We start from the raw sequence: 112,981 nt of genomic DNA on the forward strand, positions 1-112,981 counted from the left end.
CTGATAGAGGATGTAAGCCAGAGGATAAATGCCCAGCCTCCTAATTCTCAAGTGCATTCATTCTACATGGTTCCTCAGAGGCTCCCCAAAGAGGCTGAGCTCCAGTTGGCAATAACAGTAATAATTTCAAGCGCACACCCTTTCATGGCCTCTCCTCCTTCTTAGACTTCCATTTCTTTCTCCCTTAATCCTGTTTCCTGGGATCACTCCCAAATAAACTCCTGCATCAAAGTGCTTGTCTACCAGTAATGCTTTTGGAGAAACCCAAATAAAAGCACAAAATAATTTTGAAATGGTGTGGAGCTGATCATAAAAGTATATGCCACAATCTGCTATTGAATATTGATGATTACTCATGTAGAGGGAGCTCACATGTATTAGTACAAGGATGACATAGTTGGGAAAGGCTTTATAGAAACAGCAGGAATTGAGGGATTGAGAGATTGGGAAAGTGAGAAAAAGAGCAAGAGGAGGGAGAGATATCTATAATCTCTCTATATAAAGCCTAATATGCTAAGTGTCCAACCGTTTGTTTGACCAGTCGCTATGACGTGCACTGACCACCAGGAGCAGATGCTCCAACCGGTAGGTTAACTTGCTGCTGGGGTCTGGCTGATCAGGACTGGGCAAGTTGGGCTGGACATGCCCTGGAGCCCTCTGGCGGTCCCTCCCCTGCCAGACACCCAACCCTGATTACCCTGGCCAATTGAGACTGGGTGAGACAGCCCCCATCGGCCCTGATTGGGACTGGGAAAGATGGGCCAGACACGCCCTGGAGCCAACCTCCTATGGTCCCTCCTCGGCCTCTAAAATATTTCTTCTAATTAATTTCCTTTCAATGTGCACAAATCTGTGCACTGGGCCTCTAGTACTATCAATAATAAAAAATATATTTTTTAAAAAGAACAAGAGGAGGGCACTTTAGCAATATTCAGAGTGGGCGCAGGGCCTAGGCAGGGCAGGGCACAGAGAGAGCTAGATATGGCTGGGGCAGGAGTGGTCAATATGTGGGACAGTCTACCAGGGAGGGGCCGGGGCAGGCTGTCCATTAAGAAGGCCATTGTGACAGTCTAGGTGAGAGATGAGAAGGGCTTGTACTAGGTCAGATTGACTTGAAATGAAGAATGGGAGTAAAGAACAAGATCTCACAAAGGGGGATCTGCTAGGGCTTCCTTCCCAGAACCAGACATACCTGGTACAGAAATGAGGAGCCAGGGCTGGGTTTCAGAAAGGACTGTGAGGAGGTTAGCAGTTCTTTTATTCATTCACAAATAATTACTAAGCACCTATCAAATGATATGTATTGTTATAATGGGGCCATAGTAGTGAACAAGATCATGAAACTATTTCCTCAATGAGCTTGTTTCCATAAGGATCTACCAAGGAATCTCCCTTACAACTTGGAAGGCAAATGATTCCTAGGAAATGGATTCTGTACCTCCTCAGAGCTGTGTCCCCAAAATCAGTCCCAGCTAGTTCTGCCACAAGATGTTCTGTACGGTTTGGCTGTGCACAGCTGCTGTGACATACATCACACCCTCAGCATTACCCAATAACATCTGTTTGTTTATGTGGATGTCTAATTGTCAATTAGATATCAGCAGTGATACACATTAGGGAAACAGAAGACTTGGTAGTTACACATAAATATAAAAGCTTAAGACAGTGCCGGTTTCCATGCCTGTTACTCAATACAAGTTCAAGTTCAAACTCCTTAGTGGTATTCAAGTGGTATGCAAGGCCATGCAAAGCATCCCTTCATCCTCTTCTTCTAGGCTCCTCCTTTTGCCAATATTCCATCCTCATGGAACCACTTGACATTTTCTACACATGCCTGTGTGTCCTTGTTCATACTTTTCCATCTCTACTTTATTTGCACATTGAGTTCTTACTCATCCTCTGAGCCTCAGTCCAAATCCCATCTCCTCTTGGAAATCTTTCCAGAATGAGTCACTCCCTGTTCTGTGTGCTGTGGAGGCTCTGTTTGATTCTTGCTTGCAGCTTTTTGATACTCTCTTTCTTGTTTTATAGTTCTTTGTACACCTTTATCATCAATGGGCTGCATGCTCCTTAAGGGTTCAGGTCTTTGTTTGGTATTTCCAGGTGCTCTGCAATTGTGGAGGTTCAATGTTATCTTTGCTAAATAAACAGATGGGAGATGTGGCTTTTGATGCACCATACTTGGCCACTGATGGCGAAGCTGGTCAGCTTGTCAGATGGCAGGACTGAAACTGGCAGGGCTTGCTGCCCGCTAGCAACCAAGAGTGGTGACAATGCTGTATGGCTCCAGGGATGCAAAAGTGGGGGCATCCTGACCATGCTCTGATGTTAGTATTCTCTTATTATGAGGACTCAGCACAGGTGTTCTTCTCTGTCTGTCAAATGCACGGAGAGGTGAATCTGGGAATGTCCCAATGCAAACCCCATACTGCTTGGGTGGTCTGTTTGTGTATTACTCTTTGATACTTAAGTTCTTCCATTTGGAATCATTTGCATTTACCTTGAAGAAGGATGTAGAAAGATTTTCTGAAACTTCAGAGTTCCAAGTCTGAATATGACTAAATAGCTTAGGAAAAATAATGTTTGCAAAGAGTTTATATTTGAAAAGACCAGGGCCTTTTAAGATAATGGATTTAGAGGTCTCTTTTACCTCTTCAAATGCATATTTTTTTATTCATGTAAAAAATGCTGCCGAAACCGGTTTGGCTCAGTGGATAGAGCGTCGGCCTGCGGACTGAGGGGTCCCGGGTTCGATTCCGGTCAAGGGCATGTGCCTGGGTTGCGGGCACATCCCCAGGAGGAGATGTGCAGGAGGCAGCTAATCGATGTTTCTCTCTCATCGATGTTTCTGACTCTCTATCTCTCTCCCTTCCTCTCTGTAAAAAATCAATAAAATATATTTAAAAAAATTAAAAAAAAATGCTTATTAACTCCAAGTGCTTCTCCTATTCGTTGGTCTTCTCTTATTCTGAGAGTCACCCTGAAATTAGACAAGGGCTTCGATTTCTGACCACGGCTTCAAAAAGTCAGGTCATGTCTGCAGTGCGCCAGGCTGGTACTAGTCCCATGCCTGATTTCAGTTCCTCTCTGTGGGATCTAGGTGGTGAGTCAGCAGAGGGAGAAAAGCAGCCAGGTCTTTTTCTTCTTAAAAATTAACAGATACTTACATCTAATGTGTGCAGTGCTTTTATAGCTATTGTTACATTTCCTTCTTAAGACTAAGGATATTTGAAAGAATTATCCCATTTTATAGGGAGAAAATTAAGGTTCAGTGATATTGAGTGATCCACTCACTATCACGCAGCTTATAGTGATGGTGTTGTGACTCCTGCCAGGTTTTCTGGGACTAGTATTTAGTGTCCTTTCTGACAGGACTGAAATCTGCCTGTGATGCCAATCCAGCACTCCTTTAAACACCTACTTCCTACCTCCTTCTTTGTAAACACCCATCTTGTATCCTTTATCACAGCTGTCAGCTAGCCTCTGGAAGGTGACGATGGCTGAAAATAGCTTATGGTGTGACACCTCCCAAAGAGATTTAAATTTCCCCCCAGAATTAACAAAACAGAAGTTTATGTGGGGGAGTTTGAGTTTGATGACAGATGGATTGTGGAGATGCTTTGAGGCCAAGGGGTCTTCTTGGCGTCCCTTGTGACAACCACATAACAAGCACGCATTTTCCTGGGTCTGAACCCCCAGTGTTGATGGCACAAGAGAAAAGGGAGGAGGAGTGGATTGGGTGCCTTGTAAACAGTCTCACACGATGATCCTCAGGAGGTCTTGGGGGGCGAGACCCTAGAGTCCCCCGGTTAGGTGACCTGCAGGATAGTCTGGATTCAGGAACACAGCATGGCTTTCATAGACCTTTCAGTATTCTCTCACCCACTTGGATGGGGCCAAAGGAAAAAACAAGAAGCTGTTTCTTTATTAATGATGCTTTCTGCCGTTAGATTAAGCACTGATTAAAGGCAGATGCTTCCAAAGTATAAATGTAAGTACCATCTCAGTCACTTCTCCGGTTACAGGGTTTCCTACACGATTCTTTAAAATCATTTTGGCTCTCTTCCCATTTGCCTTCCTCCATGCTCTCCACCCAGCTTCTGAGCCGCTCCTCCCAGAAGGGCTCCGACTGCTGGGAGCAGGAGCTCAGACTCAGAGAGAGACTTGCTCTGAGGAGAGAGCTTTGAGAGGGGCCACTGGAGCTGCTGCCTGGAGCCACCTCACCAGAAGGCAGGTAAGTCTGAGATGGGGACAGCCCTATCCTCTGTTCTTTCAAGTCTGGACTTGCCACTATGGAACCTGCCCTGTGTGTGTGTGTGTGTGTGTTTTCCCATCAGAATGGACTATAGGTCTCTGTAACCATTTCCTGCTCAAATTAGAGGCAGAGACCAGGTGACTCAGTGGTGGGGTCCATCAGGTAGTGCTCCTTTCAGATGCTCTGAGAGGGGCATGGTGCCAGGAGGGGGCTCACCGCATGGACTTGGTGTTAGGAATTGGACTTTGCTAGTAAATCGGTGCTCAAGCTTTGTCTCCGTTAGGCCGTAGTACACATCGTCCAGGTGTTTTCTGAATTCCTGTGGCCAGGTAACTTAATCAGAAATTAATGTATACTTTTTCTTTTCTCTGAAGAGCTAGCACACTAATCTTGGGATTCATTTTAGATTGAGATCAGTTGTGCTACAGTCTATTCCCGTTCCTTTGCTTTCTGCTTTTCTTATGGGATCTAAGCAAGAGGAAGGGGATATTGTTTTTTGTAACCCACTTTAATGAACATGGTCACCAAAGTTAAGAACTTGCTGTTCAGACCACCACCCAAAACAAACAAGGGGGCATCTTACAGGGTACATTTATCACTGGGCTATCTGCTTGGTTGGGAGGGAGGGTCTCATGGTGGGGCCAGTGGAATGCCTCTGGGAGTGAGATGTGATTGGGTGGCAGTGAGGCTGATGTGCTGGGAAGCATGTCACACACAGTGAGGATGCTGTAGACCCAGCCCAGCTGGAAGCTATGTGTCTTTCTTCTCCTGATTCCCTTCTCTCACGTCCTTGGGATGTCTTAGCTTTGAGTCTGAAGAACTAGGCAGGTAGGTGGGTTGCAGGAATGCCCCAGCACTTACGTATGTGATCACAGGCAAGTATCTCATTTTCTCTAAACTCCAATGTTTTCTTCTGTAAATGTGGATGGTATAATATCCACGTTGTACATTTCTTGGGAAATTATGAGAGGGAAATTCTTAATTCATTTAAAGCATTGACACAGGGCTTAGCTTATAGCTTATAGCTGTATGAACCTCAAGGTAGACCTTTGGCATTTTGAGTTGTGTGGACCAGGTCCATATTGGAATGTTCTGGGCATGCAGTTGCAAACCTTTGATGACTTCCTCAGTGACTTCACTTACTGGTTGGTGTAAGTGTGAATGTCAGGTTAACCAGTTTGGCTCCTTACCAAGAGAGAAACCTAGAGAGAAACTCTAGTCAGGAAGATATAAGGTTAAAATCTCTGCCTCTTAAGAGAAGGTCACAAATAATTCACCCTAATTCCAGATGAAGGTTTCCTTTCAGAAATACCTTAAGGATAATTTTTATCTCATGAGATTGTCCTGAGAATTAAATTTTACCTGGAATAGGGTTGATGCCATTAGAGGGTTCCTATTATAGTAAAAATGTTTGTGATAAAGCATTCATTGAAAAGTTCATGATGTAAAATTGCATATGTATTACAATGATAGCTATGCAAATTATACACAAAAAGACTATGGAAAAAAATATTCCAAAATGTCAAATCTTGCGTATGTTGGGTGGCTTTGGTGTATGGGTAATCATTTCCTTTTCTTGTTTTCTAAATTTTATTTAATGGGTGACTCTATTAGCCAGGGCCCTGGCAGGAAACAGATGGCACATTCAAACTGGGCATTTCGAGGATGTTTTATTAAAGGGACATTTTACAAAGATATGGGCAGAGCTCAGTAACAGAATCATTGATGGTGCAGTTCTCAACTGTGTTGATAGTGGGTGCCATTACACCCCACATTTGCAGGGCAAGGGGAAGGAGGTGCTATGGAACCTGGGAGAGAGCTGCGTGGGTGGGCCATCTGACAGTCACTATGGCCCATGGCCACTGCCAGGGAGAAGGTTGGGGAGGAAAAGCCTGACCTCACTCTCCACCATTCTCTGGTCCCTTGCTGGTGCCTCCCATGGGCCAAACCCAACCAGAAGCCAAAGTTCAAGGGACCCTGAAGAGAGTTCCATATGTATCAGCTTCATGGGCACTGAGCAGGGTGGAGAAGGATGGGGAGAGGTCTGGAGGGCAAACTGACAATGTCCAGCACACAAGGTTATGCCACTTTTATAATTGCAGGAAAAGTCGTAAGTAAGAAACAAAAACCCTTTGCTATGCTCAGTGCTTTCACACCTGCATACACTTCCCTTTCTCCTCCCAGCTCAGTGACTTTGGATTCTTCATAACCGTGCCTCTTTTGGACCCCCACAGTACCCAGTGCTTCCCCCTAGTGCACCCACACTCATCGTGTGGTTTATTCTCCATCCTTGACTTACCTGAACCCCCCCACACACACCCCACTACAAGACCCTGAGGACTGGGGATGGTGTTTTATATCACTTCGAAAACCCAGTATCTAGCACAGGAATAAATGAACAATTGGAGTTAAGGTCTATATCTATACTAGTATATATAAAAGCCTAAACGACTGTTATGACAGAACAACAGGTCGCTATGATGTGCACTGACCACCAGGCAACAGATGCTCAAAGCAGGAGCTTCCCCCAGCCCACAGGCCCCAGTGTCAAGGCTGGGATGGAGAACCAGGGGTGGGTGGCAGCGGTTTCCCAGGGGGGTCCCTCTTTGGGGCTGGTGGCCAACTCCCTGGTCTCTCCCTCAGACCCTACCCCTCCTCTCCTGTGCTGGCAGATCCCAATCAGCCCACCACCCACCTGCCCTGGTGGCGGTTGGCCCCTCCCCCCAGCCAGCAGGTCCTGATCACCCAATTGGGGTGGGGCCCTAGGCTGGGATGGGGAACAAGAGGTGGGAGGCTGCAGACGCTGGTAGCAAGGGAAGGAGGAGGGGGTGGGGTGGGGTGGTTGGTCGATGGGGAACCTGATCGTCCCTGATCACCGGCCAGGCCTAGGGACCCCACCCATGCATGAATTTCATGCACCAGGCCTCTAGTATCTCTATAAAGCTTATAGATTTGAAGTAAGGCCTGAAGCTACCTAGTCTTAACTGCAAGTGAATTCCTGAGGAATTTAGGAACTCTGCTTAGGGAAGTGAGGCCTCGGTCCTCTTTCCTAGGTGTTTGTTTTCTCTCTATTCAGGGAGAGCAGGCCTATGAGCTGGCTGGGCCAGTCCTCAGAGGAGTATGAGCAGAGCCCTCACTGACAGGCAACTCCCATGTCATGGCGGTCTCACAGAGCCTTCTCTTGCCCTTCCAGTCCCTGTGATTTTCCATGTCAAATCACAGTTCACATGTTTTAGGATGGCAAGTTGAGATTATGCTTGCTTCCTTTACAACTCAAGGAGATTTCGAGCATGTCACTATACCTGGTATTTCGACTCTGTTTTGAATCAGAGGATGTTTTGAGCCCTCAAAGGATTTTTACATTCCTTTTACAATCTTATAAAAGTAACATGTACATGCACTAAATCAAATAGCTCAGGAGGAAAGTATGTTTGGAAGGATATTACATGAAAAATAAAATGTCTCAACCTTCACCTATATACTCACTCCCACTTTTAACTCTTTCAGTTTTTCAGTCTCCTAGTCATTGTTTTGTGAATAAATAATTCTCTTAACTTATGTTTCTTGATTTATAAAGTTTAGGCAGGAGTTATTGAATTGTCCCTGTGTGAGATGAGGAATTTATCTTACTGACAGCAATCCTTCTGCTGTTCTCATGATTCTTCCAGTTCTTGTTATTTTAAATTCGGTTTCACACTCAATTCCCTGCATAATTTTATGCCATAGGCTTATACTTGCATTCCTTGATCTCTCCACTTGCAGGTCCCACAAGCAGCTTCAATTCCATGTGTTGTAAATTGAATCCATTCCTCCAAAACTTTCTCCTTCCCTCGTCTCTCTTTCAGAGTGAATAGCACCACTCTTTGACCCAGCTGCCCAAGCCAAGAACCTTACTGTCCTCAAATCCTTCCCTTCCCATTAATTACTTATCAAGGCTATTTCTTAAGTGATTGTCAAGTCCATCCACTCCATTAGGCCATCATCTGTGATTGTGATTTATTGTAATAGTTTTCAAGCTGATTTTTCCGATTCTAGCCTCCCTCCTTCTCCTCACCCTAAACCCTATTTATTCTTACCAGTTAGAGGGATATTAAAAAAACTTGATAGCGGTACTCCTCTTTAATAATAACAATAACAACAACAATAATAATAACAACCCACCCTTTAGCAACTCTCCATTAGGATGAATGAAGTCCATGATCTTTACTAAGGATTATAGGGGCCCCCGTGCTCTCGCAATGCTGACTAGAGCCTTTTCTCGCCATGCCACTCCACAAACTCTCCTTTTCTGGCAAACAGAACTTGTTGGTGGACACTGTATTCTTTTTCACCCAGAGGTCCCTGTACATGCTATTTTCTCCTCTTGCAAAACTCTTAGGCCCCCCCCCCCCATTTTTGTCTAAGTCTTATATCTCCTTCAGTATTTAACTGAGACGTTAAAGCTCTGGTAGGCCATCCCTAATGCCCCAAAGCTAGATGCCTATCCTGTGCAGACATATTACCCTCTACTTCTCACTATAGTAGCATTTGTCTTACTCTATTGTAACTTCCTGTCTTTATCTGTCTTCTCCCTTGCACTAGGATGGCATAACTGTAGGATCAGGAGGAGGGACTGTGGTTTTCTTCACCATTGGTGCCTAGCACTATGCCTAGAACAGACATTGAGCACAATGGTTGTTGAATGATCTTGAATTCCCCTTCAGAATTCCTGGGAGTAGTTTGGGAGTCAATCCTAGGTTGGCATTCAGTAAAATAACAAAGGAGAGAATGGTTGGAATGGGGAATAAAGGTATTGCTTTTTCTCAGAATCTAGTTTTAAGATTGGGGCTGAAGAGAAAGTCCTTGTAGAAGGGACTGTCAGGGATAGGGCTATTTGGGAAAGCTACCATCACATGGTAGAGTGACCCTATTTGTTTGACAAATCTTGATTTCTTGGGGTCTTGTTTCTGCCAGATCTGGGTTTCAGAAGTAAAGGAGCTGGCATAGGATCATAAATGTTAGTATAAATGTTCATGCCCATGTTCCACGCTGATCAGATGTGAGAAAACACACATGTAATTAGTTTTGATTTTGCAACCCACGGCTATGAGCCACTTGATTCCTTATTCCTTCCTCTCCCGTTTACATGATGGCCACTTGTCTGCCATCTTCAGGCCTCACTTCAATAGTTCCGCTGGTTGGGTCTTATTATCTTAGTACTCTATGCTTGGTCTGAATTTTAGAGACTGGGCTTATTCTGCCTCTTGTTCCGAATTCAACCTCCCACTTATCCCTAGACTCTCCAGGAATATTTCCCTCCTTTAGTCATGCCTGTGCCCAAAGTTCCTACTTTATTCACAGTGGTGGTCACTTCTTCTGACCTGTCCCACACCAATAAGCTCCCAAGGCCCCTCACCTCCGTTTCAACTCTTCTAGACCCATTGATATTGTTCTTGGAGAGAGGAATCCCAGGGCAGGCTGTATGATCTCTACCTCCCAGAGCTCTCTGAGGATCTACTTGTCATTGTCTCAAGGATGAAGATGGATGACTGGTGCCACCCAGTAATTTTCCCAGATGCGCGGAACTTCCGCCCCTTCACTTCTGATTCTCTGGCTGCGATTGAGAAGCGGATTGCCATCCAAAAGGAAAAAAAGAAGCTCAAAGACAAGACAGCGGCAGAACCCCAACCTCGACCTCAGCTTGACCTAAAGGCCTCCAGGAAGTTGCCCAAGCTCTATGGTGACATTCCCCGTGAGCTGATAGCAAAGCCCCTGGAAGACTTGGACCCATTCTACAGAAATCATAAGGTAGTTCCATGGGGAGCCTGGGGTGTTCTAACCATGCAGTTGTAACTGGTGTTACAAGGAACTCAAACACCAATCTTGGGGTTTGTAGGGAGCAAGCTGTACTTATCCTTTGCTATCACCCCCTATTATTGCCTTCACAACCCAGAGAACTCCTTTCAATCCCCTTTTTCTCTATGTAATGTGTGTCTTGGAGAAGAACATGAAGACTAGGAGCAGCAGAAAGGTTAAAATGAGAACAGATGAAAATGTCAGGAAAGAGGACTGGACTAGCGGTTAGCAAAGTTGGGTGTAGGCCATTTCAATGACTGGTTTTATGACTTTGGGTAAATCACTTCACTGATCCCCATTTTTAATCTATAAAATGGGAATAATGCCTGCTTTCTCTACCCTACAGCATAGACACGCTATGGAAGCACTTTACAAACTGTAAGGCATACCCATGTGAAGGATTAATATTGCTGTCTAAGATTGTCCAATTCAGCAACAAGAGTTTACTTTGAAAACTTTTTAGAGTTTACTTTTTAGTGTTAACCTTATGAAGGTGAAAGCCCTAAACCAACACTTGACATATAATCAGAGTTCAATAGTGAAGTCTAAGAATATGTAATCGAGTAGACACATGCAGATTATACAGGTTATCCACAAAAAATGTTTACATACTTTTTTCTGATAGCTCAATTGATGTTTCTTTTCAGATGTAACCCATTGCAGTTAATTATCAGAGTGTATATACCTTTTGGGGGGATAGCCTATATATAAACCCCATGCCAATATGTGATAGGCTTGCTGTTTCATCTACCTGGATGTAGTTCTTGCAGGAAAATTCTAGTAAAAGTTCCTTAAGAGGGTTCCCAGGTGAGGAAATGTGAATTTTGGACTCCTCTGCTGGCTGTTTGAAAGCCTGGGTGGGCAGTGAGGACAGTTCTCAGCAGACCATCCCCTTTCGGGAAAGTGCCAGAAGACCTTGCCATTATCACCTCACTGTGGGATCCAAGGAAGTGCGGAAAACCCACCTCACAGACTGAGGAGGGAGGCTGGGGAGTTTGAGGGAAGTCCTAGAAAACACATGATGCTGAGAACATCCTCCACTAGCAACAAAGAGAAAGTCATCTCTCAGAAGAAATATTGCCTGGTTCATATGTCCTTGAATTGGGATAGACTTAGGTTTACCCGGCAAAATGAGGACTGTGTGTACAGAGGAGAGTAGGGTATAAATGGGAAAAAGAAAGAGGAAGATAAATGAAGGAGCAAAACAGTCTAATATTTCTCCTTCTCCTTATGCCCCTGAATTCAGGGGCTTCTTGAAGGCAGAGTTGTTGGATGTGAGTTAACTGCCTCCTTCTGCCTCAAGGACGGATAGGAGACCCATGAGGCAGGCAGCAGCTTGGTGTGTTGTGGACAGTCCTAAGGGCAGGCTCTATTCTAGCCTGAATGGATGTTCTGGAAGTGTCTCTTCTCAGCCTGGGTCCTCCCTTCAAATCAGAAGACATGATCCTTGTTTAGAGCTCTGCAGAACCATGACCTCACATGACCAGTGCTCTCCGCAGTCATGTGAGGTATGTGTAGTAGTCATTAACATGCCACCTTACAGGTGAGGAGACCATAGACCAAATGGGGAAGTGGCTTATGCCAGGTCAAACAGCCAGTGAGGGGTGGAGCTGGGACTCAAATCCAAGGGCTCTTTCCATGGTCACAGGCCACTTCCTTTCTAGGAGCTTCTATTTTGAAGAGCTACAGGGAAAGGGGTGGAGATGTGTCAGCAAGCAGGCAGAAGGAGTCGGTATATATCATTTTAATCATTAAAACCCTGGCAAGTGTAGTTAAATACACCATTAGTTGAAATTCTTAAAGTAGTCAGAGGAGACATTAATAAAGTATCAAAATCAAAGGGCACAGACACAGAGCCATATATGCCACCTACTAATTTGGGGTGACTTCCCTCAAGGATAGGTTTGCTCTCTACCCTGAAATTGTCTTTCTATCCAAAGGAAGGGCACAGAATCCCCAAAGTGGGTCTTGGGCTCCTGAACTCATTCATAACTTTTCAAGAACCCTGCATCCCATTTCATTTTGTTTTATTTTATTTTATTTATTTTATTTTTATTTTTATTTTTAAATATATTTTATTGATTTTTTACAGAGAGGAAGGGAGAGAGATAGAGAGTTAGAAACATCGATGAGAGAGAAACATCGATCAGCTGCCTCCTGCACATCTCCTACTGGGGATGTGCCCGCAACCCAGGTACATGCCCTTGACCGGAATCGAACCTGGGACCTTTCAGTCCGCAGGCCGACGCTCTATCCACTGAGCCAAACCGGTTTCGGCTCATTTTGTTTTAGAGGAAACAGAAAATGCCACATGGTCAGCAGACAAGTAAGTTCCAGCAACTTGGTGAAATAGCTGAAGTTCTGGTACTTCAGCCAAGGCACCCCTGCCCTGCTGTCTTGGGCCTTGGTGACAAGGCCTGTCTTTCCTGTCTGAGAACATGCTGGATTACATGTCAAATATGAACGGGGCAGTGACATGGGGAGACAGGAATGACCCTCGTTCTGTGAATACTTTTATAACCAACAGCCTTAAGGACACATAAAGGTACAGCTAGATTACAATTCAATGGAAAGAGGGAGGTCTGGTGTTGATGTTAGAAACCTGCGAGTGAAGCTTGTTGTCCAGGGGCTGCTTCATTCCCCGAGCCCAGGAAGCTGTGCTAGGAGGAAATGGGTACAGGTTTGGTATTTTGTAGTGGGGCCCAACTGGGGACTGTGAGGGGGACAGTGCACCACGGGGCAGGTCTGTGTGGGTTTGGCATCCCACTAAAGGCCAGTGGAGCCCCCCCATCGTCGTGACAGACAACCAGAAACACCCCATGCCTTTCCAGATGCCTTCTGTGGGGCTTCCCCTGCCAGTTGAGAACCACAGGCAGATTTGTCCCTATGTCCATGGAGGGAACTGAAGAACAAGTCTGGGAACCTTGATGCGTTTCTTTACTGAAGATTCTCAAGGTTAGAATTGATTGGCAGACTATCTCATGTCAAACTGCTCAAGCATAACAATATGTTCTCTCTAGGTCCCTAACTATTCTAAAATTCATTACAAAGTTTTTATTAGTAATCAAAATAATTTAAAATCATCTGCTTAATGTGAATGTTCAATTCTGTTTCCATCTCTTGCAGTCCTCTTCTAATTCTTGTCGCTGTAGATACACGTCCCAGAGCAGCGGTTGCCAACCTTTTGGACCTCATGGACCACCACTGGTCTGTAGACCACCGGTTGGCGACCGTTGCTCCAAAAGTTTCCTTAAACCAGCGGTCGCCAACCTTTTGGACTTCACAGACCACCAGTTATAATAATAAGCTAAGCTATACCTCAATCCATGGCTCCACTGAATTTTCTCAAAATGAACTCATGATAAATATTGTTTTGTCACAGCTTTGTAATTCCTGTTGTGTTTGGTCTTTTGCAGACATTTATGGTGTTGAACAAAAAGAGAACAATCTACCGCTTCAGTGCCAAACGTGCCTTGTTCATTTTGGGCCCTTTCAATTCAGTCCGAAGCTTAGCCATTAGAATCTCAGTCCATTCATATCCTTTTGTTGCAGCTTTTATGAAGTCCAGGTCAAGTGAAAAGTGCATGCGCCCCAGGGTGTTCACATGTTTCTTGAGTGGAAACAGCTCATTCTTTCAATAAATACTGGCCGAGGGCAGGAGTGTGCTAGTGTTGGGTGTGAACAAGGTGTGGCCCCTGCCCTGGGAAGGAGCCAGGCCAAAGGCAGGCAGTTTCTTTAGTGAGATGGGTGGTTTGGAAGTGGTAGTGTGGAGAGGCACTGCTGTGCTTTGGAGGCATCAAGGATGACCTCCTGGAGAAAGGAGCATCTCAGTTGAGACCCAAAAAAAGGTCGTAAACTGTCAACCTGTGCATCATACTTAGCTGATAAGTGTATTGCACCTACACAATGTTTAAAACTTCTCAGAAACACTCTCTAATGTTAAATGCCCAGGTTTCCAGCTTCTTGTGAACAATGGAACCTGTCAAGGCTGGGCTTGCATTCCCATCGGTCAAAGTCGTTGTAGTGAGAAACTGGGGCCTCTTTTAGAGGGGATGTGTGCACTCTATTTCACCACATGTTCACCCCTCCCTGCGGCCCAACATCAGCCCATTTCACCTAGTTATGTGACTTTCCAGGCTCTGGAGACTGAGTTTGCACCCTCAGTCTTAAGGATAAAGACGGGTAGGAATCATTGGCATTACTGATGTGTGCGTGGATGGTGGAGATGCTAGGCAGTTTTAGACTAGGGGAGGTGTAAGAAACATGGATTGGTAGACAGAATGCAGTGCTGAAGAGAAAGAGAAGAAATAACTTTAGGTCGGTTTCCCTAGAAGCAGAGCCTGAGACAGGGATTTTTACTTAGGTGTTTTAGTAGAGGAGTGCTCTCTGGAGAAGGAGAAAGGGAAGCAGGATGGAGCAAAAGGAGGAGTCAAATAAGGACGGGGTCTCAGCTGAGTTTGAGAGCTCTGGGCACAAATTGTACCCCAGAACTGCCACGCCTGGAGGCAAGGACCCAGCTTTTTGTGAGGCTCAAGTCAGTCAGACATGTGGAAGGGGGTTGTAGCCCTCCATGTGTGGAGGCTGCCATTCCCCTAAGGAAGGGGATGGATAGCTATGAGTTGTTCTCAGCCAACATTCAGTTAGGTGCACCTGCAGAGAAGGGGAACTGGAGGGGCACCCGTGGCCTCCACTGTGTTAACTACTGACACTTGCCATCTGCAGTGTACCTGCCTTAACAGATGCTGGTCACATTGTTCAGCATGTTCATCATCTGCACTGTCATCATCAACTGCATATTCATGGCCACAGCTCATGGGAAAGACAACAACATTATAGATACTGACCTTGCTGAGTAAGTATCTGCCCTGTTTTTAAACAAGTACATCTAAAAAAAAGTCATAACTTTTTAGCTACATATATAGAGAGAGTTTAGACATATAGAGAAAGAAAAAGTTATCCATAACCCCAATTCCCCAACACAGTGCTGGAAGAGTCCATTTTATTTTTGTATGTATGTTTTTATGATTGTCTTTACAGGCCTTTTAAAATACATTGGCAATTAACAGCACACATATGAATTTTATATCTAGCTTTTAAGTGGTTTTCTTTGTCTTACAAGGGCTTTATGAGAATCTATTTTGATAGCTATATAATGTTCAGTCAGGTGAATAAACCATAAATTACTTAACCATTCTAGCATTTTGCTACTATAAATAGTATTGCAACAAGCATTTTTTTGCATAAAGTTACTTTTCAAAAGCTATTTTCTTAGAGTAGAGTCTTAGAAATGTATTTACTAGATCAAAAGGTACATTATAACGCTTTAAAAATATGTATTGACAAAATAGTTCCTCAAGTTTGTAGCAATTTAATCTGCCATCAGCAGTATATTCTGACAACCAGTTGTACTATATTTTTGCCAGCATTACTTTTTTTCCCCATTAATTTATGAAGTTAAAAATACTTGCATTTCATTAATTTCCAGATGGGTTGGATTTTTTTTGTTTTAATTTATGAATTCTGTATTTCCATCTTTGCACATGTGTCATTTTTTTTCCTGGTCAGTTTGAGTGAGTTCTTTGTGTAATTAAAATATTAACTTCTTGTACTTTTTAAATGGTTATTCAGACATAAAAGTTAATTTTTTTAAACTTAGAAAGTTCTGTATTTTGATAAATATTCTTTTCTATGTTGTCCTAATTTTTCTGGGTTTGACATATTTACTGCTTTAGTCTTTCAGGACTATACTGAATAATAAATTGAATAAATAATAAGACCACTTATTTGTATCATGTATTTAACTATGTGATAGGAACCACCACAGTCAATATGTGGATCATTTCCAAATATCCCCCAAAGGTTTCTCATGTCTCTTTGAGGTTCAGTCTCCTGCCCACCACTTCCAACCCCAAGCAAATGCTGATCTGCTCCCCGTCACTCTAGACTAGTTTTGCCTCTCCTGGAATTTCATATAAATGGAATCATATAGTATGTATGATACCATACTTTTGTGTCTGACTTCTTTTACTTAGTGTAATGTTTTGAGGTGCATTTATGCTGTTGTATGTTTCACTAGTTTTTTTTCTTTTCATTGCTGAGTTGTATTCCATTGTATGGGTATACCACAATTGGTTTTCCCATTCACCTGTTGAGTATTGTTTCCAGTTTTTGTACAAATAAAGTTGTTATGAATATTTCTGTATAAAAGTCTTTGGTGGATATATGTTTGCATTTCTCTTGGGTAAGTATCTAGTAGTGGAATTGTTGAATCTTAAAATAAGTATATTTTAAGTAATTTTGTAAGAAACTGCCACAGTTTTCCAAAATGGGTGTACTGCTTTACATTCTTACCAGCAATATATGAAAGGTTTAAAGTCTTTATTAATTTCCTTCATCAAGTTTATTTTATTTTATTTTTAATATATTTTATTGATTTTTTTACAGAGAGGAAAGGAGAGAGATAGAGAGTTAGAAACATCGATGAGAGAGAAACATCGATCAGCTGCCTCCTGCACACTCCCTACTGGGGATGTGTCCGCAACCAAGGTACATGCCCTTGACCGGAATCGAACCTGGGACCCTTGAGTCTGCAGGCCGACGCTCTATCCACTGAGCCAAACTGGTCAGGGCAATTTTATTTTATTTTAATTTGCTCTTCTATTTCTAGCTTCTTAAAGGAAGAAAATTAAATACTTGGTTTTAGATCTTTCTTCTTTTCTTGTATATTTGTATAAACTTATAATTTCCATGTAAGCATTGCTTTCGTTATACCCCACAGATTTTGATAATTATGTTTTTATTACCTTTCAGTTCAAAATATTCCCCACTTTACCTTGTGATTTCTTCTTTGTCCTAAAGTGTTATTTAGAAGTGTGTTTTTAAATTTCCAAATATTTCATGTTTTTCTAGTTGTCTTATTGTTATTGATTTACAATTTAACTCTGTTGAGGTTAGAGAATATACTTTTCTCTAAGATTTCAGTCTTTTGAGAAATGTGTTTTATGGTCAACCTTGGGAATGGTTCATGTGCACTTGAAAAGAATGTAGATTTTGGAGTTGTTTGGTCTGATATTCTGTAAATGGCTGGTTATGTTAGGGTGGTCAATATGTTATTTAGATCTTTTATAACTTTCCTGCTCCTATTAGTACTTCTATGAATCACTGAAGAGAGTCTTGACATTTCCATCTATGATTATGGGTTTGTTCATTCTCCCTTTCTTTTTTGTTAAATTTTGGTTCATGTATTTGCAGCACTGTTATTAGGCACATGAACATTTATGATGATCTTCCTGCTATATGCATTCTTTTATCACTATGAAATGCCCTTCTTTGCCTCTATAATACTCCTTTTAATATTTGTTTTGTCTGATATTAATATAGCTACTTAAGCTTTCTTATGCTCATTGTTTGCATGGCATATCTTTTTCTATCCTTTTACTTTCAATGTTTTTGTGTTTTTATATTTAAAGTATATCTCTTGTAAAGAACACATAGTTGGTTTTGTGGAGGTTTTTAAACAGTCTATCAATCCAATCTCTGTGTTTTTTTTTGTTAATCCTCACCTGAGGATATTTTTCCATTGATTTTTAGGGAGAGTGGAAGAGAAAGGGAAAGACAGAAAGAGAGAGAGAAATATCAATGTGAGGGAAACACATTGATTGGTTGCCTCCTGCATGAGCCCCCAACCAGGGCATGGGCTGGGGAGGAACTTGCAACCAAGGTATGTGTCCTTGACAGGAATTGAACCCCGGACCCTTTGGTCTGCAGGCCAACTCTCTGGCCACTGAGCAAACTGGCCACTCTCTCTCTCTCTCTCTCTCTCTCTCTCTCTCTGTGTGTGTGTGTGTGTTTTAATGGAATATTTAGTTCACTTGCATTTAATGCAATTTTGGATAGGCTTGAATTTAGGCCTATTGTTTTTCTATTGGTCTCACTTTTTACGTTGTTCATTTGCTCTTCTGTTCTCTATTCCGATCTTCTTTTGTGTTAATCAGGGATGTTTAGTATGTCATTTTAATTCTCTACTGGCTTTTAAGCTTTACTTCTTTGCATTATTTTTTAGTGGTTGTGTCCTCTCTGTTGGTGGGTGGAAACTGGAATCTGGTTAAGGCCAGCCAGCTCAGGGGCTGTGCCTTGGAACAGGGGGCATGTACACCCCTGGGAATAGCAACCATCCTGGCAGTATCACTGGGGAAAATGGTTTCTCCTCTGAGAGTTGCTGTTCCATGTGAGAAGCTAACTGAATGCAAGGGCTTCTGCTCATTGTTTACAGCAGTGTCCCTGGAAGCTTCTGTGGTGAAAAGAGTGGGACTTGTGAGCAGACAGACCCAGGAGGTGGAATTGCTCCCAGCCTAGCAGTGGTTTGCCCAGCCCAGCACTTCTGGAGAGATGTAATGAATCCTCCCTCCCCATTAAGGAGAAGTAGTGGCCCAACTGAAAGCTAATTTGCTCAAGGCCATTTTCACTACTAAAAGACCCATAAGGCAGAGATATGGAAAAACAAAAAACAAATCTTGTCTAGGGAAGCAGAGAGGCTGGAGGTAGGGGTGGGAGGTGGGGAAAGCTGCTGCTGTCCCCAGGCGGCACTGGGAGCGGTAGTGGATGCATGAAAGTGGGGCTGGGAGGAGGCTGTTGAAGATGTCCTCATAAAAGGAAGCATGCAGTTGGGTGGTTAGGCCAGTGGGGGGAGAGTTTCTTCAGCATTCTTTGGTTAGAAAAGTATTAAATGGAAGAAATTAAATCCAAGTTAATAGCTCTCAGAGAATGAATGCAGAAGTCCTCCAGGACCAGGTGATGGTATTCTCTTAACCTACTTGGACACCACCTATGGCCCTGCTGGATACTCTAGCTATGCTTGAACTGACAGTGTCACACTCTAGGGGCCTGATGGGTTGGGGTCTCCCCGTTAAGGAGCTCCTAAGCCCTGCTTCCTACTGGTGAGCATAGCTCTTACTCCACATCACATGACATGTTGGTCTGCTTGTCCCACCATTTGGCCAGGCTTCTGCAGAAAAAGAGAGAACAATGGAGTTGGGAGGTGGGAGGCTACATAGTTAGGCCGAAATGGCAGTCATGGGCTACTGTCTCTTTTGCTTGAGATCTAAATGAAGGTTTTCAAAAATCCCTCAAATCTGCAATTATAGCCTTTTCCCAAAATAGCTATAACTTCATAAATTATATCTGAGTTTAAAAAATGATATTTCAAAGCAGACATTAATTAATCTTCTGTGTTCATCTGTCACCTAAAAGGTGGTCAGTTTAGAAAAGGGCTGAAGCAGAGAGGAGCTCTTGCCTGTGGCAACCTCATAACCATTTCTTCTCTTGGACTTGGCTGCTTTGGGATTTTTCAAGTTCTCAAGACCTTAGTTCTATAGCTTTGAGGGCTAACAATGGCTGGATATTCTAGCACTTTTAATCTGAACAAACAGATTGTTTGCATTGATTGTTTGGCACCAAAAGTGGAACTTGTGTGTGTGTGTGTGTGTGTGTGTGTGTGTGTGTGTGTGTGAGAGAGAGAGAGAGAGAGAGAGAGAGAGAGAGAGCAGACCCAGTATTTTTGACAGCTTGGGATTACAACAAGAGAAATAAGGTATTATGTTTTGTTTTGAAGGAGGAGGAAGGGGAAGAAGGGAAATAAATTAGAGGATAGACATGGTGAAGGACTCAGGGAAGAAAATGAAAATACTAGTAGTTTAGCCCGGCCAGCAGATCATCGACCTATGAACCAGGAGGTCACAGTTTGATTCCCTATCAGGGCACATGCCCCGGTTGCAAGCTCAATCCCCAGTGTGGGGTATGCAGGAGGCAGCCGATCAATGACTCTCTCTCATCATTGATGTTTCTATCTCTCCCTCTTTTTCTCAGAAATCAATAAAAAGAAAAGAAAAGAATTAACAAAAAAAGTGGTTTCCTAGCTGGTTGGGCTCAGTAGATATAGTGTCAGCCCTTGGACTGAAAGTCCCGGTTTGATTCAGGTCAAGGGCATGTACCTTGGTTGCAGGCTCTATCCCCAGTTCTGCTAGGGGCTCGTGAGGGAGGTAACCAATCAATGTGTCTCTCTCACATCAATGTTTCTCTCTCTCTGTCTCTCCCCCTCCTTTCCACTTTCTCTAAAAAAATCAATGGAAAAATATCCTCAGGTGAGGATTAACAAAAAAAAGTGGCAAAATACACATTACATAAAATATACCATATTAACCATTTTAAGTGTATAGTTTATTGGTATTAAGTTACATTCACATGGTTGCGCAACCATTACCACCATTCATATCTAGAAATCTTTTCATCTTGCAAAACTGAAACTCTGTACCCATCCTATATAATAAAAGCCTAATATGCTAAGTGTCTAGTTGTCTAGTCATCTGTTCAACCAATCAAAACATAATATGCTAATGATATGCTAAGGCCGCTCAACTGCTTGCTATGATGTTCACTGACCAACAGGGGGCAGATGCTCTGACCAGTAGGTGAGCTTGCTGCTGGGGTCCGGCGGATCGGGACTGAGTGAGACAGGCCGGACATGCCCTGGAGCCCTCCCGCAGTCTCTTCCCAGCTGGCCAACCTCCTGCGTCCCTCCCTGGCCCCGATTGTGCACCAGTGGGGTCCCTCGGCCTGGCCTGCTCCCTCTTGCAATCTGGGACCCCTTGGAGGATGTTGGAGAGCTGGTTTCAGCCCCAATCCTGCAGGCCCACTGGTGCATGAATTCATGCACTGAGCCTCTAGTTAAACAATAACTCCCCTTCTGCCCTCCCCTTCATTTCCTGGCAAACACCATTCTACTTTCCATCTCTGTGTGGTATTTGACTGCTCTAGATGCCTCCTATAAGAAGAATCATGCAGTGTTTGCCTTTTTGTAACTGGTTTATTTCCCTTAGTATAATGACCTCAAGGTTCATCCATGTAGCATGTGACAGGATTTCCTTCCTTTTAAAGGATGAATAATATCCCATTGTATATACCACATTTTATTGATCTATTCATCTGGATCAATGGATATTTGGGTTGCTTCCACTTCTTGACTATTGTGAATAGTGCTGCTATAAACATGGGTGTACAAATATCTCTTCAACACTGTGCTTTCTATTTTTCTGTATATATACCCAGATGTAGGATTGCTGGATCATATGGCAATTCTATTTTAATTTCTTTGAACAACCTCCATACTATTTCCCATGGTGGTTACACCATTTTACAATCCCACCAATAGTGCATAAGGCTTTTAGTTTCTCCATATCCTCATAAACACTTGTTATTTTCTGTTTTTTTTTTTTTTAAAGCAGCCATCCTAATGGATACAAAGTAATAAATCATGATGGTTTTGATTTGCATTTCCCTGATGATTTGTAATATTGAACATCTCTTCATATTCTTGTTGGCCTTTTGTGTATCATCCTTAGAGAAATATCATTCAAGTAGTTTGACCACATTTTAAAAGTTTTTTTAAAAATTAATTTTAATGAGAGGAAGGGAGGGGAAGAGAGAGAAAATTCAGTGATGAGAGAGAATCATTGATCAGCTGACTCCTGCATGCCCCCTGCTGGGGATTGAGCCTGCAACCTAGCATGTGCTCTGACCAGGAATCAAACTGGGACCTCCTGGTTCTTGGGTCAACGCTCAACCACTGAACTATACTGGCTGGGCAGTTTGACCATTTTTAAATTGTATTATTTGATATTTTGTTGTTGAATCATAGAAGTTCTTTATGTAATCTGGATATTAACCTCCCATCAGATAAATGATTTGAAAATATTTTATTCTAGGAGTTTTATACTTTCTGGTCTTACGTTTAGCTCTTAATCTATTCTGAGTTAATTTTTGTACATGATGTAAGATAAGGGTCCCACTTTATCCTTTTGAATGTGGATATTGAACTTTCCCAGCATCATTTTGTTGAAGAGACTGTTCTTTTTCCATTCAATAGTTTTGGCACCCTTGTTGAAAATCATTTGACCATATATGTGAGGACATATTTCTGGGCTTTCTAGTCCAATTTTGACTTTTTAGCTCAGATTTCGTTCTTTTCCAAGATTGTTTAGGCTATTCATGGTTCCTTGAGATAGCTACATGAATTTCAGGATGCATTTTTTTTTATTTCTGTAGAAAATGTCATTGAGATTTTGATAGGGATTGCATTGAATCTACAGATCACTTTGAGTAGTATGAACACCTTAACAACATTAACTCTTCCAATCCATGAACATGGGATGTGGAAAGATTTGGGTTTACTTTCTTCTTCCTTTGCCATCATCTCCTTCTGTACATGAGTGACAACTGCAGAAAAGCAGTGACAAACCATATTCCCAAGTCTCAGGGCCCCATGTTGGCTGAAACTCTGCTCGAGGATGTCGCTGTGAAGCTAGGCATTGTAAAGTGGCTTTACAACTTTATCCACGGGCCTCTTTTTCAGAAATTCTAACCACCGGAACTTGCTTGAGGAGCTTGTCTTTCTGAACTCTGGTTTGCTAAAGACCAGAATGTTAAATGTCACACTGAAATGGATAAAACCTAATCAAGGCCAGATAAGACAGGCAGGCTCTCTGCTTTTCACATCACTTACATTCCTTCTTGTTCTGAATGATTTGCTTTGTAGGTATATCTTCACTGGGATTTATATTTTTGAAGCTTTGATAAAAATATTGGCAAGAGGTTTTATCCTGGATGAGTTCTCTTTTCTTCGAGATCCATGGAACTGGCTGGACTCCATTGTCATTGCAACAGCGTAAGAATGTTAAAGATTTTTAATGGAGAGACTTGGGGTGGGAAAGAAGCCCCTTTGGCTTACTTCAGGGCTCTGTGTGAATCCACATGCATAGCTAAGTGTGGTCTAGTAATGCCTTAGAGCTCTGAGGGCAGTGTTGGTTGACCCTGAACAGTACCACGTAGCCAATTGGCCAGAGACATCCATGCACAAAGCCATTTCTAGGCCAACCCTCATGTTCTCATTCCTTCAGTCATTCATTCACCAAACACTATGAGCCAGGTTCTGTGTAAGATACAGGGCTTGTGATAATGAAAAAACCAAACAAACAAACATACCTTATTCTCAGTCCAGATGAGAGAGAAACCATCAGTGACCATTACAATCTGGCACGGTGAGCATTAAGATAGGAGCTGTGCATGAATCAGGCTGTCAGAGCATGTATCAGGCTGTCAGAGCATGTATTGGGCTTCCAGAGCATATACGGGCCTGTCAGAGTATGTATCAGGCTGCCAGAGCATATACGGGGCTGTCAGAGTATGTATCAGGCTGCCAGAGCATATATGGGGCTGTCAGAGTATGTATTGGGCTGCCAAAGCATGTAGGAGGAACCAAGGAGTCTAAAAAATCTTTAGCTACTATAAGGACACAAAGAGTTTCTCTCATGTTGCCTTCTAGAATTTTTATAGTTTTGACTCTTATGTTGAAGTCCATGGTCCATTTTGAGTTCAATACTGTGTATATTGTATATGACAGGTGAAAATTGAAGTTCTTCCTGAAGGAAGGGACATCAGTTTGGCATCTGAATGATGAGGCAGAGTCAGCAAAATAAAAAGCAAGAAAAGAAATGGTCTATTGCCAACACAGTAACAACAAACCTTTAATGAAGTTGTCAAGCCAGCCATTATTTTAAGCACTTGCATATATTTTCATATTTAATATTCCCAAAAGCCCTTTGAGGTAGTTGTTATTCATTTCAGAGTTTTACATTTGAAGGTCTACAATCGGGTGCTCTTAGCTATTGAAAGGTGGTGTAGTATAGCAGTGAATAGTGTGGGTCCAGGAGACAGACCACTTGTGTACCTTATGGGCTTGGCCACATATTGAGACTTTAGGGAAGTGCCTGGGGCCAATCAATAAATGTTTCAATTGATTTATATTAAGCATGGATGCAGCCACAACTATTTCAAGGAATCCTTACCTTTGTCCAAATATAAAGATTAGTTGAGAACAGCCACCTGTACAAGCTCTGGTCCATAGCAAAAGAGAATATTAGGAGACCTTGAGATGAAAGTGGGCTTGGGAAGGTGAGGCCCCAGATTTCACCTCTGTGGACCCAGGGCCTAGGCTATGCTTACTTGTGCCTATGGTGGTGTGCAGTGCAGCCGCAGGACTGAGCTTTTCCTGTGTCTTGTCTTGTAGGTTTGTGTCATTATTACCATTTTCGAAGGCCAACAGCATCAGTCTGTCATCCCTGCGTACCTTCCGAGTGTTCAGAGCTTTGAAAGCAATTTCAGTAGTTTCAGGTAAGTCACTTTAACTTTCAACATTGACTCTTAGTGGGAGAGAACATTCTTTTATATTTAAAATTTCTCCAAATGTCATATAAACCAAAATCAAACAAACAAACAAACAAACAAACAAACCAACTCTGTTTTTACTTTTTATTTGATTGTTCAACAAATATGTATTGTGCAGGTGCTATGCTAGCTGCTTGGGATATATCAGTGAGCAAACAGACAAAGATCCCTGCCCTCATGGAATTTACATTGTATGTGGGGGTGGGGAGATAGACCCTAAACAATAATTATCCTATATAATAAAAGCCTAATATACTAAGTGTCCTGTCGGCCGGTCAGCCATTCAACCAATCAAAGCATAATATGCTAATGATATGCTAAGGCCGCTCAATGGCTCTCTATGACATGCACTGACCATCAGGGGGCAGACAGTTGACTGGTCGACCAGTCGCTATGACGTGCACTGACCACCAGGGGACATATGCTTCAACCAGTAGGTGAGCTTGCTGTTGGGGTCCGCCGATTGGGACTGAGTGAGATGGGCCGGACACACCCTGGAGCCCTTCCACGGTCCTTCCCCAGCTGGCCAACCTCCTGCATCCCTCCCTGGCCTCGATTGTGCACCGGTGGGGTCCCTTGGCCTGGCCTGCTCCTTCTTGCAATCCGGGACCCTTTGGAGGATGTTGGAGAGCTGGTTTCAGCCCAAATTCTGCAGGCCAGGCCGAGGGACCCCACTGTTGCATGAATTTGTGCACTGGGCCTCTAGTAATAAGTAAGTTATCCAGCATGTTAGAAAGTGATATGTGCCATAAAAAAATACAAACAAACAGGAAAAGTAAACAACATGAGAGCTACTGGAAGTCACAGTAGGGGAAACAGGTTGCAGTTTTCTTTTTTCTTTTTTTTTTTTATATTTTATTGATTTTTTACAGAGAGGAAGGGAGAGAGATAGAGAGTTAGAAACATCGATGAGAGAGAAACATCGATCAGCTGCCTCCTGCACATCCCCCACTGGGGATGTGCCCGCAACCCAGGCACATGCCCTTGACCGGGATCGAACCCAGGACCCTTCAGTCCGCGGGCTGACGCTCTATCCACTGAGCCAAACCGGTTTCGGCAGGTTGCAGTTTTCAATAGAGTGGTTAGGATGGGTGTCATTGAGAAGGTGAGATGTGAGCAGATTTTAAGGACATGATAGTTTCACAAGCAGATATATGGTAAAGAGTATTCTGGGGATAGGAAACAGTCCAAAGACTGGGGATAGAAAGGATACGAATGAGGCTGGAGCAGACAGAATGAGGAGCCAGATGATGGAGGTGGGAACACAGAAGTGAAGGGGAGGCATGTAAGTGCTGGGAAGATTTGAGCTTTGCTCTGAAACAAATGGGAGCCAGGTGAGGGCTTTGAGCAGAGGAGTCGCATGACCTGACTCAGGTTTTGAAAAGATTACTTTGTGTGGGGACTAGAATGTGGGGGAGCAAAGGTAGAAGCAGGAACCCAGTGGGAGGCATGTCGTTGCCATGGAAATGTGCCGCTCAGATCTCCTACTGCAAGGACCATAGTTGACTAATGGTCGCAGCTGCCATCTGTCTGGATTCACCACTGCATTCATGTTCATGCCAAGATTGTGCTTTCCCTACATATTGGGAACACTGTTCTTTTTTAATTTTATTGATTTCAGAGAGGAAGGGAGAGGGAGAAAGAGAAGGAAAGATCGACCATGAGAGGGAATCATTGATCAGCTGCTTCCCGCACACCCCCTACTGGGATTGAGCCCACAACCCAAGCATGTGCCCTGACTGGGAATCAAACAGTAACTTCCTGGTTTACAGGTCAACGCTCAACCACTGACCCATACCAACTGGGCTAGAGGAAGGATGTGGGACTCCCCTATTGGGGGACTTTAGCTTAGGGGCTCCCCAGCAACCTGGCTGAGACTGTCACATCAGCACTAATCTGAGGCTTGTCCTGTCCAATCATGCTTCCTTCTTATTCTCCTTTCCCATGTGTCAGCCCTGTGTCACAGTCGGGCTCTCCCTGCCAACTCTACTCCTTCCTGCTTATTCTTCACAGGCATTTCACCCAGCCAATCTCTTGCAATCTGATCCCATAGTGCCTGCTTCCCAGAGAACCCACACTGACACAAGGGGACACAGCCACAATCCAGGCAAGAAATGGTGGTGCTCTCAGCTCAGCTGGTGGTAGAGGAGTTGGTGGACAGCAGTCACATTCTGTATACATTTGAAGGTAGAAACAATAGAATTTCCTGATAGGTTGATTGTATGTGGTGTAAACAAAAGAAAAGAGTCAAGCGTGGGTCAAGGATTTTAGCCTGAGTGTCTGGAAAGATGAAGTCGTCATTGACTGAAACGGAAGACCATGAGAGGAGCAGGTCTTGGCGGTCAGGGTAGGAGTTCATTTTGGACATGATCTGTTTGAGATGGCTGTGAGACATCCAAATGAAAGTTTTAAGTGGGCAGTTATATATGAGCTGGGAGTTTCAGGGAACAGTATGGGCTGGAGATATAATTTTTGAAATCATGAGCCTATAGATGGTATCGAGAGCTATAAAATCTGATGAGATCACCAAGAGAACAAGCACAGATGGAGACTAGAAGAGGGTGAAGGTCTGAGTCCTGGAGCCTGCAACCTAAGGGGAGGGGCGAAGAGGAGTCACCAGGAAAGGCAATGAACAGGAGCCACAGGAAAGTAGGAAGGAAAGCAAAGGTGGTCTCATGGAAGCCAGGTAAGGAGGGTGCCCTGTGAATCAGGACGAAGACAAAGATGGGTGGTAACTATGAATTCCAGTTTATTAAAAACAAGGTTATTATGGTACACTCTTCTCCTTTCCTTCCTCTTTCCTCTACAAAAAAAATCACTATAAAAAAATCCCTTCTGGAGTTCTTTCCCACCTTCCATCTTTCCTACCCCTCTATCCCTTATATTAATGGCTGAGCTACTGTATCAGAACTATAGGCAATTTGGGTCTTTTCAAACAGAGCAATGGGTTATTTTTTGAAACTCCATAAAGGTAACTACACGGTGATAAGGAAACTGGCAGTCAGAGGACAATTACGTAGAATTTGTCTCTCCTCCTCTTCTTCTTTTGCAAAGTGGACCTTGGTTTCCCAGGTAGATTTAGGGGCTCTCTGCATGAGCTGAGTCCCTCGTAGTATCATACAGGTAAAATATATACTGAGGCAGTCACTTAGTGGCTTTATTGTCTCCTTTTTCATCTCTAAGCAGGTGACTATAGTCTCCCGTATGACTCATGAGCACATGGGATCTCTGGATGTTTTTTGGAAGTGAAGGTGTAAGGCACAATCTTTTAAGGGACTATGTAAAAATTATTTAGGAATCACAACCATCTTCTTTCATTCAATTCTTCTTGCACTGGAGAAGACTCAGGTCTCTTATAGATGAAATTTGGACTTGGATGAGGTTATAGCAATTTCTTGTTTGACTGCAACTGGGGACAGAGCAAATGCCCCAGCTTGGCCTCAAGGCTTCTCCCCATGTGACATTACACTTTGTGGGAAGGTTATCTACATAGGGCTGCTTCTGCCTTGTGTTCTCAAGTCTACCATATATGGTTTACATGAATCAATTGAAACTTTGTCGGGTAGTGTCATCCCACCTGTTATAGTTCACATCTGGTTATCTCTCCAGCTGTGTTGAGAGCAGAGCCTATGACTCAGTGGTGAGCTAGGCTGACTTGTGGCTCCTCACCAGATTGTGCACATCTTTTCCAACTCTGCTGGTACATCATGCTGGTAACTTGAAACCAGGGGGAAGGGGTATATGGAAGGAGAGGAGGAATCTACACTAAGGAATTCAGCAAACAAGGAAATCTATAAATGCTTTAAATGAAGAGTTTCCCATACCCTCCTTCCCCCCTTCCCACTCCGCCCTCCCCAGGAACTGATTTTAAATAATTTGCCAGCATACTGTAAGACTATGTTCTTATTTGTAACTTTGGCATTCTAACAGTGTGCCATGGACACAGTAGGTGCTCTGTAAATTTTTTTTTTGAATGAATGAAAAAGCAACCATATTATAACTAGTAATCTGAGAGTTTTTTTTTCCCTAGGACATCCTTATTATCTGAGTCCAGACAAAGCTCCTCTTTCAGCTTCCTGCCCCTGACACCTCATAAACCTTGTAGTAGGTAGTGACTACCGAATGTTAAATATAACCATGGCTCCTTTTCTTGGATGGCCTCATTCTAACCTTAATGATATATGTGCCTCCCCTTCAGCTGTGGTGGTGTCTACACAGTTGTCATAGTTACTCCCATATGGCATGTTTCTGCTCAAGGTCTTCTCATTTGTTTTTCAGAGCACCCCTGTGGCAGACCTAGGGCAGGGATGGGGAGCTGAGACCTAGACATGTGGAGTACTCTGATGACACACAACCTCTAAGGCACAGAGTTGGAACTAGAACTCATGGCATCAGAATCCTAGGCCAGGCCTGTTTCCAGTTCCAGCCTGCAATCAGATAGCTTCCGAGGCCGTGGCTGCTCCCTCCTGTGTCTGCCTCTAGCCTGTGTCTGAGTGGGGGCTTCTCTCCACACCTGTCCTCCTCCTCAGGTCTGAAGGTCATTGTGGGGGCCTTGCTGCGCTCTGTGAAGAAGCTTGTTGACGTGTTGATCCTGACTCTCTTTTGCCTCAGCATCTTTGCCCTGGTAGGTCAGCAGCTCTTCATGGGAACTCTGAACCTGAAATGTGTCAAGAACGACTGCAAGAACATCAGTAACCCTGACGGTAAATACCCTACTTTTTATTCCTTAGTTTGTGCATAATTTTGTTTTATTCCCACTCATACCATTTATATGTGTGCATTACAGAGTCTCTTAGGAGCAGGGGGTAACCTCATCTATCCAGGGTTCTCCTGCAGGCAGATGCAGGTCTTAGAGAATTGCCTCATTCTGTGGGTTTCTATGGAGGAAAAAAAGCCCAAAGTCACATCCATAAGAACAGTGTCAGCTCCCGTCCTTTCCCACAGAGATTTCTGCCCGCTTCTTTACATGTTTTACAGAAGCCTTCAGAATGCCTGGATTTGGCCAAAGCCAACCAGCAAGTGCCCAGGCCGCAGTCCTGAGTGTTTTCTCTGACGGTATCATTTCTTTTTGCTTTGCGCCCTCTTCACACTAGAGGTGACCCTATTCCCATTTCATGTGCCAAATCTCACGTGGTTTTCTTCATATTTGTCTGGGCTTATGAGCTTCTCATGGGCTGAGTCTGTGTCCACTTCATGGGGTGGTCTCACCAGTTTTATGTCCCGAGAAGCAAAGCGGTGGTGATGTCACTGCTTCCCCTCCTCCTCTTTCTTCCTCTCTCCTTTCCCTCCTTTTCTCTTGCTCCTTTCTGATGGCCTAGGTTCCCTTCAGTTCCTCTCTGGACATCCACTTTGATCACTTTAGAGGGTTTCGAACCATCTGTTTCAAGTATAACCTGGCATATTTGCTGTTCTCTTTCATTTCAGTAGTTTCTTTTTTTAAAAAAAATCTGAACTTATGATTCTTTTCTTCTCAGACTATTGCTTTGAAAAGAAAGATTCCACTGAATTCAGGTTGTGTGGCACCTGGTTGGGTAATGGGTAAGAAACTTATATTCTCCATTTCTCTCTCAAGCAGAGCAACTCTAGATCCTTTAAAGCAGGGTTCTCAACCTTTCTAATGCCGCGACCCTTTAATACAGTTCCTCATGTTGTGGTGACCCCCAATTTCATTGTTACAAATTGAACATAATTAAAGCATAGTGATTAATCACAAAAACAATATGTAATTATATATGTGTTTTCCGATGGTCTTAGGAGACCCCTGTGAAAGGGTCTTTCGACCCCCAAAGGGGTCGCGACCCACAGGTTGAGAACCACTGCTTTAAAGTGATGTGGCAAGCAGTCTTCACCTAATGATTGTGGAAGGCAGTGATGGAAGTTCTCAAACAGTACTGATTTTTTTCATATGTCTAAGCAAGTTTAGATGTGCATTGTTAAATTAAAAAATTAACATGATTACAAAAATCATTAGTAGAACTAAAAGATAAAGTTGAGTAAATAGCCCAGAAAGTAGTAACAAAAGACAGAGACAGAAACATCACAATAAAGACCAATCCAGAAGTTCTAACTTTTGAAAAAGTAGGAATTCAAGAAATAGAGCACAGAAAAAAACAAAAAGGAAGAAATTAGCAAAGAAATAATACAGAGAATTTCCCTGGGATTAAGAATGCAACTCCCTTGGTGTCCCATAAAGTGCCCAACACAACATGAAAAAGGACCATGCCAAGTGCATTATTGTGGCATTACAGAATCTTTGGGGGAAACGATCTTAAAACCAAAGAGAAAACGGTAATCGACAAATAAAAATTAAAATGAGATCAGAATTCCCACTAGCAATACAGGATAGTAGCTGAGTAGTGCCTTCATATTTCTAAGGAAAAATAATTTTCAACGTAGGATTCGATTTCTGGACAAACAATCAACTATGAAGCTAGAATAAAGTTATACTCATATATGCAAAGCCACCAGTCTTCTTAGGAAGCTACTTGAGATCTGCTCCAGAAAAGTGAGGAAGTAAAACTTGGAAAGAGAAATACATGAGCCAAGAAAAAAATGTATTCGACCCAAGAGAGCCGTTGACATGGGTCACAGTACCTTTCTATGAAGAGTGATACAAACAGTGATGAAGCAGGATGGGATCAACCAGCATAGCAGAAACTTAATCAACAAGGGCTAAAATTGATCAATTAAATATCAGTATAAGTATTATATTTAGAGATGTGGATGTAAAATGTTTAAAAGTTGTTGAATTTGGGATGTGTAAGTGATGATTAAAGAATGATGGCATGGTTTTTATTAAAAGCATAGGTGCCATGTGATTTTTAAACCACATATGCTTTACTTTGATAAAATACTATTTTTATTAAAAATGAAGAAAGCGCATACCCTGACTGGGTGGTTCAGTTGGTTTAGTGTTGTCCCATACACCAAAAAGTTGTGGGTTCTATTCCAGGTCAGGGCACACACATACCTAGGTTGTGGGTTTGATCCCCGGTTGGAGTGGGTTTTGGGTTTGATCCCCGTTTGGAGTGAGTACAGGAGTCAACTGATCGATGATTCTCTTTCTCTTCCTCCCTTCTCCTTATCTCTCTAAAAATCAATGAAGGCATATCCTCAGATGAGGTTAAAACAAAGAAGGAAGTGCACATCCTTAGTATATCATAAAGATACACTTAACAATGTGTGTTTTGGTGATGTGGGCAAAGACCTGTGTACAAGATATCCATTGTTTGTAGAGTAAACCCCAAATGTTTATAAAGGCAAAAGAGTGTTAACAAATGTAAATATTCTTCATTAGTCAAGCAGTTAGATAAATCATGGGATTGTAAGACATGAAAAGAATGGGGTATCTCCCTGTATGCTGATATGGAAAGATCCTCAAGCTATATTGCTCCATGAAAAAAGCAAGGTACATGAGAGTGTTTAAAGAATGCTTCCATATACGTATTATAGAAGATATGTATTGATATATATGTGCTTCTATAATCATAAACACTTCTAAAAAGTCACAAAATAAGTTAAACTGTTGCCTCTAGGAAGTAGAACTGGGGGTTGAGGGGGAGAGGGAGACTTGATATTTATTGTATGACCTTTGCTACTGTTAATTGCTCACTATGTCACTGCACTTAAATTTTCAATGAAAAAACTAGCTAATATAAATTTCCTAATCAACCTATTTGGAAAGTCTCAATGGGTACCCACAATAAGGTATAGGCTGGGAGGGTTGACAGACGGGGATGGCCACTCTACAAATGCTGACTTCACCCAAGACTTTTGGGTGTGAGCCCATGGCCCTCAGATGAACCAGTGCTATGGGGTGGGGTGAAGTTGTTATTCTTTCTCTGTTCCCTTGTTTCCCATATCTAGAGCCTGTTCCAAGCAGTTTGCATGCCAGCACACCAAAAAGAATCCTGACTATGGCTTTACGAATTTCGACAACTTTGGCTGGTCTTTTCTTGCCATGTTCCGGCTTATGACCCAAGATTCCTGGGAGAAGCTTTATCGACAGGTTATCTATTATTTTTATTTTCTCTCTCGAAATATCTATCATTTATTCATAACCTACCATCTGTTCTTCACCTTTGTCACCTATTCCCCGCCTTAACAGTGGTACTGTTACATTATGCTTTATAAATTCTACTAGAGGCCCGGTGCACAAAAATTTGTGCACTTGGGGGGGGGGAAGGGGGGGGTGTCCCTCAGCCCGGCCTGTGCCCTCTCGCAGTCTGGGACCCCTCGGGAGATAACGACCTGCTGGCTTAGGCCTGCTCCCGGGTGGCAGAGGGCAGGCCCAATCCCTAGGTGCAGCCCCTGGTCAGGCTCAGAGCAGGGCCGATTGGGGAGTTGGGGCGCCGCCCCCTGTCATGCACAGAGCAGGGCGGATTGGGAGGTTGCAATGCCACCCTCAGTCACGCTCAGGGTGGGGCCGATTGGGGGGTTGGGGCACCGCCCCCTGTCACACTCAAGGCAGGGTCGATGGGGAGGTTCCAGCGCCACCCCCTGTCACGCACATAGCAGGGCCGATCAGGGGGTTGGGGCGCTGCCCCCTGTCATGCACAGAGCAGGGCCCATCAGGGGGTTGGGGAGCTGCCCCCTGTCACTCACAGAGTAGGGCCCATCAGGGGGTTGAGGAGCTCCCCTCTGTCACTCACAGAGTAGGGCCGATAGGGGAGTTAGGGCACTGCCCCCTGTCACACACAGAGCAGGGTGGATCAGAGGGTTGGGGCGCCGCCCTCTATCACCCACAGAGCAGGGCCGATTAGGGGGTTGGGGCGCCGCCACTGTCACACTCAGGGCAGGGCCAATGGGGAGGTTATGCCTCTACCCCATCACACACAGAGCAGGGCCCGTCGGGGGCGGGGAGGGGGGTTGGGGCGCTGCCCTCTATCACCCACAGAGCAGGGCCGATCAGGGGGTTGGGGCGCTGCCACTGTCACACTCAGGGCAGGGCCGATCAGGGGGTTGGGACGCTGCACCCTGTCACACACAGAGCCGCAGGGCGATCAGGGGGTTTGGGCGCTGCCCCCTGTCACGCTGATCCGGTGCCAGGAGGCCTCGCTGCTCCGCTGATCCTGGTGCTGGGAGGCATATTACCCTTTTACTATATTAGGATAGAGGCCTGGGGGCAGGCTGGTTTGCCCTGAAGGGTGTCCTGGATCAGGGTGGGGGTCCCCACTGGGGTGCCTGGCCAGCCTGGATGAGGGGATGATGGCTGTTTGCAGCTGGTCACACACCCTTCAGGGTGGGGGTCCCCACTGGGGTGCCTGGCCAGTCTGGGTGAGTCGCTGAGGGCTGCCTTAAGGCTGGCGATTGACTGAAGCTCCCAACCGCTCCTTTTTTTCTTTTTTCTTTTTTATTCTGGGCCAGCTTTAGCTCTGGCTCTAGCTCTGAGGCTTCCGCTGCTGGTTTGTTTGCATTCTATAATCGAAACAATGTATAACTCCAGCTCTGAGATCCCTGCAGTTTTGTTTAGCTTCTATATTTGTTACAAAGTTTCAAACTGCCAGCTCAGAGGCCGGCAGCGCAGGCGGGGAACGTTGGAGTCCTCCTTCACTGCAGCAAGCAAGCCTCATGTTCGCTTCCAGCTGCCTGGCTGCCGGCCGCCATCTTGGCTGACAGTTAATTTGCATATACTCACTGATTAGCCAATGAAAAGGGTAGTGGTCGTACGCTAATTACCATGTTTCTCTTTTATTAGTGTAGATTAGGAACATAAAAATGATAAACATGATATATGAAAGAATAGTGCACACACCTTTCTCTTCCTAGAAATATGACAGTTCTCCATATCCCCTCCTGCCTGAAGTTCCACCACTAGTGCTTCAGTTTCCATGAAGCATTGCTGTCGTTCTTGCCTCCTTAATTTTAAAATGCAAATCCTTTGAGAAATTCATAGGAAATTCACTGAGACTTCCATGGGAATGGATGGATGGCATCTTCTCCTTGAGAGATAGGGTATCAGGAGTCCCTGGGTAACTGGGGAGGCTGTAGATGAGGCTGTGGGCGCCAACTACTGCTGGGGAAGACCAATTGGTACTGTACAATTTCTACTTGAAATGATGGTCACTGCTATGTGGAAGGAGGCTTCAGATGCCAGCGTGTGCTCTGTCCCTTGCAGACCTTGCGTACCTCGGGGCCCTTTGCAGTCTTCTTCTTTGTGGTGGTCATCTTCCTGGGCTCTTTCTACCTGATTAACTTAACCCTGGCTGTTGTCACCATGGCTTATGAGGAACAGAACAGGAACGTAACTGCTGAGACGGAGGCCAAGGAGAAGATGTTCCAGGAAGCTCAGCAACTGTTAAGAGAGGAAAAGGAGGTAGGGGCTTATGGGGTCAGACTGTGGGCTCTACTTAGGGGGACTCCTGGGGCCATGGGACCTGAGGCTCAGGCTGCTGTATGAGGCCTGATCACAGCACTCGACATACTGGTGCTTTTCTGAGAAGTTAAACCCCTTGCAGACTGGCTCTGCTGCTATCTCTCACTAAGATGTCTAGGCACAGGGCTCTTGGGAACAGGGAACCCTTGGTTTAGATTCTGAAACCTGAATCTTCTAGGACAGATTCCAAATTGCTGGCTAGAAGAGGTAGACAGAGATAGAGATAGAGATAGAGATAGAGATAGAGATACAGATACAGATACAGATACAGATACAGATACAGATACAGATACAGATACAGATAGAGACTCCAGGTTCTGCTCTAGATTTTATTGTGGGAATCTGGAGATGTTTATGTTCAGGGCCTTGCTTGAGAGAGGCTGGGAAGTCAATAATGGTGGCTCTAGAGACAACAGGCATAATCATCTCTCCCTTCTTAAAATTTCTGTCACATAGATATGCCATTCTCATTGCTTTGCTGGTATCTTTAGATTTTTCCAGTTCAATTCTAAGATTTTCAGGGCAGGGACCATTTTTTATACTCCTCACCTTCCATAGATATATCTCAGGGGGAAACCTATTATATGTCCTTAATATCTGCATCATAGGCACATACATTTATCGACTTCCTGGCACATACTGGACACTGTGCTAAGGGTTAGTGATACAGAGATATGAAAGAGTCTACTCTGCCTTTGAGAGCTGCAATCTCTTTGGACAAACAGGACGTGTTCCCCAGATAAATAATGACAAAGCTAGCATATTCCAATTAGGTGATGGGCAATCTGCATGGCACAGTGCTACCGAAACAGGGAGAGAGTGCTCACAAAGGTTGAGGTCATTTGTAGTGTTTCATAGGGAGGTATAACCTGTTTATTAATTACGTTTGTTCCTTTTCTAAGGCTCTGGTTGCCATGGGGATTGACAGAAGTTCGCTTAATTCCCTTGAAGCATCATCTTTTTCCCCAAAGAAGAGAAAGCTATTTGGTAATAAGAAAAGGAAGTCCTTCTTTTTCAGAGAGCCTGGGAAAGAACAGGTTCTAGGATCAGATTCTGACGAAGATTCCCCCAAAAAGGTAAGTGTTGGTCAAGGAATTAATGATGGGTCAAGTTGTCAATCTAATTGCAAGGATTCATTCATTTATTTACTCATTTATCCACTCCTCCATTTGCATACACTTTCCTTCACCCGTGTGTCTATTCAGTTACCCATTATTTCCAAATATCTACTTAAAATGTTGACAGTGTTTACTATCTGCATGGCACTGGGGTCGGTGATAGGGATACATGAGATATATAAGACAAACAACTAATGATGAAGATACACTAAAAAGGAGGCAGTTGCTGTTCAATGTGATGACTGACGTGATGATTGTTGTGGGAGAACAGTGTTCCCTCCCAAGCAAACCCTGAGACATTAGAGTGCAAGTAGATTACTTAGAAAGTGATCCCAGGAAGCACTAAGAGGGGAGGAGAGAAGCAATACATGGAAGAGAGGGTAGCCAAAGGAAGTGCAATATCAAGCCATGTGCCACTGACGATACTTGTAGTTTAACTTCCCTAGAGTGGGGGCGATAGGATATGTATACACCAACTTTGGTCCATCATTGGTTAAAGACTGCTAGGGTGAAAAGACAATAATTTTTCTGTATTTCTAACTTGCTGTGTAGTAGGGCAGAGGGGGTTCAGGTAACAAGAGAAAGCCTTCAGGTAAGGCCCAAGGACATGTGGATGAGGCCAACAACAGCATCTGCTTCAGATAACCAACCCAATGACAGTGGCTTAAACTATGGTGAGAGCAGGGAGGATGATGAAGAGAGATGAACAGATTAACAGAGTACAGTGATCTGCAGAAGGCAAAATTTGGCAGTTGACTAGATATAGAGAGTAGGGATGATGCCCAGTTTATAGCTTTGGTGGTTGACTTGATGGAGGGTAATTTACGGAGACAGGAAGGGAACTTGTCCTGAGGATGTTGAAGATAGCAAGTTCAGTTTTCGACTGTCAAGTTTGATGTACTTATGGATCATCCAAGCAGAGAAGCCAATTGGATACACAGAAATGAAGTTACTGGGGAATGTGCAATAGAAAATACTAGTAAAAAGCTATTTTTATCATTAAGGTGGGAGATGTTGAAACATGTCTTGTGGACAAAGGAGTCAGAAACAGGGAAAATGTTGAGGATAAGGCCATGGACTAATGAATAGAGCCACTTTGCTGGGATGGGAGGGAGAGGATGTGGGCAGCAGGTGTGTGTGCATGCCTGAGGATCTGGGAGTGTTGGGGGGAGGGAGTTGAGGAGCCTTTGCAGAAGTAGATGAACAGATATCATCTACTGCTGTGAATAGTTCTCTGATGGAGTGACAGAGTATAGGGGCTTCTTTCCCGTCAGAACACAGCATATGGAAGAGACTGCAAATACTTCTTTTAAAAAAATTCCTCACCGGAGAATATTTTTTCATTGATTTTTAGAGAGAGTAGAAGAGAGAGAGGGAAAGACAGAGAGAAATATCAATGTGAGAGAAACACTTTGATTGGTTGCCTCCTGCACGAGCCTCGACCAGAGCAATCTAGGTACATGCCCTTGATCAGAATCAAACCTGAGAGCTTTGGTCTGCAGGCCAATACTTTATCCACTGAGCCAAACTGGCTAGATCTGCAAATACTTTTTTAGTATTTTGAAAGTTTCTCCTTGTTCCACAAAGACAAAGACCCAGACACCTAATATAAAGTATCTTTGCCCTTTAATTAGAACAGGAGATAGCTATATAAAGATTACAGGTTGCCTTTTGAACAGGTGATCACAGAGGAATAGTTCCCTCTGGGGTTCTGGTTGGTCAGAACTTTTGGGAAATAAGTCATTATGGATGCTCGAGGTTCCTGGATAGCTGAAGGTTTATGTTCTTTAATCTCCAGAGAATTTAGAATTATAGGTAAGTAAGCTCTTGAGCACAGCCTGAGAAAGTGCTTGAGGATCAGTACATAGATCTTGTGATATTTGATTGTTCTCTTCAGCTACTATTTCCAAATCTATTTAGGTAGCATTTAAGGCACTTCACTGTCTGGCTCCAATCCACCTTTCTAAATTTATCTCTCCCTCTCAAGCATTGTTTCCAAATTAGATTTTTTATTGCTTTCATACCCTGAATCACTGTTCATTATTGTTTTTTTTGGTTTTGCTTGAAAAAACACAGCAGATGTTTATTATTATATAATTCTTTGAGTTTGAAATCCAAAATAAAGTTGTTGGTAGGACCAAACTTCCTCTGGAGCGTCTAAGGCAAACTCCTCCTTCCCCATTCTTAGCTTTTGATGGGTTGCCAGCAATCATTGGTATGTTGATTAGTTTTTGTAAATTTTTGTTTGCTTTTTGTTGACAATGAATAAATCACATAGAAAAAAATTTCTATAGATAGGCCTATAGATATGTGCACCCATAAGAAACATGAGTGGTCAAACCATATTTCTCTTATTTATTATATATGAAATAAGAGAACTGAACATCTGTCATCATCTTGAAATGAATCAACCTATGGAAAATATTGAACATCTTTGTTGTACGTGGCATTGAAACTCAGTAGTTTGTGAAGTTTTGAAGAGAGGTGGCCTCTTCCCTTAGAAGGGCCACCATGTCCTTTTTTTATAGCCATACCTCCTAGAGCAAACCAAACGACTGTCTCAGAACCTGTCAGTGGATTTCTGTGAGGAGCATAGAGACCCCTTTCAAAGGCAGAGGGCGCTGAGTGCTGTTAGCATCCTCACCATCACCATGCAGGGTAAGTTCTGCTTCCTAGCCCAAGGGAGAGCCTAACTTCAATCATATCCTTCCATTCTTCCTCTCTTCGGCATTCTCCTCCCCTCCCCCACCCCCCCAAAGCCCTCTGCAACCCACATACTTCTTGCAAAGAATGATTTCCTGTGCCTTTTTGGAGCATGTGAGCAAAGTGGTTTGGAAGAAGGGGTCTTCCCTGGAGCCCATCCTGAGTTGGCACTTGGATAGGACAGGAGCACACACAGAATCTCTTGATTGGGCGAGGCAGTCACAGGAGGTCTCAGTGACAATGATACGCAGCCTAGAAGAGAAGACATCGAAATTTCTAGTAGGTGGCAGTTGTCATTGAAGTTAGAGTTAGGAATGTGGCATGGACATAGGAGACCTGTGTAAGCAGGCTGGATCCATCTGATGGACCTGGTTAACAGCAGGTAATAAGGACCCACTAAAGGGTTGGTGTTCAAGGAGAGGACTCAAGTCACTTTAAGGAGAGGGTCAAATGGATCACTTAGCACTGTTGTGCCTATTGAATCACCTCATTTGGCCTGCATGTGTCTCTGAAATGGTTCCAGGAAAATCAGAACTACAGCTGCTTTCAGATCTGAACTCATCCAGATTATAGAGTGCTGCTTGTCTCTGAGTAAAGGTGCTCCTGTCTGAATATCTCTCCTGCTCCTGAGCCCTGAAAGCTCTTGTGCCCCTGTTACAGCTGTCAGCATGGTCTGCCTCGAGTGAACATAGCATGGGCTTGTGTCTCTCTCTCCCAGGGGTTCACAATATAATGACTTGTATACAAGCATAAAGACTTGATATACTTGATTATACCACAAGCAAGTTGTATGTGGAAAACCTTTCTGGCTACACCAGTCAGTGCCCTTCTTGGCTGGTCATGTTGTGTCACAAGAGACCCTGGGGAAGAGGGAGGAAGGAATACAAAAAGCAGCCAAACCAGTTCAGAGACCACTCCTCAACTGCTCTTTCATTCTCCTTCTCCAGAACAAGAAAAATCCCAGGAGCCTTGCCTCCCATGTGGGAAAAATCTGGCATCCAAATACCTCATCTGGAACTGTAGTCCCCAGTGGCTACGCTTTAAGAAGGTCTTGAGAACCGTGATGACCGACCCGTTTACTGAGCTGGTCATCACCATCTGCATCATAATCAACACTCTCTTCTTGGCCATGGAGCATCACAACATGAACAATAATTTTGAGATTATGTTGCAAACAGGAAATTCGGTAACTTTAGGTTTTTTACAATATAAAACACATTTCAGACTTTGAATTCTCTCTTTCAAAGTCTAAACATTTTGTAAGTGGCCCAACCTAACCTAGGTCTTTGGTACTTTTATGTGGAGTAGAGTGAAAGGATGACTTTTAGGATTTTGCATTTACCCAGTTCAGTAATTTCCCATGGGCTCTGTGTTGACCCTCTAGTATATTAAAGTGTCTTTTTAGTCATCCAGTAGATGACTAAAGAATCACTCAGTGGTAAGCCAGAAGCAAGTAAACATCTTAAAATGTCAACCATTTGGGATCATTAAGAAAACATTAACTATATCCAGAGGCCCTTTGTAATGAGTACCATGGTCCCTGGTGATACTGATGACATCATTTGTCACAAAATAATGTGATTGCCGTTACTAGGTGTTATTCCCCTGGAAAGATGAGTCAGGGCCTGGGTTTGCTTTCTGGGAAGGAGGTGTCTGGAGCTGGAGGGGTGGGGTGGGGGTAGGGTTTCATATGTTTCCATTCGGATGGATCTAGTCTTAGTTAGATTGGGTAAACTGAGATAAGAGAGTGTACTGCATAATTCCTGCAGAAGGCATTTTTCCCCAAAGGAAATTTAGTCTTCCAAATATCATAAATAACAAATAATTACTCATTGAATGTTCTAACCTAATTAGCTCATGAGTTAATAGGCTAAAAATCTTACCAAAATGTCTAGTCCTTTCTTCTTGAAGCGTTATTTTATTTTTCTAATTTAAAAATCAATACATGCTTTTTAAAATTTTAAATATAAGGGAAAATACAAACAAAAGAAATATAAAGAAAGTCATTTCCAATGGTTCTACTAGCAAAGATAATCATTATTTAGCATTGCTGAGTGTTTCCAGGCAGTATGTATGTATGTATATATGTATGCATGTATTTTTAATTCTTTTTTTACATTGATGAGAACCCACTGTACCTATTGAATCAGAAGTTGATCCACAGAGCTACTTCTATGCATCGAGTTTAGGATGGGGTAGAACTGGAGATGGGTACCTCTCACCCTTAGTCCCACATTCCTCCCAGGAGGACCAGGGCACCAGTGAGACTACAATGCAAGGTCAGACTTAAAGACAGTCTGTGTCTAAGTTCCTTTCCCCATACTGCCTTTCAGAAGAAATGCCCTGTGGGTGTGCATGAATCGCATTCAATTCCATGCTACATGATAAACCTAACACACACTATACCTTCTGACAGGTGAGGTCTTCTGGGCTCCAGGCTAGTGTATTCAGCTCTTTCCTGCTCAGGTACTCCAAAAATGGGCTGATGGTATTGTTTCACTTGGAAGCTGAATGCTGTACCTTCATGGCCATGCTTCCTACCTCAACAGTCGGCAGACCCATCTTTCAGCACCTTCTCCTGGTGGCTGGAGTTATTGGATAAGTTCCAGAGAATGCCCAAAGAACCCAGAGTCACCCCCCTGGACAGGGCTTTGCAATTGCAAAGGTGGTCTGTCCACCACTTTATCAGCCGGTCCAACTGTGGGAAGTGACAAAAGCCCCCTCTCAAATTTCCCACTGGCAAGGCATCCTGGATGTTGAGATGAAGCTGCATTTTCCAGTCAGAAGCTGGCTCATTAAATCACTTTCTTCTTCACTCTCTCCAGAGGCAGAAAGAAGCACAGGGATGTTGTTGGTGTCTGAGGACACAGGCAGCACCTGCACCCCAACTCCTGAAAACTGATGGGAAACTTGTAGCGCTGGCCACCTAGCCTGTGCTTCCATTCCATGTGCACCATGCCCTAGACACACAATACAAAGGTGGCAGCCACCCATCTATTATGTCCCTATGTTGCTGATGGAGGGGAGGCATGGGAGCCTTGAGTTCCAAAGAACACATCCAAACCTCCCTTCTCTGATGGGTGGACTTATAGGACTGGACTTGGAAATGGGCTCTCTAGGCTCCAGGAGTGCTCGAATCAGGGGAGTACATTAGGCTCCCAAGAGGCCATCCATAGCAGTGGAATTGGACTGCAAAACCAATGGTCCCAAGGCATCAGGGAGACTGTAGGGCTAGTCACCTACCGGTAAAGCCGGAAGGCGACAGGAGGAAGAGGAGCGTGTCAAAAGGGGACAGCACAGTGAACTAGAACAGGCAACACTGCCTGCCTTTGGGTACTGGGTGTGGCATTGGGCAGGGTAGACAGCAATATTTAAAGGGAAAAGATAGATATAAGCTTTGAATTTTATTTGCCACCCTTGATTTCTTTTTATTTGCCTATTATGGATTTATCTTTTCCTATCCTTTTAACTTATGTCATTTTATTTTAGGGATTTAAAAAATAAATCATAAGTAATTATTTATAAGAAACAGATCATGTTACTTTTAATAGGGAGAATCAATCAATAATGGGTGGTTGTTTTTTCCCAGAATTGTAGAGGAGAGAGTCTTATAACTGACAGCATTTTTAAAGACTTTAACCCTTTTTATATTTCCTTATCATTTTCATACTGTTGTTTTTCTCCTTTTTATTTCTGTGTGTGTGTGTGTGTGTGTGTGTGTGAAGGAGAATGTGCTGTTTGCTATGAGGATATGCTTTGATTATCTTCTGAAAGATAGTTTTGAATTTAGCTACTACTTATTCAACATTGTGCAAGTTTCTTAAGCCTGTATTTACCTGATTATCAAAAACAAGGCAAAAATTATTTTTCCCTATGGTGCTATAATTTAGCACTTTTAAAAAACTGTTACCTCTCCTTTTAATTCTTTGATATTTTGTTCTGGAATGAAGAGCCCTGCATTCTGAGTGAGTTTTTAGGGTTATATTCCAACTCACCAATCCTCCTTTCAACTATAATCAATCTAAGGTTTATCCTGTGAGTTGCTCAAAGATACTTTTCTGTCCCTAGTAATGTTTTTCAGTTCTCTGTTCTGGGCCCCTTTTAACTTTTTTTCTGATCAAGGTACTAAGATTGAGTGGTTAGGTGAGCTCCTCCTGGGTTCTGGTTTATGGAGGGCATTTTTCTTTAATTCGTAGAGGTGTTGTGTAGTTCCCCTTTTTGGAGTTCTTGCCCTTTGGTATTTTTAAAGAATTTAGCAGAATTAATTGATACTTCCTTTCATTCTGCCATCTACCAAGAAGCCAGCTTTGCTTTAATTTCAACAGAATGAGAAATACTTTTCCTCCATCCTGAGATGTCTGCGAGCTTGATAACATTGAACTGGGCACCAGGGAAGGGGGTGGAGAGAGAGCAAAGGTAGAGTAGGGTTCATGCTATAGCAGTTAAATATTTCTTTTCCATGGATTTTAGGGAATATTGTGCAACCAGGAGAATGCATTATATTTCTCTGTAACTCCTGTAATTCCCTGGAACCATTCTTAACGTGTGTGTGCAAAAAGAGGTGGCTTCCTTTTCCCACTTTTCTTTGTCTCAATGTAGGTTTTCACTGGCATTTTTATAGCAGAAATGTGCCTAAAAATCATCGCGCTCGATCCCTACCACTACTTTCGCCGAGGCTGGAACATTTTTGACAGCATTGTTGCTCTTCTGAGTTTTATAGATGTGGTGATGCCGCACAGTTTGCCAGTTTTCCGTTCCTTCAGAGTGGTGAGATACTTACTTTCTTATTTTGCTGAATAACTTAGCAGCCAGGATTGAAAAGAGTCTTCAGTGAGTTCAGCGACTAATTTGGATTAACGAGTTCATCTTATGTTAATCAGAGAACCCAAAATGTACTACTCTTCCTACTCAGGTCTTTAATAAATGCCCTTGGGAGTCCCAGGGGCCTTCTCTCAGCTGAACCCCTACTTTCCCCTCCACCCTTCCAAGATGAGCCTTTAGGCCACCAGTTGCAAAATATGTCTTATGGTGTCAGGACTATGCCCTTTGTCACCCCAGTGATCTCTTCCCCCACGGAGCTCTGAGCCAGGCATCCTCACTTCAGGGCTCACCAAGTGGGTTTAGACCCAGAGCCCAGGAAGGGGATGGGCACTGCTGGTGGCAGGCGCTTTCTCACAAGTCCCTCCTCAGGGCTGCCAGTGCCACATTCCACATGTCACAGCCATTGGAGGCATCCTGGCAACCTTAGCAGAGTATCTAATGTTAACTGACACAGGGAATGCTCAGAGATGAGGAAAGCACTGTCTTCAAGGAGCTATAGTGTAGGGATGATACAAGACAGGCCCAGAAATGACCATGAAGCAAAGTAGAGTATGACCAAGCCCACAAGAGGTCGGATAGAAATCTATAGAGAAATCACATCTGAGCGGGAAATAGGGAACCATAAAAGGTGGCCTTTTGTCCTCTCTCAAAGGTTAATTTGGCATGGATAGGATTTCTAAGCCTCTAGAGCAGTGGTTCTCAACCTTCCTAATGCCACGACCCTTTAATACAGTTCCTCATGTGGTGGTGACCCCCAATTTCATTGTTACAAATTGAACATAATTAAAGCATGGTGATTAATCACAAAACCAATATGTAATTATATATGTGTTTTCCGATGGTCTTAGGCGACCCCTGTGAAAGGGTCGTTCGATCCCCAAAGGGGTCGCGACCCACAGGTTGAGAACCGCTGCTCTAGAGTGAGACATTTGATTCTGCTACCTAAGTAAGTGTACATTTGATACTTGGGATATATCGGGAGAGCACACTGCTCAAAGCCGGGCATTATTAGGCTGCTCTGCTAAAGTTGCATGGGGGCTCAGGTGAGCAAAATTGCATTTGTTTTTACTATTGTTTAGGCTTATTACATCCACACGCTTAGCGAGGAACTCTGGCGTTATCCGCATATGAGATACAGTTTCCCCCAGCTCCACTCTGAGCAGACGGTGGTGGGACATAAGACGTTCTCTTGGGACATAAGACTTCCCGACCTGCAGTATTTCCACCCCCAGATAGTTGATACCTAACAAGAGTGTACTTTGGACTTAAACCACAGTTTATATTGAAAGTTAATATAAAAAATAACTTATGAAACTAGTTGCTGTGTTTTCTCCAAGGTTATTGCCTCTAACATATCTGTAAGGTTTCATGGAGGAAAATCCTCTTTGGAAAAAAGTGTGTGTGTTTTGAGTAACCGATTGCCCGTCCTCTCGTGAGTAAAAACATCATATGACATTCATCATTGTCATAAAGTTTAGATTCAGACTTGTGTTCTGAACGATATAGTGCAGGAGTTAGCAAACTTGTTCTTCAAAAGGCCAAATGCTAAATATCGTTGGCCTTACAGGCCTTACAGGTCATGTGGTCTCTGTGAAAACCATTCAGCTTTGTCATTGTAACAAATGTAGTCCTAGATGTTTGAGAATGAATGGAGGCGGCTGCGTTCCAATAAAACTGTACAAATATGGAAATTTGAATTTCATATAATTTTTATGTGTCATAAAATTATCCTTCTCTTGATTATTTTCCAACCATTTAAACATGTAGAAAATGTCCTTACCTCTCAGGCCATACAAAACAGGCAGTGGGTTTTTTGCCTCAGATACATATTTTATATAACAAGCATGTATGCTCAGTTCCATCATCATGCCCCCAAAGTCTTTATCATTTAAAAATAACTAGAACAAAATATTTTCATTTTTAAAACCAAAGTAGATACAGGTGAGTATCGGATTGGGATATGGAGTTGGTGGCAATGTTTAGTATGGCTTGGTTTTGAAAAGATTTTTGAAAGTCATAAATGCTGTGGCTTGAGACCATGTCATTTGTTTTGTGACTGAACAGATAGAATTTGTCCTTAACTGGCTTTTCTTCCATTTTTTGTTCATTGTCTGTATCTACAGCTGAGGGTCTTCAAGTTAGCAAAATCTTGGCCAACTTTAAACACACTGATTAAGATCATAGGCCACTCTGTTGGAGCCCTTGGAAACCTGACTGTGGTCCTGGCCATTGTGATCTTTATTTTCTCAGTAGTTGGCATGCAGCTGTTTGGCTCTAGTTTCAGTTGCTTAAAGAAAGATCCAAAACCCTGTGATTCTACGACATCCTCATGTTTTCGACGCTGGCACATGGGGGATTTCTACCACTCCTTCCTGGTGGTGTTCCGCATCCTCTGCGGGGAATGGATCGAGAACATGTGGGAATGTATGATGGAAGCTAATAAATACCTGTGCATTGTTGTCTTCTTGTTGATCATGGTGATAGGAAAACTCGTGGTGAGTGTCTTAGACTTTTTAACATGAAAATACATGAACTAAAGAAACACATTAGCTTCTTTTGCAACATTTCACTAGTGATATTCTTATTCTAAACAGAATATTATGATATTATATAATATTAGTAATTTGTGTTTGAATTTGGCTTAAGGCAAGTATGATAAGCATGAAACAAAACCTCCTTGTCACAATAGTGCTTGTGTTGACTGATGTCCCAATAGCTATTCTACCCCAGATGATTATTCTAAGATAATCATCATATTCTCTTTGCCAGTGATTGGCTGAGGGAGGGGTTTGTGACTAAATTTGGTCAATATGGTGTAAAGGGATGTCCACTGAGGAAGGTTTCTTATTCTTTTAAAAAAATTATCTATCTATCTATCAGTCATTGATTTCAGAGAGGAAGGGAGAGGGACAGATAGATAGAAACATCAATGATGAAAGAGAATCATTGATGGGTTGCCTTCTGCACGCCCCCTACTGGGGATCGAGCCCACAACCCAGGCATGTGTCCTTGACCAGAATCAAACTTGGGACCCTTCAGTCGACAGGCCGATGCTCTATCCACTGATCCAAACCGGCTAGGGCAGGTTTCTTATTCTTAAAGAAGAAGAAAAAGGGACAAGGGAACAAATGGTATTTTTACTTCCTCTGGGCCATTTTATGACAGGGATTCTGGATAGAACTGTAAACATGCAGCCACCAGAAGAACCAGATAAGGCAAAACCAGCACTGAGGAAGGTAGAGAGAAAAGATGTAACAACATGTCTACCTGTCATAACTAGGTCCCTGTTTTATTTTCAAACTTCTGGTTATATTGCATTTCCTTATTGTGTAAGCTGACTTGAGTTTGTTACTTGCAGTTGGAAGCATAGGTATTTATGGAGTGGCTAATTAGGCATCTACCAGTGAGGGTGTGAAGAGACAGGAGACACCCAAGGACACCTGAGCTGGGGCTATGGTGCAAATATAATTAGGTATCTGCACATGGTAGTTTATCCTAAGAACCCAAGGAGAGTGTAGATAGACAGTGAGTGATACAAAAGTTCAGGAAAGCAGGACACCACCAATGGGAGTGGGGAAGGGATCATTAAGAGATGATTTGTGTAAGATATGGTACTTGAGAATGGCATTTAAGAGGCAAGGAGAACTGAGCAGATAGAGAAGAACTTGAGCAAAGATCCAGAGTTGGAAATTCTCACGGTGAAGCTTAAAAATATTGGTTAGACCCATTCACACCCACCAGACATCTCCCTGAAGGATGTATATTTTTGAGTTGGTGCGAGCCACAAAGGAGTTTGAGGAGGTAAAGGTGATGAATTAGGGGTGTGTAAATGTAAGCAAAAATCCCAAGTAGGGCCGAAACCGGTTTGGCTCAGTGGATAGAGCGTCGGCCTGCGGACTGAATGGTCCCAGGTTCTATTCTTGTCAAGGGCATGTACCTGGGTTGTGGGCACATCCCCAGTGGGAGATGTGCAGGAGGCAGCTGATCGATGTTTCTCTCTCATCGATGTTTCTAACTCTCTATCTCTCTCCCTTCCTCTCTGTAAAAAATCAATAAAATATATTAAAAAAAAAAATCCCAAGTAGGGAGCAGTGGAGATGATCTGAATTTAAAGTGATACGTGCTTCAATAGACGAGTTGTAGATTTGATTCAAACCCTTCTGCCTTAGCGCCAGTACTTGCTGCAGTTCAGGCAGTGGGATCTAAAGAGCCTGCACAAAGTACACCAAGTCTCAGATTTTGCAAACAGGAGAGGACCCCACAGCAATCTTAGACATCAGGCCCATATCCCGGTGGGCAATTCCAACGTAAGTGTCCAAGATTATGATTCTGGCTGATTCACAAGGAATATACTTTTGATTATACCACATGGTAAAAATGTTCTGCTTTCCTCTGGCCAGAGTCTACAATAGGTATTGCTTATATGTAGATAAGCTGGATTTGGCTGTTTGTACCCCTTAACATCAGTTTTTCTTTTGTCTTATCTTGCTATCTCGATTACTCCTCAATCTCTTCTCTTTTTATTTATTTTATAGATGAAATTTCTTGAGAAATAGAAGGACATAGAAATCTCATTTGATTTGGTTTTGGGTCTTGGGGAAAATTGTACTGGAAACCTACTGTGTCCTTTCGTTTGCTAAATTGTCCATTCTGCTTGTGCCCCCACTCCAACCCCTCCCCAGGTACTCAACCTCTTCATTGCCTTGCTGCTCAATTCCTTCAGCAATGAGGAGAGGGATGGAAACTTGGAGGGAGAGTCCAGGAAAACCAAAGTCCAGTTAGCCCTGGATCGTTTCCACCGGGCTTTCCGTTTTGTGATACATACGCTGCAGCAATTTTGTCGCAAACGATGCAGGAGGCAGAAGTTACCAAAGCAAAAAGAGGTGACAGAAAGCTCTTCTGCAGAGAACAAAGACGTCATTTCCCTGGTCACAGAGATTAAAAGAGGCCCAGAGACCTGGGAAGAGTCTAGTGTACTAACTCCTGCACCAAAACCCTTGAGTGTTAGGCCCGATCGGACTTGGTTGGCCCCACTTGCAGAGGAAGAAGATATTCGATCTCCTGTAGACAATGAACAGCCTGTCACACAACCCGAGTCTGGGGAGCAGGTATGAAGGTTCACACAGAGGTTGACTTAGAGGTTGTGCAGAGCTAGAGTTGCTACAGGGCACTGGCTGCACTGTGCATGGATAATAAGGGGAGAATATGTGGTGGCTGCCCCTCAATGCCATGTGCCCATCCCAGGGCTGTGCTGATCATGGCCCTGTACATGTGGCACCGATGAGAGGTGTTGGAGGAGCTCAGAGGGGAGCGAGATCAGAGTACACTGGGGCAACAGGAGAATCAAGTGCCTTTAGTTGATCCCTAAAAGAATTTGGATTGGATAAAAGGTGAGGATAAAAGGTGTAAAGTGAAGTGAATAGCATAGAAAAAGAGACAGTGATAGGAAAAAACTCCGAAGGGTCTTGGGGAAAATTGTTCTGGAAACCTACAATATCCTCTCGTTTGCGAAATTGTCCATTCCGCTTGTGCCCCTACTCCAACCCCTCCCCGGGTACTCAACCTCTTCATTGCCTTGCTGATGTCTGCAGGGATCAGTGGTGGGGCTCATAGGTGAGGAGTGGTGGGTGATAAGGGCTGTCAATTCCTTTTACCCATATGCTGCACCTTTATAATTGCCCCATAGGTCTTGGGTATTCCCTTCTGAGTTATTTTCCCTCCATATTTTTCTCTTTGCTTTTTTCTTTTGGAGGTGTCTGTGCAGATATCCTCAAGCTCAGAGATTCTTTCCTTAGCTGTGTCCAGTCTACTAAAGCCCATCAGTGGCATTCTTCGTTTTTGTTACATTTTTTACCTCTAGTGTTTTTTTTGTTCTTTCTTAGAATTTCCATTTCTCTGATTAAATTGTCTGTGTATTCTCACATGCTGTCTACTGTATCCATCAGAGCCCTTAGCATTTTAATCATGTTGTTTTAAGTTCCTGGTCTGATTAAATTGAACATCTTTGCCATATTGAGTCTGGTTCTGATGCCTGCTCTGCCTCTTCAAACTACATTTTTTGCCTTTTAGTATGTGTTGTAGCTTTTTTTTTCATACTTGGACATGATGTATTGGTAATGAAAGTGCTGTAAATAGGCCTTTAGTTATATGTTGGTGAGGTGGGGGCGGGGGGCGGGGAACGGAAGAGATCTATCAGAGAGGAAAAGGGAGAGGGAAGAATTCACAAGTATATGGAAATTAAGCAAAACATTCTTAAATAATCAAGTCAAAGAAGAAATCACAAAAATATTTTAAATACTTAAAGGTAAATAGAAATGAAAATATCATATGCCAAAATTGTTCATCTTCGGTGGGAAGATCTGTCACTCACTTTAAGTTCTCTGATGTCTTCAATGGATGTTTATAAGTCATCCATTTCAGAATCAAGTCTTATATAGCCAATTTTGGATTATTGTCAAATAGTGGTACTAAGCATATTGCATATCCAGTCACTGAACCAGTGGGTTCCTTTGCTCAGGTCCTATTTCTGAGGCCTCCTTAGGTGTGAAGCTTTGTATAATCATAACTCCAAGCATTGGCCAGAGCTTATTTTGGCTCCCTCTCTAAAGTTCAAGAACTTCAACCCAGCAGTTGAAGTTTCAAGCTTTGGACATAGTTATGGTTCTGATCCTCACAGAGGGCACTTTTAGCCATTTACCTACTATGTGCTTTAAGTTGTTACTATTTTATATTTCTGTTCTCTGTCTGGTCCATAGGTATATTTACCTGTTTTTGTGTGTGTATGTTTGTGGGTGTGTGTCTGTGTGTGTTATTACATGTGTTCAAAAGGAGAAGTGTTCTTAAATCATGACCTTGCAGTGTCAGATTCACTGGAACTCTCACATAGATTTTTGGATAAAACCCTCACCTAAAGTGTGACTTCACATCCTTTTTGGATATCCCTGCAAGTCATCAGACACAATTTCTATTTATTTATTTATTTTTTATAATTTATTTTTACGTCGTAATACATTTTCATATTTTCTTTTGTGCCTTTTGATTTTGATAAGCCAACCTATTTTCCAAAAATTTCTTCTAACTTTTTTACTCATCTATTTTTACATCAAATTATGAATTTTAATTTTTACTATATTCTGGTATTGTATTAATTTTTCAGGGGTAGCTAATTATACCAATACCATTTATTAAGTAATTTATTATTTAGCTGTGAATTGAAAGGCCACATTAAGTTTTACCTCTGAAGTTTTTGGTGAATATTGTGCCAGAACCATATTATGATTATATTACTTCTGAGTAAATTTTGTTATCTGTTTTCTATAGTATTTTCTCCAGATTTGTTTTATGTTGAGGTTTTCCACAAACAGTTTTAAAAACTGAAAAGAAAGAGAATAACAATGTCGCAATTTTCATAACAAATAGAAAACCAAAGAAAATGCAGTCTTGTTTCATCTCAAGCGAGATTTCCAGGAGGAATATTAATTCTACTCTGGTCTTCTCTGTATTCAGGCCTATGAGCTCGATCAGAAGGACAAGTCCACCAGTCTAAGAGTTCAAAATGTGGAAATTGAGGTGTTCTCTGAAGATGATCCTTATATATCAGTACAGAATACCCGAAAGGTAATTTCCCCAGCATGTTTCCAGAAGGAACATGTGGCATGATCATCCATACACCTTCTCTAAGAGAGCCATTGTGGAAAATATCAAGACTAGTGCAGAGAAAACTTCTAGGGTCACATCTTAAGCAAAGGTCTATACCAAGGCTTCTAAACCTCTCCACTATGACATTTGGGGCAGGATAATTCTTTGTTGTGGTGGGCTGTTCTGTGTATTTTAGGATGTTTAGAAGCATCCTTGGCCTCTACTCTCTAGATCCCAGTAGCATTCCCCAGTTGTGAAAATAAAAAATTTCTCTAGACTTTGCCAAAATATCTCCTGGAGGGGGAAATCATTGAGAACCACTGGTGTAGGCCTATTATTCCAGGAGTTGGGATAGCTGAATATTACAGTCTCAGTAAAGTAGCCTTCTCATCATCACCTGGCTTCCCTGTTTGGGGTTAGGCAGCTGATCAGGGGTATGATTTGAAGAAAGGAAAAGGTTGAGATACTATGTCTTTATACTCCTTCCCTTTCCTCCACCAGGGGAGAGCAATTAGAGAATTCTCTCCTGAAGTCAGGGCTGGTCAGAGCATTTGGAAAAGGACCCAATAAGAGGGATACTTTCTTTTTTTAAAAAAATATATTTTATTGATTTTTTACAGAGAGGAAGGGAGAGAGATAGAGAGTTAGAAACATTGATCAGCTGCCTCCTGCACACCCCCTACTGGGGATGTGCCCGCAACCAAGGTACATGCCCTTGACCGGAATCGAACCTGGGACCCTTAAGTCCGCAAGCCAACGCTCTATCCACTGAGCCAAACCAACCAGGGCAAGGGATACTTTCTTGATTCCCCTCATACCTAGAAGCCTTTGCCTGGTTAGTTTCATACCTAAAAAGTCATATTTTTTATAAGGTATTAGGTACTTCCATGGTGAGAGAGGGTGTTGATAAATGATTCTTCCTTTCCTTTGTTCTGATGCACAGAAGTCTGATACTATCAGTGTGCTCTCAGAATGTAGCACCATTGACCTGCAAGATCCCTTTAGGCGGATACCTGAAATGGTTCCCCAAAAGGAACCAGAGAGATGTTTTCCCAAAGGTAAGTGGTAGTATTCCTGCATCCAACTCACAGAATATTTGGATGGGATTCTGTTATTCTTGAAGTTCGGTGGTTTTGATATATTCATTTTTTCTACTTCAACTGGAGACAAAAGTGAAGAGAGGTCACTCATAGGTTCTTGGGGTCATTATCAGGTCTAGTCTTGATTAGGGTAGGCTCAGATTACAGAGACTAACAACCAGGGTAAGAACTCCAGAAAACTTTCCAGAAAGCCCAGTGAGCCAATATGTCCACCACTTTGTAGAGTCCCCAGTACATCAGTTGTCAGGATATACTTGAGTCATAGAGTAAAAGTACTTGACTGTAAGTTTAGGGTTGACTAAAACCCCTGCCAGGCCTTCAACTCATTCCTCAAAATTCTTCTCTGGACACAGGATAACATTGTAGCTAAGAGCTTCGTCTCTGGAGCCAGACTGCCTGAGCTCAAATTCTGGCTTCTCTATGTTTAATTTCATTAACCTCTCTGTGCCTCATTTACAAAATGTTAATAATAATAGTACCTGCGGAAAGGGTTGTTATAGGTCTGAAATGAATGAATATAAATCACGTAGAAGAGTGCCTGGCACATAATAAGCAATCAACAAATGCAGCATTTTCTGATTCCCTGAGTGGATGTAATGGTTTCTCCCTGTGTGCCTTCATTATTTTCTGTATTCATTGAGGGGAATTTATTTCTGTCCGTCTCTCCCATGAGGTTCTTAAACACAAAAGCAATATTATTGTATCTCTATTGTGAGAATAGAACCTGCCCTGATTATGGGCTCAATAAATGTTAAGCACATAAATAAGTAACTTAACAAATGAATAAATGAATCTAAAAATTAAAAATTTCTCCATCAGTTTTGGGCTAGGCTGGGTTCAAAAGGAATACTAAGAATGGGTTTTAGTATTGTTTGACAGCTCTAAAGCTGCCCAGGGGGTCAGAGGTCAGGCTAGGGCTAGATTGCTATTCTCTTGACTTCCATTTGGACTGGTCCTTGAGGTATGGAGAGGATGTCAGCAATGAAGATGGAGGCAAAAGGGGGGGATGGTTCTAGAAGAAGAGGGGAGTAGGGTAAGAGAAATACAATTTTAGGAAAATTAACTTATTGATGTTCTGAAAGATGGAGAGAGGTAAGGGGCAGACTGAGGAGACCTCACAGTGATTTAGGAAGATGATGAGAAAAGGAGTGGAATGCTGCAGTCACCATGAAGTAATAAGCATCCACAGAATTAGGAGGAGTGGAGGAGGAGACAAGGTGAAAAGGTGATGTGATTCATCTAGATGGCTTGTGTGTGTTGGGACCAAATGCTCAGCTATTTGTAAGTATCTTGACAATTGATCAAACTCTTCCATGGGTGGTTGACAAAGCCTGTGTCCATCCATGCCTCGTTCCCTGCAGTTCTTAGGACACTGTTTACTATTGCCAAAAACATTGCTGCATAACAAACAACCATAAGACCTCAGTAGCACACAGTGATAAACATGATTCAGCTCATCTAGGCTGGCTGTTCCTGCTGATCTTGGCTGCTTTATTCATGTGAGTGGTACTGACTAGGAGTTGGCTGATCTAGCCTGGGTTTAACTGCAATGTGGCTTTGTGTAACATGTCTGTCCTCTTCCTGGAACCAGTTAGCTGACCTGAATACACCTTTCTTTAAAAAAAAAATGGGGTGGGTTTATTGATTTCAGAGAGGAAGGGAGAGGGAGAGAGAGCTAGAAACATCAATGATGAGAGAAAATCATTGATCGGCTGCCTTCTGCACACCCTCCACTGGGGATCGAGCCCAGAACCCTGGCATATGCCCTGACCAGGAATTGGAACTGTGACCTTCTGGATCATAGGTTGATGCTCAGCCACTGAGCCACAACAGCCTGACATATACACCTTTCTTAAGTAGATAGAGGAGAGCAGGTGGAAACATGCAAGGCTGCTTAGGGTCTAGGCTCAGAACTGACTCACTCTGCTCTATTGGCCAAATCAAGTGACACAGCCAAGCCTAGATTCAAAGGGTTGGAAAAAGACTCTACCTCTTTAGTGTAAGGAATTGCAAAATCACACAGTAAGGGGCATGTGTACAGGGAGGGTTGGGTTGTTAATGTACTTTTACTACAGACACTAATGGGCGTTCCTTGTAGGCCTGGTTTGCTGCTCCAAGTGCTGTGCTGTGAACAAAAGAAAGTCCCCCTGGATCCTTTGGTGGAACCTGCGGAAAACCTGCTACCAAATAGTGAAACACAGCTGGTTTGAGAGCTTTATTATCTTTGTGATTCTGCTGAGCAGTGGGGCATTGGTAAATGATCATATCTTGTGGGGACATTGGGGAACAAGGCAGCTGGGGGAGCTCCATTCTGACTTTACCTTCATGGGGCTGTGAATGTGGGGGGAATAGGCACAAGTGGGATCTTTACTGCTGGTTCCCCTTGTGGATAGGATTTTGCAGAACAACTTCTGAAGTCATGCTGCAAGTGGGAAGACCCCGGGCCAAAGGCACTTTACCCACAGGGAATCATGACCCAACCTAGCACTCTAACGTGGCCCCTGAAGTCTGGTCCTTTACCCCAGGTCTGTCTGTCATTCTTGGAGGATTTCTAGACATTTCACTATATCCTACCAGTTTCCTCCTTTAGACAGCAGCACTCCTACTCTCTTTTTTCTTGAAGACCATAATGCTGCTTTCTTAAAGATAAAATGTGAGGAGAAGGCTACAGGGACTGGATGAGGGAATACTAGCTGCCTTGGTGTTTTCCATCACTTACAATCCCTCGAGAGGAGAGACAGAGAGATGCCGCTTTATGTGCATGGCAGATCCTTCCAAACCGAGGTATCTTGCGTCCCAGTGAGATTTGGAAATAACTGAATCCATCACCCTCCAGAACCACATAGTCATAAACTCCTTCCAGCTCTCTATCCTCACCTTTTGGTCCTTTTTGCCCCCCGCTTCACCTCCCCCTTTGCTCCTATCACCAATCTCTCTCTCTCTCTCTCTCTCTCTCTCTCTCTCTCCCCGCCCCATTCTTTCTCTCATCCTCCCTCCCTCCCTCCCTCCCTCCCTCCCTCCCTCCCTCCCTCCCTCATTCTTGTGTCTTCCCTTTAAATGGCCATACTATAGAACTAAATTGTCTTCCTATTTGTTATGTCAAGTGAATGGAGCCCTGGGCTCCTCCTTTTGAATTTGGAGTCACAGAACATCTTGCAGTATGTTCCTAGCAAATAGAAGGGGACAAGGAAATGTCTCGCTTCTTTACCCCTGCCTTTCTGGTTAGTGCTCTACACCTGTGCAATCTCTGGGGGAAAGGAGATGAGCACATACTGGGGCCCATCAGAGGCTATGACCAACAGACTCCTCATTTATCTGCTCACCACAGTGTAAATGATTCCTCCATCAAAAGGGCAGGTTTCTCTAAAACTATCAAGAGAAGTTCCTTGATTAATTTCTATTGCTAGTCCTTGGCCTTTGGTTTCCTATAGTCTTCTGGTGATTACAATCTTCCTGGCTGTCTACTCTCATTCAAGTGGTAGGGGTTTTAATTTACTCCACAAATGGTACTTGGTGTCTACCAAGCCCTGTGCTAGTCAGTGGGAAAGCAGTGGTGCTATCAAAAGGCCGCACATGCCCCATGGCACCATGTGAGAAAAAGTATAATCAGAGAAGTAGCAGATGACACACAATCCTCTTTCTCATCTGCATTCAGCTGAGGCAAGTGTAGGCTGGGCAGAGCGAGTTGAACACACAAGCAGAGAGTTCCAGGAGAGGGATCCAGGCCCTGTTTCACTGGACATTATTTGCAGAGAAATAGAGAAAAGAAACACCTCGTTGATTGCCAGCAGCCTTAGTTATCACATGGAAGCTTATTATTAAAAATGCAGAGTCTTGAGCCCACCCCAGACCTGCTAAATCAGAACCTAGGTGATTTGGGGCTCACGAGAGTTTGAGAAGCTCTGGTCTGGGGAACTATGTAATAATGGGAGCTTCCTGGATTAGTAAATGGCCTCATTATAATGTGGGAGCCCCCAAAGAGCAGTTGCTGATTATCAGCTTGCTCTTCCATTGAGCTAACTCAGACCTGTGGAGCCAGCTTGTTGCCACGCTTCCAAAATGAGAGAGAAAATGAGCTTCCAAAGCCATTCATGCTTGTTTGTCTTAATGGAGTCTGGCAATTTTAGACCAGGACCATAGTGATATACTCAGAGAAGCAGTGAGTGACATGGGGCCATGTAGGGTGGCCACTAACCCAGTCTTTTTTTTTTTTTTATATTTTTTATTGATTTTTTTCACAGAGAGGAAGGGAGAGAGACAGAGAGTTAGAAACATCGATGAGAGAGAAACATCGACCAGCTGCCTCCTGCACATCCCCCACTGGGGATGTGCTCGCAACCAAGGTGCATGCCCTTGACCGGAATCGAACCCGGGACCCTTCAGTCCACAGGCCGACACTCTATCCACTGAGCCAAACCGGTTCCGGCACACTAACCCAGTCTTGATGGAAGAAGGACAGTTTCCTATAGAAAAGATGAGCTGATGAGCTAATCTTTTAGGTCGAAGGGCTGACAAGGAGCCTATGGGGTGGAGGGAGAGCAGAGAAGGAGGTCCTTTCCTAGTCAATTCCACTGGGGAGTTGGAAGCGAAACTTACTCCTTTGCTTTCTTTTCCCCAAGAGCCATGGAGCTGTGGAAACCTCGGTCCCGACAGCAGGGCTGCTTGCTTTCTTGCTCTCGGTGTTTGCCCAAATGTCCTGGCAGATTTAGTGTCAAGGCCCCTTCTCTCCTTCCTTTCATCCTCAGTAACTGTGTGAAGGCCAGAAAAGTAAACAGTGTGCATCCTCATTCTATAGACCCTGAAGAAGCACACACACACTTGGGCTGAAGGAAATGTTTGTACGTAGCATGAAAATGGGTCTCTCTGAAAGCTAGGGTGTCTCGTTTTCATAGTCCCAATTAATGAATGTTTAGTTTTCAAAGTAATTTACACTGGGAGCTCTAGCCCATAGTGTCTCGAACTTTTGCATGACATGGTGCACATTCAAAATGATCAGGTGTGTAGGGAACACTAAGGCAAATAGGTAAGGCTGTTTGTGGTAGGAGGTGATGGGCCTCGGGGTGGGCCAGATCAAGAATGTGGGCTAAGGTGTTTGGATTTGATGTTAAAAGCAACAGAGAGCCACTGAATAGAGCCCCTAAGGTAAGTAGGAGGACAAAAGAGATGGTGTGTGTGTGCCATTCAGTGGTTTTAGAAAAGTGAGCAGGATTTTGTTGGCAAGAGTTGAAAGGATTAGGAAGACCAGGAAATGGTATGGTGATTTGTTAGGAAGATGTTTTTATACTCCAGGGGCCAGTGATGAGAGCCTGGGGAACATAGTGGCAACAGAAGTCTAGAAATAGGATTTTTCTTCTTCCAGTTTTACTTAAGGAATTTTTCCATTGGAAAAATTCAGCCTTAATACCTGTTGAGCAAAAGTTTATCACCAAGAGAGATACTAGTTTATTCAAGTAAGAAAGAAAAAAGAAAAAGTAAAGTCATCAAGGAGACCTGTGCAAATATTCAACCTGGCCTATGGCTTTATCATTTCAGATATTTGAAGATATTCACCTTGATAAACAACCCAAAATCCAAGAATTACTTAATTGTACTGACAATATTTTCACATACATTTTTATCCTGGAGATGGGTTTGAAATGGGTGGCCTTTGGATTTCGGAAGTATTTCACCAGTGCCTGGTGCTGGCTTGATTTCACCATTGTGATTGTAAGTGTACCATCTCTCTTAAGGGGTAAAGGAGTGTGGTGTCTGCAACTTTATCTCCAGCAACTTAGGAAAAAAATAAGAGAGAAAATGACAAAGCTGATGGGGTGAAATGTTAATAATCAGTGTGTATTTCTTTTATTTTTAAAAATATATTTTTATTGATTTCAGAGAAGAAGGGAGAGGGAGAGATAGAAACATCAGTGATGAGAGAGAATCATTGATTGGCTGCCTCCTGCACTAGAGCCCACAACCCGGGTATGTGCCCTTGACTGGAATTGAACCAGGTACCCTTCAGTTCACAGGCTGACGCTCTATCCACTGAGCAAAACCAGCTAGGGCCATCAGTGTGTATTTCTAAGAACAAAGATATTATCTCACATAGTCACGGTGCAATTTTGACAGTAAATTTAACAAGATCCAATACTAAAAAATCTATTTTCAGATTTTGTCAATTGTTGCAACAAAGTCCTTTATTTTCTGTATCCCATACCACACCCCAATCCAGTATCCAATTCAGGACCCCACATGACATATCATTGACATGACTCTTTGGTTTCCTTTAATTCACAACAATTTCTCAGCTTTTCTTTGTCTTTTATTAAACAACTAACGTAAATGCATCATTCTTACCTGCACGAACTATAGTTTTGCCAGACAAGGAGGAAAGAGCCTCTCTATCCGTTCTTCTCCTTCCCGCAGTGTCTATGTGTCTGGATAATCCACCTGCCTCTTAGAATGAGGGCTCTCACCCCCACATTGTTTTCTCTGGGCATCCAGGCAGGCTTACTACCCAGCAGGCTTCTCTTCCCACCAGGTGTCTGTGACTACTCTCATTGACTTAAAGGGCTTGAAATCCTTCCGGACTCTTCGCGCACTGAGGCCCCTGCGAGCTCTGTCCCAGTTTGAAGGAATGAAGGTACATTCTTCAGGTGCACGGGAGGGACTTTCTTCAGCCAGCAGGGAGAGGCGCAGCATTTCTCCCGGGGCTAAGAGGGCTTTCCTTAAATGGCCAAGCTTTTCTTGGACTCCTTCTCATCCAGCCCATTGCTTAGAATTTGAGAAATGGAGAAAAGTGTAAGAGAAAGCCACCATCCTAAAAGAGCTTCTGTGACATGGACTATGGCTTCCCTTTAATCCAAAGGCAGGTGTTCCATGAGTCTCCAACACCGTCATCAGAGGACACTTCTCAAGAGATCCTTAGTGGCACCTGAAAGGACCATTACCTATGCAGCTGAGAGCAGGGCTTGTCGTGGAGTGTGGGGAGGGTTAGAGTGGCAGGTAAAGACGGGAGCTCTATGAGCCCCAGGCCTATCCTGGGACAAACAAGAGCATGATGAGTCTTATATCTGTTACGTTTTTCTTCTGTTTTGTTTCCTTAAGGTGGTAGTTAATGCTCTCATAGGTGCCATACCTGCCATTCTGAATGTTTTGCTTGTCTGCCTCATTTTCTGGCTTATATTTTGTATCCTGGGAGTAAACTTGTTTTCCGGAAAATTTGGAAGATGCATGAATACAACAGCTAACCCGGCTTTACTTATAAATTACACCATTATTGCAAACCGAAATCAATGTATAAGTGAAAATTTCACCTGGGACAACCTGAAAGTCAACTTTGACAATGTGGGAATGGCTTACCTCGCCCTGCTGCAAGTGGTAAGTGCTGTCAGCATGTTTGTCACTCTTAGGAAAACCATAAATTATTTCTCAACGAATAAACATACAGTGACTCCCCTTAGGTAATAGAATCAAATCCCAATTCCTCATGTGAGAGCCAGTGCCCTCTGGAATTGCTTTTCACTAAGCATCTCCAACTTTAGTGTCTACTGAGCCTCAGCTTTCAAGTGATGCCCCCTGTAGGGTCTGTCCCTCCTGCTCTGCCATGGGTGGTGCCTTGTTCTTCAGAGCTCCAATCAGAGAGGAGAGGAACCTTGGAGGCCCGGCTGCGCCATTAGTAATGGTTTCTTGTTGGAAGTCAGTCCCAGGTCAAGCCACAGCTGCCAGGTCTTGGACTGACAGTGCAGACAAACATAGCATCAGGAGAAGCCTTAAACAGGCTCTTTCCAACAATTGATTTGTAGCTTTTCTAGCAATTTTTAAGGCAGAACTTTCTTGTTTATAAACTTTATATTTTGTGTAAATTAATAATAAGAAAAATCCAAGACAGCCATCCTTGCATTCCTTCCTACTATCCTTTTACTTGGACATTCTGTCCTGGAAGGGTGCTACATCACCGTACACACATCTGCCCACTGGTCTTGCTTGCTTTTGCCTGGCATCTGTCTGTTGATGGCAAGTCTATAATTGTGTTCATGTTTACATACTTTTTGTTGCAGGCAACATTTAAGGGCTGGACAGATATTATGCATGCAGCTGTCGATGCCAGAGAGGTGAGCTTGTGTTTTACCATGTTCTCGAGTGCTGGGGTCAAAACAGGGATGTTATGATTACATCCTAGCATGCTCCAAAGTCCAGTCCTCTTTCTCCATAGTGGCCAAGGAAAACCACTCATGTAGGACATGGAGCCAGAAACAGCAACAGAATCACAGGATGCCTTGATTTTCTTCTCTCACCTTTTCTCCAAATGAGTGGGTAGGCAGAAGCCATTTTTCAAAGGGTTCTTGCCCTTGACTGTGGGAAAATTGTAAGATGGGACTAAGTGTGAGCACAACAACCCCTCTCATGGCTTCAGGCTCTCCCAAGACTAAAGGGGTTTCTAGTGATTGTCAACCGTTCAATTCTAGTTAAATAGAAAATGGTCATGGATTCCCAAAGTTAGAAGAATACTCAGCGATCTCATTTATCTCTATTTTCCAATTGGAAAATTGAGAAATTGAAAGGATGAGTTTTGTCCAAAGTCATACTGTGAACAGATGGTTGAATCAAGAATGGAATCAGCATTGTTTGTTTTTTCCTATCATCACACACGTGTGTGTCTGATGTTCCATTTGAGAGTCTTTAGAGTTGATGTCTGGCACATAGTAGGTGTTCTTTACATGTGAGCGGGTAGTAGCAATAGAAGTGCTATGGGTAGTTATATGAGTAGTAGAGGCAATTTATAACCAAGGAAATATTTAAAAATATTAATGTGCTCATTTTTTTTTGTCCGAGTAAAAGGCCTTCCTCCTAGTTTACTTTGAGCATCCATCTGCCTTGAGGTGGAGCTTGGGGCTGGGGAGGAAAGCTTATGCAGATGCGTGATAGAAAAGGTGTGTGGCTCACATATGTGGGTGGAAGTATGTGGAGGGATATCTGTCCTGATGCTGGTCCTGGGACATTCTAGTTGATGTGTGCTGGCTTCTAGCATCATGGCCATTCTCTGTGTAGTTGTGGAGCATCCTGCTAGTTTCAAATATTAAAATTATAAGTGGTTAAACAATGGGCATTTCTACCCCCTCAACTCTTCCTGGTCTCAAATACTGACTTGCTGCTATATTCCCCACATGGTTTCCTAGTCCAGCAGTCTACTCCATTCCTTGCTGTGAAGCCCACCATGGCCAAACACATGGCTGTCAACCCCATGTCTAAGTCACATGAGAACTGAAAAAAGTTTGAATGGCCTCTCTCTATCCCCAGTGTCTGATGCTTTGAGTCACACTTTGAGCTGGGGAGCTTGGTTTTAATTCATTTGTGTCCGTTCTGGAGCTTGATCATTCATTCATTCATTCATTCATTCATGATATGCTACATGTCACAAGGTATGCTAGGCATCAGGGATTTAAGAGTGACAGGACATAAGCACAAACTAAATACGATGTGGGCTCTGTATGAAGGATGTAATTGTTCAACAAGAGTTGGCAGTTAGTCTGCCTCTGGTAGTCTCACCTCCAGTCTGACTTCCTCCCACGGCATTGTACCCTGAGCGAGGGGAAACTGAGGGGCTTTCTGCAGGCGCCATGGCTGTCTGAAGTGGGCTGAGGAGTTAATGCTGCTGCTGAGAAATACTTAGTCTTCTAGATGAGGTAGCTAATATGTCTTATATTTCTCTCCAGTAATTATTTTCTTCTCTCATTAAAAAAATTCCTAGAAGGAAGACCAGCCAGCATTTGAGACGAACATATACATGTACCTTTACTTTGTATTTTTTATCATCTTTGGCTCATTCTTCACTCTAAATCTCTTTATTGGTGTTATAATTGATAACTTCAATCATCAGCAGAAAAAGATAAGTATCGGGGTTGTCCTGGTTTGGTATTTTACTTCTCTTCTCCAAAGCACTTGAGGGAAACATGATTCTGGTCTAGATGGTTGTGCAAAGTAGCTTTTATCATCAGCATGAGAACAAAGAGGGGGCCACCTAGAGACAAAGCTTGGAGATGTGGCTGCAAAGGGACTAAAAACAACTGGGTTTTATTAAACCATTGTTCTATTTCTCCATTCTACTCTTTAACACAAAGGACATTGTTGAACACTGATAAAAAGGCAATTACCAGGATCAGTATTTTGATACTACAGTGATATTTTAGTAATCTTTCAAGTGTAACTTGTTACCCAGAATAAAAAGAATACTCTTTATAAAAACAAACAAACAAATAAGTAAATGAATGAATAAATAATTTTAAAAAGCCCTAGCTGGTTTGGCTCAGTGGATAGAGTGTCAGCCTGTGGACTGGAAGGGTCCCAGCTTCAATTCTGGTCAAGGGCATGTACCTGGCTTGTGGACTCGATCCCCAGTAGGGGGCATGCAGGAGGCAGCCAATCAATGATTCTCTCTCATTGATGTTTCTATCTCTCTCCCTCTCCCTTCCTCTCTGAAATCAATAAAAATAGGAAGAAAGGAAGGGAGGGAGGGAAGAAGTAAGGAAGGAAAAAAAAAGAAAAAGAAAGGAAAGAAAAAATACTCTCCCCTATAGCAAACTGTGTTCTGGCTCCCAACATCCAAATTCAGCAGATTCATTGGAACAACTGGAAAAGAAGATGGTTGGGGAAGAGGCAGATTGTTTTAGGGAGGTTCCCCATGCATTGTAATAAACATGCTTTTTTTCCTGATTTTTACTGTTCGTAGTAAATGTGGAAGATAAAAAGAAAATTTAAATCATCCATAAGGTGACCACCAAATGATAGCCATTTGGGATTAAGCCTCATCACTTTGGTACAGTCCCTTCCAGTTACTTCCCAACTAAATATGTATTCCTTTTACATGCATGATATTTTTAATTTTGTAGCCCCCACACCCTTCTCATTAGTCATGAGCCCATGTCATGAAATCATCTTTGTTGTAAGAATTTTGGGCACTGAATTACATCCCATACTATAGATAGATAATAATTTATCCTGACCATTTTCCCCTTGCCTAGATATTTAGTTCAGTTCTAAATTTCTTGCTCTTCTAACTCTGTCACAAACATTCTTGAATTTCTCTCTATATATCTGATTATTTCCTCAGGATAAGTTCTTAAATTTAAGGCATTAAAGATATACTATCAAATAACCTTTTAGAAACAGTGCTGGGTATACTCCTTTTGCAAGATATGAAAATGCCTCTTTGTTCTTTTCTCATCATTCTGGTTTTTATAATTTTTTAAATCTTTTCTAGTTTGATGGATAACAGTGTTATCTCATTGCTTTATATTCATTTACTTGATTGTTTGTGAGGTTATACATGGTTTCACAGGATGGTGGCCATAAGTATTTTTTATCTTAAGAGTTATGTTTTTAGACTTTGTCTCTTTTTAAAATTGAGATTGTCATCTTTTTCTTATATTTTTATATAGTAAGTCCAATTTGTGACTTGCTTCTTGTATTTTTGTAGTGACCTTTTTGACTTATAGACATTTAGCATGTTCATGGAGTCAAACTCCCAATCTTGACCTTTCTGACTTCTTCTCTTGCATTTCTGAATTCTAAAACAGGTAACTAAATATTATTCATCTCTGGTTTTCCCAGTTTGGGGATGCTCTTTTTTAATTTTTCTGTTGAACTTTTTTAACACATCTAGAATATACCTTGATACTGATGAGCCCTCCTAGTATCTGCAGGGAGAGCCAGTCACTACCCTTAGGCAACTATTAGTCACTGCTGTTACTCGGGAGTGTGCTATGTGGAATCACCTCTGTAATGTGCAACTTGATTGCAATCAATACCTGCAATTCGGGTGTCAGGCCTTATGATTTTAGGTTTCAGCTTACATTTGAAATCACTATTCTGATTAGTATATAGCAATTTTTTTTTGTTTTACTTTTTAGTACAGAAAATTTCAAACATGCACAAGAGTATACTAAAATGAACCCAAACTACCGATCACCCATCACAACATTTATTGCTTTAAGAACATCCGTATGCTATCTGTGGCCTCACCCAAACCTGCCACTGGGGTTTTTTTTTTGTAGAACTAATCAGACACATCATATCATTTCATCCACAGATATTTGAGAACATAGCTCTTTTTAAGCATAACCACAAACCTATTATCTCACCTAAAAAGATGAACATGAATTCTTTAAATTTGTCCAATACCCAGTCCATGTTCAAATTTCCTCCAGTCTTTCATTTTCTTAAAATACTTATTTGTTCTTTCATTGATTAAATCATGTGTATTAAAGTTTGTTTCAAATGTCCTCCCATTTGACAGCTTCCTCACTCCCTGGAATAATGAGATGTGCCAGGCCTAGTCAGACCCTTCCTGTCCCCGAGCTGGAACCAGCCATTTCTCTAAGGAGCGCTGGGTTTGTTATGTGCGGTGGTGTTCCAAGACCGCCGTTGGGAATGCTCATTGTCTTTCCTTCAAGGCTTCTTCAGTGGATAGAACTACTTCACATTTAGGACTCCTGGGAGATATACGTGGAAATATGAATGCTGATCATTCAAATTCAGGACCCTGAGGTTCTCATTTAACTGATACTGTACCTCCTCTCCTCCACACTGAGAAACCTGGTTCTCACGGGCACAGGAGATGATAGCAGTACAATTTGCCATACTTACTCATTTTCTTTATCCCACAACACACACCTAGGACAGGCTCAGAAAAACAGTGTTAATACTATCATAATGCATATGATTACTGAAGACACGTGTGTCTGCCAGGCATCCTGAAACAACCTGATTAACTTCTGGGGCTCTGTTTTTATTTTATTTTTACTTTGGTACAATACACATAGCACAAAATTTACCATCTTAACCATTTTTATTGTACAGTTCAGTGGTATTAAATACATTCATCACCACTATCTATCTTCATAACTCTTTTCATCTTGTAAAATTGAAACTCTGTACCCATTAAACAATAAACTCCCATCCTTCATTCCCAGCCCCTAGCAACCACTCTTCTACTTTCTGTCTCTATGACTTTGACTACTCTAAGTATCTCATATAAGTGAAATCATACAGTATTTGTCTTTTCGTGACTGTCTTATTTCATTTAGCATAATGTCCTTGAGTTCATTTTGTTTGTTTATTTGTCTTATTTGTTCATTTGTTGCTTTCTGTTTTATATTTACATGTGAGTAAAGTCATACGGTTCTTGATTTTTTCCATCTGACTTACTTCACTTAGCATGATATTCTCAAGATCCATCCATGTTGTCGGAAACGGCAGTATTTCATCTTTTTGTATGGCTGGGTAGTATTCCATTATATATATGTATAACATCTTTATCCAATCATCCATCAAAGGAATGGAAATTGGTACAGCCACTATGGAAAACAACATGGAGGTTCCTCAAAAAAAAAATTACGAATAGAGCACCATATGACCAGCAATCCCTCTTCTGGGTACCTACCCAAAAAATTTGAAAACATTTATTCATAAAGATATATGTATCTGTGTTCATTACAGCATTATTCATGCTGGCTAAGACAGGGAAACAACCTAAGTGTCCTTTGATGATGCACTAAATTTTTATGAAGTTTAATTTATTTTTTCTTCTACCTTTGGTGTCATACTAAAGAATTTATTGACAAATCCAATGTGATGAAGCTTTTGTCTTGTTTTCTTCTTAGAGTTTTGCTGTTTTAGGTTTTATATTTATGTCTTTGATATATTTTGAGTTAATTTTTATATATGGTGTCAGGTAAGGATTCACCTTTATTCTTTTGCATGCAGATATCCATTTTCCCAGTCCAGTTTTCCCAGTCTTTGAAAAGGCTGACCTAGGCCTGTATATTTTTGGTCCATACTGGTGGTGTAAATTCAAATCCCATACCCACATCAAGGCAGGCCTGGATTCACAAATTATCAGGGAAGATTAGGTTTTTACCCATAGTGCACACTGAGACAGCTTCCTAGTTGTCTTTCATTGCCAACAAATTCTGTCGTCTCCACCTCTTCATTGGCAGCACTCAGAAAGTCCAGATTCATCCAGGGACCTCAGCAGAAGCCCACTGCCTTTCCTCCCATGACCCCTTGTGTTTATTAAAGCCCCGGATTCTAGTTTGTTTTACAGAGATTAGAAAATGCTCCTAGACCAATTGTGGCTTTAGAACTAATTCACTGCTCTGTCTTATTTTTTAAAATCTCTCTTGATTTTCAGACCCTGGAGGTTTTTCTTACTTTGGTAAGGAAAACGGTATTGTTCAGCTATTTAATTTAAAGAAATTCTCTTCTGTTTTATCCAGGATGTCTAGATATTTTACTTTAAGTCCTCTAAAACTTTCAGAAATGAAAAATCTAGTTCATTTTTCTATTCTTTCTTGCTCAATAGTGAAAACCCTTAAAGCTGTCTAATTTTTATTTCTGAAAATGGCTCTGGACAGATTCTGTGAAATTTTATTAGTAGTCATCTATAGGTTCATTTATTTAGGAGAATTTTAATTGCCACTGAGTGGCATTTTTTGTTTAAATTGTGTCACTCATTTATATTTGTGTTGCACTGTGGTTTGATTTATGCAACCTGAAGTATTTCCAGTTTTGTAAAGATTCTGTAGATGTTTGCAAATAATTTGTTATCTTTGTTTATATTCTAAAAAATGAAATGTAATTGTAATATTTCTCTCCTATTCCTTAATTTAAACCCGGGTTCCTTTCAGCCCTCCCCTAGAGTCCAGCCTCATTTGCTTCCCATTGCAATTTTAGGAATTAATGATAGACGTGGGATATAATTTTATTTCTGACAATTTAGAACATGTTTCTAAAACTCTGTTAATAATTAACTCTCCTCTTCTTCATATACTTAGGTGGCCAAGACATTTTTATGACAGAAGAACAGAAGAAATACTATAATGCAATGAAAAAGTTAGGATCCAAAAAACCTCAAAAGCCCATTCCAAGACCTCTGGTAAGAGAAGTCATTGATTCTAAATACACAGCTCATTACGTGGTTATGAGGATCTCAGATGTCAACACTGCTCCTCTTCCTTAATTTTTAAAGTTTACAGACTTTTTCTAAGAACAATAAAAACCCAGATGTACAGGTGTATGGCTCAAGTCCTTAGGAAAATTAGACACTCATATTCAGTAGTAAGAGTCTGGGTAACAACTGTAGCTTTTTAGTGAGCACACAACAGGTACTTAGTATATGCTCATTGCAGTGACAAGATGTTAGCAGACTTTTTTTTTTTCCATTGAATTTATTGGGATAACATTGGTTCACAAAACCATCCAGGTTGTGAGTGTACAACTCAACCAAACATCATCTGCACACTGCATCGTGCACCCGTCCCCCCAAGCAGTCTCCTTCCATCTCTATCTCCTCACCGCCGGTGCCGACCTCCACCTACCCCCACCCCCTTTCCCTCTGGCTGTCACCACACTGTTGTCTGTGTCTGTTAGCCGACCGCTTTAATTTCATCTTGACTAGTTTAAAATGTATTTATAATATATTTTGTCAAAATTTTCTGCTGTGAAGTTGAGGCCATGCATACTCCCTTTCACTTCACAGATGTTTATGATAGACTTTCTGTGTCAGGCATTGGCAAGCATTTCCTGGAAAAGGTCAGGCAGTAAATATTTTCGGCTTTGCAAGCCTTATGGTCTCGGCTGCTACTGCTCTCTCTGCCGTTGTGCCAGAAAAGCCGCCACAGACGACACAGAACATACGTGCATGACTGTATTCCAGTACACCTTGATGTAGAGACACTGACACTTGGATTTCATATATGTTTCATATCTCAACACTTTATTCTTCTGAGGTTTTTCTCCAACTTTTAAAAACATAAAATCCATTCTGAGCTCCCAGGTTATACAAAAAACAGGCGGTGGGCCAGATTTGGTCTATGGGCGTAGTTTGCTGATCCTGCTTTAACTGGTATGAAAGGGCTGCTCAGTGCTCACAGTCTAATCGAAGGGCTGGGATTTGAGAGCATTTGATTATAAAGTAATACAACAAGCACCGTTGGTAGCCCTGACAAGCGAGTTTGAAGACTTTCAAGGTGGAGAGGGTCAGCAGGGGCAGCAGAATGGAAGAAGGGTTTGAGAATTGAAGTGTGTGGAGGATTTTGAGATTTTCATTTGAACATAGACCCCAAAGTATCAAAAGTGTGTTAAATTTACTGCTATTCCCAGCACTCAGAATAGAGCCTGGCATCAAGTGTGTCCTGTATGTGTGTGTGTGTGCGTGTGTATTTGCTTTTCATATTTTATTTATTTATTTATTTATTGTCTAAAGTTTGCATATGTCTCCCTTTTCCCCAATTGACCACCTCCTGTATATGCCTTTTTTATTTGTTATTTCATCCTTACAACTCAAAGTGATCTATGATTTCTTTCTTTTTCTCTCTCAGAACAAATGCCAGGGTCTCGTATTTGACCTGGTCACAAACCAGTTCTTTGATGTCTTCATCATCATCTTCATTCTCCTCAACATGATTAGCATGATGGCTGAGTCATATGACCAGTCTCAGACCATGAAATCCATCCTTGAGAATCTCAACCTGGCCTTTGTGGTCATCTTCACAATTGAGTGTCTCGTCAAAATCTTTGCTTTGAGGCAATACTACTTCACCAATGGCTGGAATTTATTTGATTGTTTGATCGTGGTCATTTCTATCGTTAGTAAGTAAAATCAGCAGCCAGAGGGGTGTGAATCTGAGAGCCTGGAGTAAATTTGTATTATTATTTGGAAGTATGTCCAAACTATCCATAAAGCAACAAATGAGGCTTAATGTGATTTCTGAAAACATAGGTGTGCTAATGCCACTCTTTACTGGGAAGTTGCTAGGTGATAGAGTAATTTCCATTCCCTTGACTGTCTACCCAATTGGAGTAGAGAGGTAAATAATAATGTAGGCCATTTAGTCAATGGAGATAGACAAAATTAAGGTGACTTAAAAGTTTCTGTGGGGTTACCTGGTTAATCTTGGTAACTGAGTCTGAGTTCTTCCTTCCCTGTGAAACTAACAATAAGCCCTAATGAACATTATATAACTTTAAGGATTTGGCATTTAGTTTCCATATTTTTCTTTAGTTCAAAATCCATGTGATGTCAGATGACAATTATTATGCCCCTTGACATTGTCAGGCCTTCCCTCACCTCCTAGGCAAGGCCTCTATGACCCTCCTAGATTGGGCTTCCACAGGTGTGTCTATGGCCAAGCAGTACTTCCTCTTTACTCTGTATCGGGGGTCCTCAAACTTTTTAAACAGGGGCCAGTTCACTGTCCCTCAGACCGTTGGAGGGCCTGACTATAGTTTAAAAAAAAAACTACGAACAAATTCCTATGCATACTGCACATATCTTATTTTGAAGTAAAAAAACAAAACGGGAACAAATACAATATTTGTATTTGCATGTGGCCCGCGGGCCGTAGTTTGAGGACCCCTGCTCTGTATTGTATGTTAACTTAAACCACAGCGTGAACTATGCTTGTCTCTACTGCTTGGACCCCATTCACCAGCTAGGCTCACTCTATAATCAGCATATTTTCCCTAACCATTGGCAGGATTAACTATAAGGTTTATGAAAGAAGAATGGGGTGGGGGAGAGGGTTATTTCCATAAACCTTTAATCTTCATGCTTAACCATCGAGTTTACTCTGAGTTTTTGAAGTCTGCTTTTAACTAAACCAATAATTTGACTTTTTATAATTGTGTAAAATTGCCGGGCCCCTTCTTATAGTTCAAAAAGCAGTGGAACCAATAACAACGGATTTCACAGGTGGAAGCTTTTGTGCTCTTTCAGAAAGGATGCATTAAACAGATATTTTGGATAAAAATATTTTGTTTCCTATCACTGCAGCAGTGCCACTTTTCAGAGGGCAAGTTCATAGGCTATTCTGGCTTCTAAGCCATGTAGATAAAGTGTACCAATAGGTCCTTCCATGTGCTTACAGTTACATAGATCTTTAATTTTTATTAGTCAGTTCCAATCATAAATCCTGGTAAAATTGACAGAAGCAACTGTGTTAGAAAGTGGTGGTTGGATGATTCTGGGGCAGCCCTCTTGTAGCTTACAGAGCCCGTTCTCCACTATGCAGGGAGCAGCTCGTTCACTCCACTCTATTGAACTCCTTCCAGGCGTTGCCAGGCATCGTACAGTTGTGGAAACATCTCTGACTTCCGTCCCTTAAACAAATATTAGGCAATTGCAGTTACACTGCATAGCACTGGATAACATTTTGTTCTAGTGGTTGAGGAAATATGCACATTGAGCCAAATCCTGCTCACCAAAGGCAGCATTTTTTATTCCTTTGCCAGTAGGTCTGCCATTCAGCTCTTAGCCTCTACACTTTCTCAAGCTCTTTCCTAAGCTCTTAGAGAAATACACAATGAGAGTGAGCCACAGTGAGTCTCTCTCTAGGAGATAACAAGCCAGTTGTTAAGACCTACTCACCTTAAAGCAGTGGTTCTCAACCTTCCTAATGCCGCAACCCTTTAATACAGTTCCTCATGTTATGGTGACCCCCAATTTCATGGTTACAAATTGAACATAATTAAAGCATAGTGGTTAATCACAAAAACAATATGTAATTATATATGTGTTTTCCGATGGTCTTAGGTGACCCCTGTGAAAGGGTTGTACGACCCACAGGTTGAGGACCGCTGCCTTAAAGAGTCAGAAACAGAGAAATTAATTGAACACCAAAGTACATGGTACACAGATGATTGATCTCAGAGATGGGACAGATTACTGTGGACTTGATTACTTAAAGAACTATTCCTGGAGGAGGTGGGCCTTAAAGGATGGACCTCCTCCAGTGGTTGCTAAATTGGCACTTAATGAATTCCACATCTCACCAGGGTTTGCTGCCCAACTAACATGTGAATTAAACTTCTTGGGCACAATTGGGCAGTCAGTGAAACATGTCATCAATTAGGTCATTTTAGTCATTAGGTGATGGCAGGTAGTTTTGGCTGCCTATCACCCTGAAGGACCTTAGAGGACCACCAGAGCAAGGCCATGACTACACGTTCCAACCATTCTGTAATATCGGGGCCAAAATGTGAGTTGTCTTAAATCTTTGTTTCACTTGCCCACAGAGTAGGCAATGAGAGAAGAGAGTGACATTTTAGGCAGTTTTCAGAAACCTCTGCTTGAGATGCCATTTCTGAGTGTCTACCACAACAAAGAAAGTATCTCTAATTTAGTCCCTGAAATTTTTTGAGTTTGGACTCAGGAGTCCTTAGAATTAACATATTAACAAATATGAGAGATCCATGGCAGCTTTAGCCCAAAGATGAGCATCCTAACACTACCATCTCGTGACCATACCTATGGCAAGCTGTGTTCAAATTCCTCTATGCCCGTGGTCGGCAAACTGCGGCTCGCAAGCCACATGCGGCTTTTTGGCCCCTTGAGTGTGGCTCTTTCTAAGCCTTAGGAGTACCCTAATTAAGTTAATAACAATGTACCTACCTATATAGTTTAAGTTTAAAAAATTTGGCTCTCAAAAGAAATTTCAATCATCGTACTGTTGATATTTGGCTCTGTTGACTAATGAGTTTGCCAACCACTGCTCTATACAAATAAGATTCTGTTTCTTTAAGGAATTTTGAGGTCAGGTTTCCCATAATTTCTACTGATAACTCAGGCTCAAGCCAACCTTCATTAGCAGAAATTTCTCTTTATACTCTAATCTAAAAAACTCCATCTATAGTTCATCTGTTTTCCACTCTATACATCCAATAAATGTGGAAAACTATTATATTATTACCCCACAAATGACTTTAAATGCCCAACATAGATAATATATTTCAAGTTCATGAGATAACTCACAAAACAGCCTTTCATAAGCTACATTTTCTTTCCTTTCCTCGAGTCTTTAGTATTTTAGACATCCTATCCCATCTAAGGTCCCACCTAAAACTGTATGGCCCTTGGAAATTATTTTCCAAGTTAAGGTACACATAGATATTTCCCCTTATATCGGTAAAGAAAATTCTTAATTTTGTGCATAAATTAAAAGGTATTGATAAAAGTCAGTCCCACTAAGATTCCAAGGCAGGCGAGGCAGTCTGGTCTGAAACGAGGCCTGCTAGAAATGGACTGACTCTTCTCCTCTTCCTCAGGTACCATGATTTCTCTCTTGGAAAACCAGGATCACATTCCTTTCCCTCCGACACTCTTCAGAATTGTCCGCTTGGCTCGGATCGGCAGGATCCTGAGGCTTGTCCGGGCGGCACGAGGAATCAGGACTCTCCTTTTCGCTCTGATGATGTCCCTTCCCTCTCTGTTCAACATCGGTCTTCTACTCTTTCTGGTTATGTTTATTTATGCCATTTTTGGAATGAACTCTTTCTGTAGAGTGAAGCAAGACTCTGGAATTGATGACATATTCAACTTCGAAACTTTTGCAGGCAGCTTGCTCTGTCTCTTCCAAATAACCACCTCAGCAGGTTGGGACACCCTCCTCAACCCCATGTTGAAATCTGAAGCTTCATGTGACCCCAAAAAAGAGAACTGTCACCTCTCTACCATAGCCATAGCCTACTTTGTCAGTTACATCATCATTTCCTTCCTCATTGTTGTCAACATGTACATTGCTGTGATTTTAGAAAACTTCAATACAGCCACCGAAGAAAGCGAGGACCCTTTGGGTGAAGATGACTTTGAAATGTTCTACGAAGTCTGGGAAAAGTTTGACCCAGAAGCCACACAGTTTATCAAATATTCTGCCCTTTCTGACTTTGCCGATGCCCTTCCTGAGCCTTTGCGTGTGGCCAAGCCAAATAAATTCCAATTCCTAGTAATGGACTTGCCCATGGTAAGTGGAGATCGCCTCCACTGCCTGGACATTCTCTTCGCGTTCACCACGAGGGTACTCGGCGACTCCACTGGCCTGGACAGCATGAAAGCGATGATGGAGGAGAAGTTCATGGAAGCCAACCCTCTGAAGAAGTTGTACGAACCCATAGTCACCACCACCAAGAGGACGGAAGAGGAGCGATGCGCTGCCGTCATTCAAAAGGCCTTTCGGAAGTACATAGTGATGGTGAAGACGAACAAGTGTGCCTTGGAAGACAGGCCTCATTCACCACTCCAGACACTCTGCAATGGAGACTTGTCTAGCTCCGGGGTGGCCGAGGGCAAGGTCCACTGTGACTGAGCCCCTCACTGCCACCCCTACCTTACAGCCTCAGTCTGTGAGCACCAGGGACCCACAGCCCAGTGTGTGAGCAGACAGTGGACTCATAGTTATTCCATTTTCTTGGATAAAAGAAGTGCTATTTCAGGGTTCACTTCAAATGGTTTCTACAGTGCTATAAGATGAGGCTGCCTGACTGTAACCACTGGTACTGTTTTGACTAGAAAGGGCTGTAGAGGACACACTAATGTTAGGATTGAAACACAGTTCTAATTATGTCAAAACAAAAGAAAAAAGAAACAAAAAACATTAAAATTTTTAATTGTTTTTCCATATGTTTTGAGGTACATTATCTAATATCTTCTTTTAATGTTTTCCCCAATGCAAGTATGGGGCTTATCACATAGAGCTCTTTTGCATGCTAAGTGAAAATTCAAAACCTGCCAATAAAAAAATAGCTCACTGAAGATATTTTTACCAACATTAGATATTTGGAGTTTATTTCAAACACAAAAGCATGATCTTGACTTGTCAATTACCACCATATCTTTCACCAGCTGCAATCTCTGTTATATATATTTGGGTAAATAAACAAACAAACAAATGAGGCTTTCATTTTGCATTTTATTCAGAAAGTACGCTAAAAAGCCTATTGTTTGGTGGTTGTGTAAGCAATGGTTTAAATGTGGTGCTTTGCTTGGAATTAAAGGTGGAAACAAAGGGTGAGGGTGAAGGCAGGTCTGGGGGGTTGGGGGGCAATGGGGGGATAACCACACATTTGTAATACCTTAATCAATAAAAAAAATAAATAAGCAGTCCACTAAAAAATAAAAAAAAATTAAAGGTGGAAACAAGTGGTGTACTGATAAGGGTCTAACAGTTGGCTCTTCAGGAAAAAAAAAAAAAAGCCAGGATTTGTAGTATTTGCTGATTTCTGTGGCGAATACCTCTATCCTGGCTGATTTCAAGCTAGTGACATGATGTCTCTGCAGATGGAGTTGGGAAGAAGTGTCCAGCACCTGGTCTCACAGGCTGGCCCGAGCTGGCTCCAGCACATTGGAACCAATGGGAAAGGCTCCTGTGACTTTGGTAACAAATATGCAGCAGGCCCCTTCGGTGGAGAGAGCACCTCTCAGCACCTGGACCCCGGGGCGCAGACGCCATGGGACATGGTGGTTAGCTGGTGGCCTTAGCCACCTGATGGACCCTACACTTAGCTCTGGCTGAATGTCTGCTTGAAAAGCAGCCCAGAGAACAACCCAGGCCCATCAGGAGGGCCTGGCCCAGGGGTAGCTCAGGACCTTCCTAAAAACCGGAGACAGCCTGAGGCCAAACAAGACATTAGGCCGGCAGCCCCCAGAGCCTGGACTGGGGGCAAAGAACCTACATTGTGATCGTCTAAGTGTGGAGGGAACCCCTGCAGAATTATCCCTGGAGGAGCTGATGTTTCTACCGGCAGCCTGGGGTCTGAGGGTTGAGCCTCTGTCCCATGGAGGGAAGGCCAGTGCCGGACGCTGTGGCACACCGAGGGGCCATCATTTTCAACATGCGCAAGATCTCACCATGACACAATGTATTCATGGGCCTGGGTTTCCTGAGTTTTGCTGGCAGCCTTATGTTCTGGAGCGTTGGCAAAACCAATAATCGCATTATCTAATCATTGTCAATATCTAATTTTTACTTAGTGGCTGCTGTGCACCAGGCACTGGCTAAGCATTTGTCATGAGTAATCTTATTTGACCCTCACAATAATCCGGGGAGTGTGCGGTCACTCGCCTGGTGGAGCCTGAGCCTTTGTGCTGTGCTGGGAAGGGGAGCGGGTGTCCCAGAAGCAGTAAACCTTTGAGGCGCGGCCACAGGCCCCTCATGAAGGGCTACGGGGCGGTGGAAATCACCGTTCTAATATGGCCAGTTCTGCCTGCAGCATTGGGGATGGCCTGTGTATTCCATAAGAACTGCCTCGGATTACAAACTCTGGGTGTCTTACAGATCCCTACCAAGTTATCTGAAAGAGATGGCTGGCCATCGTTCCAACAGGGATACCTCCTGGGTGGAGGCAGGGGGGGATCTGGGAAGGTATGGTCTTGCCCATTCAGATAACAATTTAGGGGCTTGATATGATTTGTTCTGGGCAGAAGCTTTGGCCCTTTCCGCCGACACCTGTTCACCCCCAGATGTCGCCTTTGGCCAGGGCTGGATTCCTGGAGCCAGCTCCTGGCGAGAGCACAGGGTCTGCTTGGCTTTTGCGAGAGGCTGAGCCATGCTTTGTTCACTAGAGGGCAGCAAACGCCTGACCATGAGCCTGGCGGTCAAAGAGCCCGGAGCAAGGGGACAGGAAATGTGAGTTATCCAAGCGCATACTCCCCAAAGGTAGCTCTCACTGTGCTGGGACCCAGGATGCCCCCAGGAGGCAGAGAGGCTGGGCTGAGCTCTGCCCTGCAGGGCCCTGCAAACCCCTACAGCCCCTGAAGCCAGTCTCTTCTCTGAGTCTGCTCTTCTCCAGGGACATCAGCCCCTGCTCATCCAATCAACAGATGTGCCTGAGGGCCATGTGGTGCCACCTTGTGTAAACTGCTTCTTACGTCTGGTCCTTAACCTCAAGTGCGTACATGCTAATGGGGGACTTAGACAAGTGTTCATGGGATGATAATACAATGCCGTATGGCCAGTGCCATCAACCACGGACGGGGCTCTGCTCTGAGAGTGTGAATGGAGGCAGGCTCATGGGGACACCAGAGAGAGGGCCATCAATATGAGCTCAGTAGATGTGGGGGACTGTATGGGGAGGGGTTTGGGGGCGTGTCTGAAGTGGAGGAGACAGTGCAGGGTGGAAGGAGTGTAGAAAGTGAAGGAAGTGCAGCTGCAGAGTACGGACAGGGGACCGGCAGCAGCTGAGTCTTAGCTTAGCCATGGACTGTTTCGTGGGGAGCCTGAACAGCCGGCGAGGAGTTACAACAGATTGAGGTACCAGGGAGGCACTGACGGTGTTTGGGCGCGGGAGGAAAATCAGAGTATCAGGGCAGAGCAGAGGAGAGACCAGAACACTGATCCTGGTGGGGAAGGGGCCTGAGTGAGGAGGGAGGCAGGGGCACTGCTGCGACTAGGATGCGTGTGCCCAATGACTGGCCTGGGGGTAGGAGTCCAGGGGGAACCTTTATTTTCAAGGGAAAATTAATTCATTTTGAAGGTTTAACCCATTAACTGCCACGCTATTTTGAATTTAATTAAAAAAGGCCCGCCGCTTACGGCTGTAGACGCTTATGGCGTACAAATGGTTCATATGCCAGGTCCACGTGACAATGTCCAATCAGGCCTGGAGCCTGAGGACAAGGCAGGGACAGGAGTCCTGAACACAAGAAACCCCCAGCAGCAGATAAAATCAAGGAGAAGCAAGCGTAGCCAGGCCTAGAAGGAGGCAGAGGGCTCATCCTGTGGGCACACTCTCAGGGACCAAAGATGAGGAGTGAGACAGTTTAGAGGCGGGTGTGGGGAGGTAGGTGAAGGGAAACACCACGCCATGCAGTGTGGGCTCAGAGCAGGCTTCACTAGAAATTCACAGCCGACAAGATGAGGTCAGGGTCCCCCCCTTTTCATCCCTTCCCCCAAGAAGCGTGCAAGGAACCTGGGCACAGCAGGTCATGTTCCAGGAAAATTTCCACTCTCTCTTCCTCTACTTCTTTATTGAGTCAGCATGGGAGCTTGCCTCATAAACAACCAGGCTCAGGAGGCAGCTGCTCCCTGCCTCCTCCCCCCTTACCGCCCCCCCCCACCCCCCTCCCACTGGAGCTGTCCTGGAATGTCAGCTACCATTGACCAGTGCCCTTAAGGAAGTTGAAATCCTGTACAGCTCCTCTGGCTCAAGGAGGGGGAGCCACTGGTCCCAGATAGCTTGTTGCCTGGCAACCCAGGTAGAAACTCCAGGGTCATTCAGTGGGCAGTCCTGTCCCTCACTGCACAAGCAGTAATCAAAGAGGCGCGAGAACACAAGGGCTAACATTTATTGAGCACTTACTCTGGGCTCGGTAGCCACTTTACCGGTATTGCCTCCTTCCATCTCCACAACAGCTCTATTTTAAAGAAAGACCAACTATTTTTAATCTCCACTATTCTGATGAGAACACTGAGGCATGTAGTGGGAACCGGAGGCTTGTCCAAGGCCACACAGCCAACCAATGGCCCTGACAAGACTCAAACTCAAGTGGTCTAGCTTCGGTGCTCAAGCTATGCACCACTGCACCACACTGCGCACAGGCAGTCGAGGTTGGAGAGAGGGTACAGAGTTTTCCTGGTTTTCTCGGCAAACCTTTCACCACGCATTTCTTCTCCTCTGGAGGTAATGCATTTATTTCCTCAAAGTTCTGACTTTGTGGAAACTTCCTCTGCACGGGGAGATGCTGTGCTCTGTCCAAATTTAACATCTGTTCTGTCGACGTACTCACTTCCCTAATAGTTTGACTAGCTTCTATTCTTTGACCATTCTCTCCATCCTTCTCCAGGCAAACTGGTTCATGTTTCTCCTCTAGCACCTGGTACCCTCAGGGGCTAGAGGGACTACCCTCCTTTCAGACAATATAGGTCTATTAATGTAGACATCAAACATGCTAGTCTGACACAGGTGGTTCCAAGAGGTATCATGAGGGAGCTGATTTAGTTTCCCTTCATCTCCACCAGTCCCCCAACCCAAGTCACCCTGGACGAGCACAGTCTAACTAAGAGCACTGTGTCTGCTGTGCCTGCGCAGCTTCAAGCCCCTCCCTCCTTCCCTTCCTCTCCAGCGGTTCTCAACCTGTGGGTCGCGAACAATGAAAATACATCCTGCAGATCAGATATTTACATTACGATTCATAGCAGTAGCAAAATTACAGTGATGAAGTAGCAACGAAAATAATTTTATGGTTGGGGGTCACCACAACATGAGGAACTGTATGAAAGGGTCGCGGCATTAGGAAGGTTGAGAACCACTGCGAGTAAGCTCTTTCCATATTTTAAAATCACTTCTGGAGCCAAGTCACACCGATGGCTCATACTCTACTTTTCCCCAGCTTTATGGAGGTATAATTGACAAATAAAAAACTGTATATGTATAGGGTGCGCAATGTAATGGTTTGATATCCATATACATTGTGAAATAATTATGGCAATCATGTCAGTCCACACATCCACAGTGTCCCATAGTTTGTTTGGGTTTTGGTGTGCTGAGAAAACTTAAGCTCTACTCTCTGCAAATTTCTAGTATACAATACAGTATTAATTAGGGTCACTGTACTGTACATTAGACCCCCAGAACGTTTGTACCCTTTGATCAACATCTCCCCATTTTTCCCATCCCCTTCCAATCCTCTAGCTGCTGGTAACCGCCATTCTACTCTCTGGTTCCATGAATTCGACTTTTTTATTTTTTTAATATATTTTATTGATTTTTTTACAGAGAGGAAGGGAGAGGGATAGAGAGCTAGAAACATCGATGAGAGAGAAACATCGATGAGCTGCCTCCCGCACCCCCCCACCCCCCCACTGGGAATGTGCCTGCAACCGAGGTAAATGCCCTTGACTGGAATCGAACCTGGGACCCTTCAGTCTGCAGGTCGGCGCTCTCTCCACTGAGCCAAACTGGTCAGGGCTAATTTAGTTCTTTTTCTGGAGATTACTCATGCTTTTTCATTTGGGACCTGTTTCTTTGTCCCCTCATCTTGGCTGCTTCCCTGTGTTTGTATTAAGTAGAGCTGCTACACCTACTGGACTTGGTAGAGTGGCCTTATGCAGCTGGTGTCCTGCAGGGCTCAGTTGTGCAGCTTCCCAGGTCACCCAAGCTGGGCACTTCACATGCAACCCCTGTGTGGGCTGTGTGCACCCTCCTGTTGTAGTTGAGCCTTGATTGCTGTTGACACATCACTGGGAGGGACTGACCCCAAGGCCAATCAACTACAAGGATCAGCTGCTACTACCCTGGAGGAGCTGCTGTGCCGGGGCCAACCCCAGGAGCAGGACTTGCTTCAGTGGGGCTTTGGTGCCTACCACGTCTGCCCCTTGAGTGTATAGCTCAAGGAGGTAGATGGGTTATAATCTGATATGGTCTGAAGCTGACCCCTGGGCACACTGGCTCTGGAGGGGTCACTTAGCAAGTGGTCTGAGGTATGCCAAGGGCAGGTGCTGCTTGTTTGAGAGACTTTTAGAAAAGTCCAAAGCATGAGGCACGAGAGACCATCTGTATGGAAAAGCAATTGGAAACACTTGGGTGGGCCTGCAAATTGGGTGGAGCGGGATCTCAGGTAATCACCAGAGTGGGGCTGCCTGTGTTAGCCAGGTCGACGGAGACTCAGATTGGCGTCTGCCTGCCAGCTCTGTAAGCGGAGGGCTCAGCAAAGCAACAGTGGCCTCTGCCAGCACTTCTGTCTGGGAGAAAGCTGCCCCTCCGGCTCTCGCCCTGACGCCAGACAGTTCAGTCTCTCCCCCGTGTCCCTGGGGCCTTTGGAGCCGCCGTCCCAGCGCTGGAGCTCAGAGCAAGTGAGTCGGAGTAAGTCCATGTGTGGGCCCCGAGGAGGAACGCCTAGTAGGCCAGCAGCCCTTCGTTTCATTCACCCACAATCTGGTTTTTACTTCCAGAAGTTATGGGGGCTTTTCTTCCCAGCACTGGAACCTCGGTGGGGTTCTGATGAGAGGCTGGGACCCCTGGCTCCTTGGGGGGTGGGGGAGTCTCCTCAGCAGAGATATTCCTCTCGATTTTTATCGTCCACCGTGGATGTGGGTCTCTACCCCTCCTTCCAGTCTCCATTTTGGCTTCTTCTTTATCCTTGATTACTGGATTTCTGTTTAGCTAGGTTTCAGACATTCTGAATGATGGTTTTTCAGGAATTTAGTTGTAATTTTGATGTGGTTGAGGGAGGTTCGAGCACGACATTTGCCTACGAGCTGCCATCTACATTTTCTTTATGTATTCATTTATGCATAGACCCTTAGGTTGTTTCCATATCTTGTCTATTGTGGATAGCGCGCAGTGAACACTGGAGTGCAGATATCTCTTTGAGATACCGACTTCATTTTGTTTGGATTTATATCCAGTGGTGGGTTTGCTGGATTGTATGGTTGTCCTATTTTTGATTTTTTGAGCAAACTCCATACTGTTTTTCATCATGGCTGCATCAATTTACATTCCCATTCTACAGTGTACTAAGATTCCCTTTGCTCCCTCATCAACACTTGTTATAGCTTGTGTTTTTTTGCAATAGTCATGCGACTGATGTCGCATTTAGTTATCTCACTGTGGTTTTCATTTGCATTTCCCTGATGATTAGTGATATTGAGCGTTTTTTCATATACCTGTTGGCCATTTGTATGTCTTCTTTGGGGAAATATCTCCTCAGGTCCTTTGCCCATTTTTAAATTGGGTTATGTGGATTTTTGCCATTGAGTTATATAAGTTCTTTATATATTCTGGATATTAACCCCTTCCTTATCTGATATATAGTTTGCAAATATTTTCTCCCATTCTATATGTTGTCTTTTCTTTTTGTTGATTTTTTTTTCTTTGCAGAAGCTTTTGAGTTTGATGTAGTGCCATCTGTTTATTGTTACTTCTGTTGCCTTTGGTTTCGGTGTGATATCCAAAAAAGTTATTGCCAAGGCCGATGGCAAAGAGCTTTTCCCCTTTGTTTTCTTTTAAGAGTTTTCTGGTTTCTGGTTTTAGGTTTAAGTCCTTAATCTATTGTGAGGTTTTTTGTTTTTTGTTTTTTGTTTTGTTTGTTTGTTTTTTGGTGTATGGTGTGAGATAAAGGTGTAATGTCATTCTTTTGCATGTGGATATTCAGTTTTCCCAAAACCATTTATTCAAGTGACTACCCTTTCCCCATTGTGTATTCTTGGCACCCTTATCAGATGAATTGACTGAACATGTGTGGGTTTATTTCAGGACTATAGATTCCCTTCCATTGGTCTATGTGACTGTTTTTATGCCAGTACCATACTGTTTTGATTATTGTAACTTTGCAATATAGCTTGAAATTGGCAAGTGTTATGCCTCCAGCTTTGTTCTTCTTTCTCGAGATTGCTTGGGTTATTTGGAGTCTTTTGCAGTTTCATACAGATTTTAAGGTTATTTTTTTCTGTTTCTGTGGAAACCATGCCATTGGAATTTTGATAGGGATTTAATTGAATCTGTATCTTACTTTGGGTAGTGTGGACATTTTCACAATATTAATTCTTCCAATCAGAGAACAGAGGATATTTTTTCATTTAATTGTGTTTCCTTCTATTTATTTCATCAGTGTCTAATGCTTTTCAGTGTACAGGCCTTTCACCTCCTTTGTTATATTTATTCCTAACTATTTTATTGTTTGGTATATTATAAATGAAGTTTTCTTAATTTCTTTTTTGGGCAGTTTGTTGTTAGTGTATGGAAACAACTGATTTTTCTATGCTAATTTTGTAACCTGCAACTTACTGAATTCATTTGTAAGTTCTAATAGTTCCTTGGATTTTCTATATGATTATGTCATCTGCAAATAGAGACAATTTAACTTTCTTTCTGATTTGAATGACTCTTATTTATTTTTTCTTGCCTAATTGCTCTGGGTAGACCTTCCAATACTGTGCTGAATAGAAGTGATGAGAGTGGGAAACCTTATCTTGTTTCTGATCTTAAAGAAAAAGCTTTCAGCTTTTTACCATTGAGTATGATGTTAACTGTAGGCTTGTCATTTATGGCCTTTATTCTCTTGACGTACATCCTTCCAAACCTAATTTGTTGAGAGCTATTATCATTAAAGGATGTTGAATTTTTCAAATGCTCTTTCTGCATCTATTGAGATGATGATATGATTTTTATCCTTCATTTTGTTAATGTGCTGTATCAAGTTTATTGGCTTACATATGTTGAACCATCCTTGCATCCCAAGGATAAATCCCACTTGATCCTTTTTTTAAAAATATTTTTTTTTATTGATTTCAGAGAGGAAGGGAGAGAAAGAGTTAGAAACATCAATGATGAGAATCACTGATTGGCGTGCAGGAACCGAGCCCAAAACCCGGGCATGTGCCCTTTACTGGAATCGACCCCGGGACCCTTCAGTCTGCATGCCAACGCTGTATCCACTGAGCCAAACCAGCTAGGGCCCATTTGATCCTTTTAAGGTGCTGTTGAATTTGGTTTGGTAGTACTTTGTTAAGGATATTTGCATCTATTTTCATCAGAGATATTTGCCTGCTATTTTATTTTCTTAAAGTGTCCTTGTCTGGCTTTGGTATCATAATAATGCTGGCTTTGTAGAATAAGTTTAGAAGTGTTCCCTCCACTTCAAATTTATGGAAGAGTTTGAGAAGGATTGGCATTGATTCTTTTTTAAATGTTTGGTAGAATTCAACAGATTCTGGGCTTTTCTTTGTTGGAAAGTTTTTGATTACTGGTCTAATCTCCTTATTCATTATTGGTCCGTTCAGGTTTTCTATTTCTTCATTATTCATTCTTGGTAGGTTGCATGTTTCTAGGAATTTATCCATTTCTTCTAAGCTATCCAATTTATTGACGTATAATTGTTCACAGTAGTCTCTTAGGATGGTTTGTATTTCTGTGGTATAACTTGTAGTGTCTCCTCTTTCATTTGTAATTATGTTCATCTGTGTCCTCTCCCTTTTTTCCTGCTGAATCCAGCTAGCACTTGTCAGCTTTGTTTATCTTTTCACCAAACCAACTCTTGGTTTTGTTGATTTTTTTTCTATTAACTTTTTTTAGTCTTTAGTTCATTAATTTCTGCTCTAATCTTTATTTCCTTCCTTTTGCTAACTTTGGGCTTAGTTTATTCTTTTTCTAGTTCTTTGAGGTGCAAAGTTAGGTGGTTTACTTGAGTCTTTTTTTATTATTATTAATGTAGGCATTTGTCACTCTAAACTTTGCTTTTAGAAAGACTTTTGCAGCATCTCATACATTTTGGTAGGCTTTGCCTCCATTTTTGTTTGTCTCAAGTCAAATATTGATTTCCACTTTGATTTCATACTTGACCCACTGGTTGTTCTGGAGTGTATTATTTAATTTCCTAATTCACATTGTCTGTGAATTTTCTAATTTCCCTCCTATTATTGACTCCCAGTTTCATGCCATTATGGTTTGAAAGACACTTTATATGATTTTAATCTTCTTAAATGTGTTGACTTGCTTTGTCCCCCAACATATAATATATCCTGGAGAATGTTCAGTGTATACTTGAGAAGAATGTGTATTCTGGTGCTGTTGGATAGAATGTGCCCTATACAGTGTACATCTGTTAGGTCTATTTGCACTATAGAGTTATGCAAGTCCTCTGTTTCCTTATTGATTTTCTGTCTAGATGATCTATCCAATGTTAAAAGCGGAGTATGAAAATCCCCTACCGTTATTATACTGCTATTTATTTCTCCTCTCAGTTCTGTTAGTATTTGCTTTAAATATTTAGGTACTCCAATGTTGGGCGCATATGTATTTACGCTCCTTATATCCTCCTAATGAATTGACCACTTTATCATTATATAGTGACCTTCTTTGTCTCTTTGATCAATTTTGATGAAAGTCTATTTTATTGATATAAGTATAACCACGCCGGCTCTATTTTGTGTTATTTGCATAGAATATCTCCTTCATTTTCAGCCTGTGGGTGTCCTTAAAGTGAGTCTCTTATAGGCAGCATATCTTTTGATGTTTTCTTAATCCACTCTGTGTCTTTTGATTAGAGAAGTTAATGAACTAATCCAATTGCACTTAAGTAATTATTGGTAAGTAAGGATTTATTATTGCCATTTTGCTGATGGTTTTTTCACTGTTGTGTTGTTCCTTTGTTCATTTCTTTCTCTCTTACTTTCTTCCTCTGTGGTTTGTTTTTGGTTGTGGTATGGTTTAATTCCTTTCCTCATATATTTTCTATATCTATGAGAGTTTTCTTTTTCTGTGGGTTTACATAAGACATAGTTATAACAGTCTATTTTAAACTAATAACAACTTACCTTCAATCACAAAAAAACACAGTAGTTTCACTTTTCCTTCCTCTGTGTTTTATGATATTGATGTCACACTTTGTCTTTTTATATTGTGCACCCATTAACAAATTATTATAGTTATAGTTATTTTTAATAATGTTGACTTTTAACTTTTATACTAGAGATAAAAGGTTTTTTACACACAACTCCAGTGTTAGAGTATTCTGAGTTTGACTTTATATATACCAGTGAGTTTTACATTTTCATACGTTTTCATGTTGGGACTTAGCATCCTTCTATTTCAACCTGAAGAACTCCCTTTAGCTTTTTCTGTAAGGTAGTCCTAGTGGCAATAAACTCCTTTAGCTTTTGTTTATTTGGGCATGTCTTTATCTCTCTCATTTCTAAAGCCCAGTTTTACTGGATATAGTATTCTTGGACTCCAAAATTAAAACATTTGCTCTTAAAAGACACTATTAAGATAATGAACAGGAAGCCACAGACTGGGAGAAAATATTTTCAAAACATATATCAGACAAAGAACTTTTATTTAGAATATACAAGTGGTTCTACCAGCTCAATAATAAGAAGGAAAGCAATCTAATGAAAAAAAAAATAGAAATAGTAAAAGGTTTGAATAGATGACAGAAAACAAGTGCATGACAAGATGTTCAGCATCACTAGTCATTAGACAAATGCAAATTAAAACCTCAATGAGACACCACTACCTGCCTATGAGTATGGCGAAAAGAAAAGAAAAGAGGGAAAAACAGAGAAAAGAGTAACCGCATCAAGGTGGGTGAGAATGTGGAGCCACTGGGACCGTCATGCATGGCTGGTTGGAAAATTGGTGCAGCTATTTTGCAAGATAGTGTAGTTACTTTTTATGAAGTTAAACACACACCTGTAACACAACCCAATCACTCCACTCCTATTTATCCAATGGAAATGAAAGTATATGCCCAGACAAAGACTTGTCCACAAATATTAATAGCAGCTTTATTTTTAATAGCCCAAACTGCCAATAACCCAAATGTCCATTAACAGGTGGATAACAAATAAATTGTGGTTATCCATGTAATGCTATGCTACTCAGCGTGAAGGAATGAACTACTGGCACACGCCATGATATGAAAGATTTTCAAAAACTTTCTGATAAGTGAAAGGAACTAAATAAAAACAAGTACTTACTGTGTGATCCCATTTACATAAGAGGCACACTGAAGTGTAGTGACAGGACGTAAACCGGTGGTAACCTGGGGGTGGGGAGAGGGTTATAAGAGAGGATAAAGGGGAGTGAGAAAACACTTTTGGGGATGATGAGTATGTTCACCATTTTGATTGTGCTGATAGGTGTTTTTTTTTATACAAGTGAATAATACATGTCAAAATTTATCAAATTGAGCACTTTAAATATATTGAGCAGTTTATGGTATGTCAACTATCGTGCAACACATCTTTTTTTTTTTTAAGTCCAGTTCTTGAGTTTTTTAATGGAAGTCTCAAGCCTCTGGATCTCTGTTTGAGCCCTAAGGTCTGAAGGGAGAGGCTGCTGCTATTCTAAGCCAAGGCACCTGCCCGCCTACCTGGGGAGACACTCAAACAAAGGTGATCCCCAAACAAAGGTGTGGCTGCCCCAACACTTGGAAAGCAGCCCTTGGAATAAGAACTGGGATAAATAACTCCCTCATTGAAGAATGACAAAGCTCAAAACACATTCAAGACATCGCCTTGTCCAGCCTCGTACAGAAAAGAAAGCTGATGCCCAGAGATCGGAGGTGATTTAAACAAGGTCCAAGGACAGGTTTAGGGACAAAATGGTGCGTGAGCGTGTTCAGGGGAGGGAAGGGGTGCCGTGAGCACAGATGGGCTTCTCTGTCTCTTCTCTCCTACCCCTGCAGGAGTCACTCACGCACAGGCGTGACTGCTTGAGGGCTGCTGGGTGGGTGGTCTTAGGCCCCTCCCCCTCATCTCCACCCCCCAGAATGAGCGAGAACCCGTGGCCGCTGCACACCGTGTATCCTGGCCTGCACTCGCCTGGGGCCTCAGCCCTCTCCTCGCTCCCAGCTCCCAGGGGCGGGCTCCATCCTGCCACGTGGAGGATGGGCTTTCTGCACCCCAGACGCTGCCCCGAGAGGCAGTAAATGCCAGGCACTTTCCTTCTCCCTGCAGACCTTGTGAGCTCATTCTGGTAAAAGTTTAATGCCTAAAAGTCAATTACACTTAAGGATGCTCTGATGAGCCCCACAACAGCCTTTTCTCAGGGCCATTCCGGCCTGCGGCTGCTTCCCGCTCCCCCCACAGCTGCTGAGAAAACGTCCTGCCCTTCCTGCCCTTCCTTCCTCGGGGGCAGCAGGGGCCTGACCTCCACCTGGCCCCCGGCTTGCTGCGTGACCTTGAGCGAGGCCCATCCCCTCTGCGGGCCTGGCTTTGACCTTAACAAAAAGGAAGGGCTGCCGTGGATGCTCTCCGAGGCCTGTGCTCGGCTTGTTTATCCCTCCAGCCCCTCATCTCTGGGGGAGCCGAGCAGGAGCGGGAGGACACATCCACGTTGCAGGTCTGTAGGGGCAGAAGTGCCAAAAAGCAGAGTTGTTGTAAAAGGGGCGAGATTCTGGATGGGCTTTGGCGCACCGAGTGGGAAATCACCTGAGAAGAGGCATGAGAAGAATCATCCAGCACACAGTCCCGGCTACAGGGGCCTGGCCGCCTTTCCTGCGTGGCGTCCAGCTCCACCACAGCTCGGCCCCTTTCATCAGCCGGCCCCAGAGGTGCCCCAGATGCGCGACCGCCGGCTTCAGGCACTGACTACGGGCTCAGGCAGGCCCCGGGGAGAGAGGGAAGGAAGGCGGCTGGGTTGTCCTGTGCAGGCCAGCGAGGCACAATTCACCTCTCCTCTGGCCACTCACTGCTTCCCGCCCAGGCCCCGCCAGTCCTCAGGCTGGTCTTTGCATATTTCTGGAGGCTCCTGCTCTCACATCCTCCTCCCTGAATTCCCTCCCCTGGAGTGCCCTCCCCTTCTTGTCTCCTTCCCAAAGCAGCTCTGGAAGCTTCTCTGCCTCACTTCACTCCGAGATGGCTTAGGATTCCTGCCCCCCCCCCCCCCTCCCCCTCCCCGTCTCCATGTATCCCATCCCTGTGCGGGAACAGGGTGGACACAGGGTGGAGGAGGCTCTGTCTGGAACACGGGCTTTGTCTGCTGCCCATGATCTGTACCTGCCCCCACCCTCCACAGGTCCAATGCTGGGGGCCCTGGGAGATTCATTCCAAGTCCAAAAAGAGGTGGCTCTTTTGAGATAGGGGAGCCCTTCCCCAGGGGACACAGGATCCCGTTTCTGCTCGGGGTGGAGGCTGCTTCAGAAAGGTGAGCAGTGTGTGAACCAGGGGTCCCCTCTTTCTAGACAGGACTCTCCTCGGACTATTGTTTTCTACTCTGATCCCAGTGATCGCCTTTGCTGTGTGTTGACGGGGATGGTATGGAAAACATTGAACCTGATGAGGCATGGGCACTGACCGGACAGGATGGATGTCACTGACTCCCGGAGAGGGTCCCTGGAAGTGGCCAGAGGAGATGTAGGAAGCGGGGGTTAGAGGTACGGCCACTGCGACTCCTCAGTTGTTGGGCCACAAGACAGATTGGGGGGAAGGAGTCCACAGGGGAGGAGCCAGGGCAGCTTGGGCAGCTGGAGAACATTTGGGGGGGACTGATTAGAATCCGTGTACCCACACCCTCACCTGAGATCCCTTCCTGCCCGTCTCCTCTCTGACTGGGGTCCAGGGAGACAGAGCCGAGTTGGACTCACTTGCTGCCTAACTTCCAGTTGGGTTCACCGATAGGAGGCGCCAGCAGGAGACTGAAGGGAAGGAGAAGGCAGAGTAGGGTATGGCCCTGCCTCCTGCTTGCTCGGAGCTGTTTCCAGCAGTGCCATGCTCCTCTAATACCACACGGCTCCTGCTAGCATCTTTCCCCTGGCCCCTTCCGGTCTAGGGCAGGAATGTGGCTGCCATTGCTGGTCTCTGGGTGCCTGCAGGGTAGCCCTCAGGCATCTTTGCCTCCTGGTGATCATTCCCTCAAGTTGTCCCCTCCTACACTGTCCCCGGTTTTCTCGGCATGCCCAACAGCACGCAGCAGGCGTGACGGCATGCCACTTTGGGGATCAGGTCACAGGAGTCTGCAGTTTCAGTCTTGAGTTCTTTCTGCCTCTCTCCTGAGTCACTCATTCTGGGGGAGGCAGGCTGCTGGGTCGTGAGCAGCCCTATGGAGAGGCCCACAGGGCAAAATACTGACGTCTCGCACAGTCAGCAAGGATCGCGGCTGGCCAACAACCCCCTGAATGAGTCTGGAAGTAGATCTGCAGCCCCTATGGATAGCTTGGCTGCAACCTCATGAAAGACACGGAGTCCCAGCCACCTAGCTAAGCCACTCCCAGATGCTCATAACTCCGCGAGGTCATAAGTGTCCGGTGGTTTAAGCAGCAAACTGTGGGGGTAACTTGTTACACAGCAGTAGGTAACGAACACAGTTGCATCCATACTGCTTTCTGACTAACAAGGGCTCGAGGCAGCAGCCACTTAACTGACATAGAGAAAGTTTACTATCTTAACGATGCTGTGCTTGTTCTGGCATGTTCCACCTAAGTATTTCCCCCTCTGAAGATCTGGGTCTGGGGTAGGTCCGCTGTCCTTCTTGGGGCCTTGAACAGGACAAGCCTAGGGACTGAGGAGGAAATAGGAGAAGCGGGAGGAGAGGGAGGAGAAGGAGAAGGGAAGTGAGGGGAGGCTGGTAGGGAGTCAGGATAGAAGATTCAGGCCTGAGTTAGTCCACAAGAATCCAGGAGAGGCACCTGCCAGTCTCCACCTGCTCACCAAACCGGTCAAGGTGAGATCCTGAGAGTCCAGTACCGGGGCGAGTCCCGCACCGACAGTTTTATGAAGTTAATTTAGCTTGATTCCGAGGTGAGTTTTCCATGAAGCGCCAGTTCCTAACTGCCATGCTCCCGGCCTCAGCGTGTGCTCTGCCTCTGAGCCAGCGTGCCGGCAGTGCCCGGCCCACAGAGGACCCCAGCCAGGAGTGGACAGCGCCCTCCGGGGGAGGGGCACTCTGCTCCCAGCAGTGGGCCAGCAGCCTCCCATTACTGCGCAGGGGGCCCCTTTGTACGGAGTGGCCTCGGGGTACCCTCTGTGAGTCATTTCCTGTTGCTCTGCTCAGAGAAATCCTGCCATTCTTTAGAGCAAGATTTGACATTTTTACAGGACGAACTTCTGGGGCCTTTTGGTCAAGAAAAAAAGCAGGGATCCTTTCTTTTGTGTTTACAAAGCCATTAATTGGACTTTTTATACAATTAGACTCCATTATGAGCTCAGCTGGAATGGGAGTGCAGCCTTATTTAATCCAAAACACTGCTCTTAAAGGGTTCTTTTCAGTAACCAAGTACTCAGTGGCAAGGAGACAGGTAAGGTAGGCTCTGCCCCTTCTGCTGCTGAAAACCAGTGGCATTGACTCAGTGGTGTGCTCAGTGTTCCCCCAGCACCGCAGGGGTGCCCACCCCCTGCAGAGAGAGAAGGGGAGGAGGAGAGCGTGGTCCAGAGCCACCCCCAGGGCCCCGCCCACAACTCCTGCTCTGTCTGCAGGTCCCCACCCAGCTCCAGAGGAATCCCTCAAGCCAGTGGTCGGCAAACCGCGGCTCGCGAGCCACATGCGGCTCTTTGGCCCCTTGAGTGTGGCTCTTCCACAAAATACCGACTTCTGCATATGGGCCACGAAGTTTCAATTCCCGCACGTGGTATTTTGTGGAAGAGCCACACTCAAGGGGCCGACCACGGCCCCAAGCCTTTCAGCTGCCACTCTTCTCTTTTTCTTTTGTTAATTCTCACCTGAGGATATTTTCCCGTTGATTTTTAGATAGAGTGGAAGGGAGGGGGAGAGAGTGAAACATTGATGTGAGAGACGCACATCGATTGGTTGGTTCCCGCATGCACCCCAACTGGGGTCCGGGATCGAGTCTGCAACTGAGGTACGTGCCCTTGACCCAGATCGAACCTGGACCCCTTCAGTCCATGGGCTGACACTCCGCCCACTGAGTCAAACGGGCTAGGGCATGGCTGCGACTCTTCAGGGGGCCTCTGTTTCAAGCCATTGGGGGGAAATTCCGGCTGACACAGTGGCTCTGTCCTCAGCAGGGAAGGGTGATAATCGCCAGTCATCCAGAGCGCTCGTGAAAAGGGCAGATTCTTGAAATTAATTCTAGACTTGCCGGAAGAAGAGAGAGGAGTAGGGGTCTGGACTGTGCGTGTTGCGACCACACCAGGCAACTCCTGGGGTTTCACAGGTGCTGCTGGCTAGGATAACCTTGCCAATGACATCTGGCTGCCCTCCTGCCCATCCATTGCTGGGTCTCCCCGATCCCACCTCTCCACCCTCCCCATCTGGAGGAGCCCAGATACAGCCCCAGCTCACCCTGACCTCCCTCCCAGCTTCCCCGGTGAAGCCCTCAGGTGAACGTTCTGCTTTGAGTGCAGGAAGCGTACCCGGGGGAGGGTCTGAGATGTTTTGCCCTGTTCCAGTCATTTCTGAGCCGTGAGAGGGGTCTTGGCCAGCACACACACTTCTCCTTTGCACCAACCGCAGTCTCTCAGTAGACACAGCTCCCACCATCCACACAGTCCCTCAGCTCCGCCCTGGCCCTGCCGTCTTTACTGGCCACAGGCACAGACAGGTTGTCTTAGCATTACAGGCGCCAAGTGCGTGAACCTTCATGTCCCAAACCGTGAGCTTGTTGAGGGAGAGGCAGTCTGAGTGTCTCCCCTGGAATCCAGCTCTGTGCGCACCTCCTGGTACAGGAGGACGAGACTCCATCCCAGCCGGCCACTGCCCCAGCCTTGCCCACCAGCATCTGCCTTCATCTTTCCCCGGTCAGGAGGGTACCATTTCTGGTCAGCGAGCTCGGGCATCTCACTGCCCTCCTCAGGAAACTCTCTCTCAAGAGAACACACTCCTCACCAGTCCTCCACCTAGTTCTAATCTTATTGTAGTTATCAAAATAATATCTTTTCATTGCAGAAAACCTGGGGAACACGGAAATAAACTGCATGATTCAAAGTATATTTTCAAAAATCTCTTCTGCATTCATTCATTCAATCAATCAATCCTTCAGCAAATACTTGAGCTAACAGTTCTCTCCCAAAATAAGCATGAGAGAGGGAGAAAATACAAGTCCCAGAGCAATTCTCACTTTGCACGGAACTACATGTTGATTTCAATTAAATATATATCATATTGAAATGCTCCTTGGGCTCACATTTCATCTTGGATTGAAATGTCCATTAGCAGCCATTCCGTATTTCCTTTGTCCATTTAGATGGGATTGTATTCTGAGCTCCCGATTCTCCTGGGCATGGTGCTGCTCTGAGAGCACACCCTGCCTCTCAGCCATCTTGGAGTTCTTCCTTCAGCTCCAGGCTAAGAGGTTTGAGATCCCAAATGCTTTCTCTTCTTATAAAAATCTCTTCGCCCAACTTCTACCGAATCCACGTCGGTCAACGCACTTTCCTTTGCACCGTGCTCTGAAAAGGGAAAGCTATTGTCTAGCGCGGGGCCTTCAGATCTCATTGCTGGTGCTGAATTTAGGCATCTTTTCTTCTACCTGATTTTTCCCCCCCTCTTAACTTTGAAATGATGAAAACAGGTATCAATTATGACTCTAAAAACAATTGTCATTTAAATGAATGGGAATCTATTTCACAGAGAATGTGAGCGATAATGCACGAGTCTCCTGCCAGCACTGCCCCCGTCCGATCCTATTGTAACCCGGAGCTTGAGGTGGAGAATAAACTCCCATCTCCTTTAATATTCAAATCCACGTGGCTCCAAGCTCCGTTCTGTTCTCTGTGAGGGCGTCTTTCTTTCTTAGTGCCGCCTGCTCATGCACAGTTCAAGGATCCCAATGATGTTCACTGTACGTGGTCCCTGTGTGGCCTGGTACGTTTGAACCCCGAGGGGAAAAGTCATGGTATGAACCCGTTTCCTCCCAGGTGACTCTGTCCCCGAAGCAGAGTGCCTCTCTCATCCCAGTGACCTTCCTGTCTAAGGAGTTCTGGGTGGGAGGTGGGTCCATGCCTCTCATGCCTGCAGAGCGCCAGGCCTCCCAAATACCCTGTTCCACCTTCCCGCCGTGCGGTGGGCACGGCAGGTCCTGGAGGGCCTCCTCCTCTTGGGTCTCAGCGAAGCTCCTGGATTTAGTCTTGGCTTCAGCACTTATTAGCTGTAACCTCTGGGATCCCCGCCCTGACCTCCAGGTTTATTATCTGTAAAGTTGGCACCAAAAGCCGACTGAGAGCGGTAGCCATTCTCAGTCGTGGCTCCTGGAGTGAGAGGGACCCCTTCTCCCCGCCGGAGTCAGCAGAACCCATCACAGGGAGAGGAGTCTGCTGGGGAAGCTCATCTCAGAGCCTCAGAAAGCTGGGGTGGCCGTGAGCCCCTGCTCCTCCTGCATCCCCTGGGCTTGTCAGGAATGGAGAGCCTCCCCCCTCCCCTGGCCTCTGGAGTCAGAATCCCAGGGTGGGGCCCAGGAATCTGTGTTTAACGAGCTCTCCAGGTGATTCTCATGCACTGGAGGTTTGAGAACCATTGTTCCAAACCGTTTTCTCACCTTCTCCTCACCCGCACCCCAGCCATTTGACCCTGAGAGCCAGGAGACAACAGATGGGTCTCCTGGTCCCGGTGGAGAGTCACTCAGCACTGCCTTTAAACCTGTTCCGAGACTCCCTCTAACAGTCACCGGGCCAGCTCAGCCACCCTGTCCTTCTCCACACTCCACCTCCCCTCTCAAGGCTCTGCTTCAGGAGCTCCCCTTGCCATCGGCTTAACCAGGCCCAACATCCCTCCGGCTCTGTGTGACTTCCCTCTCCTTCCTGCTGGAGCCCACAAGACTGTCCTTCTGTCCATCTGTAATCCTGGTCCCTTTTCCCAGACCCTCCCTCACTCTCCTGACATCCTGGTTGTGAGATAGACTCGTCTAATTCAAGTCCTGCCCTACGATGGTGCTGAGATCCGGGCACGGGCCTTAATGCCTTTGAGACTCGATTTCCTCCTCCGTGAAATGGAGATGGCAGCAGGGCTGTGGCAGGGCTGAGATGAGGCTCGGGCACATGCCTGGCATGTCCTGGCTGCTAAGCCATGAGCCGTCAGGAGGTGGAGAGGGAGAAACAGAGTCCGCCTCCCGAGGGTACTCACAAGGGACGAGCAGGGGATGGTGGCACTGGAGGAAGATCAGCTATAGGAATTACGTTCCGGTGCGAAGCTCAGCGCCCCCTCTCTCTCCCACTTTCACCGCCAGCCTCACCCCTGGTACATGGGGCTCCTGGCAGGTGGAGGAGCCTTGTTTACAGATTCACTCTCCCGGGATAGTCACATAGTCACCCCCCAAGTCTTCCTGCGACTCGGAGGCCTCGGCTCAGCTGTGAAAGCTGCAATGAGGAAGGAGGCCATTCTGCCTGGAGAAAAGTTGCCCGGAGTGAATCAATCCTTCCTGTCTCTTGTCCCAAGTTCCACGGTTGCTGAGCTCGCTGCATTGTACCCATCAGCTCGAGGTCTGTCCTCTCTTCTTCTTCAGGGCAGGGACTGTGCCTCAGTCTTTTTGGTGTTCCCCAGGCCCTGGCACAGAGGGCATGTCCCATACATGATACAGAAAGCCCCGCGGCCCCAAGTTCTTAAATCTACCTTTTTGGGGGAGTTGGGGTGGGGTGAGGGACTAGGATACCAGAAACTCAATCTTTCTTCCAAAGGCTCTGAGCCCGGGAGGCGCTGCCTAAATTGCAGGGCAGGTTGGATCTGGGGATCTGACCACAGACAGCGTGTGCCCACAGCCGTCCCCATGGGAACCGTGTCAGGCAGAGCTCCAGCCCAGAATGAGCAGCCTGCCTCTGGTTTGAACCTGGCGGGGGCCGACGTGGGCACAGGGCTGGCTCGGGCCCCCCGCAGGCCCCGCTTCAGGTGCTCCAGAGGGGCTGCGGCTGCAGGGACCAACCAGGTGGGCAGGTTGCCCTGGAAACCGAGCTCCTAGCCTTCCCTGGTGCTTGGAGTTCTGACAGGGAGACCAGACTCCACAGAGCACCCTCGCCCCTGGGCCCCTCCTCGCCCTCTCAGACTGAGTCCAGGGCATGTCATGGGCACAGAGATGGATGACAGGATCGGAGGAGCAGGAAAGGCGGAGGGACCTAGGAACTGGAACGATTCTCTCCCTTCCACCTCATCTGCCAGGTTCCTGGGGACAGCTATGGCCTGGAAGGAGACGGCTTACCCAAAAAGCAGTAACCAAAGGTGCCGTCACATTTGGGGAGTTCGTGGTGTCAAGAGCCTTGGAGTAGATCTTGAGTTTTCATCCTTGTCCTCAGATGTCATAGCTGGGTGTCACTGGTGAAGCCGCTCAACCGCACTAAGCCTACTGTTTCCCCGCGTAGAAAACCAGGAACCTGTTATGCACCAGGTATCACAATTCAAAGGTAAAGTTAAGCTATAAAGCCCTTATACTGCTAGGGGCTTGTTATTCTAGCAAGCTGAAACCATAATCTGTGTTCAAAGGAAAGATGAACCCATGCATGACAAACCACAAACAATTGCTTTTTTCCTTCAATGAGTCTTAGCTCAGTACCTTTCTATCTAGACTGGCCTGGTGCCAGGGGCTGGAGACTCAGAACTAAGTTCATGGACCCTCTCTGGGTCCAGCCTCGGAAAAGGGCTCTTTGTTGACCTACTGTGTTGTCTAGTACGTCCCACTTTTCTCAAGGAGCAGGAAGACAACTTAGGGAGATGAACACAAGACTTAGTCTCTAAAACACAGAAGGAAGGTTGTAACTTATTGGGGAAGAGGACTTTAATGGGTGTTTTTACCGTGACAAGAAGTTTCTGGGGGGAAGCATGAAAAGAAGAGGTTGAGTCAAAGGGCGTGAAAATTGGTCTCATAAAATTGGTGTCATACAATTCTCTGGTTGTCTGGAGCCAAAGAAATCTTTGTAAAATATGTTGCTTTGTGGAAAATAATTGTCCCCTTACTATACTGAGAGTGCCCTGTGTACCCAACTCTAGCATGTGTGGAGGTTGGGGGAAGGGTGTTCCCTCACATCCAACAAGCAATTCTAGCTGAGTGTCCCTACAATTCAACTCAATCTGACACTATCCACCTGGAGACAGTGTCAGATTCCATAAGCTAAGAGCTCAGCCCTCCGCTTCAGATGCCAGTTGCAAGCCCAACTGGCTGTAAATGAGAGATTTGATTAATTTCCAACAGTGGCTCACAGAACTCAGGGAACCCATTTATTCTCTAGATGATCAGTTTATTAGAAAAGAATATAACTCAGGAACAGCCAGATGGAAGAGATGTGGAGGGCAGGGTATGGGGAGAGGGCCGAGCACATGCCACTCTCCCCAAATCTCCACATGTTCACCAACCTAGAAGCTCCCCAAGTCTGGTCCTCTGGGGCTTCATGGAGGCCTGATTACATAAGCCTGGTTAATTCAACCATTGGCCATTGGAGACTGAATCCACTCCAGGCCCCCGCTCACGCCCCTACTGTCCCAGAGGGTAACCAAAAGTTCCACCCTCTAATCACATGGTTGGTTTTCCTGGCAACCAGCCCCCATCCTTAGGTGTGGTCCAAAAGTCACCTCATTTAGGAGCTCCGTGCCAGGAACAAGGACAAGGAGCAAATATGCATTTCTTATTATAAATCTCATCACATTTGCATTCGTTCATTTTTCATGATGTTCTACCTCCCCTTCTGGAATGTGAGCTCCATGGGCACAGGGCTTCATCTTTTCTTTCTATAACTTCAGCGCTCAGCAGACAGACGTGGTAGGTTCTTATTACCATGGTTTGGAGGGTCAGGGAATATATTCCCAAACGAGTGATGTTTAGTCTGAAAAATGAAGGATGACTAGAAATGAGTAAGTGAAGAGGAGGAAATTACATATAAGAAAACAAGAAAGAATACTATCTTCAAGGTCACCGCGTTGGAAGACAGAGTGCGATGTTCAAACATCTGAAAGTAGCCCAGTGTCACTGGGTCTTGGAAATGGGGGTGGGTGGGGGTTGTCACCACTGAGTAGAGATGTTGGGGAGAGCTAGCTCATCAGCTGCTGCTGGGATCCGGGCCTCCATTGCAACGGCAATGGGCAGCTGGCTAGGGGTTTTCAGCAGAGGATTTTCTGATCAGGCATCTGTTATAAAGAACATTCTAGCCCTAATGGGTTTGGCTCAGTGGATAGAGCGTGGGCCTGCGGACTGAAGGGTCCCAGGTTTGATTCCGGTCAAGTGCATGTACCTTGGTTGCAGGCACATCCCCAGTGGGGGGTGTGCAGGAGGCAGCTGATCGATGTTTCTCTCTCATTGATGTTTCTAACTCTCCATCCCTCTCCCTTCCTCTCTGTAAAAAATCAATAAAATATATTTTTTAAAAAAGAACATTCTAGCCCTTATGTGTAGAGTGTATTGGAAGAAGCCCCACCCTCTCCTCCTCCCACCCCTCCCGCCCCCATGGAGCTTTTCTGGTGCTCAAACCCTCCAGCCTCTACTCTTGCTACTGAGCTATGCCTTGGAGCAGGGGTGCTGGGCTTCGTTGGCCCACCCTTCAGAAATGTGGTCTCTACAGGGACAGGCCAACACATCCTAAGAACCGAATCCTGACCTGAAGAAGCTGTTTTTTTGTTGGATTTGGGAGGTTTTCAATAAATGAGTCATAATGCAATAAAGCATCCAGCCAGCTCTCTGCAATATACACTCCCCTGCCAGCCCAGAGTGAGCCTAGCGGCCACCAAAGCAGAGAAATGGGCTGTGCCCCTTCTGCACCGTGTCCCCTCCCTCTGGGTCCCATGGCCATGAGGACAGGGTATTTTCTCCTGCTCTTAACCGAAGCTGAGGTTTTAGAACATTTATGTAATTTCATTTCAAACTATCATTTCCTAAGACCTGGCTGTTACTGAGTTCGCCTTAAGAACATGAAAATTACTCCGATATGTTTTTCAATTAACTGTATCCAAGAGGCATGAAATAAAAGTTTTACACTTTAGTTGGGAAGGAAAACAACATTTTAATGAACACGCGTGTTCGTTCTGGAACGAGGACCTCGCTATGAGGAAGGCGTCCCGTGAATAGGTTGGGGGTAGGAAGATGCCTGTTGGGCCATCCAAGGCAGCCTTGCCCAGGCGGGGTGGCGGGGGGTGAGGGGGGAGGGGGGGGACCTTGTGGATGCGGGAGGCGTTATCTAAGTGCAGCTTCTTTGCTTCCTCGGGTTTCAGCATTTCCCAGGAGGTCATTTAAAATCACATTTGTTACTTTAGCATCTAATCACACATAAGCTTCTCCCCACAGCCCTCGCCCTGCCTCCATCCAAGGAATGCACTTTCTGGAGCTCCCGCAGCCAGGGTGGGACTCGTGACGGGAAATGGGAATGGCACCCAACGAAGCCCGGACCCTTGCAGTTCTGTGAAGACTCCCATAAGACAGGCCGCACCACCTTCGCCGAGGAGGACAAGCGAGTGTAAGTCTTTGCACGACTGGGGTCCCAGACTGGCTTCCCCTGCCGCGGCCACTCACTAGCTCCCAGCAGAACAGACGTCAGATGGAGCTGCTTCCTCGGGCCATGCCTGAGTAGTAAGCTGACCGTATGTTCCAGGAGCTCAAGGTTTCCCGTGGAGGCGAGCGGGGACAGAAGAGAGCCTCTCTCACCTAGAAGACAAGCAAGACTGAGCGGCAAAGGTTTGGCTGTGGGGCTCGGGGGCCAGTCTCTGGCTAACGGTGGAAAGATCTATGCCTGGGGTTATATGGGGAAGAATGACTGGCTTTATCTATGAGCCGAAAAGGAAGCATGTTTTGTAGACTGTTGGAGTACATTGATCGTCCCCAAACACCCATAGTTCTTAGAAAAAGTAATTACTCTTGATCTATCCATAGAGAAGGCTCCACGGCTTCCCTTTGTCTGAAGGATAAAGGGGGAAAGTGATAGCTAAATCCAAATGCTCTCACTTTCTGTATACCACAGCAATGTCAAGTTTGCTCTCTTCAAAGAGTTCAGTGATATGGAGAGAAGTTTCATTAATAGGTGTGATTTCAGAAATTTTACCGAAGGTGTGGTAACAGAGGTCAAACATCCTAGGGATATGGATGGAAATGTTCCCACTAGATCAACATGGACACAGAAAGCAAAGAGTCCAGGGTCTTTGGGTTGGAGGTGATACACGCCTCCAGAGAGGAGTTTTGCTCCCAACTCAAGGCAACAAGTCCTCCTGGAAGAGCAGGTGGTGAGGGTGAAGGCGGTCCTTTCTGCTCCTGCTCACACATCAGAATAAACTGGAAGATATTTTAGTAGCACAGAGTCCTGGATTTCACAGCAGGCCTATGGAATCTGAATGTCTAGGGGTGACAGCTAGGAATCTGTATTTTTAAAAAATATATTTCTATTGATTTCAGAGAGGAAGGAAGAGAGAGATAGAAACATCAATGATGAGAGAAAATTATTGATTGGCTGCCTCCAGTATGCCCCCTACTAGGGATCGAGTCCACAACCCGGGCATGGGCCCTTGGCCGGAATCAAACCTGGGACCCTTCAGTCTGCAGGCTGACGCTCTATCCACTCAACCAAACCGGCTAGGGCAGGAATCTGTACTTTTTCAGGGCCCTCCAGAAAATTCTGATAGCAACAGGGTTGAGGAAGCCTGTTTGTTTTTAATATTTTTATTGATTTTAGAGAGGGAGAGAAAGAGAAACATCAGTGATGAGAGAAGCATTGATCGGCTGCCTCCTGTACACCCCACACTGGGAATTGAGCCCACAACCCCGGGCATGTGCCCTGACCGGGAATTGAACTGTGATCTCCTGGTTCATAGGTCGGCACTCAACCACTGAGCCACACTGGCCAGGCTTGAGGAACCCCTGTTTTAAGATTGTGGTGAGAAAAGACAAACCCGGGTGAGCGAGGGTATGTTCCAGGCTGCAGTGCGGCGTTCATGTGCGTTTAGAGTGACTCGGGAATGTGTGTGGTTCTGGCTCTGTTGGGTCTCCCTCCCCCTTACCTCAAGTGCACTTAGTGTAGGTTTGATTCTTGATCATTATTTCCTTTTTTAAAGATTACCTGATTTGATTGATGCCATAAAAATAGAGAGAAATTCCTGTATAATTTAAAAATGCCCTTTGAGTCAGCTTTATTGGACGTGCAAAATGAAGCGGGTAGGATCAACCACATGTATGCGTTTTGAGTCAGAAGCCAAAAGGTTGGGCTTTCTACCCCATGGTGTGTGAGGAAAGTGGAAATGACACGGGGGAAAAAGGACTTGCTTTTAGTCTGATGGAAAAATTTGTTTTGAAATGGTATAAAGTTGGCTCGAAATGTGAGGAAGATTGTGGAGTGGTCTTCAAAAGGCATTTACAGGTTCCCTGTCCATTCACTTAGCAGTCAAGTAATAGTGGTAGGAATGAACATGATAAACATTTAAAGTGGCATCAGCCTTTCTTCATAGGCCCATGAAAGAACTCAGATCTGCAAGGATGGCTTTGAGAAAATCATCGTGGGAAGGGAATGGAACAGGAGCTGAGAATGGTCTGTGATGGTAAATGGCAGCTAAGGAGTCTTTCACAAATAAGTATTGCCCGGGAGATGCTATTCTAGTTGGATAAGAAATCAGTGGTCAGGGCGCTGGGCCGGTGCACGTTCGGGCATTCCCTGTGTCGGAGCCCAGTCAAGTCCAGAAGACTCCTGAGCAGCAGCCCCATGTTTCTCACCAGCTCCCCCGCTCTCAGACACAGACAGATCCTAGGGTCCCACATACACACCAATACCATGTGCCTGGATCCTTTGCCTGCCTTCTTTCTGAGCCCATGGAGCCTCGGGGATGGCTGTGTCCTTTCTCAGGCATCCTTCCTCCACTGAGATTGCCTGTTCTGCATACTCCCTACCTGCTCCGATGGTACCCATCCTCCAAAGTCCTGGCTGGACTGCCTTCTCCCACGAGGCCTACTGCCCTCTCTCCCTTCCCCTGCTTCTGCCTCCCCTCTACATCCACGTTCATTTGCATGGTGCACGCCTCCTGTTAGAGGGGGCTTCTATTCGTCTCTCTTCCCCACTGGCATGTGACTTGATGAGTCCCCTTGATTTTTATGCTCCCATCAAAACTTTGTACATAGTAGCTATACGTGCTTCCTGAACAAGCATTACGGCTTGGTGTCCTGGATCCTCTGTTCCAGAAGGGCAGGATGAGGACACAGTGGCCACAGCCAGGTACAGAGGACAGTGGCTAGGAGCATAAGCCTGTGGATTGGCCTGGATCTTGGTTAGTGTCCAGCTGTGCTATTCATTCACATGTTAAGCAACTCTCCCCATCCTGTTATCTCCTCAACTGCAAAATGGCCATGATAATACTTGTTTCCCAAGATGATTGTGAGGTTTAAACAGGGGGATGTAAGGGCTTAGCCCAACCTATTAGCTACTGCTCCTATTATTTATTTAATTGTATAGATAAAGAAACTGAGACCTGGAGTTTTAGTTTCAGTGACTCATTCAAGGCCCTGAAGAGCTGGTTACTGGCACAAGGTCCCCTGCCCATAATCGGAAGTGTCCCCGGTCCCTGTTGGAGATGTTTTGTTGACACTCTGTAGGGAGGGGCCCAAAACAAATGCATCACCAGGTGTGAACTTGACCTTGCATTAAACACAGTCCTAGGGCAAAAGAGGTGGAGTGAATCATAGTATTGTGATGATGATGATGATGATGATGATGATGATGATGATGATGGTTTTGAGGTGCTCACAGAGTTGACCAGCAGGCCAAGTCAGGGATGCTTTAGGGAGAGGAGAGTTGAGGAAGGCCTTGAACAGTGGGTGGGTTAGATAAATGGAGAAGAGAGGGAAGGTTACTGTGCACCGGGCACAGTGACATAGGCAAAGAATTAGAGACACCGATAAAGTGCTGACTCTGATGACAGAAATCAGACTAATGGTTATCTCCATGGAGGAGGCAAGTTGGCCGCTGGGAAGGGGCATGGGGGGCGTTTCTTCTGAGGTGCAGGAAATGTTTAATATCTTGGTCTTGGTGGTAGTTATACAGGTGTTTGCATATGTTAAAAAAATCAAAGTATAAACTTAAATATTAGTGCACTTTATACATTTTGTGTATATATATCATCCCTCTATTTTTTTAAAATATATTTTATTGGTTTTTTTACAGAGAGGAAGGGAGAGGGATAGAGAGTTAGAAACATCGATGAGAGAGAAACATCGATCAGCTGCCTCCTGCACACTCCCTACCCGGGATGCGCCCGCAACCAAGGTACATGCCCTTGACCGGAATCGAACCTGGGACCATTCAGTCCGCAGGCCGACACTCTATCCACTGAGCCAAACCGGTTAGGGCTTGTCCCTCTATTTTAAAGACATCACCAATAACACCACTCACAAGTTAATCAGTGTTAATATTTTTATTCTTCACCTTCTGGACAAAAAAGATAAGAGTAAGGACTTAGGTTTCCAATAGACTACGACCTGGGCTAAGCCAGCCTCAAGGGTTAGTTCCTTATCTGTAGAAATGGGTTCATTGCAGGGACAGCTCAGAATGTCCTGGTTAGCCCCCTGGTTCAGCGCTGGTCCTACACTACTCTGGATCTCCTACCCTAGTCTATTCTAATCTTAGCTTCATGGGAAATCAATATGAGGGCAGGAGAAAGGGAATCCTGGGGAAACATGGCATTGGTGCTGGAGTAGAGACAGCACCAAGCCCCAGCTAGCTGCCTCTTCCAGCTGGAGTCCTTGGGCAAGACCCATTATCCACCAGGGTCTCAGATTCTTCACCTGCGCCTGGAGGTAGCTGTCCTTCAGGGAAGACGGTATGGTTTGATGTGACATCAGACAGACTGTAGAGCACTTCTGGGCCGAACACTTAATTGTTATGTTCCCTTAGGAATGACATTAACAGCAAAGTTAACATAAGGCTTCTTATGCTCGAAGTCATTGTCCTAAGCACCATGCATGAGCATTATTCTGAGCACTCATTTCATGCTCATGGCTACCTCAGAGTCCTATTATTATGCCTGTTTTATAGATGAGAAAACTAAAATCCGAGACGTTAAGTGAACTTTCCAATGTCCCACAGCTAATCATTTGTAGAATGGGGGTGGAAATCCAGGTGGTCTGGCTCCAGAATCCAAGAACTTAACCACGACACCATGCTGCCTGTCTACACATTGGCTTTAACCAGGTTATTGGAGGAGAGAGGTGATAAGTGTAAGAGTGCGTTGAAAAGATTTAGAGGACTCCCATGCTAGACTCACTCTCCCAATGCATTTGGAAAGATCTGAAATGCTAAGAATATGCTACATTATTTCTAAAATAGGATTATTTCACCAAGACTCCATTTTGACCTAATGACAATGTTCCACGCTAGGCACTGTGCCAGGTACAGGGTCAGGGGGCACAGACCCGGGGACAGAATAAATTTGTTTCTGCCCTCACAGGACTTATAGTCCAGTGGGGCAAGCAGATATTATGCAAACAGACAAATACATGTAATTATCAGCTGTGATACATGTCAGGAAAGAACAGGATGCTTTGGGAGATCATCTTGAAGGCGCCTAATTTAGAAAGTCAAGATCAAGAAAGCCTTCTCCGAGGGAGTGACATGTAAGCAGTGGCCTAAAAGGAGATACTATTTTTTGTCAAAAATTTGCCATTTGGAAGCAGAATTTGAGGTCTGAATCAGAATGTGATTTGTGGACTAGAGACAGAGTCTTTCAACGTCAGGATCTGCGCGGCAGCCCCGGTTGTCTGAGTCCCTTCTGCTTCCCTGGAATAAACTGATGGGTGGCATTATATTGCTTGGCGTTTACATAATACTCACAGTGCTATTGCCTCAGGACCTTGTCCAAAACTCCGTTCTACCCATCAGAATTTGCATATTTTCCTTTGGAAACTTAAAAAAGAAAAAGAAGGTTTATTGTTCATGAGAAACATATTTGGCTCTAGAACAATTAATGTTTAAGAAAAAGATTAACAACCATAGAATTGCCTCATGGAAACAGGCCCCGTATAGGTGCCCCTGCTCTTAGGAGGTATTCAACCAAGGTCAGACACAGAGAGAAGGTGCCCCGGTGGGGGCCGTTGGCGTGGGCACGGAACGGCACATCCTGTAGGGTCCCGGAGCCCAGAGTGCACTGTGCCTCTCAAAGCCCAAGTGTGTGACATCCGGACCATGACACGGGCACTCCACACCCAGCTGCCTCCAGCGAGCCCTCACCAGCTTCTCTCGACCATGTTGACCCTTGCCTTGTTCAGTGCCTGAGGCATTTGTCTTTATTGCACAACCCTCCATGGTCAGAATCACACAAGTGAGTTTTTCTTTTCCTCAAAGTAAGGGTTTCTTTTCTCCCCAAGAAGACGCAAATATAAACATTTCTTTCTTTTCCACGTCCAGTGCGGCTAGAGAGCAGTCCAGTTCCTGAGTAGAGGTGGCTGGGGATTTAGAAAAATGAAAGAGACAGACACAGAGACAGAGAAAAAACTGGGGCCAGGTGGGACAGCTGTCCTCTGATGGAGAGACAGTGACCCAGAGCCCATACAGGGCGTTTATTTTATACAGTCTGATTAAAACAAGGGTGGATTAACATGTATACAAAGGTTCTTGTTTTGGCAACACTTGCTGCACCTCCCACAGCCCATTAGCTACTTAGGAAGGAATTAGGGAGGGTTACAAGGTCAGGTTTAATTATGCTAGGAGAGCTCTGCCCTCCAGGCTGAGACTTGTTTGTGGCCCTGAGGCTTAATCCTATAGCCACTCCCTACATTCAAAGGCCTCCAAATCAAGAAATATGGCTTCTTGTCAAGATGGAAGGGCCTCAGTCTAGCGCAAACTAGCCCCTTCATTGTACAGATGAGAAAACTAAAATCTAGAGAGAGAAGATAACCAAAGACTGAAGGTGGTTTATCACAGACCTGTGGCTGGGACCCCAGTCTTCTGATGTGTAGCTCTATACCCTGTTCTCTCTACCACACCATCTTCCACAACGCCTGACCGTGTAAATGCACAGTAAACCTTCAGCAATTACTGAGAATAAAAGCATTTTGGGGCATTTGATGGGATGAGGAAGAGCTAACCCCACAACCTCCAGCAGCTCAGTGGGGGCACTTCCAGGCTCTGGCAGTTTCAAGAGAGAAGCCTTTGAACCTGAAAGACACAGGCTATGTTCGCATGTGACTGTAGCTAAGAGAACACAGATCTGTTGCTTCTCATTCCCTGGGGAGTCAAGAACCAGAATAAGTGTGAAGGGCAATCCTCTTAGTCCCCAGCCCTTTTATGGCATCTAGAAGGCAACGGTCCAATTATGTTAGAGAGACATCCTTCTGTCAGGTGCATGATCCAACCCAGCCCTGATGTTTGCTATTGCAAAGTCAACCTGTCTTCAGGAAACCTACTTAGCTCTTAACAAAACCTTAGTTGCCTCACAAAAGCAGACTCAGAAGGGAGTTAAAGCCATAGCATTACTTCCAGATTCACAAGGAACCAGTACTTACGGCGTCACCTCAGAGCACTTTCTCATCTTCCCATGTGCTAACTGCTTCTCAAAGAAAAAACAAACACTCAACATCTGGAAACAAGTAAGAAGAAGGTTCAGGGCTGAACCAGGCCTCCTCCCTCCCAAACTGTAGTTATTTTCATTGTGTTGCAAAGACTCTCTCTTAGTAAAGGTCGCTGAATTCTCCTTCAGTCATCTCCCCCATTTCAGTCTTCTCTCCTCCACATACAGCTCCGGGCTTCTCTTTCTACTGCAGAGACACGCAGTCATACTCAGCATCGTTGGGAAGTAGGGACCATCTTTTTCACGAGCAACAGAAACTCTGGACTGAATCATTACATTCATGATGCTCCTCTAAATAGCCTGTCTCTGAGAGAGCCACCCTCATTCACTCACTTACTCCTCTTCTCATCAAATATTTATCAAACACACATGCCACATTGTCCAAGGTGCTAAGGATACTACAGGGGAATGGATGTGGCTTTGGGGAGCTTATTTCTAGCATAGGAGCATCCACTGGAGAGATCATTGTTGACATAAAGGGCCACCATGACAGTGCAGGCTGCTGTGCCCATGAGTTGCCAAGAAAAATCAGTCCAGCCAGGAAATGCTCCCCTGAAGAAGTGATATTTAAACTAAACTGAAGGAAAAATATAAGCCAGTCCGGGGAAAGGGATGGAAAATGTTTTATCAAAAGAAAAATGCATGTGTGAATCTACCAAAGCAGAAAAAAAACTTGGTGAATTTGAGTAACTGAAAAAAGATGAGGGTAGCCACTGGGAGGTAGACAGGGCAAGAGTGATGGAGGAGGAGGTGATGGGTGGCGACCAGATCATGCTAGGCCTCATGTGCCATGCGAATGAATGTAGACATTGTCTGAAGAGCTTGGGAAGCCTTTGAAAGGTTTCATCTGAGGAGTGAGATATTGGTTGCTATGTATGTAGGCAAAACAGAGGATGCAGAGAGACCAGTCAATAAGCAAGCATAGAGGCCAGCCAGATAAGAGCACATGTAGAGATTGAGGGAGAGAGAGAGTCTATGGGTTTATGATGCTTGATGGTGCAACTTAACAAAATAGGGGACAGGGGGGAAGTTAAATTAGATGGAGGAATATCCAAAAGAACAGGGAGGTAGGCAGGTCTGGCACAGAAGAGAGGTTTGAGTGGAAGTTGAAACCATGGGAGAAGATTAGATTTCCATGAGAGTGGATGTAGAAAAAGGTTAGCACAGAACTCCAAGAAGCTCCAATATTTAATGGCCAGATCCTCCCCTCCCCCCGAAAAAACTTTCAATTAAGTTTCAGATGGAACAAAGAGAGAGGATGTTAATAAAAATACAGTGGCCAACTGTGTCAAATCCTGCTGTTAAGTCAAGTAAGTTAAGATTTTAAAGTCTGTCTGTATTTGGCACCCTGGAGGTCATTTACAACTTTATAAAAGCTTTGGTGAAAGGGGCTGGGGGAGACATAATAGAGTGTGTTGCGGGGTAATAACAAGTATTAAAAGATGCATTTGTCATGTGTGTTCTTTGCGATATTATGTCATCTAGTTAAATCTGATGCTAGGGGACCCTAGTATCCCTAAAAACCTTAAGCAATGATGAAATTACCTAAATTCTACTGTCCATCAGGACTTTTCCAATGGCAAAGAATTGTGATTTCAATATTCTTGTTGAATCAAGCTTGCACTTTATCCTTACAAAATCTTTGGCTTTCTTAAATATACCTGGGCATGTTAAGCCACCGTTTTAACATGCCCACAGTGCTTGTCAGGCCCTCTCCCCCAAAATTCTGGAGGTCTGTTAGTGATATATTTTGATGGGATCCTGCTGAATAGAACAGGAATTCTGTTGGGGGGGGGGGTATTGAGAATAGGAGAAAGGAAGTAGATTCTGTATGTTTTAAATAACTCTTATCCACAGCATGGATCCCATTCAAATCCTTGAATCTATTATAATTTGTATTACCTCATTAAATAAACACTTTTATTTTAAGCAGCTGCACCATATTCAAAAGTATCACACCAAAAATGGGGGATGGAGAAAGTGGAAACGTTATGAGTTTTTTATATTGTGTTTAATTGTAAATGATCTCACATGTTTATTTAGTTTATATGCTGAGAGTTAGTGATGTGGCATTGAAACAGGCTAAGTGGCTACTGGCTATTAAATCGCACACATAATGGGAAATATTAAAGTCTATATTGTGCATTTGTACAGCACTTAGCTTACAAAATGCTTTCACGTACATTATTTGATTCTCCCAACAACAGTGTCAAATTAGCAGGGCTGATGTTATCATCTTCAGTTTATAAATCAAAGATGTGAGACTCCGAGAATTGAATTAAAAAACCTAGTTGAAGTCAGAATTCAAGTTCCCTGTCACCAAGGCCAGTACTATTTTGATAAAATCACACGACTTCTCTGGGTTTTCTGAATAATGAGAACTCAAAGTCTCTAGATCTGACTCAATCAACCATCCTGAGTTTCTGGGTCCATAACATTCCCAGATCATGTGGTGAGGAACTTGCTTTCTTCCTTAGGGAAGATGTTCCCTCCTTATGGTCTCATTTTCAATGGGTTCAGAGAGAGGGGAGGGAGGCAGAGACCCCGGAGAAAGACATGCCTTCCTCCTCTTTGACTTTGGATCTCCATTCTGGTGGGCAGAGATGTTTAGATTAAATGCCTTTTAGGCTCTTTCCCAAACTGTCCAATTCCTTTCTTCCTTGAATTACTTATTTCTTCAACTTTAACCCCTACAGCAACTGTTATTCTCAGCATTTCAGCCTGCACACTCACTCAGCACTACAAACAGATCAGCTCCCCACCAAGCCTCACAGAAAAAACCATTCCCACTCAGCTCCCATCCATCCCCAGCAGCTCCTGTTCAGCACCTCGGACAGCTGATAGCCATCCCAGACACTATCTGGCTCTTTCAGAACCACAGACAGACCGTGCACTTTCCTCCACGCTGTAAACACCTTGGTTACATCCCATCCCTGGACAACAGACTAGCTGGCTATTATCTCTGGATCATTCGAAGGTAAACTATGTCCAGCCAGGATTCCCCTAGCTTCCTTCCTTTAGCACCAGAGGCAAGTCAGGACTATTCAACTTTAAAGATGGCTCAGTGATATTTTTCTGGTGCTACAGATAGCTAAGGCTCAATATCTGACGGCTGGGCAGGATTATGGATAGTGTGGTCTCACTTTCATCACCACAAACAGCTCATTACACTTTCCCAGTGGCATAGCTACTTCAAATCCTCTCTCTTCTCTGGGCAGCTTGCTTACATGTCCAGTGCCCTGATGCTCCTAGCAGAAGCCTAACAATTAAAATTTCAGGACAATGGACAGCTCAGCGAGACATCCCTGACTATCTATCATGCTGACATCTCAAGGAGTTTTCTAAGTCTTGTCTGGTCACATCCTCCAAAACAGGCACATTTGATTCTATTATCAGTAATCCTAGTGCTGAAGCTAACTCAGTCCATGAACTAGAGCGCCTAAGCACACTCTCCTTTCACCTCGGAGAACATTGTACCAATCAGGGTGGATTTGGGGAACTCTAAGACTTAAGTTGTTATTAAAGAGAAAACGCTTTTTTCTTTAGTAACATGGGATATGGTCAGTTTCTACCATCCTGGTCTCATAGTTCAGGTACTTGTAGTTTCTCTGTTCTGTTTCCTCCAAACCCTATCCTGGTAGCAGATGAAAAGCTCTAGCAATGTTCCATAAATATCTGATACATACACATTCAGGATCCCTTGAGTTTATTCATTCATTTATTACACAAGTATTTGTGGATCACCTAGTACCGTGGTCGGCAAACCGTGGCTCGTGAGCCACATGTGGCTCTTTGGCCCCTTGAGTGTGGCTCTTCCACAAAATACCACGTGTGGGCGCCCATGTACAGTGCGATTGAAACTTCGTGGCCCATGCGCAGAAGTCAGTATTTTGTGGAAGAGCTGGTATTTTGTGGAAGAGCCGCACTCAAGGGGCCAAAGAGCCGCATGTGGCTCGCGAGCCGCGGTTTGCCGAGCCGCAGTTTGCCGAGCACTGCCCTAGTATGTGCCAAGCACTGTTCTCATGTTAAGAGTTGAACAGTTAACCAGAGACAAAAATCCATAATTTTAGGAAGCAAAAATTATAGTTGAAGGAGATCGATAGTAAATTAATAAAATGTTAATGTTAATTGGTTAAAAGAGTTAAGAGAAAAAAATGAAAAAAGGCAAAAGGAGTGGCCAGGAGCTGTTGTTGGGGAAGGGATGGGCAGGGGAGGCTTCTCTAACAAGCTGGTATTTGAATGAACCATGTGGTTATTAATGGGAAGAGAATACCAGGCAGAGAGAAGAGCAAGTCCAAAAAGCTTGAGGCAAGAGTGTGCTTGGTGTGTCCAAAAAACAGCAAGGTGGTTCCTGTGGGGACCAGGTTCCAGTGAGCAAGAAAGAGAATGATATGAGATGAGCTCAAAGATTAACTTTATGGGCACATACTTCAAGGCATTTTGTATTGCTGACAGTATTACAGGTGTCCCCCAATTCTTCCCCTTTGCCCACCTCCTCCCAGTCCCTGTCCCACCCCAGGCCTTGTTTTTAAAAGATCATTCTTACTACTTCAAAATGTATAGACTGCAAGGATTTGAGTTCATAAGAAAGGCCCAGGTTAAGCAACCCAGGCAAGATATGATGGTGAATCAGACTATGGTAGCAGTGGCTGTGATGAGAAGTGGACAGCTAGATTTCAGAAGCAGGGTCATTAGAATTTTCTGAAGGACAGAATGTGAGATTTGAGAGAGAGAAGTAATGTCTAGTTCCAAAGTTTCAAGAACTGGGGCTTGCACTGCTGGAAGTTCTTGATTTATTGAAATAAAGATGACTAAGGGAAGAGCACAGTTGGGGTAAAGAAATTAATAGGATCTACAGACATCCTGGCGAGGGATAGTGAGCAGACAGTTGACTATAAGAATTTGGAATGTAGTTGAAAGGCCTAGACTGGAGATACAAATTTAAATTTGTGTTTCAAATGTGATTCCAGACTACTCAAGTCATCATCATAACTTAAATCTTTTTCTCCTCTGGAAAGTGTCTGCCTGGAAAGCTGGCCAGAAAACTTTACTTAGACTCAGAGCTACATAATCCAAAGGTTATGAGTCTATAGCCTATTTACTGCTATACCCATGGAGACTAAGACAATGTCTGACATAAGGGAGGAAATGACATAGACAGAGGCATAAAGGTGGACCCCTAAGCTTCCACCTTAGAAAAATGGTTATTCAATTTATTGAAATAAGTAACATAGGAGGAGGAGAAGTTGGGATGGGAGAAGATATAGTGATCATGGGAGAAATGATTTGGAGGTATTCATGAACCATTCCATAGGCATTGAATGTATTTCATTTGTACAAAGGCATTGGACTAGTGGGTCTGGAGTTCAGAAGGAAGGCCCAGATTTAGGATCACCTGCATGAAAATGATAGCTTTGGTTGTATACAAGTTGATGAGAGCATGAGAAGATGTCATCCTACCATGGATGGGGGAGCCAACACTTGCACCTACTACTCAGGCTCTGGAAACACAATAATTTCCTGTTTGCCCACATCATGTCTGAACCAAATGCTGCAATAGTGGATAAAGTCTTCTCTTGGATTCTAAGTCTCAGTGAGCTGTATAAGACAAGGAGGCTCTTCTCTGAGGTCTCTTGAAGCCTCACCAAATCTGAATGTATTCCGTTCAGTCCCTGCCTCACTCACTTCCCAGAGTTCTCCAAGGATGCCCCCAGTCAGTAGGTTCCAGAGCTGCTCCAGCCAGCCAGACCCATCCCAGAAATGGGAGAACACTGGGTATGGAATCAAAAGACTCAGAGACAAGCTTGTTTAGTCCAATTAATATCTTTATAACCTAAAGTAAGCACACACCCTAATAGTTCTCATTTCTCTCATATGTAAGAAAGTACCTTCTAGTCCAGCCAGTGTGGACCAGTTGGCTGAGTGTTGTCCCATGAACCAAGAGGTCACCAGTTTGATTCCCAGTCAGGGCACATGCCCAGGTTGTGGGCTTAGTCCCCAGTGTGGGGCCTGAAGAAGGCAGCTAATCAATGATTCTCTCTCATCACTGATGTTTCTATCTCTCTTTCCCTACCCCTTCCTCTCTCTGAAATCAATAACAATATATTTACACACACACACACAAGCGCGCGCGTGCCTGAAGAGTCAGAGTTCCTTGGAATGATCACTCAACAAGAACCCACCATTTGGTGCTGGGTCTCTTCTTCCCTAACACAGCCAACATTAACTTCTGACCTGTCTCCAGAATCCAGGAGGGCTTTCCCCAAAGCTCTGGAGCTGTGGGAGTAGGTCATCCGCTCCTGCCCTGATCCTCTAACCCTGACCTGTACTCTTTCTCACATTCACAGTTGCAGAGGCTTCTGGTGCCTCTCAAAGGTAGAACACCTTCAGCAGCTTCTGCAATGAGCTCATAAAAAAATCAACTTCCTGCCCAGCCAGCGTACCTCAGTGGTTGAACATCGATCTGTGAGCCAGGACGCCATGGTTCAATTCCCGGTCAGGGCACATGCCTGGCTTGTGGGCTCAACCCCCAGTAAGGGGCGTGCATGAGGCAGCTGATCAATGATTCTCTCTCATCTTTGATGTTTCTAACTCCCTCTCTTTTCCTCTCTCTGAAATCAATACAAATATATTCTTTTAAAATGCATCTTCCTGGCCCTCACCTCAGGGCCAGCAAATGAGCATTTTTTGCAGGCGGGGTCCAGGAATCTGCATCTTAACTTGCTTCCTCTGTGACTGACGGTGATTGGCATTTGGAGATCATGCTACTAGAAGAGGTGAGAAAACTACATTTTCCTCAGAGCCAGTGGCTACTGCAGAGAACTAGGAGAATAGATGCTTGTTGTAAGAGCTTCAGATCTAGCTTCTCTAGAGCAAGTAGAGAAAATGCCCCAGGGAGACTATTCTACCCATCTGTGATGGCAAGCCATCCTGTTTGCTTCCAGACTAGGCCTAGGAGGGGCAGGATTTCTGAGAACATTGTGCTCCACGGAGTCATTGGAGTGCCTTCCAGGCCTTGTGGACCGTGGTGGGCCAGAGTCCCAGAGACCCTGCCTGGCTGCATTAGGGACCATGTGTTAGGTCAGAATTTTGCAAACTTACAGGACCAGAGTACAATTTTTTAAACTCCTCACCTGAGGATATGTTTGTTTATTTTAGAGAGAGGGGAAAGGTGGGACAGTGGGGGGCAGGGGGAGAGAGCTAGAGAGAAACATCAATGTGAGAGAAACATTGGTCCGTTGCCTCCATACATGCCCTGACCAGGGATTGAACCCTCGTCTTTTTGGTGTATAAGACGACACTCCAACCAACTGAGCCACCTGGCTGGGGGCCCAGAGAACAATTTTAAAATTATCCTGGCCTGTTAAGTCATCAGCAGGCTCTCAAACGTTAGTACATTTAGATTAAAATAAAATAGCAAAAATGGGCTCAGGAATCAATCACCTGAAGAAACAACCAAAATCTTATTTATATTATTTTTTTTAAAGAAAAAACATTTTTATTAGAAGAAAAAGCAACCAACTAGAAAAGTTAAAGAATTTATTTTATTTGGAACAAAAATTTACAAATATGCTGCAAACCAGAGCATCAAGCTGCCAGCACACTCTCAATGGTTAAGTGTAGCCGTGTTTGCAGTGAGCTAGGCCTTCTCCTTAGCCGCCTGCCATGTCCAGAAATAACTGTCACTTCTTAAAAGCACTCCATTATAGAATAAAAAGAACAGAAAAACATGTTAGTGTCTTCCAGCCTTTCTGACAAATGCATTTCAAGGGGGGAATTTGGCAGCATTGTCTATCCCGCAGACCACCTATTTGCAGTGCACTAAAATTCTGCAGAAGGCATTGGGGGAAATGCAGGGTTAGATAAATCCTCTCCGAAGGCTCTGAGCGGAAACCCCTGTGACTGATCAGGCACTGTGAGTGCTGAGAGCTGCTGCGGGAGGAGTATCTGTAGGCCTGTGTCTGGCTCCAGGGAGCTGAACCAGAGAGGGAACCCACTGCAGAGAAGAAAGCACTGACCCTGTAGCTAATCTCCTCTGCCCACCGCAGAGTTTAGTATGAGGGTTGCTTCATCTTCCTCCAGAGAGTCCTGCAGGCTCTGGATGATATAGGATCTTCAGAGGAGCAATGGGGAAAGACCCTCTCTTGCCTGACATTAAGAGGGCAAAGGGAAGCAAATAGCCCTGTTGGCTCATCTTGAGAGGGCTGAATGTCCA

General features: G+C 44.2%; 1 protein-coding gene across 1 annotated transcript; it reads left to right on the forward strand.

Annotated features, from left to right (window-relative positions):
- Window positions 1-9,774: 9,774 nt before the first annotated feature.
- Window positions 9,775-73,798, forward strand: SCN11A (sodium voltage-gated channel alpha subunit 11). Its single transcript, XM_070391050.1, has 26 exons — window positions 9,775-10,042; window positions 13,507-13,625; window positions 14,841-14,942; window positions 22,680-22,808; window positions 24,210-24,313; window positions 28,897-29,070; window positions 29,842-29,905; window positions 32,234-32,375; window positions 34,485-34,682; window positions 35,645-35,818; window positions 38,389-38,518; window positions 39,511-39,749; window positions 43,163-43,330; window positions 45,508-45,879; window positions 48,067-48,492; window positions 50,891-51,001; window positions 51,966-52,080; window positions 54,221-54,375; window positions 57,655-57,828; window positions 58,643-58,744; window positions 59,209-59,481; window positions 60,162-60,215; window positions 61,853-61,994; window positions 66,936-67,036; window positions 68,481-68,751; window positions 72,205-73,798. Exons 1-26 carry the CDS (start codon window positions 9,776-9,778, stop codon window positions 73,239-73,241), a joined length of 5,343 nt encoding a protein of 1,780 aa, XP_070247151.1. The 5' UTR covers window position 9,775; the 3' UTR covers window positions 73,242-73,798.
- Window positions 73,799-112,981: the final 39,183 nt, after the last annotated feature.

The sequence above is a fragment of the Myotis yumanensis genome, unplaced genomic scaffold (genome assembly GCF_028538775.1).
Source record: "Myotis yumanensis isolate MYYU_CA2020_CCGP unplaced genomic scaffold, mMyoYum1.0.hap1 SCAF_14, whole genome shotgun sequence".
Lineage (NCBI taxonomy): Eukaryota > Metazoa > Chordata > Mammalia > Chiroptera > Vespertilionidae > Myotis > Myotis yumanensis.

Coding starts and splice junctions, on each gene's coding strand:
- SCN11A (XM_070391050.1), top strand. CDS start 9,776: ATGGATGACTGGTGCCACCCAGTAATTTTCCCAGATGCGCGGAACTTC. Junction 22,809..24,209: donor TCCATTGTCATTGCAACAGC/GTAAGAATGTTA, acceptor CTTGTCTTGTAG/GTTTGTGTCATTATTACCAT. Junction 38,519..39,510: donor CCTCACCATCACCATGCAGG/GTAAGTTCTGCT, acceptor CTCCTTCTCCAG/AACAAGAAAAATCCCAGGAG.